The sequence below is a fragment of the Pan troglodytes genome, chromosome 7 (genome assembly GCF_028858775.2).
Source record: "Pan troglodytes isolate AG18354 chromosome 7, NHGRI_mPanTro3-v2.0_pri, whole genome shotgun sequence".
Classification (NCBI taxonomy): domain Eukaryota; kingdom Metazoa; phylum Chordata; class Mammalia; order Primates; family Hominidae; genus Pan; species Pan troglodytes.
In genome coordinates this window covers 28,675,399-28,819,577 of record NC_072405.2, presented here as the reverse complement: position 1 = coordinate 28,819,577, position 144,179 = coordinate 28,675,399, and positions in this window count along the sequence as shown.

Below are 144,179 nucleotides of genomic sequence, written 5' to 3'. Positions count from 1 at the left end.
AAATTGGGATAGAAAAGCTATAGGGAAACGACTACTCTCAGACAATGCTAGGAAGAGAGAAAATCACAACCTCTACAGAAGGCGATTTGGCGATATCTATCAACTTTACAAATGCACAAAATCTTTGACCCAGAAAACCAGTTCTAGTCTCACACACATGCAAAATGATATATGTGTATGATTATTCACTGCAGCATTTTTTACTGGTGGAAAAAGATTGGGAATAAAATAAATATCCATCAATGGGGATTTAATAAATTATAATACATAAACTAGAATGTCATGCTGGCATAAAAATAAAAGGAAGCTCTTGGTATAATGAGATGCCAATAATCTCTAAAGTATATTTTAGGTGAAATTACAGTGTAAATAATAGTCCAGAAAGAATATATGAGGGGAAAAAAATTATATATATATATTATATTATATATATTATGTATTATATATAATATATTATATATTATATTATATATATTATATATTTTATATATTATATATTATATTATATATTATATATATTATATTATATATTATATATTATATATATTATATATTATACATTGTATATTATATATTATATATATTATATGTTATATAGTATATATTATATATTGTATATTATATATTATATAGTATATATTATATATATTATATATAATATATATTATATATATTATGTATTACACATATTATATATTACATATATTATATATTATATATATATGTTAACAAACACACATTATAAGAAATTTGGCCAGGTACACTGGCTCATGCCTCTAATCCCAATACTTTGAGAGGCTGAGGCAGGATGATTGCTTGAGTCCAGGAGTTCAAGACCAGCCTGGGCAACACAGCAAGACCCCATCTCTACAAAAAAGTAAAAATAAATTACCTGGGCATGGTGGCAGGCATCTGTAGTCCTCAGGAGGCTGAGGGAGAAGGATCACTTAAACCCAGGAGTTAAAGGCTGAGGTGATCTATGATCACGCCACTGTATTCCAGCCTGGTCAACAAAGCAAGACCCTGTCTCTTTAAAAAAAGAAAAAAAAAGAAAGAAAAAGAAAAGAAAGTCTGCAAGAATAAGGAACTGATAACACTAATTGTCTCTGGGGAGGAGAAATGGGGGAATAGAATTTGGGGATGTATTGAAAAAAAAACTTCCCCTGCAAACCTTTAAGATTTTTTATATTTGAGTCATGTGACTGTATTGGCTACTTAAAATTGTTTTTTGTTTTGGCCGGGCATGGTGGCTCACACGTGTAATCTCAGCACTTTGGGAGGCTGAAGCAGGTGGATCACTCGAGGTCAGGAGTTCGAGACCAGCGTGGCCAACCTGGTGAAACTCTGTCCCTACTAAAAATACAAAAATTAGCTGGGCATGGGGGCGGGTGCCTGTAATCCTACCTACTCAGGAGGCTGAGGCAAGAGAATCACTTGAACCCAGGAGACAGAGGTTGCAGTGAGCCAAGATCGCACCACTGCACTCCAGCCTGGGCGACAGAGAAAGACTCTGTCCCAAAAACAACAAAACAAAACAAAAATAAATAAATAAATAAAATTGTTTTTCAATCAAAGTCCTCTTAGGGAGAAAGGTGATTGTCATTCTTTATGACTTCAGTATTGATCCCTCCCTCACCTAACTCCTTGCTTTTAACTTTTACACTACCCAGGCATTGCTTTAATGATAAGCTTTTCTACTAAGTGCTATACCATCCTACTTAAACTTATGTAATATCAATAAATAGTGCTGTGAAATTTAGTGCTTTTATGCTCCGTGTTTTTTTTTTTTTTTTTTTTTTTACGTGAGTACATCTTCTCTTCCCTTAGTTTTTTCAGCTTTTTTCCTGAGTAGGATATGTAGAAAGGAAAGAAATGTTATAACAGTCCTTGAGTACTTTCCTTGTGCTCAAGGCTGTTATGATGTCTAACATAATCTCATGACAATCCTAGACCTGAACAGTGTTTCTCTCCTTATTATACAGATGATAAATTTGGGGCACATAGAGGATGAATGACTTGCCAATGATAACTCAGCTAGCAAGTGGTGCAGCTCAGATCCCAGTGCTTTTCTCTGGGTCTGCTCAAGATTGCCTCCTTGTGCAAAAGAAAGGTAATGGTCTTTGTGGTTTTCATCAATCTTGGATGATTTTCTTTTTTTTTTTTTTTCTTTTGAGACGGAGTTTCGCTCTTGTTGCCCAGGCTGGGGTACAATGGCACGATCTCGGCTCACTGCAACCTTCACCTCCCAGGTTCAAGCAATTCTCCTGCCTCAGCCTCCCAAGTAGCTGGGATTCCAGGTGTGTGCCACCACGCCTGGCTAAGTTTGTATTGTTACTAGAGACGGGGTGTCTCCATGTTGGTCAGTCTGTCTTGAACTCCCAACCTCAGGTGATCCACCCACCTCAGCCTCCCAAAGTGCTGGGATTACAGGCTTGAGCCACCACACCCAGCCAGATGATTTTCTTAAACTATCATTGCTTCCATTCTCACATTAATAAAGTTAGGCTTAATATCTGTTTTGCAAGGCTGGGTTGAAAATTAACATACATGTACATATCACCCCATCTGGCTGGTAATAGATGTTCCATAGTGTTCATTTCCCCTATATTTGTATTCCAGTTCCTAGAAAATTATGATACATTTACGTGTGTTCAAAAGTACAAACTTTTTTTTTCCAAATCAATGAAGTTGGAATAATGGTTTTATGGTAAGAGAAGCATCCCAGAGGAGGCATGCCAAAAGTCTCCTGGGATAGAAGGGGCAAGTTTGTTATGTTCTGAGATGTGCTATTCCCTTCCTGGTTTATGAGCTGAAAGGAACCCTTAAAAGGATCTGTCAAGACTGACTTTATAGTTTCATCCAGTCTGGGCATGAGCCAGTTTATTAAGCCAAAGGCAGGGGCTCATTGTGCCAGCTAAAATTGTACCACTTCCATCCAGAAATGGGCAGAAGTCAAGTAATGTTTAAAATATAAATCCACTCCAGCCCACAGCTTCAGCAAAGATGGTAAACGGGTGACAGAGGGCATCTATAGAGCACCTATAATTTCATATAATTGGCCAAAGGACTTCATTGTTCTGTGATGCAAATGAAAGATCAATAATGGGCAGTAAAAGGGGGCGGGGGGTGTGGAGAACGCATAACAGAGACAGCTTAATGCTTTCAGGGGAGATTGGCACATCAGAGCTCTGCTGTAATATGCAGTTGGCTAATTTCACTGAGGTATTGAACACATGATGGATGGGGATAGCTAACAGGCACCATGACAGCAATAATGAAGATACTCCCTTCCAGCAGAAGACCTCTGCTCCCACTTCCCATTTAAATGACTTCTCATACCACTGAATACCTGCTTGTCAGGAGTACCTGTTACCTTTCCCTGATGGTTCAGGATGAGATGCTCTCTCTCCAGAGGACCATCCGGCTATCCACTATCAACCTCCCTGTACCCCCTGCCCTTCTCCTCTATTAACGTGATTTACCTAGGAAAGTGCAAAGCCAGGAAATTGAGCTACAAGGAAAATTGAACTTAAGAGCAGCACCGCAATTTCTATCCAGTTTGATGTTTTTCATTGCTTCTAAGTGGCTGGCGGTCTTCAGTATTTTCAGGGCACCACAATGTCAGGACAGACAGCCTTTTTATTTAATGGACTATTGTTATGGTGCTGTGTTTATGCCTTAGGAAGCTCAGATGAGGTGTATGAGGACTGTGTAAGGTTGCCCAGAGACAATGACTACAGCAAATAAGAGAACGGGGCAATGCCATGTTCCTGAGTTGGAGGGAATGGCTGACAGTTGTGCTGGGATTTGCAGCATTCAGAGATGGATTAGTGGGGAGGTGAATGGCTTTTCTAATGACTAGGAATGCAAGGAAATGCAAGCCAACAAGACTTATGAAATTTACACATATCATGACCTTGGAATCAGTTTAAGCATCATTCAATTTGAGACCAGCTCTATTAGGCTGAGATAATAGTACCTAACTTCACTATCATTTTAATTTTGTCATCTCTCTCAATTATACAAGAATAGTCCCATGATCTGACCCAGATAGTAACTATGCAAAAACATAATAATGATACTTGCATATTGCCATAGCACAAAATTATACTGAATAAAGTATCCATATATTATAAAAAGAAAGATGTAAATGGCAGTTTGCTATATGACAAGGAGATTAAAGGTACATGTTAGACCTTTTCAAGCATAAGTAACTAAAAAGGGCTTGAAAATGAAAGGAAAGAAATGACCAAATGGATTAATAATGACACAGCCTTCCATTTGGGAAACACGAAGTTCAATGTTGACTTAAATATCAACGAAAATAGGTTGGGAGGTCAACATTCACATTTCAAAAGACGCAATACAGCAAAAATCACTAAAAATCGGGGGGTGTGGGGGAAGGAAAGGAATTCTAACTTCTGTTCTCTGCTTCTCTGCCTGATCAAAGTTAAGCACATCCACAAAACCTCCACTGTTTATGGAATGCCTGTGATGAGCCAGGGTTTTAGTCATTATTTGGAAACTCCAAGAGAACCTTGAGAGGCAGATATTAGCAGCGCTACTTGACAGTAGAAAGTCCCACTTTCAAAATGCAAAGGGACTAACCTAAGGTCACTCAACTAGTGGATGTTTGAGCCTAAATTTAAGTCCAGCTCTGTCTGTCTCCAAACCGCATCACATTGCTGTTACCAGAAAGGTGTCCCAAGCCAGACCCCAAGAGAGGGTTCTTGGATCTCATGTAAGAAAGAATTTGGGGCAAGTCCAAAGAGTACCATGAAAGCAAGTTTATTAAGAAAGTCAAGGAATTAAAGAATGGCTACTGCATAGACAGAGCAGCAGCAGGGGCTGCTTGACTGGGTCTATGTGTAGTTATTTCTTGATTAAGTGCCAAAACAAGGGGTAGATTATTCATGAGTTTTCCGGGAAAAGGGCAGGGAATTTCTGGAACTGAGGGTTCCTCTCCCTTTTAGGGAGGGTAACTTCCAGATGTTGCCATGGCATTTATAAATAGTCATGGCACTGGCAGGAGTATCTTTAGAACGCTAATGCATTATAATTAGCGTATAACGTGCAGTGAGGATGACCAGCAGTTACTTTCCTCACCATCTTGATTTTGGTGGGTTTTGGCCAGTTTCTTTATCGCATCCTGTTTTATCACTGGTGTCTTTGTGACCTGTATCTTGTGCCAACCTCCTATCTCATCCTGTAACTAAGAATGTCTAACCTTCTGGCAATGCAGCCCAGCAGGTCTCAGCCTCATTTTACCCAGCCCTTATTTAAGATGGAGTCACTCTGGTTCAAACGCTTCTGGCACTGCTATATACAAAGAAGCACCAACATGCCCAGAGGACTCTCTCCAAGGTGGCTGATAACTCCAGCTACCTAACCTTCAAGGGTTCTTGATAGAACAGCTCACAATCCAGGTAAGAACATCACTGAAAGGTTGCCTTCTCACTTGGGTAAGTTTCTGCTGCTATCACTCATGTGATCTAGGGTTTCTCTTCTAAAACCATCTTCTTTACTAAACCTCTCTCTCTCAATCCTCTCTACGATTCCCCTTACAGTTCAATACAGATAAAAGTTTACATTTTCTCATAGTATGAGAACATGGCGGTAGATTCAGTTTAAAAAATAATAATAATAACTGGGATAAAGATGGGGAGGGGATGGCAGTTTTCACTGTCACTTCATCAGTAGGATCAACTGGCCTCATACTCATGCAGTACCCCATTTGTGCATTTACTCCCTCACTTTAAGTATTCTTGTAGGGCACCATAGGCAGACCACTGCGCAAGAGCTAGGGACAAACCCAAAGCCAGCTAAAATTGCACCACTTCCATCCAGAAATGGGCAGAAGTAATGTTTAAAATATAAATCCTTTTATATTTATATTTATAAATGTATAAAATATAAAGAGTCCTTTCTTGGGAAATGCTTGCTATCTGGAATCAGACTTCGTTTATTTCCTCAGGAACCAGGTCCTTGTCAAAACCACCCTCTTTGGAGATGCTTCAGAATCAGCAGCCTCCTTGGCTCTTTCTCTAGAGTGTCTTCTCTCCTGGTCCTCTCTGCTCTTGGTTTCCTGCTTCGGATAAATGAGATATGCTGTAGATAAATAGTTAAGAGTACAGTTGATCCTTGAACAATGCAGGGGAACCCTATCTAGTCAAAAATCCAACTATAACTTTTGACTCTCTAAAAAGGTAACTACTAATAGCCTACTGTTGACCAGAAGCCTTATCGATAACACAAATAGTTAATGAACACATATTATATACTTTATTCTTACAATAAAGTAAGCTAGAGAAAAGAAAATATTATTAAGAAAACCATAAGGAAGAGAAAATGTATTTACTATTTATTAAGTGGAAGTGGGTTATCATAAAGGTGCTCCATTCTTATCATCTTCATGTTGAGTAGGCTGAGGAGGAAGATGAGGGGCTGATCTTGCTGTCTCACGGGTGGAAGAGGTGAAGGAGGTGGAAGGGGAGGCTGGAGAGACAGCAATGCTCATGTAACTTTTATTGAAAAAAAATCTGCGTATAAGTGGAGCCATGCAATTCAAATTTACATTGTTCAAGGACCAACTGTGTTATTTGGCATTTGTATATGCCAAACAACCTGAGGCAAATTATTTAAATCCCTTTAAATCTAAGGCTTCTCTTCTTTAAAATAAAATAAGACCAGGCTCAGTGGCTCAAACCTGTAAACCCAGCACTTTGGGAGGGTGAGGCAGGCAAATCACTTGAGGTCAGAAGTTTGAGACCAGCCTTCTCTACTAAAAAATACAAAACCCATCTCTACTAAAAAATACAAAAATTAGCTGGGCGTGGTGGCACACACCTGTAATCCCAGCTACCCGGGAGGCTGAGGCAGAAGAATCACTTGAACCCAGGAAGCAGAGGTTGCGGCGAGCTGAGATCACGCCACTGCACTCCAGCCTGGGCGAAAGAGCAAGACTCTGTCTCAAAAATAAAATAAAATAAAATAAAATACGGAGGACAACTCACCTCATGAGCTTCTTGTGAAAATAAAATAACATCACAAATTTAAAATACATAGTGCCTGGCACATAGAAACACTCAATAAAGGGCATCTGGCACTATTAATATTATGATCATTATCATACAAAGGTTCTTCTGCCTCTTCCTCCCCAGGTTGCTTCTCTCTCTTGCATCTCTAAAACCTCAGCATCTTCACAACTCCACTTGCCTTATCCCTCCCCGACCAGACCCCCTGCTCCAGGACTGCTAATCTGTCCTGCTGGGATGCACGTTCTCCCACCCCACCTCTCCTAGGTACTTATCTCTTAGATTATTGTCTCCTCTCAATACACACATTAGTATAAACGTTATTATCTCTAAAATTCAATTAATTTCAATTACTGTGGCCCCAGACAGATTGCAAGTGCTCTCAATTCATGCAAGATTCTGAGGAAGCAAGGTTGCCTCTGACTTCGGCAATTCTATGTGGCCATGAGGACTGGGGAAAACAGACAGATGGCAGGACGCAGACCACCTCAAACCCCTTCACCTACTCACCCCAACACTCTCACTCTTTTCTAGAGTGAAGATGTTATCAACTTGCCTGGCTTTCACTGGTCTTCTCCACTTAGACATGATTATAGGTTGCAAACAAATCGTAAAACGGGCCAAAAATGGGCAGCAAGAGACACTAAGTGATGATCTAAAAGCATGTACAAACTAAAGAAGAACTAATCAAGAACTGACTATGCATGCACATATCTTTAAGACGCTGAAATTGCTATTTTAGCCAACATATGCACTATCGAAATGATCAAGTCTATTTGATTATTTGATATTGCACATGTTGGCTAAAATAGCAATTTTGATAATTTGATACTGCGTTTGTTGGCTAAAATAGCAATTTCAGCCACGGTCTATTATTTTAATCTGTTCATCATTCGTCCATTGAACAAATGTTCACTGGGCACCTGTTTTGTGACAGACACTCTGGTTCTGGGGCTACAGCAGAGACTAGGACAGAAAAGATCTCTATCAAATTTATATTTAGGGTACGAGATGGACAGTAGACAAGATATTTTGGTCATGTGATTTTGAATCAGCAATACCTCTGCTTTCTTTTATCAATATTAATAATGATGGTAGAATAAGAACTTTTGGCTCCTATTAATGATTTGATATCTCGAGGCTGTGTCCAGCCCTTGGAGCCACGGAGAGCTTTGGCTAACCCACTTTTTGTATAGATAATATGCATTGGAACTCAATGACTAGCTCTGTCCACCTGGATATTATTGTCACGAGTCATTGCTTGGAAACCCCAACACAATCTTAAGAGGTGGTAAGCCTCTACAGATGACGCCTCTGCTGCCCTCAAGCAGCTGTCTCCCACAGAGCCCAGCATCATACTGGGGCCATATTTCCTGATTTCTTCATGCTCCCTTCCTTAGTCTGGGCTGCCATAACAAATTACTCCAGACTGGATGGCTTAACACAAACATATTTCTCATGGCTGTAGAGGCTGGGAAATCCAGGATCAAGGTGCCAGCAAGTTGATGTCTGGTGAGGACCTGCTTGCTAGTTTGCAGATGTCTGTCTTCTTGGAGAAGAAGAGAAGAAGAGAGAAAGAGAGAGGAAGCAAACTGATAGAGTTTGAATATATGTCCCCGCCAAACCTCATGTTGAACTGTAATTCTCGATCTTGGAGGTGGGGCCTGGGTAGGAGGTGTCTGGGTCACAGGGGCGGATCCCTCGTGGTTTAGTGCTATCCTGGCAATAGTGAGTGCATTCTCTTGAGATCTGGTTATTTAAGAATGTGGCACTACCCACCCTCATTCTCTCTTGCTCCTGCCCTCTCGTGTGACGTGCCTGACTCCCTATTTGCCTCCCACCATGAGTAAAAGCTCCCTGAGGCCTCCCCAGAAGCTGAGCAGATGCCAGTGCCATGCCTGCAGAACCATGAGCCAATTAAATGCCTTTTCTTTATAAATTACTCAGTCTCAGGTATTTCTCTGTAGCAACGCAAGAACAGCCTAACACAAAAACAAGCTCTCTCCTGTCTCTTCTTACAAGGGTACTAATTCCATCATGAGGGTTCCACCCTTATGACCTAATCACTTTCCAAAGGCCCCACCTCCTAACACCATCACACTGGGGGTTCTGAGTTCAGCTTATGAATTTGGGGAAACAAAATCATGCAGTCCATAACTCCCAATTTTCCTTCAGGATCCATTTTTCCTGTAATTTCTCAGGAAGCATGTCAATGACAGTTCAATTAAGTACTTTACATGCCAGTTCTAGTGCTAGGAACACTAAATACATTTAAGCTTCAAATTAGACATGATTATCCTCATTTTACAGAAAAAGAAAGGAAGACCAGAGGGATTGCAGTATTTCCCTCAGTCACTCAGTTTTGGGGCAACAAAGCTTGTACTAAGGCCGCCTCCAGAGTCTTCTCTTTGTACAACATGGAGACATCCCAGGCAGGTGGCACACAGAAGGCACACAGGCCAGGAAGAAGCCCCAGGCCAGTGTCCTGTGCACCTGCTGCCACCCACCAGCCACAGGGTCTCACGGACCACCTCGGAGTTTGAGTTTCTAATATGTAAAATCAGTGTTGGGCTTTCGCTCTCCATGTGTTATAAGTTTCTTAAGGAGGTTAAGGCCTTCTGAAAGAGCCAAAGGGGTTAAAACCTGCAAAATGTGGGGTGGGAGCACGTGCATCCCAGCAGGAGAGATTAGCAGTCCTGGGAGGGGGGGTCTGGTGGGGGAGGGATAAGGCAAGTGGAGTTGTGAAGATGCTGAGGTTTTAGACTTAAGACCTTAAACAAGTCAGATGGAGATGGGGTCTCCATTGGTGTCAAGTAGGGCAACCAGGGCTGGTGACATAGGACACAGTGCAGGCAGCTTCACTCTGGGGATTTTGGCTTCATGGCAGTGGCTCAGGAAAGACTCTGGACCCCAGGAGGTCACAGCCCCAGGAGCTGGCTGGGATCGTGGAGAGTGTCTGATGTGAGCACACAACGGAGGAATGTGCCCCCCGGAGCCCACATGCACTCATTTCTCTTCTCTACAAGTCTTTGGCTGCTGGAAGAACCCAGGTGCAGAGAGTTGGCCAACCCTTAACCTCTTGGGCTCAAGCAATCCTCCCGCCTCAGCCTTGTGAGTAGCTGGGAATACAGGCACGTGCCACCACACCCAGCTATTTTTTAACATTTTTTTATACAGATGAGGGGTCTCACTATGTTGCCCAGGCTTGTCTCGAACTCCTGGGCTCAAGTGCTCTTTATACCTTAGCCTCCCAAAGTGCTGATTAGAGGCATAAGCCACCATGCTGGCCAACTCAGTTTTTCAAGTAGTTCCTCTTATCTTTTGTTATGTAACTGTTCACACCCTTTTCCTTTAGGGTTTTGTTAAAGACCAACCATCTAACCCCAAGTCAGTGGTTCACTCTGAACATTTAATCCCTAAAAACAACAACATCACATTCAACTCACAAAAGGCCCAACTGCATTATGGTAACCAGGGTTGAAATTCACCTCAGCAGCACTTCCAAAACTCACATGGCTGGGATCTAAGTAGGCAAATGCCTGTATTATATGTCTCTGTAATGGTAAATGGGGCTAAGTCACCAGAGTCCAGGAGCCTCACACTTCTGCCAGGAGCCATGGAGCGACATGGCTGCTCTCCTCTCACCCTTCCCTTCAGGGGCCCCAACAGGCTTCCTAGGCCTCAGGGGATAGACGTGAACTTTCCAGCCCCTGGGCTGAGGTGTCTCAAGGGACTTCTTGAATTACAGACCCAGACACCAAGAAGCCTCCCCTTCTCCATTTGGGTGTGCTGTGGCAAAAAGAGAACAATTCCCTCCTTTCCACCTCCAAGCTTGTTTTTAGCTCTCTCTCTCCTAGCACCTAACTCATCAGCATACAGAGTAGTTTTGATAGAACCCCTATAATGCTTTCTCTCCAAAGAGGGATTTTAATACCCTTCTCAGTGACATTTTATATGATAACAGTATGTAAGTTTGACAGGAAGCTGTTTTCCAAGAGTTAAAGTCCTAACAGTCCCACAGATCAGACTGACAATGGCTTTCCTGATCATTATTAAATTCCCTGTGATTAGAAAATGGGCCGGTGCTATTGATTTACGCTCTTTGAGTTAAGCTAAGCTTTAGAGGGCTTTCACAAGGCACAAAAAGGGCATTTGAGACTGTATTTTACCTTCCCAATTAAAGTAGTTTTCAGAGTACAAACAGCAGACAGCCAGACATTAGGCATGCGTTCCAGAAAGAAAGGTGGAAGCATTTGTCCAGAACATGGAACCAGAAGACAAGTCCCATCACAGCCAAGACAAGCCCCATCACAGCCGATGCTGCAAAGTGCAGACAGAGGTTGAGGCTCAAATTCCCTAAGAAAAAAGGCTTCCTACTCCCAACAGTGCCTGGGTCAATGACACTTTGAATTCAACCTCAAAGCATCTATAGGTGATAAGAATTTCCAGTCCTAGAATTTCCAGTTTCAAGGATTTCAATTTCAAGGATTTTTTCATGTGGTCTTTCAATCATGGTCAAGCTGTCTATACAAATTTTGCATCAAGAAATTATCGCCAAATCTCCAAAGGCTAAAGATTCCGGATTACTTTTTCAGCTTAATAAGTGAGAAAAGAATGAAGGCAACGGTGTTTCTATTACAATCTAAAGCTCTAGAGAAAACAAGGATCCCTAGAGGAAAATCTTGAGCAATTGCAGGGTCTTAAGTGCTTTGTGTCTTTCTGAAGGAAAGACACTTGAGGTTTTTAGGTGCACCTGCAGTGCCTATTTGTTGCCCAGACAATAAGCAGTTTGAGCGACTGTGCTCAGGCCCCTGAGCATTTCTTCTCTTGACTGCCTGTCTTCTAATCCGCCCCAACCCCAGGAGAGCTTTTCTGAAACCAGTTGCTTCCTCTCCAGCTGGGAGGTCTTGGTGCCCAATGTCTTTGATTCTGCCCACAAAGGGCTCAGCATCCAAGCTAGGAGCCTTGTCATACGCATCCTGTCACTGTTTTTTTCTTTTTTCAAACCATGATCAAAAGTAAGAAACTTATTTTTAAACCACAACCCAGCCTGTGACAGGCATTTAAAACAAAAATGAAAGTTTCAGCAAATAATACTCATGCGTACTAGGGGCATTTTGATGTCACAGCCTGCAAAATTGATGTTATGGTTCCAACAGGTGTCAGCCTGCAAAATGAAAACTGCTAGTTGTGATCAATGATCACAAGCATTCCTTTAAAATGTATTTATTTAGCAATTACTTAGAGAGCACAGGGCATGTGCCTGTGTTAACTGTTGTATGGGGACAGGGAAGAATATGGAAGTCTCTCCCATCAAGCAGCTCACAATTGACATGGAGAGGCGTAACTGATATGTAGGAAGATGTAAACAGCAATGCCTAAGAGATTGGTGTTCAGATGGAGCATGGGTCTGTGCAGTGGAGATACCAGGAGGGAGAGGTGGGGTGGGGCCTGCACACTGAGGAGGTTGGGAAAGCTGCAAGGCAACTGTTATCATCCTTGGGGGAGCTGTAACTCCTGCACCTTACTATCCCTTGCAGGTACATGTGCATCACAGGCTTTCAATAATTGTGCATTGAATGGCTCTCTGGTTAGATCATATTAAGGTTGTGAAGGAATCCAATCGCTAATGCTTGTTGAGCAAACTAAAGTATGCCAGGGTCTGTGCTGGGAGTTTAACCTAGTTATCATATTTACTCCTCGTGACAAGCTAGTGTAGTAGTTGCTATTGTCCCATATTTAATGGTGAGGAAATTGACCCTGAGACATGTTCAATGGCTTACCCATGGTCGCGCAACTTAAGTAAGGTGAGGATCTAAGACTTAAACCTAGAATTTTAAATCCAAAGCACTTGCTCCTTCGACTCCCTTGAGGACCACATAAATTTAGATAGCCTTAGGGGAGACCAATGAGGACAGAGTCTAGGAAGGGAAATGGTGCAAGCATCGTGCATGGCATCTTTTGGGAACAAGTGAGGAAACCAGCAAGATAGAAGTAGAAGTTTCATTTTAGGAGAAAGGCGGGCAAGGGCCAGGTTAGAGGATCATGAGAAGGGAAATAGAGCTAGAAAATAACTTTCTGTTGCTGAAAAACACCGATATCAATAACAACAACAATGATTTTTTTTATTTACAATATGCTATGCACCATTTCAAGGTTCATATCTAGTTAGTAATTTTATTCTACAGTTAAAGACACTTGGCACAAAAATTACTGAATAGCTTGTCTAAGATCAAACAGAATAATATTTGATAATCCTAGGCTACTGTGAAATTGGTGTTGCCATTACCAATGTACTATTTTTGCTCCTCTACTTTTTTTTTTTTTTTGGAAACAGGGTCTCACGCCCAGCTGGAGTACAGCGGTATCACCACAGCTCACTGCATCCTCGATCTCCCAGGCTCAAGCAATCCTCCTGCCTCAGCCTCCCAAGTCGCTAGGACTACAGGTGCAAGACACCATGCCTGGCTAATTTTTTTTTTTAATTTTAGTAGAGATGAGGTCTATGTTGCCAGGCTGTTCTCCACTTTTTCTCAATCCAGTTCTTGTTGCTCAGTGGGAACCATGAGCACAGGGTACCTGTAGCAGGCACTCTAGTGCTCTCCTCAGATCCCCTCATCAGGGCTGATTTGTCAGTTCCCAGATGCTGAGAATACTGACTGCTGAGGATTCACAGCTGTGACCCTGACTGTGCTATGCCCTAAGCCACAAAGAATTCCCTTGCCCAAGGTTACACCCCTCCAAAGAGACAGCCTGTGGCCAATGATGGACTGATACGGGAATCCAAAAAGTTTCAACTTTGCCTCTACTGGGAACAACTCTGAAAGGTCGGAAAGGTCATCCTAGCTCAAAGCTCCCCACAGAACTGGCTGAATCCTCAGTGGAAACTATTTTTTAGGTCAGTAAATTTCTGCTACTGCTGCTTTCTTCTTTCTCCTCCTCCTTCTTCTCTTCCTCCTCATTCCCCAACCCTCCCTTCCTCATTTTTTTTGAACAGGTGTTTTTCCCAAGAGCACTCCCTAATAAACCGTGAGTGAAATTCTCCATTTCATAGTCTGCTTCCAGCGAACCCAGTCTGAGCCCATTAATACCAGGATTGGACCTAGAAAGTGGGCTATCAAATATGCTTTTGGAGGTGAATTATTCCCTGGCCAGTTGGCAATGAGGACTCCATCCTGGTGGTCAGTATAGTATGGATAGTGTCTGGTGTGCTTTAGCAGTGCAACTGCAAAATGTCTACCTAGCTTAAAGGTATTACAACACCAGTAAAAGGTGATGCACTGGCTGGAGTAATATCTCTGGCACCTTAGAGGCATGAGGGAAATAGTAACTAGAAAGACCATGGAATTGGTGGCCGTTGTTGAGTGCTACAGATTCACTCGCTGAAGAGAGATAGTATCAAACTCATGATAATCAGTTGATAATTCAAGGCAAAATGTGAAAGCCAGGTGATTTCCTTTGCAGCATTAAAAAAAAAAAAAAACAAAACTATAACAGAGGGTCATCCGCACAAAAAATCGGATTCAGTAATTAATCGTGTAACAGCAACAGAACTTCAGGGAAGACTGAATTCTCAGCTGAGAGGTCTCCTATGCCAAGGTCAAGGCCATAACAGAAAAGGAGTAGGACTCTGACACTTGGGATGTGATTACCTGGGTAATGATGTAGTTGAGAATTTTGAACTCCCATCTTCCCCCAAACCTGCTGGCCTGCAGAAGTACCTATTCCTCTTGATAGAGGATAGTGCCCCCACTTCCTTGCCTGAGTATCATACAATGATGGCAAATGAGTCAGCTGCCTTGCAAGACTGAACTGGCGCCCTGGGGATTCCTATGCCAATCTTTCTTTCCGTCAATCAGACCAATAGGAAAAGTCAAATCAACAAGACCAACAAGGCCAGAGAAGGAGGGACTATGTGGAAAAGAGGGACTATACACCAAAGGGGTGCAGGTTCTGGCTGATATGTACCAAGAAGAGATGGGAGTGTGTGCATTAGGCTGGATTCTGAGGGCAATGAATCAAGGGGATGGAACACAGTTGGATAAAGGGGGTTATATTAATATGAAAATGTATTAAAATTTCCCCATTATATGAAATTGAACACCCTGGCAAGGATCCTGGAAGAAGATGCTACTAAATTGCCAGGTTGAATCTTGTAAGTTTGGAACCAGTAATGGCCCAAACTAAATGGATGTACCAGCACTTCCCTGGCAAATGGTGGAAGAAGGGCTCAAAGAGCTCAGAAAAATGGGTGGAACAGAGTGGATACAGGCAAAAAACCCACTTTCTGACTATGTTCTATGAAGACTAAGAGGACATTTTATTTCCCAAAGTGATAAAGAATGTGTTGGTGAGAGGAACACCAACATCATTCATGTGCTCAGTGGTGTCTGTCTTCTTTCAGCTAGAGCTGGCAGTAGGCGATGCTGTTACAATATTGGACTCCGTGATCGCAATGGGAATGCTAGCATCCAAAAGCCAGATAGTTCATGGTGGATGAGAGTGGACTACTGCCAATTTAACCAAACAGCAGCCCCCAATTGTGCCTACTTTGCTAGATGTGGTACCTTTTTTAGAGCAGATTAACACGCCAACACATGATATGCAGACATTAACCTAGCGAGTGCATTCTTTTCCATCCCTTCTCAAGGAGGATCAAAAGCAGTATGCATTCACTTGGGACAAGTTAACAATATACATTTATGCCCCAGGGCTTGTTTAATTCACCTTCTCTCTGTCATAATATAAAACAAAGAGGCATACACCATCTGCACATTCCACAGATTATCACATTGTTTACCATATTGGTGACATCATGCTAATTAGACCAGATAAGAAGCAGTAGGTATTTTGGAGGCCTTGATAAGGCACATATACTCCAGAGGTGTAGATTAACTCTATGAAGATTCAGGGACCTGCCATAACAGAGAAGTGTTTTAGGATCCAGTGATCTGGGCATAGCAAAGCATTCCCCCACATAAATGACAAATTATTGCATTTCATAACTCCCACCACTGAGAAAGGAACACAATTCTTGGGAGGCCCCTTTGGGTGCTGGAGGCAGCATACTCCACATTTGGAAAAACTGCTCTTACCCAGTTACCAGGTGACATGAAAGTCTGCCAGCTGTAAGTGGGCATAAAAAGGGCTATGCAAAAGCGAACTTGTCACTTGGCCATACAACTTGGCAGACCTTATGGTATGAGACGTTTCTGTGTTTGCAAAAGACATCAATTAGAGTTGATGGCAAGCCCCAATAAGAGATCAGTGTAAACCCTTAGGGTTTTGGAGCAAGGCCATGCCATATATGACAGGACTATATTCCATTCGAGGGGCAGAACCTTGTTTGCCACTGGGGCTTAGTAAACATAGGCCATCTGAGCATGGCTTCCAGTGGCCATGCAGCCAGAGCTGCCCATCATAAGCTGGGTTCGGTCATACCCACTGAGACAGTCAGGCTGACCGAGCATCAATCTGTGTAAGCTGGAAGTGTATCTGGGACTGAGCAGGAGTAGGGCCAGAGATCACAATTAAGCTGTCTGAATAGGTGGTCTCAACCCCCACATCACCTTCTATGGTTGCATTCATACCTCCTTCCACAACACGCACCTGTTTCTCCCTTACACCCAGCTAATGGAAGAGGAAAAAGTGTAAGCTTGGTACATGGATGGATCAACTTGGCACATCAGTGTGAGTACATATAGACTCATTGCTGTATAGCTCTATTCAAAAGTGGCCCTGAAGAAAGCAATGAGGAGAAATTATCTAAATTGGCAGGGTTTTTTTGTGATGCATCAGGCCCTCCACTTTGTGAAAAGAGAAGTAGCCCAAAGTAAATATATCTGTAGACTTAGGGCATTTTTAAATAGACTTTCCAGCTGGACCAGGGTCCTGAAAGAAGAAAGATTAGAAGATTGGGGATGAGGTCTTAGAAAGACTCACTTAGATGGACCTATGAGAATGGATATAAAGAGGGAAGATTTTAGTATGGCATGTAATGGCCACCAAATGGCCATTTGATTTGGTGTAAGAGACATTATGTATCCACAATGTAAGAGACACTAAACCAAGCAAGTGGGCAGAATGACTCGGTCATTTGACATCAGCAAGTATTTGTAATGGGCCAACCTAGTGCTGACACAATGGACATGTGAGTGGAGTAGCCATGGTAGAAGTGTTGGAAACTATTCATGGGCCCAGTAGAATGTGTTTCCACTCAACTGAGGCTGATCTGGCTGCTGCTGCTGCTGCTGAATATTCAACTTGCCAGCAACAGAAACTAAGACCGCGCCCATCTTTGACACCATCCCTTGAAGAGATGAACCAGGCACATGGTGGCAAGTTGACTACTCTAAACTCCTTTCACCCTAGAAGGAGCAATGATTCCATCTTATTAATATAAACACATATATTCTATATGGTCTTGACTTCCCTACTCCTAGGGCTTTGGCCAATACAACTATTTGAGGACTTGACGAGGACTTCATCAGCTGACATAAAATCCTAATCAACTTTGCCTAAGGCCAAGCAACCCACCTAATGGCAAAAAAAAAAAAAAAGTACAGCAATGGCAGTGGGTATTTGACCATGGGACCCACGGGTTCTGTCATCTACTGCACCTTTAGGAGTCACCAGCCTGATAGGGGAGTGGAATGGCCTCTTAAAGAAACAATGGAGATGTCAACTTGAAAATGACAACATCTCTGAGTGCCGTATAGATTCTAAATTAATGCCTATTATATGGCACTGTGTCCCCTGTGCATAGAATACATGAGTCAGGAAACTAAAGGGTGAATGTGGGAGTGGCCCCACTTACCAACAACCCTTAACCACTTGGAGAATTTATGCTCCCAATCCTATAATCTTAGGCTCTGTGGGCTCTACAGATCCTTGTTCTCAGAGAGGGGAGCACTTGTACATGTGTGCTCCATAAAAGTCCATTACATTTTAAGCTGCAACTGCCAACCAGGCCCTCTGAATTCCTCATACCAGAAGACCAACAGGCATGGAAAAGCGACAATCATGACAGGAGATCGGGCTGCTGTTAGATAATGACAATGGGGAGGAATATGCTCAGCACTCAGTTGACCCACTGAGGCATCTATTGGTGTTCATGTGCCCTAGTTTTGTTTTGTTTCTTTCAATTTTCATACTTTTATTATTTTTAAATTTTTAATTTTACTTTAAGTTCTAGGACATATGTGCAGAATGTGCAGGTTTGTTATATAGGTATACATGTGCCATGGTGGTTTGCTGCACCTATCAACCCGTCATCTAGGTTTAAGCCCTGTGCATTAGTTATTTGTCCTAATGCTCTCCCTCCCCTTGCCCCCCCCCACCCCCTGACAGGCCCCGGTGTGTGATGTTCCCCTCCCTGTGTCCATGTGTTCTCATTGTTCAACTCCCACTTATGAGTGAGAATATGCAGTGTTTGGTTTTCTGTTCCTGTGTTAGTTTGCTGAGGATAATGGCTTCCCGCTTCATCCATGTCCCTGCAAAGGACATGAACGCATTTTGTTTTATGGCTTCACATGCCCTGTTTTAATAGTACATTGGCAGATACAGCACCCATGTCCTGAAAAGAGCATTCTAACAGAGGCTAACATACCTCAGGGTTGAGGATCCAGTCCACCTCACGAAGCAAACTGCCTAGACTAGTAAAATGGTCAGCTGAAGGTGAGGGTATCTAGAATGGGTGATGGAGTGGGGGGAAGGTAAGTGTCAGTTATGGCTTCAAGATCAATTGTACAGAAAGAGCTATGGTTTGTCCCTTTAATTATTTGCCTGTAAATTCCCTAGAAAGTGAGACCAACTTTAATCCTAAAGGACTTGTCCCCAGGTGAGGAAAACTTAAGATGTCAGTGGGTCAGAGAAACAAAAAACAGACTGTAGTGGATACTGTTGTTGTCTGCTCTGATTCCCTTTCCTCCTGTCATTCATCACCCTGCTGATGGGGATCTTGCTGCTGACAGCTCATAGCTGCATTCCTCACTGGGAATTGCACTTGGTTTCAGGGAACCAGTTTGTCCAGGATTACTCAGCCTCCCAGAAGGTAGCTTATAGCCAGTGACTATGAGCTCAAGCCATCATGCCCTTGCCTCAGTTTGGGACAACTCTGATAGTTCATCCCAGATCCAAAGCTCTTTACAGGATCAGCTGAGATCTCAATTGCAACAGCATTATCAACTGGTTTCTCTCACTGCCCAATCCAGTCTTCCTCACTTTCCTACAGGTACATTTCCTGAGAGCAGTCCACAAGAAGCCTTCTGAATGCAATTCTCTGTCTCAGGGCCTGTTTCCAGTTAATTCAATCCAAGTCAGCACATATCACTTCACTGTTTCAAAGTTTACATCAAATGCACTTTTCTGTAACTGTATGAAGATGTCGCCAAGCACCCCACACCCCTCCTCCAGAATGAGAGAGAGTTGACATAGGGCTGGTCCCACACAAAGATTTCTAAGGGCTTACATGAAATAAATCTGTGTATCACCAGAGTTATCTCAGCCTGGTAGAATTACCAAGATTTTAGACTGGCACGCACTAAAAGTGAAGCTAATGTTGCTGCCCCAGAGTAGCAAGACCCACGGGCTCCCACCCAAGCATATGGAAGGCTGTAGACTTAAGAGATGGAGGCAAGCAAAACAAGGCTTCTGCAGAGAGGAAATAAAGTGTTACCTCCTACATCTCTGCCTTGTGATGCTGAAAGTAGAAGTTGGAGGCCCCTTGCCACAAATCCACGAGAAAGCACCTTGGAGATCTCTCACAGTAGAAACAAACTACTTGTATCTGGGATTAAAGTCTAAGCAGGAAGATGTTCTAAATTACCTCAATGGCCTTGAAATTTACCAGATTCACATCTATTCAGTTAATGACCTCTTCCTCTCTGTTTCATGATACTTAGTAGATTTCCAAATTTTAGCATGCTCCATGCTAGACTATAGTTTTTTATTTGTTTGTTTGTTTCTAGGACCATTCTCCTAACATGCTAGGAGAACTTACAGAGCAAAAACCCAGTTACATTCATCTCCATGTCCCAAGAGTCTGGCTGAATAAATATGGCTTCAAGGTCCAGGTCCTGGGAGGTAGGACAGACAACAAGTCACCTCAAGCTATCTCTAAACTGCAAGCATCAAGTCAACTGAAAAGGCTCTTTAAATATGTGTGCAGGAAAACTTTAGATGTTCTTTGATTTAAAAAAAAAAAAAACTAAATATATTTCTAAATAAAGGAATACAGTGATTTCTTTTCTACAGACTCATTTGTTTTCTAATTTCTTCACAATAAAGGGCATATACATTGTAATGTTTAAGTTTCTTAAAAAGAAAGAGAGAAAGAAACAGCAATCCCTAGAAAGTGTGTCCATTGTTCTAACAACAAATTGGTTTTAAGCATGCTTTGTGAAGATTCTTAGCCTTGTGTCATTGTTTTGTGGAAATAAATCTAGAAGCCTCAAGTTCCTGCAGGATGCAATTTACATACAACTTGCATAAGGAGAGAGCATAGGGCTCCTGGTGCCCAAAACACGGGACCCAGCTCACAGCTGGGGACAAACACATCTCACTGCCCTCAAAAGAAGCTGGTTCCTTCTCTTCTTTTGCTGTGACAGCTCCAGTGGTCAACATGTCAGCAGTCCATAAATCAGAACCTCAAAGAACAAATCAAAATCTCACAAATCCAAACATATATTTACATCATTATAAGTGTGTTTTTTAAAAGCCTGGGAGCACGTACACCATGTGGAAAGTGGTTATCAGGGGAACTTCACTTGGAATGTCTTCTTTTTACAACATGTATGTGTACTTTAATAATTCAATAATATGTTTTTAATTTCATTTGGGAGAAATATATAGAGATGGTGGAATGAAAAGAAGAAGAAGTCCTGTAGTTTAGTACTGTGCTGCTCAGTGCTTTCCAAGAGTCAGCAGGGGGAAGGCTGAAGGGTGTAGTCAGCTCCGTCCCTTCAACTTGCCCCACTCATGCTGCTGTGATGGTGATAGCAGGCTGTGACTTAAGGAGGCCAAGGGGCACCATGTCTTGAGACCTGAGTAGAATGGCTAGGGAGTCCTGGACTGTTGGAGATGCAGGGAGTTCACAAGAGCATCTAGTACAACCCCTGAGCCTTACACGTAAGTAAACTGAGGCCCAGACCCCCAGGATCATGGGGCTATCTAGTGGCAAGGCCAGAATGGAAACCCTGGCTACTGAGTCTCAACAGCGTTCCTTTGACCCTGCAACACTATGTCTTCTATTTGTAGCTGCTGAGGCTTGTGACCCTACATGTGTCACTAAAACTCGCCCACTAGACCCTTCTTTTAAAAAGGGAAGAGAAAGTTATGGAAGGGAAGAGAAGGGAAGGAGAGCAACACAGAGCAAAGAGAAAAAAAGGACACAGAGGGAGAAAGGGCTCTTCTTATCACTTTAACAAAGAAGGCGAGGAGACAGCCTCTCTCCAAGCTCGACCTGCTCCTCTCACTCTCAGGGAGGAGAAAAGCCTTTTGTGACATTGTTTTTCCTCCAAGGCTACCTTTGATCTTCATCCAGGTGACATCTAGTTAAGATGAACATCAAAGGTGGAAGGGAGGCAGAGCATGTCTTGTCCAAACCCAGCTCTCACTGAGGATGGCTGAAGTAAGTGTGTACCAATTGTGGGAGAGACAAGGCCAGGACCCCAAGGGATTCTTATTGGGATGAATGGCAGAGGGAGAGGATGCTTGATGCTTGAATTGTGCTCATTTTGCCAGGAAATAACTCTTTCTGCCTTTTCTTTCCCAAGCAAGCAATTCTCGTCTCAGAAGGAGAAGGCAATGTCTCTTTCTCCCCCTTTCAGCAAGTGTGGTAGCAAACACTTAGTGCACTAGCACATACGCCATTAATTTATGCTGTCTGTCGCCTTTGTGTTTGGGAACAAGTCAGACTCCTTTGTGTAATTGCTTGATGAAACATTCCTGTCCATTCTGTCAACACAAATTATACCGTTAAATAATGACAGCTGCCCCCCACCCTCACTGCTACACAGAAGAGAAAGCATCTCCTAGCCCCAAGGACATGGGCTTCCAGGAGGAGCACCCCAGGACCCTTGCCTCCCTGCCTGCCACCTGCCCTACCTCAATCTCTAGACCTTGCCATGTGCCTTCCACCTTCCAAGGACGGTTGCTAGGAGACAGAAGATAAAGCTGGACTGCTCCATTGCCTGTCCATTTAGGAGTAGGGGGAACAGAGGTGGAAGGGCCAAAAACCAAAACACCCAAGGACTCGGATGGGGACTTCTCTATGGCGAGGCTCTTACCCCACAGAGGAGAGGGTCTTTTACCCTCAGGGAGAGCATCTCTTAGTCCTTCTCTGATGCCTTTTCTCCAAGTGTTTGTCTAGAGAAACAGAATGTAGACATACACACACACCCTTACACATACATACACACAAATGCATGCACATGTGCTCCCACACACACAAACACCCACACAACCCTACACACACACATACAACCCTACACACACAAACTCTTACCCACAAATACACATACACACTCTTACCCACGAATACTCACACATACCCTATACACACACACACAAACCCTACACACACATAAATACACACACCCATACACACATATATACAACCCTACACACACACTCTTACCCACAAATACACACACATACCCTATACACACACATACCCTATACACACACATACACACACACCTCTACATACACATACACTCCTATACACACACATGGCTACACACATACACACATGCATATATATCTACATGCCTACACACATATGCACACACATAAAACACACACACACCTTGCATACACATACAGACACATGCACACACATGCCCACACAAATACATGCACATGGTCTTATAAACAGACCATGTTTTTTTATACACGCATACAACCTCCTACACACATACACACACATACACACATACAACCCCTCCACACACACACAGAAAGCCAAGTATCTCACAAGGAGGAAACAAGTTCCCAGTTTTAGGAAGATATTTTCAAGTTAGTATGAGAGTAGGAAGGAGGGGAGGGACAGTAGTCACAACCAACAAGGGTGGGTCCACTCCAGTGAAGGAAACACGCTGTGTCTTCAGGCATCCTCTGGAGGAATCACACACATATGCCCACCTTTGCACACACACACCTTTCCCTCACTTTAGCAGTTGTTAAGTCAAAGCACATGGGCATGCTGTTGGGACAAGGAGGATGTGTTAGTCGGCTTGGGCTGCCATAACAGAACACCACACACTAGGTGGCTTGAACAGCAGACATGTATTCCTTCACAGTTCTGGAGCCTGGAAGTCCGAGATCAAGGTGCTAGCAGGATCGGGCTCTACTGAGGGCACTCCCCTCAGGTTGCAGACAGGCGCCTTCTCATTTTGTCCTCACATGGCCTTTCCTCAGTGTGTGCAGGGGATGTGGTGAGAAAGAGAAATCTCTCTTACTCTTTTTATAAAGACCACCAATCCTATTGGATTAGGAACCCACCCTCAGGACCCCATTTAACTTTACCTCCTAAAAATCCTATCTCCCAATACAGTCACACTGGGGGTTAGAACTCCACATATGAAATTGGGGTGGGGGATACAATTCTGTCCCTAACAGAAAGAACTCACTCCCTCAAATACACCTACATTGATTCTCTGGCCAAATGAAGGATCCATTTGTAATGTAAATATCATGGCCATCTGTTCTACAGCTTTAAAATGGTGGCAGTAAGGACTTTTTTAAAGCAGGAGCATGAATACAGTTTTATTTTGATCACATAACCAGGAAATATGAAGTAGAAGAGAACTGCCATTCCCCACAGTCCAGAGCCACCCCTTACCCAATTTACAGGAAGGGGACACAGAGGCACAAAGGGTGGGAGAGGAGATTCCTTCCATCCTACCAGTGCCTTCCAGCCGCACCCACCATCGCCAGGGGATCGCACGTTCACCTGTCCCTCCTGCTCACACCACTGGGCCCATGGTGGGTTGGGGGGATTGCAATTTAGCCCCCTCTTTAACCCAACCTGAAAAAACCACCCAAAGCACAGGAGGTCCTACCTGTATGGAGTGAGAAAAAGACACCACAGTCAACATCGCCATCCACCCCTACAACTCATACTTTTACTTAACTACTTATTTATTATTTATTTATTTATTTTGAGATGGAGTCTCACTCTGTCACCCAGGCTGGAGTGCATCTGATGCAATCTTGGCTCACTGCAACCTCTGCCTCCCAGGTTCAAGCAATTCTCCTGCCTCAGCTTCCGGAATATCTGGGATTACAGGTGTGCACCACCACACCTGGCTAATTTTTGTATTTTGGTAGAGATGGGGTTTCACCATGTTGCCCAGGCTAGTATCTAATTCCTGAGCTCAGGCAATCTGCCCATCTCAGCCTCCCAAAGTTTTAGGATTACAGGCATGAACCACCACACCCGGCCCTTATTTAATTACTTTAGAGACAAGGTCTCACTCTGTCACCCAGGCTGGAGTGCAGTGGCACAGTCACAGCTCACTGAAGCCTCCAACTTCCAGGCTCCAACGATCCTCCTGCCTCAGCCTCCTGAGTAGCTAGGACTACATGCATGCATCACCATGCCCAGCTCATTTATTTTTATTTTTTTGTAATGACGAGGTCTTGCTATGTTGCCCAGGCTGGTCTCAAATTCCTGGGCTCAAGTGATCCACCCATCTCAGCCTCCCAAAGTGCAGGGATTACAGATGTGAGTCATCACACCCAGCCTCCAAGCCATACTTTAATCTACACCAATTTTTTCTTCTCCCCTCCACACTGAAACCAAGGTTTGGCAGTGTCTGAACAGTCAACGTTGCCCACATGCTGTCACTTTCCACCTGAATCCATAAAGCCCTCCCCAGGAGCCTGCCTCTGTGTGCAGCTGGCCAGAAATACAAACAAGCAGAAAGAAAGAGGAAGCTGCGGGTGTGCCAGTGTCCACGCAAGCCCAGAGGTCCTTTCATAGGAACACCCCCATCCTCCTTCCCTTTGATCTGTGACCTTGGGGCACAACACATGCCTCTCTGAACCTCAGCTTTCTCATCTGTAATATACAACAATAAAGTTCCCCTTTGAGTCATGATGAGGATTAAACAAAATCACGTATAGGAGGAATGTGCATAGCAATGAGCGACAAGTCAGTCCTCACTGCCACTCACTGGACACAAGAAAACCTCCCCAACACCCAACAGGATTAGAAGTAGGTTACAGAGCATTTTCACTCAGAGATGTAGCCTGGAGCAGCGCTACTAAATGATAGATTGCAGGGACTGGAAGACCCCCATGAGATCACCCAGCCCAGGCATGCAGGGCACAGGAGCAGGGGTAAGGAAACAGTTCCCAGAGGTGGTCCAACTTGTCCAAGGTCACACGGCTGCTGAGATCAGAACTGGATTTCCACTTAGGCAGATGAAATCAGCCCCTCTCTAGTCCCACTTTCAGCTGAAAGAAAGCTTTTGGAGGGTTTGAGACTGAGCTAATGCTTACATGAGGTACAGCAACTATTTATAAGCTGGAACTATGTGTTTCCAAATTCCCGACAGATATTAATTAATCTTCCAGATTCAGAACCAATAAATGGAAATGTCCAAAATCTTGTTATTTTTTAAATACTTCCAACATTCTTCATAGTCTTTATTATTATATTTATTATGGAAGATGTTTAATAAACAAGAAATATTCAGCTTAGTTCTGCTTACAAAGGACCATAACCTATAGAAAATATTCAAACACCAGGTAACACCAGAGAACATTATTGGATGGCAGTTGAACCACGTAACAGTCAGATCTCCTAACAAGGAGGAACAACATCACACAGAATCATGTGTCAAATGGCCACATTAAGGACTTATTTTGCTTCCAAAACCTGTTACTTCTTAGAACACCATTCAACAGTTCTGTATCAAGTACACTTTGAACATAAATTTAGTTATATGTATTTTAATTGCTTGAAGGATGCACCACGTGCAGCAGACAGGGCCATAGACACGCACGTTAACTCAGCCACGAGATTATGAGAGACTGATGGATTAGGTCACAGCCACCTCTCTACCTTCTTCTGACCTGGCTCTCAGAAATGTCGATATTAACCCTTGACTCTGCTTTCAACTCAGCGTCAGTGCCTTCCTTCAAAACTGTAAGGTCTGCATGTTGATTACAAGCTTTAATTCCCACAAGAGACTTATAATACTTTTTCCCATTTTCCTGACTTCTCAACTGATTTTTCTCAGGATTCAGGATTCAAAAAATATAAATTTCTCCCAAGAAATGCCAAGAAGAATTTTCCACATGCAAACACAAGGGAGGAGGGTGGCCCCCTTCCTGCCTGGCAGGCTGTGCTCTGCAAGGAGACATCCCTGGCTGGACACAGGAGACTTCAAGGCCACACGCTGGGCACAAAAGGAAGGGCCAGGCATGCTGGCTCACGCCTGTAATTCCAGCACTTTGGGAGGCAGAGGTGGGCAGACCACTTAAGGTCAGGAGTTTAAGACCAGCCTGGCCAACATGGTGAAACCTGTCTCTACTAAAAATACAAAAATTAGCTGGGCCTAGTGGTGGGCACCTTGTAATCACAGCTACTCGGGAGGCTGAGGCAGGAGAATAGCTTGAACCTGGGAGATGGAGGCTGTAGTAAGCCATGATCACGCCTCTGCACTCCAGCCTGGGTGACAGAATGAGACCCTGTCTCAAAAAAAAAAAAAGAGGAGGAGGCAGTTGATGGGGTTCATTCATTCAGCCCAACGCTGGACAAGGATGCCCTTGCCCCCCAGGGCCTGGGGCTCTGTGTGAGTTTCCTGTGGCTGCTGAAATAATGTGCCACATGCTGGTTAGCTTACAACGGCAGAATCTTATTCTCTCCCAGTTCTGGAGCCTAGAAGTCTGAAATCAAGGTGTTGGTAGGTGTTGGTAGGGCCATGCCCCCTCTCAGAACCCTTCTTAGAATCGGTCCTCTAGAGAAAGAATCCGCCCTCGCCTCTCCAAGCCTCTAATGCCCCCAGCAGTCCTCGGCGCTCTTGGCCTGCAGCTACATCACCCCAATCTCTGCCTCCATGTTCCCATGGCCTTCTTCCCAGTGGCTGTCTCTGTCTCCAAATCTCTCTTTCCTTATCAGGACAGCAGTCACTGGACTTAGGGCCCACCCTAATCCAGTATGACCCCATCTTAACTTGATAACATCAGTAAAGACCTCATTTCCAAATAAGACCACATTCACAGGTATCAGGGGTTACAGCCTCAACATATTGGTTTGGGGGACCCAATTCAACCTACAACAGGCTGCATTAGCAAACAAAGCAGACATGGATCTGGCTAGGGCTGAGTTTCCCAAGTCAATGGCTGGGTGCCTTGGGTGCACCCTACAGCACAGAGGGTGAATGAAGAACCATGGCAGACAAGTGGAGCAAGAGCAGAGGCACTCCCTCAGTGTGCAGTGATCCGGGAAGGCTTCCTGGAGGAAGAGACATCCACCAGAATCAGGAAGATTGGGCTTGGGAAGGTTCCAAAGAAAAACAGCAGCAATGAACAAAGGCCTGAGGTTGACAGAGCAAGGCCTTGGCCTTTGCCCTAACTGTCCCTCTGCTCAGGAGGTAGTTCCCCAAGATCTTAGCACAGCTACCTCCTTCTCTGTCGCCTCTTTTGGAAAGATGTTTCCTGGCCAGGCTTAATCCACTCTTCTCTATCACATCACCCAGTTTATTTCCTTCAAGACACATCACAACTTGCAATGGTTAATTATTTGCTCACTTATTGTCTCTGGAAGTTAAGTCTCTGCAGGTACGGTCCTGCCACCTTTTTTCACAGGTATAGCCAGAGCACTTAACACAGTGCCTAGCATATTGTACACAATAAAAATGAAGAAATAAATGACTGAATATGTGAATGAACAAGTGGAAATAGTTTCACTGAGGCTAGATTGCAGAGTCTGAGGCAAGAACTGGCAAGACAGGAAGCTGACGTGGGAAATGTGGGCTAGAACATTCAGGATCCTGTAGCCAGATCCAGGAGCTGGGACATGTTCTGTAAGCAATGGAGATTGGGGTAGAGTGAGATGGGGTTTTTTGACAAAGGGAAGTGCATAGGGGCTTGAACTTGGCATCTAGCAATGGGCTAGCAATGGGCAAGCATCCCAAGATCTGGGTAGAAACAGATTCTGAAAGACCTGGAAATTCATACCTAAAACATGCATTGCTTAAAGCAGGTGCTCAGTAAATATGGAGTTGAGTGAGTGAGTGAGTGAGTGAGTGAGTGAATGCGTGTGTACGTGCATGAAGGAGCCTCTTACTAAAAGCCATTGAAGTTTTACATGAAGAGGGCACAGAATTCCTGCTTTCTGGGAAACCCTGTATCCCTGAAGTGTTCTTCTCCAAATTTTGGGAAGCAAGTCCCATTACTAGAACCCTTGCTGCTTTTTCTTTTTTTTTTTCCCTCTTGCACTCTCCTGAACCAAGGAGAGGCAGATCTGTGCACTCCTAGGAGAAGACTGCCCCACCGAATGGCCAAAAGTCAGAACCAGAAACCTGCAGGTAAGAGTTGACGCCGACACCTCGCTGCTTCTATCAGCTCCAAGCTGGCTTCACAGGCACTTTCCTGCAGCCAGGATGCAGTACCTCCCGCTGTGTGAGCCCTGGGCTCTGCTAGGCACAGAAAGAGATGCTGTGGGGGAAGCCTTTGAAGGCCCAGCCACCTGGCCAGGTTCACAAGCTTCCAGCAGCGTCCTGCCCCATGTTGCCTGCAGGACTAGAAGGTCACCAGACACCTGCAAACTACAGATCTCCCTTTGCATCTCCACAGCAGAGGATTTTCAGGCCCCTGGGCCTTTCCCTTCTTACTGTGAGCAGGAACCGAAAAGACCAGGCTTGGCCTGGTTTGATTTTGATTTTTCAACATATGAGTGCTGCTGCTGCTGCCACCACCCATCGCTGCTTTGATGGCTGTTATATCCACGACAGAGCCTGTGTATCTGCTGGGTAAGGTCAGAAAACCTCTCTGGGATCCTAAATAAATCAAGGACATTTTGAATCATTTGCTGTGGAGATGCAGGAGATGTAATTTAATCCTTAAACATACTGAATCTTTATGATGTAACCTATTCCAGAGGGGTTAAGGAAGATGGTGAGGGTGAAGACAAACCAGCCTCTCATCTGTTACTGATGGAAGTATAAATTGGTATAACCTCTATACAAGAGAGTTTGGACCAGGCACAGTGGCTCATGCCTGTAATTGCAGCACTTTGGGAGTCTGAGGTGGGTGGATAGCTTGAGGTTAGGAGTTTGAGACCAGCCTGGCCAACATGGCAAAATCCCATCTCTACTAAAAATATAAAAATTATCCAGGTACTTGTAATCCCACCTACTCAGGAGGCTGAGGCAGGAGAATTGCTTGAACCCAGGAGGCAGAGGTTGCAGTAAGCCACTGCACTCCAGCCTGGGTGACAAAGGAAAACTCTGTCTAAAAAAAAAAAAAAGAAAACAGAGAGAGGAAGAATTTGGAAAGACTTTGTTTTTTTAAAAACAAAACTTTTGCCATGACTTTTCTATTTAAGAATTTATTCTACAGATGTACTCACAGACAGGTGAAATGATGTATTTATAAAGTTTTCCATGCCTATAATCCCAGTACTTTGGGAGGCTGAGACAGGAGGATCACTTGAGTCCATGAGTTTGAGACCAGCCTGAGCAACATAAGGAAACCTCACCTCTACAAAAAATTTAAAAATCAGCCAAATGTGGTGGCATGTGCCTGTAGTCCCAGCTACTCAGGAGGCTGAGGTGGGAGGATTTCTTGAGCCCAGTTAGGTGGCACAGGCTGCAGTGAACCTAGACTACGCCACCGCACTCCAGCCTGGGCAACAGAGTGAGAAATTTTCATAAAGTTTTCCATTGCAGCATGGTTTGAAGAGCACAAGCTTAGAAGTAGTCTAAATGTTCATTAGTAGGGGATTGGTTAAAATAAATAGTGCTGTGTCCAGTGAACAGCATACAAAGTAGCTGTAAAAAGGAGTAGGTACACTAGGCACTCAGGAAGAAGGATCTCCATGTACATTATCTGTTGCTGCATAACAAATATGTTGGCTTAAACAACAAACATTACCTCACAGTTTCCAGAGGGCAGGGATTGGGGAGCAGCATAATTGGGTGGTTCTGGTGCAGGACCTCCCAAGAAGTTGGCATCAAGCTGTGGGCAGGGACTGCAGCCCTCTCAAGGCCTGTTGGGGAGGACTCAGGTCTGCTTCCGAGTCTGCTTATGTCACTGTTGGCAGGTCTCAGAAGATTGGCTTCTACACTCTCAGCTGTGGGACCCTCAGTCCCTTGCTAGCTGGGCCCCTCCCCAGGCTGCCTGAGTGTCCTGAGGACATGGCAGCTGGCTTCCCAGATAAGTGATTCATGAGATAGATGGAGAGAAAGAAAGAACATACCCAAGACGGAAGATGCAGTTTGTTTGTAACCTAATCTCAGAAGTGTCAGCCCATCAAGTCCTCTGTATTCTATCTGCTAGAAGCACATCACTAATTCCAGCCCACAATCAAAGGAAATGGAGTTTAGCTGCACCTCTTGAGAGGACAAGTATCAAAGAATTTGGCAGACATATCTATAAAATCACCACACCAAGAGTCTTAAGCAAAAAAAAAAAAAAAAGAAAAACAGTCTGTATAGCAGGCTACTACATACGTAACAAGAGGAAAAAGAATAGTTATATGTATTTGCTTGCAGATGCATAAAATATCTCTAGAAGGATACACATACACAATAAACTGTTAACATTAGTTGCCTCCAGGGAGAACAATCTGGTAGCTTAGAAACACGGATAGGAGGGCAACTTCACACTAGGTGTCTTTATCTACCTCCTGAATTTAGCACCATTGTAAACGACCTGTTTTTCAAGAAGAGGGGATGCAGCCATATAGTTATTCCACTAATGTTTGCTGAGCATCATGGAGCGAGGCCAAGGGAGTGTTCGTATCTTTATGGAATTTGAAGCTTCACTAGATAAATGAGACCTCAACCCACTTATAATGTGGGGAAATAATTCCTCACCAAACAAACTGAATGTGAACTGTATGGCCCAGACAAAAGGCCCTACCTACATAGATGGTCTTGGAAGGCTAGAGAGAGGAGGGATCTTAGTCAGCTTGGGTTGCTGTAACAAAAGACCATATGCTGGTGGCTTACAAACAGCAGACATGTATTTCCCACCATTCTGGAGGCTGTGAAGTCCAAAATCAGGGAACCTCCATGCTCAGGTCCTGGTGAGGTGGTCTCTTCCAGGTTGCAGACTGCCAAGTTCTCATTGTATCCTCACGTGGTGGAATGAGAATGACAGAGCTCTCTGGAGTCCCTTTTTTTTTTTTTTCCGAGACAGCATCTCACTCTTTGGCCCAGACTGGAGTGCATGGAGTGCAGTGGTGCAATCTTGGCTCACAGCAACCTCCGCCACCTGGGTTCAAAGGATTCTCCTGCCTCAGCCTCCCTAGTAGCTTGGATTACAGAAGCATGCCACCACACTGGGTTAATTTTTGTATTTTTAGTAGAGACGGGGTTTCACCATGTTGGCCAGGCTGGTCTCGAACTCCTGACCTCAAGTGGTCCACCTGCCTCAGCCTCCCAAAGTGCTGGGATTACAGGTGTGAGCCACCATGCCCAGCCTGGGGTCCCTTTTATAAGGGCACTAATTGCATTCATGAGCCTCCACCCTCATGGCCTAATCATATCCCAAAGACCCTCCTTCCCAGTCCCATCATATTCATTGATTTCAACAAATGAATTTGGGGTGGGGGGAATACAACATTTAGTCTATAACATTACATCCTTTACCCCCAAATATCCATGTCCTTCTTGCATGCAAAATACATTCACTGTATCCCACCAACCCCAAAAGTCTTCTTTTCTGAAGATCACCTCTAAAGTTTGAAGTCCAAAGTCTTATCTAAATATCATCTAACATATGGAAGAGATTCAAAGCATGATTCATCCTGAGGTAAAATTCCTCTCTAACTGTGAACCTGTGAAACCAAACAAGTTCCGTGCTTTAAAAATACAATGGTGGGTCAGGCATAGGATAGACATTCCCATTAAGCAAGTCCAAATCCTAGCAAGGCAAGCTCCATGAGACCTTAAGACTTGAGAACAATCTTCTTTGGCTTGATGTTCTGCCTTCTGCATCCACTGGGGAAGTGTTCTCACCTTTCAAGCCCACTAGAATGGCAACATCACCCCTACAGCTGAAAGGGATGCCGATGCCGTGGCTCTCTGCAGCAGCCCTGACCATGCTGAAGTTCTCTTTTGGGGTGGGGGTTATGCTCCCAGCCTCTGCTACATGGCCTTAGCTCCTGAGGTCCACTGGGCATTGGTTCTAGTCTTTGAAATCAAGGTGGAGGGAGTTCTGCTCCCCAGGCCCTTGCACTCTGAGTCTGCGGTGGGAGTGGCAGCCATGATGATCTCTGAATCACCCTCAAGGTCCTTCTTCCCTTGTCTTAAAGAGTAGCTGTCTGTGGTGGCTCACGCCCGTAATCTCAGCACTTTGGGAGGCCGAGGCAGGTGGATCACAAGGTCAACAGATCAAGACCATCCTGGCCAACATGGTGAAACCCCATCTGTACTAGCAAACACAAAAATTAGCCGGGCGTGGTGGTGCATGCCTGTAATCCTGTATTACAGGTGTGGTGGCAGGTGCCTGTAGTCCCATATACTTGGGAGGCTGAGACAGGAGAATCACTTGAACCCGGGAGGCGGAGGTTGCAGTGAACCCAAATCGTGCCACTGCACTCCAGCCTGGTGACAGAGTGAGATTCCATCTCAAAAAAAAAAAAAAAAAAAAAAGAGTAGCACATGAAGAGTGGCAGCTGAATAGATAGTTCTATGGTCTGCTCCTAGTCCAGACTTCTCTATCTAAGAAGTGTGACAGGCTCCCTTCATTTTGTACATTTTCTTTGATTCCTTTAGTCCCAGCCAGCAGTGTTTCTGCTGGTATCATCCCATCTCTATTCGTGACTTTTGCAGAGATGGTTGATTAAATCTGTGGGTCACACCCACACTGATCTCTGTATCACATTGTTGGTCCACTACAGCCTTTGGGTTATCTTTCAAACACACGTTCTCAGTTTCTATAGTATGGACAGGCTGCAAATTTTTTATTCTCTAACTTCTGGTTCCTTTCCAGTTAACAACTCCACCTTCAGTGCATTTCCTCTCTCATTTTACTATAAGCAGTCAAGAGGAGCCATGCTGATCCTTCAACACTTTGCCTCACATTCTACCTCCCACAAAATGCTAGAACACAAACAATACCATTCAGCATGTTCTTTGCTACTTCATCACAAGAACCCCCTTTTCTCCATTGCTTGATAACATGTTCCTCATTTCTGCATGTGAATATCAGAATAGGCTTTACCGTCCATGTTTCCACCAGCATCGTGTTCATGCTGACTTAGGTGTTCTCTAACAAGATGGAAGCCTTCTCTACAGCTCTTCTCTTTTCTTTCTGAGCTCTCAGCAGAATCAACTTTGGAATGCCATTCACAGCAATCTAGGCTTTTTCTGGCATGCCCCTCAAAACTCTCCCATCCTTTATCCACCACCCAATTCCAAAGCTGCTTCCACATTTTTAAGTATTTGTTATAAGAGCACCTGACTTCTCAATGCCAATTTCTGTCTTAGTCATTTCAGGCTGCTATAACAAAATGTCAAAGACTGGGTGGCTTCTAAACCATAGGAATTTATTTCTCACAGTTCTAAAGGCTGGAAGATCAGGGTGCCAGCATGGTCAGGGGTCTCTTCTGGGTTGCAGACTACTGACTTCTTATTGTATCCTCACATGGAAGAATGAGGATGGAGAGTGCTCTGGAGTCCCTTACATAACGGCACAAATCCCATTCACGAAGGCTCTGCCCTCATGATCTCATCACCTTCCAAAGTCCCCCATCTCCAAATACTGTCGCTTGGGGGTTAGGATTTCAACAAATGAATTTGGTGGATGTAACAGGAGAGTGCTTTGGTGGCATTCCAGTGGAAAGTATAGAATAAGCAGAGAGAAAGGAGAGAGAGTCAACAGAGGATAGGAGTTGAAAAGGGGATAAGAATGAGCCTGTGTGGGTAGAAAGGGGAAAGGAAGGTTTGTGAGAAGATCTGCCCAATGCAGCTGAACGTTTGTGTTCTTTGTTTATTATTTTCCCCTAACTCCGCAGCTCTGTTTCTTTCTCCTGTTGCTTTGAGAAAGCTGTGGAAGACAAAAACATTCCACTTATGGTGTAAAAACTGACCTTCTGCATGTCCCTATTCCAGAGAAGTCATTTTGATGCTATAAACAGAAATCCCATGACCTTAGGTCAAATCAAAAGGAAGTTTCCTGAAGGCTTCAGAGGAAGCTCACAGAACCCAAGTAGAGTTGAGCCTAGTGGCAGGAGCTTGAACTGGAGGTTTGAGAACCCATATATGTATTGGTTTCTGCCTGCAAACCACACAAGCTAGGGGGGTTCCTAGAGTAGATCCTTTCTCATGGCCCTCAGAAGGAACCAGCCCTGCTGATACCTTGACCTTGGTGTTCTACCAAGACACCTTCACCTTGATCTTGAATTTCTAGCCTCCAGAACTTGGACAATAAATATCTTTTGCTTAAGCACCTGATTTGTGGTTTTTAGTTACAGTAGCTCTAGCATCTCTACATATACATAACATATATATATGTACAGGTCTACAAGACAAGGCACACCAAAGATTGCCAGGAAACCATGTATGTATCTTACGTATGTATGTATGTATGTATGTATGTATGTATGTATGTATAGAGAGAGAGAAAGGAGAGAGGGTCAATGGGGGATGCGGAGCTGAAAAGAGGACAAGAGTGACCCTTTTGGGGGTGAGGAATGTATATATCTCACCTCTTGGGTCTCTCAGGACTGCCTCTCTATATACACCTGTTCCATTTCCCCCCTGCTGCTCACCTCCCCTTCATTAGTTATAGTTTCTGCTCCTCCTTTGTTATGACTTGAATTATGTCCTCCCAAATTCATATGTTGAAGTCTGAATGTCCAGTATCTCAGAATGTGACCTTATTTGGAAATAGTATCATTGTAGATATAATTAGGTCAACATGAGGTCATTAGTGTGAGCCCTAATCCAATATGACTGGTATCCTTAAAAAGGAGGGGGGAATTTGGACACACGGACACACACACACGCACACACACACACACGGAGAATATCACATAAAGAGGAAGACAGAGATTGGAGTGATGGGTCTAGAAGACAAGGAACACCAAAGATTGCCAGGAAAGCACACAAGCTAGGGGAGAGGCCTGAAAAAGACCCATTCTCACGGCCCTCAGAGGGAACCAACCCTGCTGTCAGCTTGACCTTGGTATTCTCCCAAGACACCTTCCCCTTGTTGGTGTGCAGGCCCCTCCACCTTGGTCTTGGACTTGTAGTCTGCAGAACTAAGGCAATAAATGTCTGTTGCTTAAGCCATCTGGCTTGTGGTTCTCAGTTACAGCAGCCCTAGCACCCCTCACGCTGACCTGCTCCTGGCTTTGGTTTTCCATGGCAGATCTGCTCACCAGGAGCACAGCACAGGCTGACCACAGACCCTGAGTCTATTAGCTCACACCCCACAGAGAGTCTGACTGCCCAAGCTCACCTGTTTAGGGAAGAGTCACCACTGAACCTGGTACCACTTTCTGTGAGAGAAGTGGATAAAATTCTCTGCTATAAACTGGTCACCCAGGTTCCGTGCCTGCAACAGGGATTGAAGGGGATGAGGCAGTCAACAGAAAAGGGACACAGCTTCCAAACCCATGTCTGCTGCACCTCAAGTGTAACATTCTCTTCTACTTAACATATTCCTGGAACCCCAGTTCTCAGCCTGAACAAAAGGGTAACCAGCAGTATGGGGAAAACTTAGGGATCCCTCACTGCTCAGTGACCCCATTCATTCAAGAAGGTCAGTAAAGCCTTTTATGAGATAGATATTGTCCTAGCTGCTGGAAATGTAAAGTTGAAGAAGACACTGTACTTTTCTGAAGGACCCCATGGCCAAGTGCAAAAGACAGACAATAGACATTAATATATTACTGGATGCTTGATTACTGTAACTTAAGGACTTTGCAGGCATTACACAATTTGGTCCCCTTAACAGCTCGATGGAGTAGACCTCTCTATTCCTGTTTTACAGAGGAGAAATCAGCATTGCACACAGATGAAGAAACTTGCCTGAGGCCACACAACTGGTAGGTGGTGGATCTGGGCTAGGAACCAGGCCTGGCTGATGCCAGAGCCCTCATCTTCAATCCCTACATGGAGCTGCATCACATTCAGATACAGCAACAACACTTGACTGTACTGAAAAGTGGGACCAGCACCAAACAGAGCCACAAGCTGGAAGTGCTGGGGCAACAGAGGGAGGGGCAGTCCATTATGCCAGGAACTGACAGAGATGGAGAGGCTGAGTGTAAAAGGCCTGGATGTCTGGTTGCAGATTGATGCCTGAAGAGCTGGTGGGGGCATCTCTCTGGCATCATTGGCGGGTGAGAGGCAAAGAGGAATCTCATGCAGGAAGCTGGACAGGAAGGGATGGGTAAGGTGAAGAGATAGAGGCCTTGAACATCAGGCTGAGGGGTATGAAGTGAGAATATTAGGGTCCACAGACTTTTCTTGGCACAATATGATAATCTAAGCATATTTTTAAAGATGCTTCTGGCAGCCCTAAAAAGACGAAATATAAGAAGTTAGAGACGGGATGCCAGAGAGTATCATGGAGAGTACGGACAGAGAGGAGGGATTGAACAAAGGCAGTGACAAGGTGCTTGAAAGACAAGAGACTGCAGGAGGTGGAACACAGAGGGTGTCTTACACGGAAGAAATGAGAAGGTGGAATCCAGGCCTTGTGGGGTCTCTTCTGTGTTTCTCCTGTAGGTGACTCTAAAATGTGCCTCTCAAAAATTTCCAATTTCTTCCCACAGTTTCTTTTCTTTTTTCTTTTCTTTTTTTTTTTTTTTTTTTTTTTTCAGACAAAATCTCACTGTCACCAAGGTTGGAGTGCAGTGGTGCAATCTCGGCTCACTGCAACCTCTGCCTCCCGGGTTCAAGCGATTCTCCTGCCTCAGCCTCCCGAGTAGCTGGGACTACAGGCACCTGCCACCACGCCTGGCTAATTTTTGCATTTTTAGTACAGACGGGGTTTCACCATGTTCATTAGGCTGGTCTCAAACTCCTGACCTCAAATGATCTGCCCACCTTGGCCTCCCAAAGTGCTGGGATTATAGGCGTGAGCCATCATACCTGGCCCTCTGCTCATGATTTCTAATGTTTTTCTTTCTATCTAGCTCCTCCAGTATTGGCCTATATGTTATAATAGCACTTGCCTGCACACACATGCACACACATACACACACAAACACACTGACTTGTCACATCTAGTACCTTTAATTATTTTACCGGAACAATTTCTTTGACGTAAGAAAAGGTAATCAGAATATCTTTTTCAGGAAGGCAAGCACGGGTTATATTTTTGACCTGATTCCAAACACCCAGCAAAATCTCTGGAGAGCAATTAATTAAACAATTATCTATATGTCTGGCTTAGAGAATTTTCCTATCTTCTCTCTGGGTCTCTGTCTCCTGTCCTCCCTAACCTTTTTCTTATTCCCATTCCCCCACTTTGTACCTACTGGTTAAGAAGCTAAATTTCATTTCCCCTGGTGGTGGAACATAGCTTTGTTTTTTAAAGACACTCACAATCTAAGAGCTTTATTTTCTTTCCCCTTTTAACCATGTTGATGCTATATTTAGTAATTTTATTAAGGAGATAATTTACGTAAATTCCATACTGGTGCCCTGCTGAGTAGCAAGCTAACTAATTCTATTCTTCTTATTAGGGAAAACAGACAAACCAAATGAGATTTAAAGACTAGACAGATGAATTTGTGTCTGTGCTGAAGTCAGGCGTAGGGCCTCAGGAGACAGGTCCAGGGATGTGAGGAACAGAACACGGTGTTCCATCCACCAGCAAACAATTGATAGGAGGAAAGTAAGGTGGGAGGGAGAGGAAATAGATTTCAATAAAGGGGAAAAAACGCAGCACCAGGGTTTCACCTGGGGCACAGTGGGATCTTGGAAGAGCATCCACAGATCTCAGATGAAAATGCCCCTTTTTTTGCCCTCCTCGAGAGGCCCTAGCCACAACTTGACAAGTGCCAATGGACTAATCTTCCCAAGAGTTTTCTGTGGCTGTGTTTGGTCTCTGACATTTTCCATCTCGTTCTCAGCTGCACCCGCATGGCAGGGAGGGACCAGATCTCTTCAATTGACACATTCAATCTCCTTCTCAGTTCCAAACATGTATACATGGTTTTCTTAATAAATACAAGGGAACCCTACTTTCAACAAAGCCAATAAATGGAAAGGCTGCTATGTACCACAGACATCAAGGGGTGGTTATTAGCTTTACAAAAAGACAAACTAGAGAATTCTTTCCAATCCCCAGCTCCCTCAGTGCATGGGAAATGAGATTCAATTTAGAAAAAAAAAATTCAATTGATACACAACTTTGGAGAATGCTCTGCTGTGAAAAGAAGACACAGCGGGGATGAGACATTGATGATGATTAAGGAAAGGAAGAGGGCATAATTTCCTTCCTTCCCAATAGGTCTGATATTAAAATGTGGTGCAGGCCTAGTACGTACCAAATGCTTTCAAACACCTCCACCATGTCTGCTCCTTATAGGAGCCCTGGGGTAAGATTTGCTTTATGGTATAAATGAGGAAACGGAAGCTCAGAGAGGCTATGCCACTTGGACACAGCCAGGGAGGGGCAGGGCCAGCATCAGCACTCGGGTCTTTTGCCTCCAAGCCTCTCCTGCCACCCCACAATTCCTTCTTCCTCAGAGCCACATTTGCATGGGATTCTAAGGCTGCCTTTCCTTCTCTAAAAAAAAAAAAAGCTTGTTGCAGAACATGAAAAGCAAACTCCCCTCAATGTCAATATACCCTTATTCTGGGAAAACAACTGTGTAATCCAGGGTCTTTTCCCTGTTTGGGCTATTAAAGATTGTAGGGAGCTCTAGGTATCCCCAGTGGATTCATAGGAAACAGAACCCCAGCACCAGATGGAGGTAATAGGCCCCAGAAGGAGGGTGGCCCGGGGAGTTGACACCCATGGGCTCCTTATTCTTTGACAACCTCATCTTGACCTTTGTGAGCCAAATGCAGAAGTTCTTTGTGGCCAGTGCAGAGTAGCTGCTTTCCAGCATCTTCACAGTGTGGCCAAGTAACGGAGTTCTGGCCAGAAGGACTGAGCAAAAGTGAAGCATCTCGTGCCACCTCCCAGGCAAGATTCTTCACGCTCCCTCCTTCTACAATGATAGATGAGAACAGCAATCCCAGAAGTAAGGTATCTGTTCCAAGAGTGGACTCACAAGTTGAAATTTTGAGCTTTGGACAGCAGTTAATGTTACCCTAACTCATACAATCTCATTTAAAAGCACAGATGGAGGCTCAGGGTAGGACTTGAGAGAGTAAGTCGGGAACTTGAACCACTGAATGTGGTATGGAAAATGTATTCGCTCATTCTCATGCTGCTAATAAAGACATACCCAAGACTGGATAATTTAAAAAGGAAAGAGGTTTAATTGACTCACAGTTCAGCATGGCTGAGGAGCCCTCAGGAAACTTACAGTCATGGCAGAAGGGGAAGCAAACAAGTCCTTCTTCACATGGTGGCAGGAAGGAGAAGTATAAGAACCCAGCAAAGGAGGAAGCCCCTTTTAAAACAATGAGGTCTTGAGAGAACTTACTCACTATCATAAGAATAGCATGGGGGAAACCGCTTCCATGATTCAATTGCCTCCACTGGGTCCATCCCATGACATGTGGGAATAATGAGAACTACAATTCAAGATGAGGTTTGGGTGGGGACACAGCCAAATCAAATCAGCAGAATAGCCAGATCACAAATCTGGGACCACACAGAACAAATTTAAGTTACAGCTCTACCACTTACCAGCATTTGATATGGATCAAGCTTACATCACTATCTTCATCATAATGCATAGGTTAGAGCCGGCTGACATAGACATTACCAACACCCCTGCCTACTCACAGGGATAAACAAGTGCAGAGGAAAGACCCCAGATACTGGTGTCAATTGGACTGATTTGAACACCATCTCTCTAGCACTCACACACCCAGCACAGAGCCTGTGCTGCTCTCCTCCCTTCCCTTCTATGCCCCTGCCTCTTTCCCAGCTGTGACTCAGCCTCAGGGTCCTCTGATAGGATAACTATGCCACCTCCTCCTTCTTTCTTGCTCCCTCTCTCAGGTGCCCAAGGGTATCCAAGTTAGGCATGAAGCAAGAAAGGATATTCCCAAGTTGTAAGAACAACTGTCCCTGTCTCCACTGGAGGATGGTGGCAGAATTTATGGGTTTAGTGGGTAGATTTAAGGTTTTCTGGCATTTTTTTCCCCACAATACAATCTGGAAAAAGTGAGAAATTGGCATTTTCTAAATAACTGTCTTTTTACATCCTCAGAACCAACCCTCCCAAGGCCTTCTACATACTTTATCTCACCTTCTCAATAACTCTCTGGAGAGGGTAGCAGAGTCTAGTCTCAAGGATAAGAAAACCACTACTCAAGGCAAAGTGACTTGTCCAGGCTCACACTTCTAGGATTCAAGGCCAGATTCCTCTGACTCTGGGATTCACATGCTCATTTCTTAACAGACCCTCCTACCCCATCACCTCCTAGATGTTTTAGAAAGAAAGCCTCCGGCCTCTTGTCACACTTTCATTCTCCCTTCCCCAGTGGACTGGACTTTCTTTGGTTTAGACAAGAGCTTATCATGCCACCCACTCACCTCCTTCCTATTCTTTGTTTCTCTTGGCTAATCCAGGTGATCACAGGTGACCATGCAGTCCTCCAGGAACTAAGAGAGAAATATGGATATATCTGCTCACCCACCAGGGTTGGGACTAGGATGAGGCAAGAGATGCCCAGGGGGCAAAATGAAGGGAGGTGCTCCCTTCATCCCTGAGAGCAAAGCCCCTTTCGATTTTGTGCCTTAGTGCCTCTCTTGCCTCATCCTAGTCCCAGCCCAGCCACCCACATCTCAATAATCACACCCTTTTAGCCCTAGAATTGCCCTTAAACGTTGTCCATCTAATGGTGCCTAAACTTTTCCAGCAGATAATCACTGTTATCAAACCAACGTTTTCATGAAAGCCCAGTTACTCCAGTAACTAAACCCCCTGTTTGTGGTGTCCAACCAAACTCACCACTGAGTCAGAAGGAGCCCAGGCCTCCCCAGCCACTGCTGTGTCCACCCATCTCCCACCTCACTGAGAAGGCACTCAGCTGTCTCTCGCTGGAGCTTCTCACACAGAGGAGACACAGTTCCTTGGTGGAGAAGATCTAAGAGGCAGCCTCTGGGAGACAAGCAAGGGAATGAGGGAGGTGACCAGTGAGTTTATTCATATTTGTTGGAATATTCACTATGCATTGCCCTATGCCAGCTAACTTTCTGCCAGCCCCAAATCTCTTCCTTCTAAACGCTCCTATCGGCCGGGTCTGGTGGCTTATGCCTGTAATCCCAGCACTTTGGCAGGCCAAGGTGGGCAGATCACCTGAGGTCAGGAGTTCGAGAACACCCTGGCCAACATGGTCAAACCCCATCTCTACCAAAAAATACAAAAATTATTCAGGTGTGGTGGCAGACATCTGTAATCCCAGCTTCTCGGGAGGCTGAGGCAGGAGAATCACTTGAACCTTGGAGGTGGAGGTTGCAGTGAGCCAAGATTGCACCACTACACTCCAGCCTGGGTGACAGGGTGAGACCCAGTCTCAAAAAAGTAATAATAAAATAAAATTTAAAAAATAAAGATTTCCATCCTTGCTGTGTTCTCCAAGAAGTGTGGTCATGGGAGACAACTGAATAGATTTCCATCATCTGCAAGGCTTACCCACCCAGCCCCCAAGAGACGCAGTCCTCCTCTGCCTCACCCCACTCTCCCCAGTGAAGTTCCCTCCCCAAAAGCTGCAAGTCAAACAGTGGGGGAAGCCACATAGTCTTGTTTTCTTTTTATTGTCATCATTATTGAGAAACACTATTGTTACCTTATCTCCCAATTTATTTTAAAACCATTTGTGAAAGCATTTGAGCCGTCTGAGGCGGGAGAAAACCAATCCAGCCACAACAAATCGACTTTTGTCCTAACTGGCTCTGTGCTTTTCTGTTCAGGCAACATTGCTTTTTGTTTTGTCTTATTTTGTTTTTAATTGAGCTATGGGGGAAGAAGAACATGACTTAAAGAAGGTAAGCAATAAACTCGAGAGTCCAGGTCTGGGAAATCTAGTTCCAGCACTCTCTGCTTGCAGGGCTTCTGGGCAAAGCATTTCGACTCTCTCTGCCTCTGTTTTACCCTCCAGAAAAATGAGAGTAAGTTTCACTGTCCAGATGGTGGAGGAGCGGTCACAGTTAACACTCGCTGTGAACAAAAAAGCTTCATGGGGGGGATTAATTACTTGAGGAACTGGGGCTGATAACCCACCTTGCTATGATGAACAGCTGCTTAGTCAGCACCTCTCCTCCCAGCCAGAGACATCGAAGGCCCCAAGGTTAGCAGAGACCTTCGTTTGAAATCCAGCCTTTACGCAACCATGACCCCTGGTCAGGGGCAGTCATCTGGCCCCTGACAAGCAGACAGAAAAGGAAACATATTTATTAAGGTATGGTCCTCACTTCCCACTTCACTTACATTTCTTTCATTCAGTCTTTTAGCATTATAATCTTCACTTTCTGGACAAGAATACTGAGGTTCCAAGACGTTACACAACTTCCCCATGGCTTCACATCTTCTTAATGACAGAATCAAACCCAAGACCTTCTCAAAAGCTTTTTAAAGTTTGAAGAATAACAATGTGTTGCAGAATAGGACACACCTGGTGCAGACTTCCGACTGCCTACTTTCCAGGGGTCCCTGGCTTTTGCTGTCCATGGTGCTAAACTTTCACCCTGTGAATGCCCCCTCTCTGCTAGCCCTTTCTGGGTCTTTTTACTATTCTCCTTCCAGGCTGGTTTTTACTTCACCAGTCCTGAGACCACCCTCCACTAGGGACCTGTGCAGCCCTGGGGGTGGTGGGGTGCCTCTTCTAGTCGCATCTGACTTCATGTCTTCTCCATGCGCCAAAATCAAGGGAGAGGTATCTATGACTCTGAATAGCCACCAGAGAGCAAATCTGGGGGCGTGGGCCCTTTCTCCAATGCTGTCCTGAGGCTGTCTTGACCTGAAATGTCCATCTTGTCCTCCAGCCTGGCCAACTTCTCCTCTTTCAAGACCAGATTCCCAAAGCACGTCCTCCTGGAAGTCATCACAGGCCCACTTCCCACCGGTCCTAGGGTGCAGTCTCCTTGGGGTTCCTTTGACGCCCAGGACATGTCTCTTCTATGACACCTGGACCATCAGGAGAGAAGTAGGTACAATGAGCTGTTGTTCCCACTGAGATAGGGACTGCAGTTTGGTTTCTTTGTGTATAACCAGCATGTAAGAGGAAATGAACATTGCTGCCATGTGGAAGATTGGTGCTGGATTTGAAGGCAAGACACACAGTTTTAACGCATGAAGGGATTACACCCCAGCCACAGAAGCTCTCCAAGCCTCTCTGTTTCTGAGGACTTTACCCCTGGGTTGTTGTGAGGTTCAGAAGCATAAGGAGAATATAGTTGTCCTTTGAGAATGATACCTTCTTGCTGGGGGAAGGGGGACTGGAAACATGATAAGTGAAAAATTCATGAAAGAAGTAATCTTTTAGTTGACGGAAAGAACATGTAGGCTGTAGAGATGCTAAAATGGGGATGGGGTGAAGGAGCGGTTCAGGTGAAGGAAGGAAGGAGAGTGAATACTCAGAAGCAGCATCAATTTAGTTGACAAATTTTACTGAGCAACTACTATGTGCCACTCACTGTACCAAGTGCTGGGGATAAGACATGGTAGTGGATACCTGTAGTCTCAGCTATTTGGGAAGCTGAAGCAGGAGGATTGCTTGAGCCCAGGAGTTCGAGGCAACAGTGAGCTGTAACTGCACCACTGCACTCTAGCTTGGGTGAGAGACAGAGACCCTGTCTCAAAAATAAAAATAAGTGCTGGGGATACATGAGTAAAGAAGACAGACACAGCTCCTGCCCTCATGGTCTTACATTCTAATTGGGAAGGACAAACAACAAATGTAAATAAATAAAAAATACTGGATACCTTCTGATTGGGAGAAGGGACATGAAGTCAATATGCTGGGGAGACTAAAGATGGCAATGCTCCAGAGGTGGTGAAAAAGAAGTCCCTTCTAAGGTGGTGACGTCTCAGCTGAGAAGACAGTGAGGAGATGGAGTGGGTTGAGGAAGAGCACAGCAAACGCACAGCAAGTGCAAAGGCCCTGGGGCAGGAACAAGCTCAGCATATTCAAGGAAACGAAAACAAGATCAATGTAGAAAGAGCAGAGTGAACAAGGAGAAAAGGAGGGTGACCTGAGGCCCAAGGCCATATGTAAGGAAGAGTGATCTGTCCATTTGGACTAGAGTTGAAGTGTCCAGTGAGTCTGGAAAACTAATTTGGACTGAAGTTAGAAAACCTCAGACACTAAATTAAGGCAGATGAACTTCATCCACCAGGAGCAAGAATGGAGGCATGAAGGCATGAGCCAGGTCTGCTAGGTAGCTCCTCAGGGATACAGCCAGATATTTCTCACAAAATAGGGTGACCTTGGGGAGATCAGAGCACCTGACCCAGAGCCCCAAGACAGTAAGATAAAGGAGTACAAGACTTTTGGGCATGTTGTATTTAGTTTTGTTGTTTTTAAAAATATGGACAGGGTCTCACTATGTTGCCAAGGCTGGTATCAGACTCCTGGCCTCAAGCAATCTTCCTGCCTCAGCCTCCCAAAGTGCTAGGATTACAGACGAGAGCCACCATGCTCAGCCTGCTGTGCATGTTTTACTTCAGAATGTCTGGGCAGAAAGTCATCTTGTTCATCTTCTTCACTAAAGGAGAAAATGAAGCCAGAGGAGGAAACTGAGAAGTGGAAGGGGTGAGAGTCAAAAGGTATAACTCATGTTTATGAACAACTGGTTACACAGGAATGAGACCTGCCTTCTGCAATTGCCAAAGTGTCTTGTGGTTGGCATTCGGCTATGATCCTGTGGTAGTGATCACCTGTTAACACTGTTAACACAGAAGTGCCATGAGACAGGTGCAGCGTGGAATGCAGAGCCAACACCTGTGGGGAAGTTGCCCTGGAAAATCACCTGGATCCACAGCAAATATGTGAAAGAAAGAAATAGACTCTGCTTGTATTAAGTCCCTGAGCTAGTTGTAAGTTGTTTGTTATGACAGGATAATCCAACCTGCAATGACTAATACCAAACACAGGCACAATGACCCAATCTGCTATGATTAATAAGGGTTTTGCTTGGAAATTTCTGTGAGTTTCTAGCATGCATGTGTGCATGCCCGTGTGTGTGTGTGTGTGTGTGTGTGTGTGTGTGTGTGTGTGTGCGGGGTTGCATGTGCATAGCCGCGTGTGTCCACTGCTGGGGGTATATGCCTGTCTAGATGAGTGTCCACCATGCTCCCAGGAGGGCTGCAGAGTCCTCACTGCCACTCTCTGACACCCTGGCTGTGCCTGGTCAGATTCTGAGGAGACTACCAGAGCCCACCTGGCCAGGTACCTCCGATGTGATCACAACCTGCAGAGTTGGGGCCTGGAATCAAAAGGGGGTGCTGTCCCTCCAGGTGGTCCTAGAGCACGCTGTGGAGTCCTCATTTCCAAAGGTCTCCCCCTAACCATTTCTATCCTTCTGAAAACCCCATCTTCCCTTAGAGCCAGAGAGAGTTGGAGGCAAAGGTCACTTTGATGTAGCAATGCTCAAGAACCTAGAAATCTGACCCCTCTCCTCCCTGCCTGCCTGCCTGCCCTCTCCAGCCCCTGGGCCCATGGCCCTTCATGCCTTCATCCTTAATTTATACAAACCATCTTGTAATAAGAAAGTCACCTCATTTTATAATAAGAAAGTCACTCCTTACCTCACTTGCTTCTCATTATAACTCAGGAAGGGAGGCTGGACAGGAAAGGTAACCCCACTTCACAGAGGAAGCAAACAAGACACGCTCCAGAGGCCAGGGTGTGGAATCCCAACAGCTTTCGAGAGGAGGAGGCAGGAGCCTGCGCCCCCTTCTCCCACCATCTGCGGTGTTCCTTCTCACATACCTTCCTGGACGGGTACCAGTTAGCCAAGAAAAACAAATAAACGCTAAATTTTCCACTTCTCTGAAAGCATTTTTGGCACCCCCTACACAATGCCAACAAGAAGAGAAGGAGAAAAGAAATCATTCCATCAATAGCTCTGGCTTCCTTGGGTACAATTCTAATTAAAGTTACACTGCCAGGGGCCTTCTGGAAAGGGCTAAAAATAAACTAAGGGCATTTTTAGATTGGGGGAAGAGTGTTTAGCAGGGAGGCTGCGGAGTAGGGGAGTGGGTGTGGGGCCCAGCAGGGTACCAGGCCCTGGGGAGACAAGCCTGGTTGTGACTTTGAATAAAGGGAAGAGCTGTCCCTAGCCTCTCCCTGCATTCATTTCTCTTTTCCTCCTTGCCTTCCCCTTTGAATAATGTGTTTTCGCTGCTACTTCAATCTCAGCCCATGCTCTCCACATTAACATGTATATTGCTTGGTTAAGGGCTATCTGGCCTGTTGGTTCTAAATAACTGGAAAATGACTGGAAGGTGATGGGGGCAGGATGAATGAGGAGCTCATCAAAAGCTCCCGACTGCCTTTGTCGTTTATAAACAAACGCCCAGCTGAGTTCCACAATTCCAATTGCAGCTGCACTCTCCTAAATAGAGTGGGGTGGAGCCCGCCTGGGTTTGCCTCCTTGATCTCTCCAACCCCAAGTCCTAGCCTTGGACCATGCAGTCCAGGCATTCACTCACAACCATCAGCTTGTATTTACTCTGAGCCAGGCACCATGCTGAGCAATGAACATCACAATCACTGACCTCAGGGAGCTTATAGTCTCTGGAGACAGACACTGATCACAAGTTGTGTTTGGTGCATTAAGCCCTCAGACATGGTATGGCCGGGGCGGTGGGGGTGGTGCTCTGAGAGCACTGACAAGGGGCATCCATTCAGATGGGCTCTGATCCAGGAAGGCTTCCAGGAGGAAGTGACCCCTGATTGGAGTGTAGATAAACAAATAAGTGTTAGCCCAATGAATTAGTAATCCAAGGCTACTGTCTCCTCACCCCAAGGACCAACGCATTATGCTGTTTAATTTCCCTCATAGCATTTTACACTTATAAACATACACACACACACGTGCGCGTGTACATAATTACATCAATTCAAAATACATACATATTTTTGTTGCTTATTCTCTTTCTAAGGAGTATCTCCCTCCACTATAATGCAAGCTCCAAGGGGCCAAAAACACCGTCTTGTTGACTGCTGTAACTTTGGCAACTCACACTATGCCTGGCATGTAAAGAGAGCACAATTATTATTTACTGAATGGATGGATGGATGGATGGATGGGTGGATGGATGGAAGCGGGTGTTTGAAGCAGAGGGACCAGGATCTGCAAAAGCATGGACTCAGGAGACCAGGCAGGTTTTCCGAATCATTCAAACCATTCAAGTCTGGGGCACTGGGTCCCCTGAAGGGACAGTTGAGGTATTCCAAGGCCAGCACAGTCAGACTTCGTGGGCTTATACTAAAGAGATCAGACTTTAACTTCAGGGTAGCGGGGAGCCATGGGAGGATTTTAAGCAGGGAGGAAAGGGATCAGGTTTGCTCTTCAGAAAGATTGTATTTGTGGGAGAGGAGAGGATAGGTTAAAGGGCTGAGTGGAAACTGAGAAACTAGCTGGGAAGCTTTTAGCAAGAGTCCAGGAGACAGAAGCTGAGTGCAGGACAGGTGCAGTTGCCCTCCACTTACAGAACAGCCTGGTGCTTTTGGGCAGCCAGGAGTTGGCTGGGCAGCAGGGCCTGGACTCTGGGCTGGCTGGACTCACTAAGTCCCTAAGCAAGTCACAGATCCTGGCTGCTCCTTGGAAATGCTCTGGAGGGAATAAAAGGAAGGCCACAGAAGAAAATAATTCCCAGTTGACAGTGGAGAGCCCAGCACACTTGACCATGAGATTTTCCCGCTGATTGGGCTTCCAGGAGTCTCCCCAGCTATTGTCACCTGGAGTAAAAATACTGACAATTGCAAACAGTTTCAGGGCACTCCTTCTATGCCTGGGATATGTTCTAAGCATTTGGCGTGGCTGATTTAAGCTTTGCATGTTCTTGAAAGCACCTGGCTCCATAGTCAGTGCTCCGTGGACAACAGCCACACTGCTATGTTTTGCTATTGTCATTCTCACTAACATTATCAGCTTATCATCATCCACCCTTATAAGAGACACATGTGCAGGACAGATGTTATCATTCCTTGAGTCACAGGTATGGAAAATGAGGTTCAAAGGGTATGTGAGGCTGGGCACAGTGGCTCACTCCTATAATCCCAACACTGGGAGGCTGAGGTGGGAGGATCGCTTGAGCTCAGGAGTTTGAGACCAGCCAGGGCAACACAGCAAGACCCCATCTCTATAAAAAACAGAAAAATTAGCTGTTCATGGTGGCACACACCTGTAGTCCCAGCTACTCAGGAGGCTGAGGTTGGGAGAATTGCTCAAGCCCAGGAAGTCAAAGTCAAGGCTGCAGTGAGCTGTGATATCACACCACTCCACTCCAGCCTGGGCAAGAGAGTGAGACCCTGTCTCAAAAACAAACAGACAACAACAACAAAAAACAGGATGTGACTTTCTCAAAGGCCTATAGACAACGAGGCACAGAGTAACCGTAGAATCCAGTTAATAAGGGTGACTCCAGGACTATAAACGGAAAGCACCAGGCCAGGGGCTGCCCATAGTTTCCATAAATGCCGCTCCATAAACCTGTACAGTGAGTGTTCCTATCCAACCTCTGTTTGCAAATGAGAAAATGGAGATTCAGAAGGTTGAGAAATGTACCTAAAATCATACAGCTAGTGTGAGTTCGAGCCAGAACGTAATACCAAATTATCCAGATTCCAGGGTCCACATTCCTCCAATTCCATCGCTGGGATTCTGAGCGCAGATTCTCTCCATTCACTCATTCCTTCCACAATGACTGATTTCACCTCTACTGCATGCAGAGGGCTGAGGTCTGCACCTGAATATGTTCTCCACCTTCCAGAGGGTAGAGATGTGGGGCTGCGGGTGGTGGTCTGCAGTGACTCCGATCTTGAGAGTTGGGGCACACTGCACAGCTTGCATGATAACGCCATGCAGAAGCACAGACACATCCCTGGTCACTGCCCTCCCTGGTTTTCCGAAGAGCTACCGCTGCCTGTAAAACATTTTCCTTTGAGCTCTCAGGCTTCAGGTGAAGTGCTGATGCTAATCTTCCTCCAGATGCACGCATCCCCCCTGCTGTCTGCATTGCCAATGGGTAGCACAGGACACAGTACAAGGTGCTCCCCATGAGGCTGCTGTGCTTTGGACCCAGATGATCCCCCTCTATGACTCTTGGATGGGTTACTTTACCTCTCTGAGCCTCAGTGTTCTTCCTTATAAAATCGGGGTGATACGTTACACTTCCCTGGGTTGGGGCTCATTGGTGATTATTGCACCAAATTTCTGAGCCTCATTCATGAGGCCCCTGAATTCTTTTCTTCTCAGGAGCTTCTGAGGAAGGCTCAGCCTTGGGCAAAGTCAGAGCATTCCGCATCTTCCAGCCCAGAATTTGATGGGTGTCTTCCTGGTCTGTCCTGATGTCTGTGATGTCAGCAGTGCCAGTCTGTTGCAGCCATACAATGTGTCTGATGTTCTGTCCCTGCCCAGATGTGCAACCCTGGGAACCCCTTAAGGCTCTTCCCTCTCCTCCTTCAAACAGGAGTCTCCGGCCAGGTCTTTGGGAATCTTCCAGCTCTCACATCCACATGCTAAGACTGGGGAAAGATGACCAGGCATGGTGGCTCACGTCTATAAACCCAGCATTTGGGAAGGCCAAGGCAGGAGGATCGTCTGAACCCAGGAGTTCAAGACCAGCCTAGGCAACATAGTGAGACCCCATCTCTATAAAAAATAGAAAAAAGGCTGGGTGTGGTGGCTCATGCCTGTAATCCCAGCATTTTGGGAGGCCGAGGCTGGTGGATCACGAGGTCAAGAGATCAAGACCATCCTGGCCAACATGGTGAAACCTCATCTCTACTAAAAATATAAAAATTAGCCAGGCATGGTGGCAGGCACCTGTAGTCCCAGCTACTCAGGAGGCTGAAGCAGGAGAATCACTTGAACCTGGAAGGCGGAGGTTGCAGTGAGCCGAGATTGCGCCATCGCACTCCAGCCTGGCGACAGAGTGAGACTCCATCTCAAAAAAAAAAAGGAAAAAATCAGGCAGATGTGGTGGTGCATGCCTGTAGTCTCAGCTTCTCAGGAGGCTGAGGTGAGAGGATCACTTGAGCTTGTAAGGTCGAGGTTGCAGTGAGCCATGATTATGCTACTGCACTCCAGTCAGGGTGATAGACTGAAACCCTGTCTCAGAATAACAAAGAGAGAGAAAGAGAGGCTGGGGGCAGAGGGGGTGGGGAGCCAGCACCAGTGGCTTTCTTCTATCTTCTCTTTAAAAGCAACTGCTCCTGGGAGAAGTGACACATTCATCTCTTAAAGTATGTTTTAACGTCTTCTGTGGCAACTGCCTTTCAATCTTGCTACCTTGAGATGTTCCCACCAAACGGGGAGAGAGAGAGGAGGACAGCAAGCTAAAAGATAAAACTGTAGGCCATCAGATCAAATCATTAAAGGGATCATGCGAATTAGCCCATCTTCATCACTTTCCTCAAACGCTTGTCAGCAACAAATATTTAATGAGCACCTGCTAAGTACAAGCTACTTTGCAAGGTACAAAAGAGGCCCCCTGTCTTCAGAAAGCTTGTATTCAGGATAGAACAACAGGATGCGTTTTCATGAAAAAAAGCTGAAAATATAGAGCTCGATGCCTCTGGGGTGAACAAGGAGACAGAGGGTGGTGTGAGCTTAGCAGCCGGGCTGAGGAGTGCAGCTTTGTCTGCCAGCTCTCCACACCCCGAGCAAGCTTCTATCGTGTGTCCTCGCCTTTCCCCAAGACCTGAGAGGATCTCCCAGCCCACTCTGCCTTCAGCTTCTGTCCAGCCCCCTCTAAAGGCCCCCACAAGGAAGTGCACACAATACAGGTTAGATCTTTCACTCCCTTCTGAATATAGCTTCTCACTTGCTATAGAAAAGGCTCCAAACTCATTGGCAATGGGATGGTCCAGAAATCCTCCTCTCTCGGAACTAACCTGCCCACGAGCATGTTCCGTTCACACTCTTCTATCAGCCTTGGAAAGCATCTTCCCCACTCTCCCCAGCCTCCTTCTCCTCCTCTTCTTACTTATAAAAATCTAGCTCACCCTCGAGGCACAATGTAAATGACATGGATGTGGGGAGGCCACGTCGTATCTGACTGTGTGTCCAGGGCTCTTGCCATCACACAGGGTATGGTCTGTGGATCAGGAGCACTGGCGGACCTCAGGGCTTGTCAGGAATATAGAGTCTCAGGCCTTGCCCCACAACCACTGAAACACACTCTGTTTTAACAAAATTCGTGGCTGCGTCTGATGGCTCACGCCTGTAATCCCAGCACTCTGGGAGGCCAAGGTGGAAGGACTGCTTGAGATTAGGAGTTCAAGACCAGCCTGCCCAACATGGTGAAACTCCATCTCTCCTAAAAATACAACAACAAATAAAAACCTAGCTGGGCATGGTGGCATGCACCTGTAGTCCCAGCTACTTGGGAGGCTGAGACAGGAGAATCACTTGAACCCAGCAGCCAGAGGCTGCAGTCAGCCGAAATCATGCCATTGCACTTCAGCCTGGATGACAGAGCAACTCTGTCTCAAAAAAAAAAAAAAAAAAAAAAAAAAATCCATGAGTGCTTCACATGCAAAATAAAGTACGACAAGTTCTGTCTAGAGAATGCCTTGTACACAGTGCCTCACGCATTGCAGTCATTCAGGAGGTGTTTGTTGAGTGAATAAGTGAGTGAATCCAGGAAAGATCATCAAAGCCCAGTCATGGTTTCACCCACAGCCAGTCCTGAAACCCAGAGATGCTTCTTAGCTGTTTAAATAGAGTTATCGACACAACCCAAGAACCTCCCACACTCTCCTCTCACTTTATTTCTCCACTTCCTCCTCCAGAATCAGGCACCTCCCACCTCCCATGGACAGCCACATCCCAAGCTCAAAAATGTAATTAGAAAAAGTAGTTTTTACAGCAGCTCATCTATAACCCACCCTATAGCCCTGCCTTTGTGGAAGGAGACAGTCCATCAGGGGGTGTGAGTGATGGGCCAACCAGCAGACCAAGGCAGGGAGGAAGCCCTGCTCCCATCCGTCATCCCTTCTCCCTCGATCACCCTGCAGACCGCACAGCAACGCAGAAATGGCCCCCTCCAGGCCTGCAGGCGGCTGGCGGCTCTTCATCAACCTCAGCACTGCTTCTCCCACACACATCACCTCATGCTCTTTGTAACTTCCAGCAGAAGAGCCTTCCATAAAGACTGCTGGGAAAATCCCAGGGAGAGAGGCCTGCCATCCGGCGTAACAAGGAAGGCAGGTTACCTCTTAACCATTGTTCCCCCTCACTCTCGTCCCACCCCAAACACCTGGGAAACCCCATAGATGGGCAGTCAGCCTTACCCTACAGCAAACGCCAATCACCCTCTGAAAATAAGGCACTGACTTGTGGACTATCAAAAAGTCTCATGAAGACCACTCTCACTCCAAGCTCCATTTTCCATACATCGGCCAAGGACTCATGCTACACATTTTGAGGAATATAAACAACAACAAAAAGCAATATATTATTTATGTTACTTTGGCTTCGTGTAATGTTTTGCTCCCATCAAATTGTTTTCATATCCATTATCTCTTGAGTCAGGCAGACAGGAACTGTTATCACCATTTCACAGATGGAGAACCTGAGATGCAGAGAGGTTAAGCCTCTTCCCGTTTTTTGTGATTTATACCCTCCCTATGTTCAGGAAGGATTTTCTACAGCTTAAAATAAAATGATATTTACATAATGACTCGCATTTGAAGTTTAACTGTAGAAACATTTCACATTTGGTCAAAAACTACGTGCAGAACACATGTTATGACAATCGAAGTACTTCAATTTATGAAGAAAATCACCATTTGCAGGTTTTATTTGCTCAATAAACTTACATTGAACATTTAAAAAAACATAACAACTGTACTTGTATACATGTGAATATAAAATAAAGATGTAAAAGGAATCAGAAATCATCTAGGCAAAGGAGGAGATTTTTGTGCCAAGAGCCAGAAACAGACTCTTCACTATAGCTAGCCATAAATTGGCCTCTGGGCTTCCTAGCAGGCAAAGTAAAAAAAGGAACATAACATGTTGCAAGCCATTACTGTCAGATGAAAGAAAGAGAGCATGTTTATTCAGAAGAAACAACTGTTTCCTGGCATTGAGTTCTAAACAAAAGTTATCAATGGAGTTACAGGGAAATGGAATGGAGTAAGATACTCAGTCGTCCCTTCAGCAGTGGCCATCAATGGATATGGAAATGTCCTTCATACCAAGACTTTTCAGTTGAATATTAAGCGAGATGCAGTGCCCTGCCCCAGAACAAACATTTCATAGAGACCTCCTAGATACTTTGATCCTCTGTAGCTATTGGATAAACTCTTTCCCTCTCTTTCTCAGCCAAAGGTTTTTAAAGAATAGTCTTCAATCGGCCAGGCCCAGTGGCTTTCATCTGTAAACCCAGCACTTTGGGAGGTCGAGGCAGGTGAATCACAAGGTCAGGAGTTCAAGACCACCCTGGCCAACATGGTGAAACCCCGTCTCCACCAAAAACACAGAAAATTAGCTGGGCATGCTGGCGGGTGCCTGTAATCCCAGCTACTCAGGAGACTGAGGTGGGAGAATTGCTTCAACCCAGGAGGCAGAGGTTACAGTGAGCCAAGATTGGGCCACTGCACTCCAACCTGGGCAACAATGCAAGACACCATCTCAAAAAAAGAAAAAAAAAAGAAAGAATAGTCTTCATGCACAGCTCCTATTTCCACGTCTCCTATTTACTCCTTAATTTATTAAGCCAAACATCTGCCCCAACTCTCCCCTGAAGACAGCTCTTCATAATGAATTCCTGGTTCCAGAGGAATCAGGAAATGGGTTCACCCTAGTGAACTCCTATAACAACATACCAGAGACCAGTGACTTCAACAACAGACTTTTTTCTTCCCCCTGTTCTGGTGTCTAGGAAGTCCAAGATTAAGGTCCCAGCCTTGGTCTTGTTTTCTGCTTCCTGGCTTAGACAGCCACCTTCTCCCTGTGTCCTCGCAGGGCTGACATATGGTTTTGGGCAGCAGGGGAGAGCTTTGTCTCTCATTAAGGGGACTCTAATCTCATGATGAGAACTCCACCCTCATCTAAACCTCATTACCTCCCAAAGGCCCCACCTCCAAACACCATCACATTAAGGAATAGGGCCTCAACATGTGAATTTGGGGGAAGTACAAACATTCAGTCCATAACACCGCCCTTCAGTTTCCTTTGCTACATTCCTGTCCTTGGCTCTGGGAGAGCCCACTGACCCAGTTCTCTTCTTCTGGCATTCTGTTTTGTTCTTCGACTCCCTGATGGGCTGTTGCTTCTCCTTCTGACATCCCCAGCTCCCTGGACACCTTCTCTCTGGGGAAAGCTTAGGCACTCTCAATGTGGACACCACTCTAAGATGAGGAGCCTCAAGTCCCCACCTCCAGCCAGCCTTTTGCCTCACTCCTCCCTCAGACCCATCCACACACAGTCGCCTGCTGGACATCTCCAACCAAGTTCCCAAGTCTCTGACTCAGCCTTCCCAAATTAAATGACCACTGCCCTTCCTCCCCTACCCTCACACACCCGGCTCCTCCTAGAATCTCTGGCTCAGTCTGGGTCACCTCCCTCTCCTGCCCTCCCAGAGCCAACCAACAATCTCTCCCACAGCTACTTCCTAAACGTTTTTCAAAGGTGTCCTTTCCTCTCCTTCCCTTCTCCCTGGGGACTCCAGCTACAGCCTCCCAATTCTCCTCCTGGCCTTCCTCAAGTCCATCCCTTAAACTGATGCTAGAAGAAACACACATTAGAACATGTACCTCACCTCCTCTGTTTAAAATTTTAAAATGGACCCTCATCGCTTACAAGATAAAGTCTCAGCCTGCCCTCCCATGGCCTGTGAAATCCTCCAGGATCCATCCCAAACTCATCTCAAAGCACTCTCTGCCCAGAGCGTAGCAGCAATAAATCCACATGGATGCCAGCCTCTGGCAAATGCAGTCCCTCCCAAAATGCCCGTCTCACAGCTGGAAGCTGCTTGCCTTTGCTTCAGCAAATCCTCTACCTCTGATTTCTTGCTTCTTTCTTTTCTCCTCCTCTTTTAGCTTCTCTGACTCAGGTCAGCTGCCCCTTCTCAGAAAGGCAGCTCCCTTTATCCTCCCAGGCTGAGAAGAGGGCCCTTCTCCGTGTTCCCTCCATCTCTCCCCTGTCTCGATCACTGCACTACCACAGTACCTGGGTTGTGTGTCTGTCTCCTCAGAGACAATAAACAATTTCTGTGCCATCCTTTCCTTTAATCATTTCTGTCATTCCCTGACCTCTAGCTGGATGCCGGGCACAGAGCTCACATCGAATGTCTGATAAATAAGTGAATGTAGGAATGAATGAAGGGATGGTTGATTTATGGGTGAATTGGGACTGGAATCCAGATCTCCTTCATTTGACATCAAAACTTCTTCTCTTCTACTCCCTGTCTGACAGTCCAGAGGGCTATATTCTCTTTCTTTGACTGGAGAAGGGGAAGGCTGTGTGTGTATAGAGATCAAGAGAGATCATCAGGGTGAAAAATGTGTAACCAGCCTAAGTAGCTGGGTAGGTCTCTAGAGGACTCATTTGGAAGTTGATAATGGTCAACAGCAGGTGGAAGGACACAGGCACAGCCAGGACTTGAGGGACAGAGAAACCATGTCAAAGACTTGGGGGTGGGTGGTAGGCTTTTGAAGGGAAGGAAGAAGGTAGAGCTTCAAGAGTGAGAAGGCTGTCCGGGAGAAACTAGAGCAGGCTTCAGAAGAGTTGAGGAGGGAAGTCATGGGAATGACATGAAACATACAGCCAGTCTTGGAGTATGACAAGGAAGTTCCAGGGAAGAATGAGGGGCATGGTGTTGGGCAGGGGCTTGAGGACAAGGGTCCAGGGACGGAGCTGAAGCCTTGTTAAGCTGCCAGGTGACCATAGGCCTGCAGAGACAAGGAAGTGCATGTTTAGGGAGGTCTTGGGGTGGCGAGGACCCGCCCATCTGTCTACCCATCTCCTTTCTTTTCCTTCTCCTTTTTCTTCTTTTACTCCGTGAAAATGTAGCAAAACCTAATTGTTTCCTCTGCTCAGTTGCAGTAACAAAATTACACCGATAATTCACCAATTCTGAAAGAAACACACATCTAGGGGTATCTTTGCTCTTTAAAGCATGCGTAGCTGGGGACACTGGATAGGTGGCTGCAGGGATAGTGAGGGCCCCTCACCCTGTTACTGGCCCCGGTCATTCTGCCTTTCCGGGAGGTTCCTTCAACCAGGCTGTCAGCCAGACAGAAAGTTGCTCAGGGCTCAAAAGCAGAGAATTAATCTCAGGTTGGAGAGATGCCTGGCGGGGAGGTAGAAACTGGGAACCACTTCTCCTCTGAGCCTATTCCTTTCTTTTATGACAATGGCATCAATCCAAACTCAGGAGACTTACATTTCAGTCTTGGTTTTTCCAGTAACTCCTTGTGGTCTCGGGGCCCTTCACCTTCCCATGGATAAGATGAAATTATGATTGAAAACCTCCAATGTCCCTGTACTGTGCGGAGGGTGAACAGTGCTGCTGTTCACATCCTCTGAGACCCATAAATCCTACATTGCCCAGGGATGATCACAGTGGATAGTTTGATTCTTGTCCCTTGTAAGACCCAGGAAAGGGTGCTGTGTAAACAAGGTTGAAGCAGATCTCTGAGTGGTCTGTAATATCAAATTAGATATCAATAACAATAATATTTTTATAACTACCGATTGAGTTTAATGAGAAATTTGAAACCGTGCCGCCCTGTCACCCTCCCTGAAAGCCTTGGGTTCCACTCAGTCAATCCCTTCCTGGCATGCAAATCTAATACCTGAAGTACTGAGATTTCAGCCAATCTCAGCTCCAGTTTCATGCTACCTAAATCTCATCCTGGGATCCCTCCATCCTGAAATTTAGTCTTGCAGGTTCCCAACCTTGTGTGAGGCCCTGTAGGGAGGTAGGGATACCAAGAGATGAGCTGTCCAGCTGGGGGAGGAGCTTAAACAATGGTCATCAAAGCACAGGGAAGTGTGGTCTGTTGGTCCCGATGACCAAGGCATGGGTGGCCACAGAGGCAGGTTATTGAGGGTGGGCATCTTCTGAGAGGAATTCATGGAAAAGCAGAAGTCAATTTGGATCTGGAAGGACTTAGGTAAGTGAAGGGAAGAAAGCAAGGCAATGGGGCCCGGCGCGGTGGCTCACACCTGTAATCCCAGCAGTTTGGGAGGCCGAGGTAGGCAGATCACTTGAGGCCAGGAGTTCGAGACCAGGCTGGTTAACATGGTGAAACCCCGTCTCTAGTAAAAATACAACAATCAGCCAGGCATGATAGCGCGTGCCTAAAGGCTTTCAAAGCCAAGCAAGGGAGTGTGGGACCCACAACAGAGACATGTGTAGCAAGAGCACCGGTTTTGGGCTCAGCTGACCTGGGTTTGGCTTCTGCCTCGACTTGCAAATTGGGTACCCTTGGGGAAGTTACTTAACCTTTCCGAGATTTTCCTCAAATGCTTGTTCTCAGGGTATTTTTTGAGGTGCCTTGTTTCATATCTTACTGACCCCTTCTTCTTTCCCCAAAGCAAGGTAGTCAACACACAGCCAAGAAAGATTCATCCCCAATCTCTCCAGGTGAGAGGAAACCATTCGGGACATTCTCAGGGCTGTGGAGAAAGATTCTCAGGTCCGGGGCCACTTACTCGGCCTCAAGCAGATGCCAAACAATGTGGATAATGAAGAGTGTGTAGGTCTTGTTAAGGGAGCTCTCAGTTTATAAGCAGGGGTTAGTGCCCGGACGTAGGGCCAGTGAATGAAAATAATGATGATGATATGATGCTGTGTTAATAACATATTACATACACTTCATATGCACCAGACACTGCTAAACATGATGCATTAATTATGTCATTTAATCCTCAAAATTACTCTGTGAGATGGGTAAATCTCCATTTCATACATAAGAAAACTAAAGCACAAGAGAGATTAAGTAACTTGCCCAAGATGACACATCCAAAATGCATTAAAGATAGATTCTGACCCTAGGCAGTCAAACTTCATACATACACTCTTTTTTTATTATTATTATTATTTCAGAACTGTCACCCAGGCTGCAATGCAGTGGCTCGATCATACTCACTGCAGCTTTGAGCTCCTGGGTGTAAGTGCTTTTCCTGCCTTAGCCTCCCAAGTAGCTGAAACTACACAGGTGTATGCCAATTTTTTTTTTAACTTCGCTAGTTTTATTTTATTTATTTATTAATTAATTAATTTATTTATTTATTTATTTTCTTGTAGAGACAGGGTCTCACTACATTGCCTAGGCTGGTCTCGAATTCCCAGGCTCAAGAGATCCTCCTGGCCTTGGCCTCCTGAAGTCCTGGGATTACAGACATGGGCCACTGTGCTGGCCACACCTATACTCTTAACCACTTTATTGAGCAGACTGGAGCCTCACAAGAGTCTGGTCACCTTTGAAAAGCTGGAGTTCCCAGGGCTTCCCATCGCAGTAGACATTAGCTATCTGGGAGCACCCGGACACCCATCCCTTGCCTTCTGTTAACATTGCTCCCATTGCTACTCTTTAGAGAACTGCTCCGCCCTCTCCTGGTTCCTTTGACTTTGACAGAGCTGCCAATCAGGGCTCCCCATCCCCTAGGGCTTGGATTGTAACCCAGGCTGGACCAATCAGAGTTCTTCCCCGGAATTGTCACAAATTGGAGATGAAGAAATTGCTCATTCTTTCTCCTTGGGTTTCCAGGTATAAGGATGTTACTTCAGAATTTCCCATAGCCAGGTCCTTAATCAGATGGAAAACATGAGAGAAGGGAGTCAGCACAGAGATGGAAACTGACTTGAGAAAGGAAAGGAAAAAAACAGGAGGTTTGAGTAAGAGGGTAGGAGAAGGAAAGTTTCTGTCGGTCTTATGCCACCTTTATTTCTGCTTATTTGAAGATTGGTTATGCTTTTTCCTTAAGCTAATATGAATTGGGTTTCTGTCACTTGAAACTGAAAGAGCGCTAGATGATGTGCCAGCCCTCCTAAAAGATTTTAGAGATCTCATATCTGCTGTCTCTTAGACCTAGCATCCCTTAGAAGCATATTTGAATACAACCCTAACTGTTTTGTTTTTGGTTTTGTTTTTGTTTTGAAACAGAGTCTGGCCCTGTTGCAGGCTGGAGTGCACTGGTGCTATCTCAACTCACTGCAACCTCCATCTCCCAGGTTCAAGTGATTCTCCCATCGCGGCCACCTGAGCAGCTGGGATTACAGGCACGTGCCACCATGCCTGGCTGATTTTTGTATTTTTGTACAGATGAGGTTTCATCATGTTGGCCAGGCTGGTCTTGAACTCCTGACGTCAAGTAATCTGCCCACCTCGGCCTCCCAAAGTGCTGGGATCACAGGCATGAGCCACTGTGCCTGGCCAAACCCTTTTTATTTCCATGGCTATTACATAGAAGTACAGACTTTTCAACACCTTATCATAGACCCGAGGTCAAGATGATTACTGAAAGATGATTTACAGCAGTGCCTTTGGCCCTGATCATAAGAATGACATTGTTGATTGAAGTGATCTTATTAGCACCGACTTGTTGAATGCTTACTCTGAGTCAGCATGCTTTACCTCATGTAATGCCCATATCGGTTCCATGAGAGAAAGCCTATTATTAGTCCCATTAAATAGAAGAAGAAACTGAGGAACAGAGAGGGTTAAGGAACAGCAGGCTTGTAGCACAGTGGAGGTTCAAACCCAGATATGCGTGACTCTCTAGAGTCCCAGCACCATACACGGCACTCTCTCAGGTGGCATCTGAACATCATGCTACACAAAACTTGTGACAACCAGTGAAACAGAATACAAAAAGAAGCTGAGCTGAGGTGGGCAAGTCAGCTGCCATCTTCTGATGGTCACAGGAGGAGAAAAAAAGAAAAGCTCCAAGAATATCGGCTTCAAAAAACAAAGCACAGGAACATAAACATTACAATAAGCCTCAGAAAAAGACTATATTTTGGAGAACCTGTTATTTAAACAGTTGTCATTTTGCTGATCCAAATATCCAGTTGTGAGATATCAGCTCCATCTCAGATCTCTGTGATCAAATGGACTAAAAGCAATGCCATCAAACAATGTCTCTAATCCGGCTGTCAGCAGATGCCCCACTACCAGAGGTGTGAGTACTCAGACCTCCAGTAGCTACACCATTGAATCAAAATGGTGTTACCAAGCTGGGATGGGTGGGAATCATGGAGATGGGAAAGGAAATCTTCTGAGAAACCCCATATGATGGATGGGACCCTGTTACGGATCATTTACTGGGGTGACAAGACAATGTGCCTCCTTTGCTTGTGTTCTCTTTCCCCAGCACACACGCACACTGACCACTCCCTGCCCCAGTTGTGGTGCAGTTTAACCATTCCTGTGACTGAATTTCCCCAAGTCTGAGGCCTCTGTTGGCCCCTATGACTTGCTGCAGAAAGATACCACCTGTTCTCACAGCCGGCCAGGCATCTATCAGAGCCTCTGTGCTTCAGCAGTGGGAGGCAGGATGGAAGCAAGAGTGAGGACACATTCCCCTGCAAGACCCTGGAGCCTCTCCTGCATTCTCCATATGCCAGCCTACCAGGCAGCCTGCATCAGAACACTTCCAATTAGCCATCAAGGACACACCCTTCCCCAACACTGCTCAACAGGAAAAGGCAAGATCTTTTAAGATTGCATCATGAGATTCAGAAGCTTTTGCCATCGCTCTTTGTTGCATTTATTTATAGCCTTTTCTCCCTCCAGCCTTTCCATGTCCTCCTATGACTTCTACATCCAGGTACTTGATCCATGAAACATGGTCACTTCCCAGTGTCATGACATCATCTTCAATAATCAGCTCGGTAATCATCTCAGCCCTACCTCAACCAATCATTCCCATATTCACAACCTGGATCTTGTCATTACCACCTCTAATATCCTGTTCCACCTCTAGTATCTTGATAATAAATATCCAACTCTGGCCATCACCTCCAAAATTCCAGTTTACTCTCTCTAGCGCTTCTACCCCAATAATTTTTGACCTTCCACAACTTCCAGATCATAGGCCCTGTGTGCACTGGCCATCACCTTTTCTGTTTTCATTCCACAGTCCCTTACTCAAATCAATCTATCCTTTGTCTCCTTCTCTTTCCATTTTGGAAGCCATCCTGAGGAAGCCTCCAAGCTTTGGCTAAATGCTTGCATCCGGGCGAACAGAAATAATGAAAAACATGCAAACACCTCGAGTGGTATCATCTGGAGTCCATGACCACAAGCCTCAAGGAGGTGGGCATTCCTGCTATATCTTCCTGCTCATTTCACTCTCCTACTCTGTGCAGTGAGCATCTCACAACTTGTCACTACTCAAATCTCCAACAGCCCTCTGCACTTCTTCACTCTCGAATGCTGGTCTATTTCACTGAGAACAGAGAAGCAATCAGATAATTCTTTATCTTCCCCTAACCACACAATTCCCAGCCTCTGCGCCAACAGGCTCTGTCTTTCTTCTGCGGCAGAGGACAAACTGTGACGTTCTTAGTGAAGATTAACCCTTCCACTTGTCCAGAGAATCCCTCTGCCTTTCACCCACAGAACTTTATCCTCATTGCTATCATATCACTCTCCTGCTTCAACTCCTTTCTCTAGATTGGTGTATCACACACAAACATGCTGAAATAACATTCATCTCAACACTAACAAACAAAGTTCTCACTTCATCCCAGTTCCCTCTGTAGCTACTGCCCTATTCCCCTGCTCCCTTGATCTTAAAATTCCTGAAGTTTTCTGTAATTCTTATCTTCATTAAGTCACCTTCCATTTTCTCTTGAACTTCCTTTGTGGAAGATAGGGTTATTGTTTTCAATTATTGGCTTCTCCTTTCTTTGTGGAAGGATCATATGTCCCTGTTGTTTGCCATGTGACCTGCTGTGCCTCCCTGCAGGGACAGTAGACCTCCTACCCATCAGCAGGCTTGGCCATACAGCTGGTGCTATTCAGCAGAAGCTGAGCAGACATGGTATGGACCACGTTTGAATATAAGCTTTACGAAGTATTTCAAGTTTCTACCGGCAATCTTGCTTTTCCATTTGGCCATAATAACTGCAATCCCAGATTGGAGCTACTCCTTCAGCCTGGATTTTGAAAGAAGTTATGAGGAACAAAACTGTAGCTGATCCACAGCCTCCAACAGGTAACATGATAACAATAAAATATTGCTGTTCTGCAAGCCTTTGAGAGTTGAGAGTAGGTTGTTACTGTAGCCTTGCCAAGTAATGCTGGTTTTCCAAACAGGCCTTTGTCCCTATCACTCTATGAAAAAACTTCATATATCAAAACCACTTCCATGTTACCAAATCCAGGGGTCAACTCTTGGTCCCCCTACTTTATTGAGCCTATAGTCAGCACTCAATACTGCTGATGATGCCATCCTACCTGAAACACTTCCATTTCTTGATATCTGGAAACCCACTATTTCTGATTTTCCTCCCACTTTCCTGGACCCTCCGTCAGTTTCCTTTGCTGGCCCCTCCTGTTTTTCAGATCTAAATGTGGAAGTTCCAACGCATACCTCTTCTCTACCATTTTTTCCTCTAAGTAATCTCATCCATCTGTGGCTGGGATTTCAAAATTAACATGTCTAACCCCTTCTCCTCCCCTGAACTCCAGGCTTGGGTGTCTTATTTCTTACTCAAGATCTTCACTTGCATATCCAAACCAGTACTGTTACTTACCTCCTGCACTACACATGAACCTGCTCATCCTCACTCTTTTTCATTTCAGCAAACAGCACCGTCACCATTGCACATCCACTTGCTCAGGTCAAAGGGCTTGATGTCATTTTTATTCCTCTCTTTCTCTCATATCCCATGTTTGATTTTTCCTAACTCTGGCACTTGCACCATTATCGCTCTGATCTAATCCCAGAATCTCTCTTGCCTGGAATATTGCAATAGTCTCCATTCTGATTCCTTCTGCTACTCCTGCCACCCCTCATTCCTGCCATAAGCTGAGTATCCAGGATGGTTCAAAATTTTAAGTAATCTAACTCAATCTCATTACTACCGTCACTCAAACATACCTGTAAGGATTGCCCATAATTCTTCAGACAACAGCCAAAGCATTTATGGACACCAAGGTTCTACAAGATCTGGCCTCTGGCATCTTTCCAACTCATCTTCTGTCACCTTCCCCCTTGCATATCCACTTTGTTCAAACCAGCATTCTTGACATTCCTCAAACCCACGACCCTTTGCCCATCTCAGAGCTTTTTCCTTCTATGGTTCCCTATGCCTAGATCACTATCTTTCTTTCCCTTGAGAGCCTCAGACTGGCCTCCTGACTTCAATCAGATTTTGCTCAAATGTCATCTCTTCTTACCCACTCTACCTAATTAGCCACCTCCTCTCTACTATATTTTATTCCCTGCCCTATGTTAGTTCTAGTCCATAGCACTAATAGGAAACAGTATGGATTAGTGGTTAAGAGCAGTCTCCCTGGATTTGGCAGTTAACTTCTCTGTGCCTCAGTGTCCCCATCTGTAAAATGGAAATCAGAATAATAGCACTTAGCCTAACATGGCTTATATGACTTAATACCTGTAAACCACTTAGAAAGAAACATGGCAGGATGCAATGGTGATTGGCTATGTTTAGCTGACATTGTGTTCTCTAAATGCACATTGTCCATCTTCCCCACCAGAGCAGGAACTTTGTGTTTGTGGCCCACTGCTGTGCCCCCAGCACGTGGGAGGGGCTGAGGCTGTGGTAAGAAAGCTGCCTCTGAAACCTATCGTAAGAACCTATGCTCACACCTGCAATCCCAGCACTTTGGGAGGCTGAGGTGGGCAGATCACTTGAACTAAGATCGCACCACTGCACTCCAGCCTGGGCAAAAGAGCGAGGCTCCATCTCAAAAAAAGAAACCTACACTTTGTGTACTGTTTTTTAAGCCATACCTAAGTTGAATGTTATTAAGTCTGACTCCATCCTTCCTTAAACCCAGCATTACTTTATCATTATTTTGAATTGATCTCTCATTGATAACTTATTTTAAAGTTTCTTCCCTTTCTCTCCCACTGTATGAAACAAGATAAGATCAGGAAAACTGATAGCTAAATATCCCCTACTTGAAAACAACCATTCTCTAATTACATCTGTTTATGACAGTTTCAATCTCCATCTATTAGATTTACATAAAATGGATTATACCACCATCTGGGCTAATATTGTGTAACTTGGCTGGGGTCACTCAAAATAAATGTCACACTCAAAATGATCACTTGAGAGTTTCCAGAATTTTTTGTTGATTTCCTCTACCCTAATTATTATAATTAATAATAATCTTTCATGCAGCATTTAGATGTGTTCAGAAGCAATCTTTGCCAACCATTATTTTATTGCACCTTCATTACTACTCGAGAAGGCAAGAAAAGGCCATGGTCATCACATGAAAATCACACACAGGGAAAAGGTCCTGCCCTGAATCATCTATGCCAGGAAGGAAAACATCTACCATAGATGGCCTCGAATGCAAGCTGCCCAAAGACAGGGACCAGAAAAAAGCTCAAAATGTACCATGACTCAAGCTCAGTGCTAAGCTGCTAGGGTTTGCTGTTCTCCTTCATGGTGTCACAGAACCAGAAGCTGTTAAATTCTGCAAAGACCCCAGAAATCATTCTGGCTACCAGTCTCTGCTTTTCCACATGAAGAAGCTGAGTATCCCAGCTGAGATCATGCTAGTTGTTACAATGGATAAATCCTCAAATCCTACTGACTTCACATGATAAAAATACATTTCTCACAGGAGTAATTCGGGGACCCAAGTTTCTACTGTCTGTGGCTCCATCATCTTCAGAGCACGTGGCTACTAGAGTCACTGTGGAAGAGGAAGAAACATGGAGAAGGTCACAGATGAGAGGTTCTTTTTGTTGTTGTTGAGACGGAGTCTCGCTGTCTCCCAGGCTGGAGTGCAGTGGCGCCATCTCGGCTCACTGCAGCTCTGCCTCCCGGGTTCACGCCATTCTCCTGCCGACAGGTGAGAGGTTCTTACCAGCCGAGCCTAGAAGCAGCATGCACCACTTTCACCCACATCTCAATGGCCAATACTCAGTCATTTGACCACCCCTAACTTCAGAAGGGCTAGAAAATTCAGTCTAGCTGTTAACCCAAAAGAAAGAGGAAATGTGACTGGTGAATATCCAGGCAGTGTCGGCCACACCAAGCAAGTCATCTAACTTTCTTGAGCCCCATCCACCCAGTCTACAAGTAACAAGCTGAGATTGCATCCAAGACCTCTGTTCCTAGATATGAATATCTTCTACTTAAGTTATTCTCACCTTTCTCTCCTGCTCTCCTCTGTATTCTAGCTTTAATTATGCAAATTTTCTATTGTTTCTAATTTCACATTTTCCTTGAGTTTTATTCCGTTGACTATTATCAAAAAAAAAAAAAAAAAGGAGAAAAAGGAAAGAGAACCTGAGAGGATAAATTGTTAGTGATAAAAAAGAAGTTGTCCTGTTGGAAGCTTCCTAGCATCCTACTCCCAGCTGTAATCGATTCTGATGTTTCTCTCAATGGTCCCAGAAATAGAATATCAGAACTGAAAGGACCTCAGAAATAGCTAGAACAAAGGAAAGAATGTGCCACTTTTATTAATCCAACATGGAATTGTGGGCAACACCCCTGGGCCATCCAACTAAAAAAATGAGATGACGCCCCATGCCAGGTTGTTATACAGATTAAATGTGATCATGTGTACAAAATTACCCAATGCCTGGAACATAGTAGGTACTCAATCAATGCTAGTTAGTTTTGAATCTGAATCAAGTTCAATGTTGTCATTTTATAAAATGCTCTGCACCCCCTAACCAAGCGACATTAATTAAGTGCACAGGTAAGGTCTGTGAGGTGTTAAATGACCTGAGTACTGTGTGTAGAAAGCTGCAGTCACCTGGATAGATCCAGAAGTTGCCTCCTGGCAATGAGAACAAAGCCTGGGCCTGTAAGCTGCTTTCACAGCTTGTTTCTTATGCTAGAGGCAGCAGTGTGCCTTGGGTCCACTCTCTGCTCCTCCCCTTATTCCTCCCTCTTCCCATCCTGCCCTCTGTTCATCAGATTCAAAGTCAGGGAGACCCACCAGCACCAGCATCACCAGCCCCAAGGCAATGCCCACCCCAATCACAGATAAATCCTCACTTGCATTTCCATTCACTTGCTATGTCATTTTGGACATTCAGTATGGTAGCCAATAGGACTCTTATTATCACTATTATTGAGTTATTATTTTTTTCAGGGCACACTGATGTTACCACTGTCAAAGCGTCTCTACTACCTCTGAAAAACACACCTATTACCAAGGGACAAAAATGCAATGTCTCATGTGTGAAAGGCAAGTCCATTAACACTTAACCACTCCTGAGTATCCCATACAGCCAGTCTTACAACACTCACTCTCGGACTGGTCCCTGAAGTCTGTAAAGATGATTTAGAGCAACTACATGATAGAGGACTCCAGTGGTCCTGATGACTGGTGCAAAGAGACCTGGGATGGCGAGAAAGGGGGCTTGAGAGACAGTGATAAGATTAGTGGCTGTTGCACTAGATTTTATGATGTTCTAAGGGATGAGGTAGAAGAGAGGGACATCATGGCGAACAAATCCACAAACTCTGTGCTGCTGCTATCACAATGTTGAAAGATGAAGCTTCATTTCTGCAGAGCTCCAGCGCCCATAGGCTTCAAGGAAAAGCAGCTATGGTGGCACGTTCAAGGACTCTGTGCTGTTCATGCCCAGCTCCTTGCCCTATCTGTGATCTACGTCCATGAAATGACCTCTGTCACATACTCCTGAAGTCCCACCAGTCCAGAGAAGACAGAACTACTCTTTCTTTCAGACTCCCACAGCATTTTTATGCACCCCTATTACCATAAACAGCACACGATACTGTAATTGCTAGTTTCATTGTCTCTGTCCCCACTGGGGTCAGGAATCATGTCTTCCTCATCACCTGTGCTAAGTAGGTGTTCAGTGACTGTTCACTGACTGATAACTGACTCATTCTTTTGCCAGATACCTGAGTGTTCCTGACCCCTGGCTCTTATTCGACAATGGATCCTATCTCTCTGACAACCTGATTTCCAGAGACACCAAAGATCAGGCTTCTCTTGAGCCTGGCCCTGAGTTTTTAGGAAGCATGAGGGTTCCGGCATGCATGTTTTACTGTGCTCCTGCACCCTGGGGATGTTTCTCCTTGTCCTACCTGGCTTCACCACCTCCACATTTGAGCACTGGTATGGTGGCTTGGACTGGCCTAGTGTCCCCCACCCTGCTCACATAGCCTGGGCCCAGTTTGCAGGGCCTCACAGGACAGGCACAGGGCGTGGCGTGAGATGGCAGGAGCTCATCTCCAGGTCCCCAGTATAGGAATAGTGTCATCTCTTGCAACTCACCTACCAATGCCACTCCTCAGTTTGCTGAACTGTAAATGGATGAAATGATACCAACCTGAGAGTTGTTCCAAGACCAGCAATGGAAGCAAACGTAAGAGCCCTTGAAAAGAGAAAGCTGTTTCATAAAAACAGTGTGTGGTTCAGACAGCCCCGCCTGCCACCACGGCGGAAAACCAGAAAGCACCCGGATGTGTCACCCACATCACTGTTTGGCTAAGACTGACTCTACATGCTCCCTCCACCTCAGAGGACACCTCCGTCCAGGCAGGGGGATTGCTGGCAGGGTGCCGTCTACACTGACATCCTCAGACTGCAGAGATTCCCACAAGTGGGCTGGTCTGGGAGGAGAGGAAGATGTAGGTGTTTCTTAGGCATTGTCAAATAAGAGGATCAGCAGAATAGGAAGTGGCAGAGAGCAGAGACTGTCTGTGTTATTTCAAGCTTGTGATCACATCTCACACGCTCTGCTGAGCCAGTGAACAAAACAGCCCTTGGAAAACTGGTGCTCGGTGTGGGCGGCGCTTGCCAACCCGCCGGCAACCCTGGCTCTGCTCCATTCACTCACCAGGAAAGCTGACCTCCCCTGAGGACATCCATTGCTGGCCTCCATGTCCTTGGGGATCCTACCACCCATCCATTCAATTCAACGTCCAGTGAACCTTTACCAAGGCCAAGCATGATGCTGATCCCTGCGAGAGCCATAGGAAAGAAGCACCCACCATCCTTGCCCTCAATCACCTCCCAGTCATGAGCCATAGTTGAGAGTTATCTCAACTAACACTTCCAGCCAGTCACTATCCTGCTCAAGAACTTGCAATAGCTCCCTACTAAGTTGGTATCAAGAATCAACTCCTCAGCCTGACTTTTAAGCACCCACACTCAACCTAGGCCCACTTTCTCTTGCTGACTGTAACATGAACCCTCAATCTCTACAGGTAAAATGTCCTAATTGTGCCAGGACCTTCCTGTCTTGTCTGTCACCCTGTAGCTTATTATTATCTAAACCCTCAAGACTTACCTGAAATTCTATTAGCCTAATGCTATCTCTCTCTTTTTTTTTTTTTTTTTTTTCTGAAGACCAATTCCAATGATAGTAAGCCATGGTCTTGCACTAAATTATTCTCCAATTCTCTCTCTCTCTCATAAGGTTCTGAAGTGCAGAGATGATTCAATTAAACACAATTCAACAAATATTGACTGAACTCCCACCATCTTTCCCTGCCTGTATTTGCGGATGGGTTGACTGACAGGCTGATCCACCCTCCAGGCTATTCTGGGCAGAGGGACAGCTTTCATGATAGGAAATTTAAACTGCAACCTCATGCAAACCTCCGCACTATGCCCTGCCTTATTGACCCCAGGACACCCCTGAAATCAAATGAAACCACAGCCGCTCCTCAGTGCCACCTTGAGAAATAGGAAACCATTTGTTCTCCCTGTATGAATACCTAGCATCCCAGAGGTCACACCTGAGCACAGCAGGAACCAGGTGTGGTAATGCCCAGACCAGTGCTCCACCCTCACCTGGCCAGGACTTCACAGAGTAGCTGGGGCCCCAGTGGCGGGTCCCTACTGGAGAGCAGGCTGAGCCCTGCGTGGGGGCAGCACAGCATCCTGCACTCACCACACCTCTTTCCTCACGTGAGGCTTCAGACCCACCCCATTTCTCAAACGCCTCCCTCCCTGCCTACCTATGCGTTTGTTTCCTGCCTCTTCTTTCGCCACCCTCCCCCCATCACCCGGCCTTCCGTGGCAAGAGATGCTGGGAGAGGCGGCCGGTGGGGTTGCAGGCTGCTTGCTTTGTGCACGTTTGGCTATTGCCATCTAGTGGCCATAAGGCATAAACCCGTCCCCACTCCAGGCCTTGCAAATGCCCCTTTCCCCTTTTTAAAAAGTGTGGGAGAAAAAAAGCTCTCTATTTCAACCCCAAAAGGTCCTAAAAACTACAAGCAAAGACTACCAGGAAGCTTCAGTGTTCTCCAGGGATCACTTGACTGCCTGCTGCCCTGCAGTCTTAGTATCTGGAGTGGAAAGGGCCCTTCCCACTCCAGTGCCAGGACAGGCATCAGGGCTTTCTCTAAGCAGATTGGAGGGTTGCAAGGAAAGGGAGACAGAAGTAGAGAGTTAAGGGGAAAGAGGAGGAGAGGACGGGAGAAGGAGGAAGCAGTGAGGTGAGGAGAGATGAGGGAGTCACTGCAAACCCTGGGCCTACAGCAACAAAGACATAGGATGTGAGGCGCAGCGCTGGGGTCATAGGGGAGGGTGTAGCCCATTGTTGCTGAATGACCTGCAGGATCTGAGATAAGACACCTGAGGCCTGCCTGGACCAAGAGGGAGAACAGCAAGGCTCTGACCTGAAGCCAGCATGGATGCCCTCAGAGCTGCCCTTCACCTTCACAGGGAGGATGGGGCACGCAGGGCCCCTTTGCACAGCGATGCTGGCTACCTGCAGAGCTGACGTGCTCCCTGGAGGGGAACACACCCCCTTCTAAGTGATGTCATTCATCCCTGACTGTGCCTTCCATCTTTCACCAAAGCTGATCTCAGGGACCAGACCATTCACCAGGGCTGAGAGCAAAGAGGACAGACCTTCGGCAGCCCCAGGGCAAAAGTGGGCTTCCACTCCTAGCCACCCTGTCTCTGCCCCTCCCACCCTGCCTTCAAGCCTTCTAGCTTCATTTGGAAGAAATCTCTTCCTGCTGGAGGAAGAAGAAGAAAAAAACACCCAACCTGCAAGGATTTTACCCCTTGCTTCATCTCTTGAGAAAGCTACCAGTCCCCAGCCCTACCCCCTGGGCCACTACCCTCCGTGTGCCACGATAAGTGATGAGGATAGCTATTAAGTAAATTCATTATTGACTATTTCACATTAGATTCCATTTTTTTCCCTTTGACGCCAACACAACTAATAAAAATGCACTTTATCTTCTTGGATTTATGGGATCGTAAAGCTGCTTTCATGTACCTCCGGGAATTGGGATTAAAGGAGAATTAAACATCTCCAGTGCAAAGCCTGCTCAGGTAAAGAGAGTGGGGGAAGGAATCAGAGGGGTGGGGGGAGAGAAGGAGAAGAGTGATTCAAGGACAAGAAATAAACTGAAGTAAAAACCTGGCAAAAATATGGCTTTAATATATTGTAAAAGAATAAAAACCTCATAAAAAATTATCACCAGACATGAGGAGTTCCTAATGTCACCCATTGTGGATTCTGGGGCGGAACTTTCTGGGAGATGAGAGTCATTAAGTAAAAGTGAGCCTGGAGCTGGCAGTGAGATGCAGGGTGGAGGCGGGACAGAGCCACATTGAAGGGGGCCAGCCTAGAGGCAATGGGCCAGCAGGCACCTCCTGGGCCATCCCTCCCCTGTTGGGAGAAAGCCTAGGCACAAGACACACGGTGCTTCCCACCCCTCCCTCCACTGTCCCACAGAACTCCGAGATGATACCAGGGGCTGAAGAGGACAGATCTTCCCCCGGCTTTTACCAGCCAGCCATGAGACTCCGATGACGTCCTTAGTCTCTCCGCTTCTTATTTTCTGTTAACCAGGGACAACATCCACTGGTTAGTTCCTCCCAAAGTCATTGCAAGAACCAGCTAGAACAGTCAAGGCAAAGGAAAGAGCTTTTTTAAATTTAAATCTGAGATTTTTGAGCCATTCTTGCCATATCCTTTTCTTCCTCCCCAAATCCAAGCCAGCACTTGTCCTTCCATTTCTACCTCAAAAATCTACCTCTTCTCCTACTCCTTTCCTCTCTCTCCAGCTCCCAGGCACAGATCCCTGTTGTTTCCACCTAGTCTGCTGCAATACATTCCTCGTTCACATCTTCCAGGTCCATCCTCCGCACAGCCCCTGGAAGGATCTCCCAGGACTTTGAGAGGCCGAGGTGGGTGGATCACCTGAGGTCAGGAGTTCAAGGCCATCCTGACCAACATGGTGAAACCCTGAATCCCTGTCTGTACTAAAAATACAAAAATTAGCCATGAGTGGTGGCAGGCACCTGTAATCCCAGCTACTCGGGAGGCTGACGCAGGAGAATCCCTTGAACCTGGGAGGCAGAGGTTGCAGTGAGCTGAGATTGGGCCAGTGAACTCCAGCCTGGGTGACAGAGCAGGACTCTGTCTCAAAAAAAAAAAAAAAAAAAAGCAAATCCAATTATGTTTTTTGCTTAAAACTCTTCAGGAGCTTCTCCCAGATCTAAGGATAAAATTTAGAATCCTTAAGCTGGTCTAAAAGGCCTCATCTAGCCAGGCTTATGTTCCCAAATGCTTCCTGTTCTTCCGGGCCTGCTTCCTGCCCTCTGGCACACCGAACTTTATTCCACTCCTGGGCCTTTAAAGCTCCTTGAGGCCTCCCCAGAAGCTGAGCAGATGCCAGCACCATGCCTGTACAGCCTGCACAACTGTGAGCCAATTAAACCTCTTTTCTTTGTAAATTATCCAGTCTGGGGTATTTCTTTATAGCAATGCAAGAATGGCCTAGTACAGTAAAGTCAGTGCCTGCTTATATGATGGGAAATCCAATTTTCACCCAGCGGACTCCTTCCCAGTATAAGGGTTTACGGATTCTCCGACTTTATCTGCAGTGATACTCATCCAGCCTTACTGCACGCTTAATTGCTTTTGGACTTGTACCATGCCAAGCTCAGTTTTTCCTCTTCCCTTCGGCCTTTCCTTCAGATGATTCACAATGTCTGAACTACTCTCCCCTACGTCTTCCCCCTTCCCTTCATGTGGATAATGCTGGCTCTCCATTTCAATGCCTCTTACTCTTAAATGTCTGCTACGGCTTGCAGACTAGATTAAGTCTCCCTGCTAAATATTGTAATAGTTCCTTATATTTCTGCTCATTGTTCACTCAACAAATATTAATTTGCATTTATTTGAGCTACTAAGTGCCAAGTTTTGCCTGGATATTGGAGGTACATCAGTGAACAAAACAGACAAATATTTCTGAGCTTTTAGGAAGTACATGTTTTACACAAATGCACACACATACACACACACACAAAATGGATTGTAAGCTTCTAGGGAACATTACAAGTGCATTATATTTCTTAGTATTCATTAATTCATTCCTTCTCCATTCATAGAACGGATTTTGCTTAAATGTCTATTCTGCCATCAGACACTATGCTTAACTCTAAGGTGCTATTGGCAGAACAAATACACATGGTCCCTGCCCTTATGTATCATACCATGCAAGGTGAGCAATAGGTACTAAAAACAAAAACACAAATAAACAACAGGTGCTTTGAAGGGAATGGACAAGGGGCTTTAAGAGAGAATAACAGAAGAAGAGTCTAGTTGAGATTGTGTGGTCAGGGAAGGCTTCTCTGAAGAAATTACATGTGGGATGAATTTGGAAGGGAATCAGGAGGATGATAAGGAGCCAGTCGTGTAGACAGTGAGAGGAACAACATTGTGGGCACAGGGAACAGCCCATGCGAATGTCCTGAGGCAGTAAAAAGCCAGCACATCTGTGGAACCAGAAGAAGGCCAGTGTGGCTGTAGATGGTGAGTGAGAGAAAGAATGGTAAGAATCAAGGTTGGGAGGGTAGTCAGGGGCCTGATCCTGCAGGGCTTTCTGAGTCATGATCAAGATTTTGGATTTTATCCTAAGTACAAAGGGAAGCCATTGGGATGTTTTAAGCAGTTGCTATGGAATATTTTAGAGCAGACATAGAAATGGGAAAACCAGTTAGAAGATTTTTGCAACAGGTAAAAGATGATGATGTCTTGACCTAGGGTGATAGTGTTGGAGATGGGATATCTTTTTGGAGAGTGAATCCACATGCCTTGGGACTACCTTGGATGTCGTATTTTTACCAACTTGCACAGTGGATGTGCAATACAGAAGATTCAACAACCTTTATTTCCCTGTTGCCCATTAATGTGTGTAAGTGCCCATAAAAATGTCCTAATGTCCACCCTAATCCATCTTGTAGCATTTTATATTCATTTATTTGTGCCCTAGAATGATTAGCGATCTGAAGTGCTTTGGTAACTAGTGGGTGTATTTCCTCTATGTATGGACTCTACCTTCATTCTAAGTAATTTTGGATGCCCCAACACATTCCCTTGTAGCTGATGCCTGATTATTTTTCTCATGATCCCTAACAGTGTCATAGTGTTGCTCTGGGTGACCTCAGGGGTCAGAGACCTGGGACGATGTTGCCTTGAAGAACAAGTCAAAAGGAAGGGTGAATTGGATTCAGAGAAGAGACTGGGCTCCTGGAACCAGCTCAGCCTGTGGGAGCCTTTGTGATCTGAGATAAGCAGCACACCCACCTTTTAGATCCAAGCAGATCCCTGTGCTTCCTGGGGCTCTCGTTCATCCATTACCATGATTAAGGGCCTACTACGTGCATACACTTTCCAAGTGCTGTTGGTGCAATGATGAAAGAAAGAAAGCACCATTAAGGATAAAATACTTTGAAAGGCTAAATATGCGTGTAGAGATATGTCATCATAGCCATCTTAAGCCTGAGAGGTGCAGGGACAGCCTTGCCTTTTAGACCAGGAGCGCAGGCCTCCAGAGAGTGCTCATCTGTGAGCAACTGACTCTTCAAATGACTTGCCTAGTCCCCCTTGCAGAAAGATCGAGCCTTTAAGGAAAATTTCTTAGCAATCAGCTCATGTGTGATTTATAAGTTTATGGTTCTAGGAGGCATCTGCACACTGGGGCATAGATCTCAGTAATTAATCCTAGGAGGTCCCTAATAACAGAGGAGATTGTGCTGTGTGAAAGTTGCTTTAATACTAAACAGCTTGTGTTATCTAACAAATGAGAACATTTCACACCCAATAAACATCACTTTTGATAAGTGCTACTAGCGGTCGTAAATCTGATAAATAACACAGGCAAGATCTCCCACACACTTGCCCTTCCCTGACATCTTCCACTGGGCTCCCTTGTGCTCTATGCCTTTGGGAAAGAGCTGGGCCAGAGCCTACCTCTGTCCTCACGCTAACCCCTCAGACTCCTAGCCAGCCGCTCCATCCTGCCAGCACCACAGTGCCTGCATCCAAGTAGGAGCTCTGCAGTTTCCAGGTGAATTTGGATCATTCTAAGTGCAAAAGTGGATGATTCAAACAAATAAATATGGCAAAACAAAACAAAACTCCCATGTCCCTGCCATCTCAGTTCTCTTATTCAGGACACATGAGAGACTGGGGGGAGTTGGTTTAAATGGTAACGATCATCCCAGCTCATCATCAAAAAGTATTTAAGTGATTAAATGTGCTTTACTGAATCAAGGAAACTGCAAAGATCCAATCTGTCCCCTCTAGGCTAACGGTGGATCTATCCTCCTTGCTAAGTGAGAACAGTTTTATCTTGTACATCGCTGCCTCTCAATTACATGAGTGAGCCTATATAACCGTGGGAGGACAGAGGTTTCTTAGTTCCATCACTCCGGGATGGAGGCAGCCACCAAATTAAACCAAAATTGAAAGGAATTGTGAAAGGAGAAGAGTCCTATGTGATGGCAACTATATAACATCTTGAAAAGGGCAAAATTATGGAGACAGTAAAAAGATGAGTGGCTGTCAGGGGCTAGGAGGGTGGAGGAAATAGAGATGAATAGGCAGTAAATGGAGGACAGGAGTTTTTAGGGCAGTGAAACTATTCTTATGATACAGTCATGGTGGATACATTTAATAATAACAGGTCGATATTGGCTCATCAATTGTACCAAATGGATCACACTAAAGCAAGACGTTAATAACAAGGGGAACTTGGTCGGGGGTCCGGAGGGGTATATCAGAACTCTCTGTATTTTGGGTTATGGTTTTTTGTAAACCTAAAACTGCTCTAAAAGATACATTCTCTATTGAGAGAAAGAGAGAGAGCTGTCTAGTAGCTCCTGGGCTCAAGACCACAGATTTCTTAAAATTCTTGAAATTACCTACAGGTTTACCTTTGGAAGCACTGACCTCAATCAGTGCAGGATGCGAGCTTACATTGACAATAGATGAGGGAGATCCAGATGGTTCACAGGTGGCTTTTGACAGGTCATCTCCTGACCCACTGACCACTCTCTCCATTTCCTCCCTCCACTTGCGTCTGTTCACACCTTAAGTGTTATATTTCCCCTGCTAGCATGTTAGCTCTGTGAGAGCAAAATAGAGGTTGTATATTTTGGCCGGGCACAGTGGCTCACTCCTGTAATCACAGCACTTTGGAAGGCCAAGGCGCAAGGATCACTTGAGGTCAGGAGTTCAAGATCAGTCTGACCAACATGGTGAAAACCCATCTCTACTAAAAATACAAAAATTAGCAAGGCTTGGCGGCACACGCCTGTAATCCCAGCTACTCTTTTGACTGCAGCAGGAGAAATGTTTGAACCTGAGAGGCAGAGGTTGCAGTGAGCCGAGATCACACCACTGCACTTCAGCCTGAGTGACAGAGTGAGACTCCATCTCAAAAAATAAATAAGTAAATAAATAAAACCAAACAAACAAACAATAGACTTTGTAAATTTTTATTAACCACTCTATCTATAGTGCTTGGATCTATGCCTGGAACACAGTAGTTACTAAAAAATTTGTTGAACTAAGGAATAAATAAATATAATCACATACCCACCTATTCAACAGGTATCTCTCATGGTCTTCTGATGCACTATTCCAGGAGCTGTGGAGATAGTGAATTTGTATAAAACATGGGCTTGCCTTTAAGGGGCTTATAGTCGACTAGAAAGAAACCATCTGATTTGCAAGTTGCAGTTTCAGGCAATTCCTAATAAACATTCTAGGAGTCACAGTCTAGTTGGATCTATCCCAACATCATGATATACATGTAACAGCATAAAATACCTAAGACGGGATCTGGTAAATGGTAGGCTTTGTAAATGTTTAACAATTCCCCCTTCTTAAAAATATCTAGTACTAAATTTATTCTCACACCCTACTTCCTGCCTGGCACAGTGGCTCATGCCTATAATCCCAACACTTTCAAAGGCCAAGGCAGGAGGATCACTTGAGCACAGGAGTTTGAGATGAGCTTGGGCAATATGGCAAGACACTGTCATTTTTTTTTAAATTAGCCAGGCATGTTGAAACATGCCTATAGTCACAGTTACTAAGGAGTCTGAGACAGGAGGACTGCTTGAGCCCAGGAGTTAGAGGCTGAAGTGAGTCATGATCATGTCACTATATTCCAGCCTGGACAACAGAAGGAGACCCTATCTCAAAAACAAACAAAAAAAAACTTCCTTCCATTTTCATGACGGTATTGCACCATCTAATGCTACCTATGGGCCACTTGGCCCCACTCTCGATAAATAATAACAAAACTTTTTAATTGTACACAGGCTTACTATTATTAACATACATAAATACATATATAAATTAGTACTACATCTCTGGAAATCAAGGGCTGGAGTACCAATCAAATCAAATCAATACATATATACAATATATATAAATATAATATAAATATATTGTGTATTATATTATTATATACAATATATAGTATATAAATGCATGTATATATATTTACATATGTGTATAAGTACATATAATAAACAATATATGTAAATTGGTACTCCAGCCCTGGAAATTAAGACTCGTAGGAAATTACCTAACTGAAATTTCTAACTATTTCAAGAGAACAAGGGGAATGAAGATTTGTAGGGTGACTAGAGTGTCAGGCTCTGTGCCAAATGCTTCATGAAGTTATCTTGGGTTTTGTTCACAATGAGAAAGTAGACGGGAGCTGTAGCTCCAAGCTGCTGAAGAGGGGCTGGAGCTCTGAGAGATTATGACACTTCTCTGTGAGAATGTCTTAGTCAGTTTTATGCTGCTATAACATAATGTTTTGGACTGGGTAGTTTATAAAGAACAGATTTTTTTTTTTCTTACAGTTCTGGAGGTTGGGAAATCCAAGACTGAGAGGCGGGCATCTTGAGAGGACCTTCTTGCTGCATCTTCCATGGAGGAAGGTATCTCATGGGGCGAGAGAGAGAAAAGGAAAAAGACCAAATCGTTCCTCATTCTTTTTATCAGGAACCCACTCCCATCATCACAGCATTACTCCATTCATGAGGGCAAGCCCTTGTGACCTAATCATCTCTTACAGGTCTTACCTCTCAACAGTGTTATGTTCGGAATTAAGTTTCTGACACATGAACTTTGGAGGACACATTCAAACCATACCAGATAATAATTCTAGTTTATAATAATTCTAGTTTATCTACCAGATAAACTAGAATTATTCTAGTTATCTTAATAATTCTTAATTACCTACCAGATAAACTAGAATTAAAATCCAGGTCACTGATTGCAAAGACTAGATTATTTCCAGAGACCAGCTTATTGGAAGACTAGAAGTCTCGAATTCTAGGAGTTTCAAGACTTCTGTGGATGAAGGATTAGAATTTGAATTGCACGCCAGCAGTAATTTGATAAAAGTCATACTCTTCCTTTCTACCTGATAGAATGTGCTCAGTGTCCCATCAAACTGCCCCTAAGTCCTTTCTGTGTGCTAGGCACTTTAAATGTACTATCTCACTTAATTTTCATAACATTTCTGTGACCTTGAGAGTATTTTTATCTCCATTTTACAGATAATTACTTGAGGCTTAGAAAGGCTAATTAACTTGCCTAATTTCATACAGTTTAGGAAAAGGCTAAATTGCCATTGGACCCACATTATTTGACTTTGGCACCCAGAGACTGAATCCTCCATAGAGAATGATTTTTCTCAAGTTCTCAGGTTTCTGCTAGGCAGGGAAAGTCCTTCCCTTGGTTTAATCTCAATATTCCTTGCTGCAATAGCAGGTCATTTTCTTTCTAGCCCTTCTGTGTAGAGCCAAGAATAACCACCGAAGTCCGGTTTAATGTCATTCATCTGTGCCAGGCTTAGAACCTGGCCCATTAGCCATTTTCAGTCTTAGAAGAAGAATCAAGTCAGGTTATTAACATGGGGAGACAATTGCCTTTTATTTCATTCCGCCTTTCTTATTCTAAAAAGGAAGAGTAACGAGTTAGCTTCTGTTGTCAGAATATCAACAAGGGCACTTTCTGGCAGTTGGTTCATAAGGAGATTTTTCTTGTAATTGGAGTTTCAGAAGCTCACCCGGCATCAATGGCATCCACCGTATAAATTGGCCTCTTCTCTATGCTTACAGATTTTATCCTAATTATTGCAGCTAATACGAATGCAGCCTGGCCAACTTCACTGAAAACCGAGCCATAGCAGGGGCTCTGTGACCCTGGGGAAGGACAGGGCAGGCCCTAGAGCCCTGCAGTCTCGCAGTGTCCCTGTGCTTTGCCGGAGCCCACCCAGCACAGAGTGTTAACACCGGCTCCCCACAGGCTTCTCTATGAACCCTCAGGGGTCTTCTTCCCTCCACCTCTAGCCCGTGGCTTTTGGACCCAGAAGACAACCGGCTCCCCCAGACTTTCCACAGCACTGCAGGGCATACTCCAGCCCCATCCTCTGCCTTACTTACCCCCACGAGGAACCTGGAAAGGAGCAACTTGCTATCTCTACTGTCCCAGACCTTTGGCTCCCCAGCCACCCTGAGAGCTGCCAGCAACTTCCTTTCTTCCCAGTGCCAGTTGTCCTAAGGGGAGATGCAATTCTGAAGTGCACACAGTGATGTGTCTCGCCAAGTGAGGACGCTGGCTCGGACAGCCCTTAACAAAGCAATGGTCTGGCTCAGAATCAGGTGTGGGCAACAATGGGACAAGAAACACCCATGAAGGAAAGACAAGCACCGAGAAACCCTTTCGCAACCCCAGGAGCAGAGTCCTCCGGTCTTCAGGCAGCCAGGCAGGGAATGCACATCTTAAAATGTCAGTGCTGGAAAGAAATCGAAAGAGCATCTCATCCAACCTTCGCCTTACACAGAGAAGAAACCTTAGGCAAGAACATGTTGTGAAGCAGCAGGTCATGCCGTTTAGCAGAGGAATCGGGCCTCCTGAGTCCACAGCTGGGGCTCTCTTCTCTGTTTTACAAAGCCACAGAGACAGGACCTGGCAAGGACACCTGTGCCCACCGCCCCCAAGGACAATTAGCATCCTCCTCGGATGTATTGGAGCCCAAGTCCCCTGCTTCCCAGTTCCCTGTGCTTCCTAACTTCTCTCTACAGAGATTATTTCTTCCTCCCTGCTCTTGTTTTCATATAAAAAGCTGAAATCTAGGTTGGGGAATTGGCTTCCCTGGATTTTCCTCAGGAGATAAAATTGCTTTCAGGCTTGGCTCTCTTGAGCCGATCTGACCCTTTCACTAACTTGTTTTTAGCATGAGGCTTGGGAGAGGCGATTTTGAAAGCAAGAAAGTAAGTCTTCCCAGAGCCCATTCTCTCTCTCTCTCTGTCTCTCTCTTTCTCTCTGTCTCTCTATCTCTGTCTTCACGTGGGCTTGATTTTGGCTTTCTATCCACCCTCAAATCCATTTCAAACAGCTTAAGACCCATACTGGGAGCAATGAAGTTCTTGCTAACAAATGCCACTCTGGCTTTTTCGTTCACCTGTGAAGGGAAGGAGGCCCTTCCTGTTTTGTATTCCAGCCTGTTGTGTTGTCTCATTATGTAAAGTTCCCGGTTTGTTAATAGTTTTAGTATCCTTCCTATGCATTTAAAACCTGGGCAATGGAATAAAGATGGGTGAGGATAGGCTCTGGGCTGATGCAAATTGAAACTGAAAAGATATTAGGCTGAAAGTGTCAGGAAGAATATAAGAAAAATCTGCTGCATAAATGGAGGCAGTGCTGCTCTGCCAGGAATGCTACTATTACCAAAGTGAAAGCACGTATGTGAATTTTAGTGCTGGGTAGCAGCATTAGCCCAGTAGCCTCTTTTCTCAGAAGGGCTGGATTCTTCATCACAGCTAACATCACTGAGCACTTACTATGTTGTAGGAAGTGCTAAGTGCTTCACAAGCACTATTTCCAGGATAAAATCCCTATCGTGGAGGTGCTATTATGCCCATTTCACAGATAAATTAACTGAGGCTTGGAGATGTTTTAAAATGTCGTGTGGCTCACAGAGCTAAAAAACAGGAAGTCCAGAATTTAAGAACCCAGGCATCCTGACAAGACAGGCCAAATCCTGACTCACTTTTCTTGATCTGTTTGCTTTCTTTAAATAAACCTCCTGCCAAAGTACCTGTGAAAAAGCTGAGGAAGACGTTATGGACCTAGAATAGGTCCTGGGTCTTCAGCCAACAGGAAGAAATGAACCAAAAGAGATGCATATTTTGTCCTTTAGTTTTGAGCCTTAGGCTCTGGTTCCATCTCTGCCCTTTCTACTAGTTTGTTTCCATGTATGCAAAAGGAGAGGGCCAGTTGGAAGGTCTCCCTTCCGTCCCTGACAGTTTCCACGGATGGTCTATGGGGAGAGGTACAGGACCAACACGGAGACAGGAGCATGGAGCTGGCTCTGCAGACCTGCAGCACCGCCCCAGCCCTTCCTTCAGCTGTCTCCAATGAACAGGAATTCTCCACTAAAATCAGCAAAGTGGAAGCAAAGAGTTTCTCCTACTTCACTGATTAAAAAATACTAAAATGTAGAAAGCTTTCAGGTAACAGGGCTTCTTTTCTTTCACACATGTTGTTGATGAATTCTGTGTTTTCCAAAAACAGCTGTACCATATCACTCAAAGTGCAGATGGAGGGACATGGCCGGGAAAACACGTCTCAGGGGTCTGATGATTCACGCTTTGTTCTCCTGGTTGCCCTAATGTCAGAGAAGCTCTGGTGGGTGTCTAAAGCCTGGTAGAACAGCAGTAGCTACCCAGGACCTCTTAATCTTCTGAATGCATATTCTTATGAATCTCATGGCAATGGCACCTAGCCAGTTTGCATAGAACAGGGACTTGCTGGACAAAGCAGCTGTCGTGCTGGTAAAAACAAGGCGACTTCATAACGACACCGGAACCAGACAGTGGTGCTCCGCAGTGGACAGGCCACAAAAGGCCCGTTGTTGTGTGCTGCTGCTTCCTAGGAGCCTCCAGAAGATGGAATGTCTGGTGACCTGATTTCCTAGCATACGAGCTGTATGTTTGAGACTGGGTCTAGGGAGGTGAAAGGAGATGTGTGGCCTCTGGATGGAAGGTCTGCTCTTGAGGCCAGTGTTTCTCACTGGAGATGATGGGAACCACGAGCATTTGTCTAGGCTTTCATGGAATTGCTGGTCTGTTGACTTCACCAGCAGAGTAGACAAGCCTCTTTTGCCAGTGTAATGGAAGCACTGTAACCCCACCCACCCCACCCCACCCCCTTCCTGGGAGGTGGAGGGTCTCACCAGGTGGAAGAGCATAATGCAGTGTAAGGAAAGACCTCTTCCAGGAGCAGAGAGAGCTGAGGGGCTCCAAGGTAAAGAGAGGAATGGAGGAGTGGGCACCTGAGCACATCACAGGGTAACTGTAGGATTCACTGAGATCCGCTCACTTGTTTGTCCATTCATTCATTGATTCTTTCACTCAGCATCTCCTACACTGTGCCACTCTGTGAAAGGTTCCAGGGCCACTGCAGGAACTAATGCAGACACCGCAGCCCCCATCCTCATAAAACTCACAGTCCGAATGGAAGCACAGACAGCCAAGAGGAAAACCGCAGCAGACAGTGAAGCCCGTTGAGACGAGGGCAGAAAGGGGACCTGGAGTGGGTGATGCTGCTGCCTACCCCCAAGGGATGCTCATTAGGAAGACATAGTCGAAACTGGGGCTGGAGGAAATGGGGTCATGCGGCCTCCGGATGGGAGGGCTGCACTTGAGGCCAGTGCAGGAATCACTCCTCACTCCCCTCAATTCATTTCTCCAATGTCTCTTGACCACATCAGCCATTATTTTTGTCCCCAGCACACTGGACTCCTTCGTATTCCTCACACACGCCAGGTAATCTGTGACTGGAAGCCTTTGTGCCTGCTGTTCTCTCTGCCTGGAATACGCTCCCCCAGACATCAGGGTGGTTTGCCCCCAACTTTTCCAGGTCCTGGCACAAATCTCTCCTCTGTGAGGCCTTCCTGGACAGCCTGTGTCAATTGCAGGGAATAATTAGACATACTGCAATGTGGATGAACTTTGAGGACATCATGCCAGGCGAAAGAAGCCAAACACGAAAGGATTTATACTGCATGATCCCATTTATAGGAAGTACCTGGAGGAGTCAGATTCCTAGAAACTGGAAGTAGAGTGGTGACCCCTAGGGGCTGGAGGAGGTGGAGGGACGAATGTTACTGTTTCATAGGTAGATTTTTAGTTTGGGATAATGAAAAAGATTCTAGAAATGAAGGGTGTGGATGGTTGCATAACAATGTGAATGTGCTTAATGCCACTGTACACGTAAAAATGGTTAAGGTAGGCCCAGGGCGGTGGCTCACGCCTATAATCCCAGCACTTTGGGAGGCCAAGGCTGGTGGCTTACCTGAGGTCAGGAGTTCCAGACCAGCCTGACCAATATGATGAAACCCCATTTCTACTAAAAATATAAAAATTAGTCAGGCGTGGTGGTGTGCACCTGTAATCCCAGCTACTTGGGAGGCTGAGACAGGAGAATCACTTGAACCCGGGAGGTGGATGTTGCAGTGAGCCAAGATCACACCATTGCACTCCAGCCTGAGCAACAAGAGCAAATCTCTGTCTCAAAAAAAATAAAAAATAAAAATGGTTAAGGTGGCAGCCAGGTGCAGTGGTTCACACCTGTAATCCTGTCAGTTTGGGAGGCCAAGGCAGGAGCATGACTTGAGGTCATGGGCTCAACACGAGCCTGGGCAGCATATGGAGACCTTGTTTCTATGAAAAAAAAGAAAAAATTAGCCAGTCATGGTGGCATGCTCCTGTAGTTCCCGCTACTTAGGAGGCTGAGGTGGGTGGATCACTGGAGCTCTGGAGATGGAGGCTACAGTGAGCTATGATCACACCACTGCCCTTTAGCCTCGATGACAGAATAAGACCCTGACTTTAAAAAAAAAAATTAAGTTTAGGTGGTAAAGTTTTGGTTTTATGTATATTTTACCACAATAAAAAATGCTGCATAAAAAAGTAATAAGTAGGAGTGAACCTTGAAAAGGACTGAGTGGATGACCATGTGGACATGACGGAAGGAAAGGAGAAGGGGTTCCGGCACTGGGAACACCATGAGCCCAGGGCTGGAGGCCAGAGACTGGGCACTCTTGTGGCTTTGTTCTGTTCTCTTCTACTCTGGCTAGCCGAGAACAGAGTTGGCCAGGGAAGAAAAGTTTAGGTCAAGAAATGAGGCATAAAATTGAACTGAGGCCAGATCCATAACCTTGCTGTGGAGTGTGGACTTATTCCTCCATCAAATGGGTAAATGCTGAAGAGCATTTATCAAGAATGTGAAATGATCAGATTTACATTATTTGAAGACCACTTAGGCAAATGAGCTGAAGCAGGGCATGAAGAGTGGGGAGGCCAGTGAGGAGGCCTCTGCAGAAGTCGTGGCAAGAGACAGCGATGGCAAGGACTCATGTGGATCCAGAGAAGGTGGAGACTCAGGTCTGGGCTCAGTAGGTGTTTAGGAGACAGAATGAATCACCTACGTGATATATGAGATATGAGGTGTGAGACGGGGGGAGGAGCCCATGTTTCTCCCATGGACCTGAGTTACATGGCAACGCCATTCCCGGAGCCCAGACAAAGAAGAAAGACAGACACATGGCAGGATCAGTGTTGAAGTCCCAGGGTTGTTATCCCTGGGGAAATGGCTTGTAAGTCTGGTCACAGTGGCAGGTGGTTCTAGGAGATAATTACAGGCTGGAGACAAATATTAGAATGATCAATAGAGACAGATAGAGATAGGTAATAGAAATAGAATTGGAGATATACAAACAGTGAAGGGAGGCCTGAGATAAATGAGCCCATCCTGGGGCGGGGGAATAAGCTGTAGACCACCCCTCAGGGATGGGCCTCAGCACAGACCACCAGGAAAACGGTCAGCTACAGGTGCACTCATCCCTGCCCAGGTATACAATATCCTCTTATATCCTGCTCCTGGCCTATTTGGTTTGACAGACTCAAAGGCATACTAGCCTTTGAAACAGGATACTTTCTCTCTTCAGATGAGCAGTTGTCTTAGTTTCTACAGGGTGCTATAATAAAATACTAGAGACTGTGTGGTTTAAACAATAGTAATTAATTTCTCATAGTTCTGGAGGCTGGGAAGTCCAAGATCAAGGTGCCAGCAAGGTGGGTTTCATTCCGAGGCCTCTTCTCTTGGCTTGTGGGTTGCCACCATCCCTGTGTGTCCATGTGACCTCTTATTTGTGTGAAAAGGAGAGAGATAGAAAGAGAGAGAGTGAGAGAGCGCTTGTGTCTTTGACTCCATCATAAACTCACCCTCAGGGCCTCATTGAAACCTAATTACCTCTCCAAAGCCCCACCTTCAAATACCATCCTATTAGGGGTTAGGGCTTAAACATAAGCATTTTGGAGGAACACAGTTCTGTTCACAGCATCAGTATTTCCTCTCCCTCTCACATCAGAAGAACTTTTATTTTTTTACATTGGTTGAGTTCTTTTCTGTGAAGCAGCTGATGTACTTTCTCACTGAAGTCATCCCTATCCCAACACCCAACACACACTCAGACACCCCCTTCTATGCACACAGTGTGTGGACATCCCCAAAACCAAGTACAAGAACGTAAAACTATGTTTCCCTAGAGAATCAGGGGAAACACTGGTGGCTTGGAATTCACAGGGTTCCCAGAGTCAAAACATTGTCTCATACAGGGGTCCTCAGCCCCAGGCAACAGACCAGTACCAGTCAGTGGCCTGTTAGGAACCAGGCTGCACAGCAGGAGGTGAGTGGCAGGCCAGTGAGCATTACTGCCTGAGCTGCACCTCCTGTAAGATCAGTGGTGGCATTAAATTCTCATAGGAGCTGAACCCTATTGTGAACTGCACATGCAAAGGATGTAGGCTGTGAGCTTCTTATGAGAACCTAATGCCTGATCTGAGTTGGAACAGTTTCATCCCAAAACCATCCCCCACCCCCCATCCATGGAAAAACTGTCTTCCACAAAACCAGTCCCTGGTGCCAAAAAGGTTGGGAACCGCTGGTCTTATGGTAGCAAAGTCTAGCAGCCTTGGGTGAGAAGCCAGGGTTAAGAAGACGGAAAAGCTGAGGCAAGAGGAAGAAAGAGCCCTAACCTTGTACAGACCCAACCATGACTTGAAATCCTAATTCTGCCATTTACACCCTTAATAGCTCCGTGTTCCGGGTTTCTTAGGAAAAAATAGGAATCAGGATGTGTCTTAGTCTGTTCAGGCTGCTATTACAAAATACTCTCAACTGGGTGACTTGTAAACAACAAAAATTGTATTCTCACAGTTCTGGAGGATGGGAAGTCCAAGATCCAGGCATCAGCAGACTGGGTGTCTGGTGAGGGCTCATGTCCTCATAGATGACATCTTCTTACTATGTCCCCACATGCCAGAAGGGGCCAGGGGTCTCTCTGAAGCCTTTCATAAGGACACTAATCCCATTCATGAGGTCTCTGCCTCCATGATCTAATCATCTCCCAGAGTCTGCACCTCTTAATACCATCATCTTGAGGGACAGGACTTCACTATTTGAATTTGGGTGGAGACATAAACATTCAGACCACAGCACTATTGTTTCCTCATATAAACACAATTAGACGTGAAGGAGAAAATGGAAGTATATGCAAAAGTGCAGTGCCTGAGCCTTCTCAAGTTCATTCAGCAATTCATTCAGTAAATATTTGCTGCACATGTAGTAAGTGCCAGGCACCAAGGACGCCCTGATCCAAGCCAGCATCAACATACTTATATTCTAGAGAAATTCAATAAGGTTTTTTTAAGAGGCAGGTTCTTGCTCTGTCACCCAGGCTGCAGTGCATTGGTGCGATCATAGCTCACTGCAGTCTCAAATTCCTGAGCTCAAACGATCCTCCTGCCTCGGCCTCCTGAGTAGCTGGGACTAAACATTCTGTACACCACCATGCTCAGCTAACATTTTTTATTATTTTTTGTAGAGACAGGATCTCACTATGTTGCCCAGGCTGGTCTCAAACTCCTGGCCTCAAGTGATCTTCCCTCCTTGACTTCCCAAAGTGCTGGGATAACAGGTATAAGCCATGATGCCCAGCAAAGGTTTTCTTTATCTTCCTTAGAGTGTAAAGAAGTCACTGGTTTGTTTCAGGCCAGTTTCCATGGTCCCAAATAAAAGTGTGACCTTGGGAGCAATGTGTCATGTACATCACGTAATCCAACCCTTGCTTTCTGGGTGCTCCAGGGTTGATCCTTACACTGACCCTAGACTCCAATGAACTCCTTCTCAGCCTCCTTACCATGCAAGAAGGCTGACATTTTTCTGATCACCGTCTGTCCCAGGGCACCCAAATCTCTAACTTCTTGGCCTGTCCCACCTCCTTCCTTCAAAGCCTGACTAGCTGATTGAATTAACTACTTATTATGTTGCAGCCTCCCTGAGGCCAGGGAGTTTTGTGCAACGTATTCACTTCCATTTCCCTAGTAGCTAGTTCTGAGCATGAGGCAGGAACCCAAAGAACGCTCAAATCACCGAGTGTTCCTCCCATGTCAAGACACTGGATAGCTGAGAACGGCTCAGCTTGTGGAAGGTCTGCCTTCAACAAGAGAATGTATGAACCGAGCTGTCAGTGCTGGGATCAGACCATTAGCCAGAGGTAGTGTATGGAAAGGGAGCCTCTGACCCCTGCCAGACACAGCTGCTGGTCCCCGTGTGCAAAACACCTGTCTGTGTGCCTGGGCTGAGCCAGCCATGGTGAAGGCAAAGCAGCACCCATGAGAATCAGAAGGTTTTTTTTGTTGTTTTTTTGTTTTTTGGGTTTTTTTTTTGAGACAGAGTCTTGCTCTGTCACCCAGGCTGGAGTGCAGTGGCATGACCTCGGCTCACTGCAAGCTCCGCCTCCTGGGTTCACGCCATTCTCCTGTCTCAGCCTCCCAAGTAGCAGGGACTACAGGCACTCACCACCACGCCTGGCTAATTTTTTTGTATTTTTGGTAGAGACGAGGTTTCACCGTGTTAACGAGGATGGTCTCGATCTCCTGACCTTGTGATCCACCCATCTCGGCCTCCCAAAGTGTTGGGATTACAGGAGTGAGCCACTGCGCCTGGCCAAGAATCAGAAGGTTTGAAAGCAATCTCTTCTCCCCACGCCTCCTCCTTGCTTCACTTAATCAAAAAAAAAAAAAAAACCATGATATGGATAAGAGTCCATGAGGCTCCAAGATGTGCTCTCTGCTTTCCGTATACTTCTCGGGAGACACCATCATCACTCTCCTGGACAATTAGAGCTCACTCTGGAAGGGCAGGGACTGGAGAGCAGGAGTGAGGCTGACCTTCTATGCACTGGGTAGAAATCCAGTTCTCCCACCAACTGCCCATGTGTCCTGGAGCAACCCACCACTGCTCTTGGCCTCAGTTTCCTCAAATGTAATGAGAAACCAGAGGGCTTCTCTGAGAATTAAATGAATGTGATCACATGTCTGATGGCGAAGATGAAGTTTGACAGCCAGAATCACACCAGGCTCAATCAGTGTGTGCTTCTGTCCATGTGCCAGGCAGATGGAAAGTGTTCAATCTAGAGGAAGTCTAGAACTATAATTTTTTGCAAAATTATCTTGTTGGTATTTGACCCTGTCTATGCTGCTAGGTCAATAGAATACAGAATCTAGGACAGTTGTATTTTTGTCTAGCGTAGAATAGGTATTTAATACATACATTAAAGAATTAAATGAATGAACTAAATTTATCTCTCGCTACTCTGTCACCCAGACTCTTAGACCCAGAAACACGGCCTTCATACTGTTCCACATTCATATCTAGCTCAACTACCACCATGACTCCATTTCCTATGAACCAAACAGTAAGTATGTAATATTCCTCTATGTTGTGTTCAGTACCGTTTGGGGGCCCGTGGGAAATGAAAAAGAAAAAGAAAAAGAAAATATAACCCTATCCCCCATGGAATTTATAATATGTTTGGGGTGGGGAATGACATCTACCCAAGATAAATGTCAAGTGGACAGGGCGAACAGTAAGTGTTGGAGGAGGAGAACCGGGGTGAATGAGGTTTCTTGAAGGTTGGAGTATTTGAACTGGGTCTGGAAGGATGTATGGCCTCAGGTTCCCCAAGGAAATATCACCTTCATATGAGACTTTTTCTTCCATCACCCAGTTGCCCCTGACACAGGTGAAGCTTGTTGCCTTTAAATATAAAGCCAAGTGGTGCAATTTAGAATAATACACAAGTTTGAATTAAGCATTATGGCAGACGATTAACTGCCTGCTCAGTATCTGTTGTTGTCTTCTCTTTGACAGAATCTCAAACCTGTTTGAGGGTGGCAGTGCGCCCAAGTAAAAACACTCAATTTCCAACTCTATCCCAGGCAAGGGTGTCTATGTAACCCAGAACTAGATGACGAGATAAAGCAGAAGTTAGCAGGTGGGGCTTTTAAGCAAGGGTAATATTAAAAATAAATAAATAACCACCAATTATAAAAGATGCCAGATATGAACTACGGGTAAATATAGCCCGCTCCGAGGAAAGGAACAGGCTCAGTGTCATGTGCTCTGCCACTTTGCCCTCTCCCTTCTTACCACCTGGAACATGATCCGATGCCTGAAGGCACAGCAGCCACCCTGCAATGGAAAATAAAAGCTAAAGATATGAAAAATGATGGAGCAGGAAGAGAGAGAAGGAGTCTGAGCCTTCAGTGGCCTATTTGAGCAGCTGCATGTGAGGACCAACTATTTCCAAAGCTCATGTCGCACTGCATAAATTGACCTCTTATTTATGGAGGCCTCTCTTAGGTTTTCTGTTGCTTGCACCCAAATGGAATCCTAGACTTCAGTGCCATGTTTAAAGTCTAAGAGTGTGACCAGCTTTTAATATACACATAGGAAAAGGATTTGAGTCTTACTTGGTATTTGAGCCGTTCAGCCTCTTGATGCCTAGCTTGTCTCACTAAGAATAATCCCAACCACCAGATGACTACAGAATAGATGACCTGATAGGGTTCAGCATATACCTAGTTTATGTTGTTACTGCTGCATCTTCTAAGTTCCACTGACAAGTGTGCGCTCTTGTCCAATGAAACAAGGAAGGGTGTAATTTCACTGGTGAGCTGCAGGTTTTCAAGATGAAATACTCTTCTCTAACTGTCAAGGTGTGCCGCACCTTGCCTAGAGTGCTGAGAAATTATAACTCAGAACCTTCTTCTTTGGTTAGAAACCTGTTTTCTTCTCCACTTGGTCTTCAGAGGCCAGGAGGTAGCTTGCTTTGACTTACTTGTATTCTGCCCATTCTTTGTGAGTCTGTCTCATGGAAACGTCCACGCAAATGGAGGTAGACCAACCCAGTTATAGAAAAGGAAAAAGACATTTTAGGGGACAGTGGCCAAAGGCATAGACATAGAAAACTTTGGTCTGTGCATATGCGCCACATTTTCTTAATCCAGTCTATCATTGTTGGACATTTGGCTTGGTTCCAAGTCTTTGCTATTGTGAATAGTGCCACAATAAATATATGTGTGCATGTGTCTTTATAGCAGCATGATTTATAATCCTGGAATACTATGCAGCCATAAAAAATGATGAGTTCGGGGAGGAGCCAAGATGGCCGAATAGGAACAGCTCCTGTCTACAGCTCCCAGCGTGAGCGACGCAGAAGACGGGTGATTTCTGCATTTCCATCTGAGGTACCGGGTTCATCTCACTAGGGAGTGCCAGACAGTGGGCACAGGCCAGTGGGTGCGCGCACCATGCGCGAGCTGAAGCAGGGCGAGGCATTGCCTCACCTGGGAAGCTCAAGGGGTCAGGGAGTTCCCTTTCCGAGTCAAAGAAAGGGGTGACCAACGCACCTGGAAAATCGGGTCACTCCCACCCGAATATTGCGCTTTTCAGACCGGCTTAAAAAACGGCACACCACGAGACTATATCCCACACCTGGCTCGGAGGGTCCTACACCCACGGAGTCTCACTGATTGCTAGCACAGCAGTCTGAGATCAAACTGCAAGGCGGCAGCGAGGCTGGGGGAGGGGCGCCCGCCATTGCCCAGGCTTGCTTAGGTAAACAAAGCAGCTGGGAAGCTCGAACTGGGTGGAGCCCACCACAGCTCAAGGAGGCCTGCCTGCCTCTGTAGGCTCCACCTCTGGGGGCAGGGCACAGACAAACAAAAAGACAGCAGTAACCTCTGCAGACTTAAATGTCCCTGTCTGACAGCTTTGAAGAGAGCAGTGGTTCTCCCAGCACGCAGCTGGAGATCTGAGAACGGGCAGACTGCCTCCTCAAGTTCTGACCCCCGAGCAGCCTAACTGGGAGGCACCCCCCAGCAGGGGCACGCTGACACCTCACACGGCAGGGTATTCCAACAGACCTGCAGCTGAGGGTCCTGTCTGTTAGAAGGAAAACTAACAAACAGAAAGGACATCCACACCGAAAACCCATCTGTACATCACCATCATCAAAGACCAAAAGTAGATAAAACCACAAAGATGGGGAAAAAACAGAACAGAAAAACTGGAAACTCTAAAACGCAGAGCGCCTCTCCTCCTCCAAAGGAATGCAGTTCCTCACCAGCAACCGAACAAAGCTGGATGGAGAATGACTTTGACGAGCTGAGAGAAGAAGGCTTCAGACAATCAAATTACTCTGAGCTACGGGAGGACATTCAAACCAAAGGCAAAGAAGTTGAAAACTTTGAAAAAAATTTAGAAGAATGTATAACTAGAATAACCAATACAGAGAAGTGCTTAAAGGAGCTGATGGAGCTGAAAACCAAGGCTCGAGAACTACGTGAAGAATGCAGAAGCCTCAGGAGCCGATGCGATCAACTGGAAGAAAGGGTATCAGCAATGGAAGATGAAATGAATGAAATGAAGCGAGAAGGGAAGTTCAGAGAAAAAAGAATAAAAAGAAATGAGCAAAGCCTCCAAGAAATATGGGACTATGTGAAAAGACCAAATCTACGTCTGATTGGTGTACCTGAAAGTGATGCGGAGAATGGAACCAAGTTGGAAAACACTCTGCAGGATATTATCCAGGAGAACTTCCCCAATCTAGCAAGGCAGGCCAACGTTCAGATTCAGGAAATACAGAGAACGCCACAAAGATACTCCTCGAGAAGAGCAACTCCAAGACACAGAATTGTCAGATTCACCAAAGTTGAAATGAAGGAAAAAATGTTAAGGGCAGCCAGAGAGAAAGGTCGGGTTACCCTCAAAGGGAAGCCCATCAGACTAACAGCAGATCTCTCGGCAGAAACCCTACAAGCCAGAAGAGAGTGGGGGCCAATATTCAACATTCTTAAAGAAAAGAATTTTCAACCCAGAGTTTCATATCCAGCCAAACTAAGCTTCATAAGTGAAGGAGAAATAAAATACTTTACAGACAAGCAAATGCTGAGAGATTTTGTCACCACCAGGCCTGCCCTAAAAGAGCTCCTGAAGGAAGCGCTAAACATGGAAAGGAACAACCGGTACCAGCCGCTGCAAAATCATGCCAAAATGTAAAGACCATCGAGACTAGGAAGAAACTGCATCAACTAACGAGCAAAATAACCAGCTAACATCATAATGACAGGATCAAATTCACACATAACAATATTAACTTTAAATGTAAATGGACTAAATGCTCCAATTAAAAGACACAGACTGGCAAGTTGGATAAAGAGTCAAGACCCATCAGTGTGCTGTATTCAGGAAACCCATCTCACGTGCAGAGACACACATAGGCTCAAAATAAAAGGATGGAGGAAGATCTACCAAGCAAATGGAAAACAAAAAAAGGCAGGGGTTGCAATCCTAGTCTCTGATAAAACAGACTTTAAACCAACAAAGATCAAAAGAGACAAAGAAGGCCATTACATAATGGTAAAGGGATCAATTCAACAAGAGGAGCTAACTATCCTAAATATATATGCACCCAATACAGGAGCACCCAGATTCATAAAGCAAGTCCTGAGTGACCTACAAAGAGACTTAGACTCCCACACATTAATAATGGGAGACTTTAACACCCCACTGTCAACATTAGACAGATCAATGAGACAGAAAGTCAACAAGGATACCCAGGAATTGAACTCAGCTCTGCACCAAGCAGACCTAATAGACATCTACAGAACTCTCCACCCCAAATCAACAGAATATACATTTTTTTCAGCACCACACCACACCTATTCCAAAATTGACCACATACTTGGAAGTAAAGCTCTCCTCAGCAAATGTAAAAGAACAGAAATTATAACAAACTATCTCTCAGACCACAGTGCAAACTAGAACTCAGGATTAAGAATCTCACTCAAAGCCGCTCAACTACATGGAAACTGAACAACCTGCTCCTGAATGACTACTGGGTACATAACGAAATGAAGGCAGAAATAAAGATGTTCTTTGAAACCAACGAGAACAAAGACACAACATACCAGAATCTCTGGGACACATTCAAAGCAGTGTGTAGAGGGAAATTTATAGCACTAAATGCCCACAAAAGAAAGCAGGAAAGATCCAAAATTGACACCCTAACATCACAATTAAAAGAACTAGAAAAGCAAGAGCAAACACATTCAAAAGCTAGCAGAAGGCAAGAAATAACTAAAATCAGAGCAGAACTGAAGGAAATAGAGACACAAAAAACCCTTCAAAAAATCAATGAATCCAGGAGCTGGTTTTTTGAAAGGATCAACAAAATTGATAGACCGCTAGCAAGACTAATAAAGAAAAAAAGAGAGAAGAATCAAATAGACACAATAAAAAATGATAAAGGGGATATCACACCGATCCCACAGAAATACAAACTACCATCAGAGAATACTACAAACACCTCTATGCAAATAAACCAGAAAATCTAGAAGAAATGGATACATTCCTCGACACATACACTCTCCCAAGACTAAACCAGGAAGAAGTTGAATCTCTGAATAGACCAATAACAGGAGCTGAAATTGTGGCAATAATCAATAGTTTACCAACCAAAAAGAGTCCAGGACCAGATGGATTCACAGCCGAATTCTACCAGAGGTACAAGGAGGAACTGGTACCATTCCTTCTGAAACTATTCCAATCAATAGAAAAAGAGGGAATCCTCCCTAACTCATTTTATGAGGCCAGCATCATTCTGATACCAAAGCCGGGCAGAGACACAACCAAAAAAGAGAATTTTAGACCAATATCCTTGATGAACATTGATGCAAAAATCCTCAATAAAATACTGGCAAACCGAATCCAGCAGCACATCAAAAAGCTTATCCACCATGATCAAGTGGGCTTCATCCCTGGGATGCAAGGCTGGTTCAATATACACAAATCAATAAATGTAATCCAGCATATAAACAGAGCCAAAGACAAAAACCACATGATTATCTCAATAGATGCAGAAAAAGCCTTTGACAAAATTCAACAACCCTTCATGCTAAAAACTCTCAATAAATTAGGTATTGATGGGACGTATTTCAAAATAATAAGAGCTATCTATGACAAACCCACAGCCAATATCATACTGAATGGGCAAAAACTGGAAGCATTCCCTTTGAAAACTGGCACAAGACAGGGATGCCCTCTCTCACCACTCCTATTCAACATAGTGTTGGAAGTTCTGGCCAGGGCAATCAGGCAGGAGAAGGAAATAAAGGGTATTCAATTAGGAAAAGAGGAAGTCAAATTGTCCCTGTTTGCAGACGACATGATTGTTTATCTAGAAAACCCCATCGTCTCAGCCCAAAATCTCCTTAAGCTGATAAGCAACTTCACCAAAGTCTCAGGATACAAAATCAATGTACAAAAATCACAAGCATTCTTATACACCAACAACAGACAAACAGAGAGCCAAATCATGAGTGAACTCCCATTCACAATTGCTTCAAAGAGAATAAAATACCTAGGAATCCAACTTACAAGGGATGTGAAGGACCTCTTCAAGGAGAACTACAAACCACTGCTCAAGGAAATAAAAGAGGATACAAACAAATGGAAGAACATTCCATGCTCATGGGTAGGAAGAATCAATATCGTCAAAATGGCCATACTGCCCAAGGTAATTTACAGATTCAATGCCATCCCCATCAAGCTGCCAATGACTTTCTTCACAGAATTGGAAAAAACTACTTTAAAGTTCATATGGAACCAAAAAAGAGCCCGCATCGCCAAGTCAATCCTAAGCCAAAAGAACAAAACTGGAGGCATCACACTACCTGACTTCAAACTACACTACAAGGCTACAGTCACCAAAACAGCATGGTACTGGTACCAAAACAGAGATATAGATCAATGGAACAGAACAGAGCCCTCAGAAATAACGCCGCATACCTACAACTATCTGATCTTTGACAAACCTGAGAAAAACAAGCAATGGGGAAAGGATTCCCTATTTAATAAATGGTGCTGGGAAAACTGGCTAGCCATATGTAGAAAGCTGAAACTGGATCCCTTCCTTACACCTTATACAAAAATCAATTCAAGATGGATTAAAGATTTAAACGTTAGACCTAAAACCATAAAAACCCTAGAAGAAAACCTAGGCATTACCATTCAGGACATAGGCATGGGCAAGGACTTCATGTCCAAAACATCAAAAGCAATGGCAACAAAAGCCAAAATTGACAAATGGGATCTAATTAAACTAAAGAGCTTCTGCACAGCAAAAGAAACTACCATCAGAGTAAACAGGCAACCTACAACGTGGGAGAAAATTTTCGCAACCTACTCATCTGACAAAGGGCTAATATCCAGAATCTACAATGAACTCAAACAAATTTACAAGAAAAAAACAAACAACCCCATCAAAAAGTGGGCGAAGGACATGAACAGACACTTCTCAAAAGAAGACATTTATGCAGCCAAAAAACACGTGAAAAAATGCTCATCATCACTGGCCATCAGAGAAACGCAAATCAAAACCACTATGAGATATCATCTCACACCAGTTAGAATGGCAATCATTAAAAAGTCAGGAAACAACAGGTGCTGGAGAGGATGTGGAGAAATAGGAACACTTTTACACTGTTGGTGGGACTGTAAACTAGTTCAACCATTGTGGAAGTCAGTGTGGTGATTCCTCAGGGATCTAGAACTAGAAATACCATTTGACCCAGCCATCCCATTACTGGGTATATACCCAAATGACTATAAATCATGCTACTATAAAGACACACGCACACGTATGTTTATTGCGGCATTATTCACAATAGCAAAGACTTGGAACCAACCCAAATGTCCAACAATGATAGACTGGATTAAGAAAATGTGGCACATATACACCATGGAATACTATGCAGCCATAAAAAATGATGAGTTCATGTCCTTTGTAGGGACATGGATGACATTGGAAATCATCATTCTCAGTAAACTATCGCAAGAACAAAAAACCAAACACCACATATTCTCACTCATAGGTGGGAATTGAACAATGAGATCACATGGACACAGGAAGGGGAATATCACACTCTGGGGACTGTGGTGGGGTGGGGGGAGGGGGGAGGGATAGCATTGGGAGATATACCTAATGCTAGATGACGAGTTAGTGGGTGCAGCGCACCAGCATGGCACATGTATACATATGTAACTAACCTGCACAATGTGCACATGTACCCTAAAACTTAAAGTATAATAAAAAAAAAAATGATGAGTTCATGTCCTTTTTAGGGACATGGATGAAGCTGGAAACCATTATTCTCAGCAAACTATCGCAAGGACAAAAAACCAAACACAGCATGTTCTCACTCATAGGTGGGAATTGAACAATGAGAACACATGGACACAGTAAGGGGAACATCACACACTGGGGCCTGTTGTGGGGTGGGGGGAGGGGGGAGGGATAGCTTTAGGAGATATACCTAATGTTAAATGACGAGTTAATGGGTGCAGCACACCAACATGGCACATGTATACATATGTAACTAACCTGCACGTTGTGCACATGTACCCTAAAACTTAAAGTATAATAAAAAAGAAAAGAAAACTTAGGTCTGTGCATGGGAGCTTGAGTAGAACAGTCTTGCTAGGGTGAGAAGTACACTTCTAGGATCTTTGAGAAAGAAGCTGAGAAGATAAGCTAGAACTAGATTGTTGGGTGCTAGGCTGAAAAGACTCAGCGTTATCACACAGTAAGGAAAGAAACAACTTAGAATTGTAGAGTTCTATTCAGGTTTCAAAACATTTTCACCTATTTAAGTCCTCTTGATCTTCAAGATCCCCTCTGAAGTGTGTGTAGCACTAGTTGCTCTATCTTTGCTTGAGGGAAAGAGGTTGGAGAAGTTGAATGAGTTATCCAATGACACACAACTAGAAATAGTAGATTAAGACCCAATCAGGTCCTTAGCTTCTTAATCCAGTGTTGTTTTCATTCTTCCCTGCTGAGAATGGGAATGGCATGGCTTTTGTAAGCATGAATTTATGCAGACACCAGGAGGTAAGTGTGGAGACGATGAGACCACATAGTGTGCTTTTGTAATAGTTCAGGGTTAGGTGAAAAGGGCTTGAATTAAACATGTGTCAAGGATGCAATAAAAGAGAGGGAAGAAGACAAGAATTCTAGTCAGGAAGAACCAGCAGTGCAGGAGAAGCTCTCTTACTCAATGTCCACTCAACCAACTCTCCACATACACCAGTATTCTCCCTGCTGTCCTTAAAACAGTTGACATCCATGGCCAAGTGATGCTTGTGATGAGTAGAAAACCACCCAGTGTCCCAAGCCTTCTGTTTCCATCAGTTGACTTTGTTCCCAAACTTGTTTATTCCAGTAATTATTGTCATTGCTATGATTTAATTTAATTAAATATTACAAATGCTATTGTTATGTAAACCAAGTTAGATATTCAGAAATAGTCAAGAAAGATGAGTCACTTAAATGAACTGTTCAGATTCCTTTGTAAAGTCTTTAGTTCTTACTCTGCTTGTAAAAAACCTAAAAATCTTAGATCATGCATTAAAGATATGGGTTATGCAAAAAAGCTGTCATAGAAATCCAACCAGCAGACTCACACTCAAAGAAAGGCCTTGACCCTACATCAAAAGATTGACTTCCTTTCATTAAAATTAAAAGTTTCACAAGTGTAGGCAGCATTTCTTAATTTTAATTAATTCTTTTTCAATTAATTGGCTATTAGTTCTGGTCATGCGGCATGGAAGGGTGCTTCTGTAGTTAGAATCACAGAAAGTCGGCTGAAAGGAACCAACCCCAGGGCTTCTTTAACCCTTACACACATCAGAATCACCTTATGGGCTTGGTAAAATACAAATTGCTGGGTCCCACCCAAGATGTTTGATTCAATGGTTGTGAGGTGGGGCCTGACAATTGACTATTCTAACACATTTTCAGGTGAAGTTGATGCTGCTGGTCTGGGGACCACACTTTGAGAACCGTGGAACCCATCCATCACTGCAGAAGTTCTGAGGTGTGGAGATTTAAAGGGGTTCCCTCATATACACACAGTGGGCTAACAGGAGAGCTGAAGTTAGCATCAAGATCTTCCCATTGCCTCCTGCTATCAAAACAAATAATATAACACTCATGATAGATTACATGTGACCACAATTGCTTTGACACTCTTCCCATCCACAGGTGGGGTCTTTGTCCCTTCCCCTTGACTAGAGGGTGGTTCTGGGATTGCGTCACCAGTAATATAGGGCAGAAATGGTGTTGTGGTTGTTTCCTGACCCAGCCTTGAGAGAGTATCGGGTTCTGCTTACTGTCTCTTGGAATTTTCACTCTGGGAGCTCCGAGCTCCCATTTAAAAGCTCTGACCACCTTGAGGTCACCATGCTGAAAAACCCATGCATAAGCACTCTGGTCAATGGTTCTAGCTGATCTCACTTTCCAGCCATGCTCAACAAGGAAACAGACACAAAAATGCAGCCACCACATGCTGTCCAGATCTGCACTGTCCAGTGAACACCAGTGAATGCTTCTATGAATGCCATGTGAGACATAGAAACTATTCGGCCAGGATTCCTGACCTGCAAAATTATAAGGTATGATAGACCAGTTGTTGTTTTAAGCCACTAAGTTTGGGAGTAGTTTGTTACACAGCCATAGATAAATGGAATGATATTGAAAAGACAAAAGCCATTGAGAACCTGAAGTTTTATACACAGGCTGAACTTAGAGACAAAAGCAATCTATATGGAACTTAATCATAGGTGACTGATTAGATATAGGTGTCTAGTGAGAGAAAAAGGGAGAATTGACTGAGTTCTTTTGCCTGGGAGACTGTAAGTACACTGACAACAGGTACCAAAAGAAAGAGTCCAGAGCCAGGGTTAATTAGAGAAGACATAGGTCTAAAGAGGTTCAGATGTGGGCAGTGCAATTGTGAGTTACAATTTTAGACATTTCAGGTCCCCAGGTCAGAAGGCCAAGTCCCCATCTCCATTCCCTGAAGTCTTTCAGGGACCCTCTCAGTTTCCACATCTGACCTCTTACCCTGCTCAATTCCCACCCACACCCTTCCTCCATAAATTCAAATAGCCCTTCTTGTCTGGGTGAGTCATTTCAGCACCTCATCATGGACTGGTGTGCATTTTAATTTGATGTTTTCATCTGCCTCTCCCCAGCATAACTGTAAACTCATAATGAACACGGTTTGCCTTTTACTTTCTCCTCAATGCTCTACAGTCCTGTGGACACTATTGGTGTCCCTGACGCTCAGCTGAGTGGAAACCGTGTAGACTGACTTATGCTCCAATAGCAGCAACTGGCAAGATGTGGGTTGGAGGGAGGGCACCCAGGGTTGGGATCTTCTTGCTGCTAGTATCTTGCTTTCTGGCAACCTCAGGGAAGTCAGTCTCTGAATGGGACCACCTTGAAGAGCAATACTCATGTCAGTATAATACGTTCTGGGCTGTTTGCAGAAATATCACTCTTACATGTGGCTATGAACCTACACACCTCTAAACCCTTACTGTTTTATCTATTTGACAATTCAGTTTGATTTCCCTTGTTCTAGTCCTCTGAATTGGTATTCTCACCAGAACTAAGTCTTCTCCCCACCATGTTGATATTGATGATCCTATAAGATCCTAAGAGACCTTCAACCCTATTAAATCAGTCAATCAGCAAATGCTTTTTGATCTTCCTACTCTGTCAAGCAGTGTTCTCTTGAGAAAACAAAAGAAATACAAGGTACCATGGGGTTTGAAAGGAAGAAAGTTCACACACAACTGAGGGTCAATCAGGTCATGCTTCCTGGAGGAGGTGGTATGTGAAGGTGATCTGTAAAAATGAACAGAATTTAGTCAACAGAAGTGTTGGGGGTAGGTGTTCATGGATCTCACGGGGCATTTATCCTCAGATAAAAACAACGTGAGGTAATACAGGTGAAGGCACACGGGCATGTGCAGAAAAGCCCATTGGTTGGAGTCATCTATGTGATGCCTTAGACACCAGGGCAATGAGTTTGGCTTGAATTTGCTGAACTGTAAGAAGCTATTGAGTTTTTAAATTTTGTATTATTTATGTGTTTATTTATGTATTTATTTATTTATGTTTAGAGATAGGATCTTGCTGTGTCACCCAGGCTGGAGTGCAATGGCACAGTCATAGATCACTGCAACGTCGAACTCCTGGGCTCAAGGGATACTCCTACCTTAGCCTCCCAAGTAGATGGGACCACAGGCACATGCACCACACCTGGCTGATTTTCTTTTCAATTCTTTTTTGTTTTGTTTTGTAGAGACAGTATCTTACTCTGTTGTCCAGGCTGGTCTTGAACTCCTGGCCTCAAGTGATCCTCATGTCTTGACCTCTCACAGTGCTGGGATTACAGCTGCAAGCCACCACACCTGGTCAAAAGCTATTGAGTTTTTTGAGAGTGAACAGACAAGATTCCATTCACGTTTTTTATACTATCCACAGTCCCTAACATTATGCCTTACATGTGGTCAGCAATTATCAAATATTTGTTGATTGATTAATGAACTGCCAAAGCCATTTTGATGCACTGCTGGAGTCTGTATCTTCCCCAAGACTTGATTCTCCACTTTCTTCTCCCGTATTCAGGCAACATTTATTCTAGGAAATGGCTCTGGCTTTAAAGACAAAGGAGAAGAAAAACTCCCAGTAAAACAGAGATCATCAAAGCAGAACCAGTTCTAAGTGAAATGATTTCTTCCTACCCAAACTTTACCACAAGGCCCCATTAAAGAGCTGCAGAGCCCCAGCACGGAAGCACTATAGATTACAAGAATCCTGAAATCAGGAACAGAGAGTCACAATTCCCACTGGAGTTTGCTGTGCATTTCTTTTTGCAAAGCATCCAAAGCAGATTGAAATCCTGGCTGAGGAGCTCGCAGAAAGAAAGAGCTAAGGCAAAGGGCAAAGGCATTAAATAATATATAGATTTTCACAAAAGATCATTTCTGCTTAAATAGCTGACTGGTCACGTTGGTGACCAGGTTTGGCAAGGAAGGAGGCTGGTGCTGCTGACAGTGGAGAGCACGGAGCTGATGCAATCGACGGGGACACAGTGACCGTCATTTAAATGCCCCAAATTGAAAGTCCAAATTTCTAGGAGGTATAACATGAAGACAATTTATCCTAATTTTATTAACTCTCATGAAACCACTTCTACCTGCTCTCTGATACAATCATCTATCCAGTGGTATAAGTTAAGATATAAGTTGAGCAGTATAAGTTAAAATTCCAGACAACCCTATACTACTCCAGGAGCAGTTTCCCCACTTTCAAGGTTTCAGAAACCAGCTCTTCCATGACAGTCTCTACAATAACAAAGGGCTCTATTCTCACCCTTCTTCAAGAACACCATCACCACCAACCCTCCAGTTCTGGTACATTTCCACTGAATGGAACACCCGCTGGTTTTAGGGAGAGGAGGACTAACAACAGCAACTAGATCCAGCTGCATGACTTGATTCAGCCTTGCAAATAACTACCTGCCCATTCACCCAAGGCAAACACAGATTTATATCGAATGCTAAGTGAGTGGAAAAGAGTGATGACTCACTTTCAGTGTATGACCTTTCTAATTTCGCAAGGAGAAAGCAGACAGTTTAAAAGGAAAAGCAATTTGTCTTCTGCTGGATTTTCTTGTATGAAGTCTGAATTCCTCTGACTAATATTCAAGGACCTACCTTCCAAGGCAAGTGTCCCACCACTTGTTAACTGAGTCTACAGTTTTTGGTGTCCTCTTCTGCCCCAAATACAACATGCCTGCTTCTGTTTCTTTACTCATGATGTTCTCCTTTCTGTTTTCCAAATCCAGCTCTCTCAAGGTCAAAACTCACCTCTTCTATAAAACCTTCAACTATGACTCTTCCCATGAGCTTTCACAGCCTCACCAAAACAAGGCAGACCACTGTTCGTTTTCCTGTAATTGTTTGAGGAGCTTACAATTTTTATTTATCTCTAAATTGTAATCTCCTTAAAGGGGAGATCTCTGACTTTTTATCTATGTGTGACAATTAGCACTGTGGCCTGCAAATGGAGAGCTCAATGAACACTTGTTCATAGCAGGGCCAATCCATGTGTTTAACTTACTAGCTTGCAGAAGCCAGCAGATAGTTGGGGCTCATTTGAGATCCAGCTCATTTGAAGAGTTAAGAGCCTTTAAGCTAACCATGGTCTGACCATCCCCACAATCCCATCTTTTTATATTTTATTTTGTTGGTTGTCGTTATCATTGCCATTGCTATTCCTTTATTTGATGAAGAAAAAGAAGATAGAGGAGAAGGAGGAAGAGGGGGAGGAGAAGAAAGAAAAGACCTGACATTTCCTGGGAATTTACTAAATACCGTGCACTATTTTCAGCACTTTACCCATATTACCTCATTTATTCCTCATTGCAGTTATAGGAGAAAGCATTTCCACCTTACTGCTGAGGAAACGGAGCCACAAAATGTTAGTAACATGTCCAAGATCATTTCACAATGAAGGGCAGAGTTGGGATTTGAGTCCAAGCAATCTGACTCCAGAGCTTGAGCTCTGAGTGGTACCTCATCCCTCACACCAGGTTTCACCAAGTTTGTGAAGCACATAGAATGACAGGGAAGTCATAACCCTTTCCCTGCAGGCATTAGAAGTTATTTAGCACTTTATTTTTTCTAAGTGCTTTCACCTGCATTAACTCATTTGATCTTGACAAGAGACCTCTGTGGAAGGTAGGTTGAGCATTTCTATACCTACGAGTAGATGGGGAAATGGATGCCTTGCCCTAGAGTACAAATGGGTGAGTAGAGCCAGGAAGTCATGGACCCATAATCACAGGATGCTAGAGGAGAGAGGAGAGACATGATTAAACAAGTCAGCCATTCATTTTATAGCAAAGCAGTTGAGCTACCAAGACGTGACATGCTTATGATTGTGCAGCAAATGGGTAGAAAAACATGTCTAGACTGGAATTTTGTGACTTCTAGTCCATGGCTTTCCATTGCGGCATCATGGTCCTGAGTGTGATTCCCAAAACAAATGGTGAAAATGACGTCCTGGTCAAATGTGTTGGGACCTACTGTAGGTCATGTCTGCCCCTTGGAGAGGCATGATGCATGGGCTTTGAAAAATCATGCAAAGCTGTTCATAAACTCACTTGACCAAGGATATTTTTAACACCTTTCATTAATATCGTTTTGCAGAACTAGTATACTATGGAAGTCAACTTGGGAAACAATGCAGAACAGATACATTGGTATATGCACATACAAATAATTACAATTCTTTTCTTTCAGCTCTTGGACCAGATACAAAATGAAAAGAAAAATAGTTCCTCTTCATTCTCCCTTCTTATCTCCTAAACACCCCCTCCCACCACCGCCACCAAATCTACACATTCCATTCTTCTATCACACAATAAAACATATACAGGAAAAAATTTCAACCCACTTAGATGAAACATGAAACACAATGGAAAATCCACTCTCTAAAAAAGAACACCTGTACTCCTGCCTATACACACACACACACACACACACACATTGGTACCATCCCCACTGTTCCTTTGGGATTTGCTTGTCTATAGAAGATTATATTAGTCTGCTCAGGCTGCCATAACAAAATATCACAGACTGGGTAGCTTAAACAACAGAAATGTATTTCTTACAGTTCTGGAGGCTGGGAAGTCAGTCCACGATCAAGGTGCCAGCAAGGTAGATTTTATTCTGAGGCCTCTTTTCTTGGCTTGTAGGGGGCCAGCATCTTACCCACTGTGTGCTCACAGGACCTCTCCTTCACATGTCTACAAATCAGGGTCCCACTCTTATGATCATTTAACCTCAATTACTTCTTCCTAGACCCTGTCTTCAAATACAGTCACATCAGAGATTGGGGCTTTGACATGGGAATTTTTTTTCAGGGGGAACCTAGTTTTGTTCATAACAACGATAGAGAATGTAATAATACCATCAAAGCAGGTTGTATAGATGGTGACCCAAGATGATCTCTTAGAGGTAAACAGAATTTGATTTTTAAGACTAAAGAAAGAAACTTGGGGAAATTATCCACACATCGATGCCTCACATCCTTTTCACAAGTTGGGGGCTGCAATAAAGGATTTCAATGGATCATAATAGCTACATCTGAAAATGTTAATCCATTATGAGCAGAAACAAGGTGGAAAATGCATATTGAGATATAAACAGCTGGCCTAGTGTGGTGGTTCACACCTGTAATCCAAGGGCTTTGGGAGGCCGAAGTGGGGAGATCACTTGAAGCCAGGAGCTCGAGACCAGCCTGGGCAACAAAGCCAGACCCTGTCTCTATAGAAAATAAAATTAGCCAGGTGTGGTGGCATGCACCTGTAGTCCCAGCTACTGGAGAGGCTGAAGCAAGAGGATTGCTTGAGCCCAGGAGTTCGACATGTCAGTGAGCTATGATCATGCCAGGCACTCCAGCCTGGGCAACAAAGCAAGACCCTGTCTTAAAAACAACAACAACAACAAAAAAGATAAACAATTGACATCTGTTCCTTTGAGCACTTCTTTGTGGCAGGGGTGGACAAGAAACCAGAAGTGGAGTGGAAGGAGGATGAACTCTCCAAGGACAGACCTGACTTCCAGTGAGGGTTGGGGAGCTGCCTCCCCTGCCCAGGTGCCAACCACACTCTCTTGTCTTCTTGTGGGTGGCCTGAACTAAGCCCAGTGACCACAACTTCTCCATCCATCTTTCTATCTCCCCTCAAACTCCAAGACAGCAGGCAGTGCGGGGGCACATGCAGCCTCTCCCCAAGCTTCACCGCCACCCACCCACCTGCAAGTGCAGCCAAGCCAGGCAGATAGAGGAGGGAAGGGCATGTGAGCTGGGAAAGGGCACAGCTCTCCGGGGGTCTGAGGGCGGCTTTCGAGACATTGGTAAGAAGGACCTCACTGATCACTTACTTCCTCATTATTTCAGGATTATTGTAATTTTATGCAAACACTCCTTCTCCACGCAGCTTCTGACGGCTACAGTTCTTGTTTGGTGCTGGCCCCCAGCAATGCTAATAAACGGCTTCTGGATCATTTTTATTCATTTTGCGCATTTCACTCACAGTACTTCATGTGACTTATGTAGCCCCTGCAGCTCATATTTCTATTTGAATTGCAGGGCAAGTAGTGAGTTTTAACATTCCAACTGCACACACATTCTTCTTTCCCTCAAAATGAAAGATCATTTGAACTTTGAATTGCATTAGCATGACATTTTTCTACTAAATTACCCTGGCTGCACTCAACAGCCTGAAAAGAAACAAACCTCTTTTAACTTTATAGGCTATGTGAGTGAATAAATACCAGAGGAAACGCCAGCAGAGAGGAGGAGGGAAACACAGCCTGGCAAGGCTTGGACACTCCCTGTGCTGTGGAGAGCCCATCTGTGATGCTGGCCTGGCAGACTGGGGGCCACTGCTGTCCCCCTACCATGCCAGGCCATGGCTGGGGCATTTGAATGCATGTAGCGGAAAGTGAATGTTTCTCAGCAGCTGTTGCTTTGTGAAAAATGAGGTGTAGCTTCTCATATCATTTTTTAAAAGTAATAATGTTTGCTTTTTCTTGTATTATAATTGCAGGCAATATTCATTGTGGGAAATCTGGAAAGCACAAAAAAGAATAAAGAAAACGAAAACCACCCCTACTCTTGCCATTTAGATAAACGATAACTTTCTGGGATATATTTTTGCAAATCCTTTTGAGGGAGTGGATGAAGTCCTATTTATATATGTGCATAGCATCCTTTTGTTTATCTTGCATAAATTAGGATATATATTTATGATTTGAATCTTTCTCCAACTTGACATTTCTTTTGTGAGTATTTTCCCATTTCTTTAAGAATCATGATTTGCAATGGTTGTACAATATTTCATCATAGGAGTGGATGCCATTTTTATTGGTATACATTAACATCACTTCCAAGGTTTGCGTTTAAAATGCTGTGATAAACATGTTGTTGCATTTAATGGATATGATAAGTGATCATAGTTACCACTTCCTGAGTTCCTACTATGTGCCAACCATGGTAATAGACTCTTCCCAGAGGGTATAGTATATATTATAGTAATTTAACATATAATCATAATACATATTAACCCGTGTCATTTCCCTTAGAGGTGGTCATTATTCTCCACAATTTATAGGCAAAAATAAAGTGAGGTACAGAGGTTAACTAACTGGTTCAAAGCCATCAGGGAAGAAGGAAACAATTCCCGGATTTGACCCCAGCATTCTCTGAGTTCAGTGTCTCTACTCTTTCACCTACATCCTGGGGTGTTACTACCACGCACTCCCATTTCCTTCTCTGAAGGTTGTAGGAAAAGTTGTCCTAGAACACTTAAATAAAAACCCAGCTCTGCCACAGAAGTCTATATAGAGTCAGAGTCAGATCTGAGTACCAAGAACTCAGCAGGAGTTTGAGATTTGCCTCAGTCAAGGAACACGGATTTATTTTCTGGATACAGGTTGTGGGTGATAAAGATTCTGCTTTGGGCAACTGCAGACGCAGGATCCTCAGCTTCTCACTGTCTGCAGCAGAGGCCACATTTAGTGAAGAGCATCATAGCCTCTCAGAGCCACTTGGACTGAGTCTTCAGGCCACATTGACTGCTGGGTGCACGGTGAGCTCCAAGACAAAAATTTAGTGAGAAAATAAATTGCGTCTTCTCAATGCTTGTTAACATGAAAATTCAGTGATACACTTGACATTTTCTGTTGAAGGAGGTCATATGGACCACCTTGCAGGATGATATATAAATATCATATTCCTACTAAATAAGGTGATGAGGATAAGTGATCTTAAGTATCTGACTGGATACATCGCAGTAACTCTGGCAAAGACATATGGATTTATCTGCTTTCATGAAGCTCCATGGCAAAGCAGTAGTTCTTAGCCCTGTCTGCCTCTCAAAGATCTATGCGAGGCAACCTTAGCCTTTGGGTGGAATAGAAACAAGATCCACCGGTCTCTCTACATCTTTACAACCCTATAAATGTGAGGTCTTGGTTTGAACTCCATGGCTACACATTCCACACAGTGTGCAGGCACCAGATGTGGCAGATACATTCTAATAATTTACAAACTGCCTGCTGGGCTCCAGGACAGCTTAACTATGCGTCAACCCTGGGTTAGAGCCATTCAGGCTGCCTCTTTATTCCTCTCCCAAATTTTGTAAGATAGGGAGTAACATTTGGTACAGAAACATAAGCTTCTCCTGAGCCAGGCAGGGAAACACTCCTTGAAATGCCACTCCACTGCTTGCAGGAGAGAAACACAGGGAGCAGCATGTTTACATGGGATCAGGGACCTGCAGTGGAACCTCAATTAGTCATGTGGCCTCAGGTTAGTGAGTGACTTTATCTGAACCTCAGTTTCTTCGTCTGCAAAATTACTAGTTCATCTGTTAATTTAATTTTATTCCTTTACTGACTCCCTGCTATGATAACAACAGGTACCATCTATTGGATGGTATGTGCTAGCATAGTAACAGGTGCTGTTCAAACACCAAGCAATAAAACAGGCACTGTGTCTGCCTTCATGGAGTTTGCTATCAGGTGGGAAGTCACATAGAAGACATAAGTGATCATATGTAAACAAGTGAGTATGTAAACACACATCGGGATGAGCACTGTTGGGCAAATGAACAGAATGCAACTCAGAATGCAACACATTGCACTTGGTAAGAATGCATTGGCAAGACTCTATTTCAAAAAAAAAAATTAAATTTTATGTACTGATCGTATATCCTGTGTCCCACGATTATTTCCTGAACTTTTTCATAGATTCCATAGGATTTTCTTCTTAGATGATTATGGTTGTCTACGAAATAAGACAGGTTTACTTTTTTTTTTTTTTTTGAAACAGAGTCTTGGTCTGTTGCCCAGGCTGGCGTGCAGTGGCACGATCTCGGCTCAGTGCAACCTCTGCCTCCTGGGTTCAAGCAATTCTCCTGCCTCAGCCTTCCATGTAGCTGGGATTACAGGCACACGCCACCATGCCCAGCTAGTTATTGTATTTTTAGTAGAGACAGGCTTCATCATGTTGCCCAGGCTGGTCTTGAACTCCTGACCTCAAGCAATCCACCCGCCTCAGCCTCCCAAAGTGTTGGGATTACAGGCATAAGCCACCACACCTCGCCAGGTTTACTTCTTCCTTTATGATTTGGGTACGTTTTATTTATTTTTCTTGCCTTATTGCCTTGGCAAATTCTTCAGTACAGTGTTGAATAAAAGTAGTGAAAGTAAACATCCTTAACTTTTCACTGATCTTAGGAGGAAGACATTCAGTCTTTCAGTCTTTCATCATTAAATGCAATGTCTGCTGTAGGTTTCTCCTGGACACCTTTTATTAGGTTGAGGAAATACCTTGCCATTCCTAGGTTGCTGAGAGGTTTTTATCAGAAATAGATGCTAGATTTTGGTAGTGTTTTCTCTGTACTCATCAAGATAATCAGGTGCCTTTTTTCCTTTTAACTAGTCAACATAAAAAATTGCATTGATTGATTTTCAAATGTTAAACAAGGCTTTCTTCTTATTATCGGTTATATTTTCCTGCTTCATAATTTTTTATTAAATGCAAGACACTGAAATATTTACCATGTTTGTGCTGGATATTTTTATGTGATTATTAAAATTATTGATCTTTGTACTGGGATGCAGTTAAGTTCATTGGAAACAGTTTGATCCTTTTATGTCTTGCTTTTAAGCTTTGTTAAGTGAGACCAGAGTGACATTAGATCTAGGTCTAATTTTCTCCTATTACTATATCAAACCTTTCTGAGTACTCTACCCAAACTCTGACAAATTATGACTGTTTTCACTCTGGCTGCTATGAACAAGAACAATTCCCAACCCTCTTTGCCCCCTAGAGTATATTCCACTAATTTTGGGGAGTGGTATCTGATCTTTGACAAACCTGACACAGACAAGCAATGGGGAAAAGAAACCCTATTTAATAAATGGTGTTGAGAAAACTGGCTAGCCAAATGCAGAAAACTGAAACTGGACCCCTTCCTCACACCTTACACAAAAATCAACTCAAGATACGGGAAACAACAGATGCTGGAGAGGTTGTGGAATAATAGGAACACTTTTACACTGTTGGTGGGAGTGTAAATTAGTTCAACCATTGTGTAAGACAGTGTGGCAATTCCTCAAGGTTCTAGAACTAGAAATACGATTTGACCTAGCAATCCCATTACTGGGCATATACCCAAAGGATTATAAATCATTCCACAATAAAGACACATGCACCCATATGTTTATTGTGGCACTATTCACAATAGCAAAGACTTGGAACCAACCCAAATGTCCATCAATGACAGACTGGATTAAAAAAATGTGGCATATATACACCATGGAATACTATGCAGCCATAAAAAAAGGATGAGCTCATGTCCTTTGCAGGGATATGGATGAAGCTGGAAACCATCATTCTCAGCAAACTATCACAAGATCAAAAAACCAAACACCACATGTTTTCACCAATAAGTGGGAGATGAATAATGAGAACACATGGACACAGGGAGGGGAACATCATACACTGGGGCCTGCGGGGAGTGGGGGGCTAGGGGAGGGACAACATTAGGAGAAATACCTAATGTAGGTGACAGGTTGATGGGTGCAGCAAACCACCATGGCACTTGTATACCTACGTAACAAAACTGCACGTTCTGCACATGTAACCCAGAATTTAAAGTATAATAATTTTTGAAAATGAGGGGTGGTATTTTTCTCTGCCCTTGAGTAATGTGCTCACATATCTGCACCCATCATTGCTCTGCGGAAGCCTTGAGTGGGATTCTGTAGCCCTCCAGAGTCCTAATCTGACCCTCTTCTCTCAGGCCCTCTGCCCTGCTATTCTAGTCTCCTTGGCCTCCCCAGACTTCCAGTTCCTGCCCCTCAACTCAACCTCTACCCTGTTTCTCCTTCCTTGTGCTACAGCCTGGAAATTTTCTCAAGCTGAGGCAACCCTACAGCTTACCCTGTTGTTGCCCATCTCGTGGAATCACTGTCACTTGTTGCCTGTTGTCCAATGTGTTGAAAACTTGTTCCATACATGTTGTCCAGTTTGTAGTTGTTTCAGGAGGAAAGGAATTAACAATGGGACATTGACTACACAGAAAACATTATAATCAGTCAGTGGCAGACAGAAGCAATGACGGACAACAGAAGGGACAGAGATTATGTGAACACCGAAAGAGGAACCACAGAGATGACCAACAGAGAAGAGCAGCCAACACACCATGAGTAATCACATAAATTCTTCTCTCTTTGCCCCAGCTCAGTTCCAAAGAATAAGTAAAGGGAAGATGGAGAGAACCACAACAGCTAGTCAGGGTAGCAGATAACAACAGCCCTCCACCCCAAACCACTGGAGTCACGCCTCTCCTACAAGAAGATGAGGTGAGGTTTGAACCAAAACTTCAAGCCTTTAAATGGATAGAACTAAAACTTAGCAACCCATGTCATTTTTATTTTTAAATGAACAAAAATTATGAAAGTGGATTTAGATATATTAAGGAAGCCCACTTCCCTGTGGAAAAGAAGGTTTCGAGAAAACACAATTTAGCAGCTACTGAAAATATATAAGTAATTTATGGCTACACTTCAACAAGTTAAGACATCTCAATCAAATCAGTTATACATATACCGGTTCAACTTCTTTGAAAAATAATATGGCAATAAATTTATCAAGAGTAATAAAATAAAAGTTTACATGCTTTGATCAATAGTGTGCTGGTAAGCCAGCTCTCCATAAACTAAACAAAAATTAGATTTGTAGCATTTGTTAATTTGTGTGACATAAATATTTCTACCTCTCACAACTTATTTTAAGGGAACTTTCTGAATACAGAATTGGCAACAGATTTGCAAAATGAGATCTCACAAGCTGGTATGACCTAGTGCCAACATACACTGCCTTTGATCCTCCTCCTAGACATTAATCCCGAAGAAATAAAATGATTTTTCTGCATCTATTGAGATGGTCGTAAGATCTTTATTCTTCACTCTGTTAATGTGGTGTATGACACTTACTGACTTGCATATGTTGAAACTTTTTTGCATCCCAGGAATAAATGGCACTTACTTAATCATATTGTATGATTCTTTTAATGTGCTGTAGAGTTCAGTATGCTAGTATTTTGTTGAGAAGTTTTGCATCTATGTTCATCAACGATATTGGCCTGTAATTTTCTTTCCTGGTAGTACCCTTGTCTGGCTCTGGTATCAGGGTAATGCTGGGCTCATAAAATGAATTTGGAAGTGTTCCCTCCTCTTCAATTTTTGGAAGAGTTTGAGAAGGACTGGTATTAATTCTTCTTTAAATGCTTGGTAGAATTCACCAGTGAAGCCATCTGTTCCTGGGTCTTTCTTTTTTGGGAGGTTTTTGATTACTGATTCAATCTTCTTAGTCATTAATAGTCTGTTCAAATGTTCTGTTTCTTCATGATTCAGTCTTGGTAGGTTATATGAATTTATTCATTTCCTCTAGGTTATCCAATTTGTTTGTGTATAATTGTTCATAAAAGTCTCTTATGATTCTTAGTATTTGTGATATCAGTTATAATGACTCCTCTTTTATTTCTGATTTTGTTTATTTGAATCTTTTCTTTTTTCCTTAGTCTAGCTAGAGGCTTGTCAATTATATTTTTTTCAAAAAAAAAGCACTTTTATTTATCTTTCCTATCATTTTTCTTATCTCTATATCATTGATTTCTGTTCTGATCTTTGTTATTTCTTTCCTGTTAACTTTGGGTTTTAATATAATGGAACATCCATTCATGATAAAAACTCTCAACAAATTGGGTATACAAGGAGTGTACCTCAACCTTATAAAGGCCATATGGGACAAGCCCACAGCTAACATCATGCTCAAGGGTAAAAAGCTGAAAACGTTTCCTCTAAGATCAGGAACAAGGCAAAGGTGCCCACTCTCATCCCTTCTATTTAACATAGCACTAGAAATCCTAGACAGAACAGTTTTTTTTTTTTTTTTCAGAGACAGGATCTCACCCTGTTGCCTAGGCTGAAGTATAGTGGCATAATCATACCTCACTGCAGCCTCGAACTCCTGTGCTCAAATGATCCTCCCAAGTAGCTGGGACTACAGGCATGTTCCACCATGCCCAGCTAGTTTTTTATTTTTTGTAGAGACAAGATCCGATATGTTGCCCAGGCTGATCTCGGACTCCTGGCCTTAAGATATCCTTCTACCTCAGTCTCCCAAAGTCCTGGGATTATAGGCATAAGCCACTGCACCCTGCCTACACAGAGCAATTAAGCAAGAAAAATAATTGTAAGACATCCAAATCAGAAAGGAAGAAGTTAAATTGTCTCTGTTTGCACATGACATAGAAAACCCTAAAGATCCTGCCAAAAACTGTTATAATTACTAAATGAATTCAGTAAAGTTATAGGATACAAACTCAACATGCAAAAATCAGAGGAGTTTGTATACACTAACAATGAAATATCTGAAAAAGAAATTAAGAAAACAATCACATTTAGAATAGCATCAGAAAGAATAAAATAGGAATAAATTTAGGAGATGAATGATCTGTACACTAAAAGCTATAAAACATTGATGAAAGTAATTGAAAAAGACACAAACAAATGGAAAGATATTCTGTGTTCAAGGATTAAATAAATTAACATTGTTAAAATGTCCATACTATCCAAAGCAATCTACAGATTCAACTCAATTTCTATCAAAATTCTAATGGCTTCTTTCACAGAAATAGAAAAAAAAAATTCTAAAATTTATGTGGAACCACAAAAGACCCCAAATCATTAAAGCAATCTTGAGAAAGAATAATAAAGCTGTAGGTGTCACATTTCCTGGTTTCAAATTATATTACAAGGTTATAGTAATCAAAACAGTATAGTACTAGCATGAAAACAGACACATTTACCAACAGAACAGAATAGAGGTCCAGAAATAAACCCACATACATGGTCAACTAATCTTGGACAAAGGTGCCAAGTCTACACAATGGAAAAAGGATAGTCTTTTCAATAAATTGTGCTGGGAAACTGGATATTCACATGCAAAAGAATGAAATTGGACCATTTTGCCATAGACAAAAATCAACTCAAAAATGGATAAAATATTTCAAAGGCCTGAAACTCCTAGAAGAGAACATAAAGAGAAAGCTCCTTGACATTGGTCTTAACAATAATTTTTGTGAATATGACACCAAAAGTAAAGGCAACGTAAACAAAATTAAACAGGTGGGACTACAACGAATTTAAAAGTTTCTGCACAGCAAAGAAAACAACCAAATGAAAAGGTAATCTATGGAATGGAAGAAAATACTTGCAAACCACATGTCTAATAAGGGGTTAACATCCAAAATGTATAAGGAATTCAAACAACCCAACAGCAAATAATAATAATAATAACCCAAATTTTTAAATGAGCAAAGAAGACATACAAATGGCCAAAAGATATATTTTTTAAAATGCTCATAATCACTAATCATCGGGGAAAACCACAATGAGATATCACCTTATACCTGTTAGGATGGTTATATCAAAAAGTCAAAAGATAACAAGTGTTGGGAAGGATACAGGGAAAAGGGAGCCTTTGTCCACTGTTAGTGGAAATATAAATAGTACATTCATTATGGAAAACAGTTTAGAGGTTGCTCAAAAAATTAAAAATAAAAGTACTCTTTGATCCAGCATCCCACTTCTGACATATCGAAAGGAAATGAAATCATGATCTTGAAGAGTTAGCTGCACTCCCGTGTTCTCTGCAGTATTACTCATAATAGCTAAAATATGAAAACAAATTTTGTCCATTGACAGATGAATGAATGAAAGAAATGTAATACATATAACTATATAATAGAATATTATTCAGTCTTAAAAAAAGAAAATTCTGCCATTTGCAACAACGTGGATGAACCTGGAAGACATTAAGTTAAGTGAAATAAGCCAGACACAGGAAGATAAATACTGAAAAATATCATTTACATGCAATATCTAAAAAGGTCAAACTCATAAAAGCAGAGAGTAGTATGGTGGTTACCAGGGGCAGTGGGTAGGGGAAATAAGATGTTACTGAAAGGGCACAAAATTCCAGTTATAAGAGGAATGGGTTATGGAGCTATAATATATAACATGTTGACTACAGTTAATAATACTATATTGTATACTTAAAGTTTGCTAAAAGAATAGATCTTAAATATTCTCACCACAAAAAAAGTGGGGGAAGTGTACCATGGGAGGTGATAGATATGTTAATTTGCTTGATTGTGGTAATCAGCTCACAAAGTATATGTATACCAAGTCATCACATTGTATACCTTAGACACAACTACTATTTGTCAATCATACCTTAATAATGTTAGGGAGAAATAAATTATTTAAATAAGAAAAGAGCTGTATACACAAAAGCGTTACTGTATGGTTGCTTCTGATAGCAAAAAGATGTAAATAATCTCATAGTTTGTTCACCTGCCACATGGAATATTATGCAGCTATTTTAAAAGATAACTAGAAAAAGAATGGGACAATATAAAGAAACACTTGATATAATGTGAAGTGAATAAAGGAGAATGCAAAATGTTATGTTAACTATGATTACAATGATGTAAAATATGTATGATTATGGCCAAAGCCTCCAGAATACACAAAAATAAAACCTATTTTGTTACAGTCTTGTGATAGGGAGTAATTTGTTATTCTTCTTTCAAAGGAACCTTTGAAGTTGTTATAATAATATATTTTTAAATACAACAAAGCAAAATCAGCAGTAGTTGACTTGACCCATCTCTAAAGGCAAATGCATTTGCAGCACTGGATTAGACTGCGGATATCCAGGCAGTTGCCTAGAACGAAAGTATCACCGGAAATCTGAGGAGAAAAACGTTGACCAGAGCTGCTACAATGGAAAGCTCCAGGATGAGACCTTCTCCTCTCCCAACAACAGGCTTAAGGGTTGCTCAAAGGCTTCTAAGGAGGGTGACCTGTTTCACAATAGATCTGTTGTTTATCGGAAAGGGCCTGAAAATGTAAGGATCCACTTTAGCAGCTCTTGCACCTCTTCTCCAAATAATTGTTGAGAAAATATTCAACAATATTGTTTAAAATGGTGCCAAGTTGCTAGCTTGTCTGGGGCACCCTCTCAGCCCTGAACATACCTCACCAATTTCTTTAATTTCCATTCAAATCAGTAAAAGTTAAGGGAGTCCTAATTCACTGCCAGGCTCTAGCTACACTCTGAAAGCACTGAGGGATAAAGACACAATTCTTGTCTTTAAGAAGCCTTCAATTGCAAGACAGTTATGTAAATAAATAATCTCTGTGCATTGGGTAAGTGCTGCTGCATATAGGAAGCTTACAGTTCCCTTCCTGGGCCTCTCCCAAAGAGCTTAGAAAGTGCTTGATGGGATCCCTTGGTGCCCTTCAAAAGAAGCCAATCCCCAAGTCTATTAACCTCTCAAGCCGCCTTCTTCACCTGGGCTTGCTTGCCCTTAGCCAAGATCTTACCATTCCCTGCACGAACTTGTTCCAGGGCAAATCCAGCCTGAAAGACTGCAGCTCACTCAGCCACCATAAGGTCTCCAGGCCAGCCCTGCCAGCTGGCAAGAGCTTCCCTGCCCTCCCTGCCCTTATCTGTCTCCTCCAAGCAGAGCAGGTGGCAGAAACCTGGCAACAGGGAGAACCCACACCATGTGCAGACCCCAAAGCTTGCCAGAGAGACCCAGGTGCCTCTCGCCATCCACCAGTGCAATGAGCAGGAAGAGACAGAGAATTAGGGCAGCTTTATGGCTTCTGGAAGCCACTAAAGTTCTCCAGGTGAAAATAACGAAGGAGAAGAGCACAAGTACTGATTTCCAACTCAGAAGCTGGAAGAAGAAAAGAGACCCGGAGTGATGCTCTTGTCTGAAGGTGTTTGGGTCTGAGCTGTGAGACTGAGCTATGATGGTTCTCTTCTTCCCTCCTCTGCACAGCCCCGCCTCAGTCACATGGGCATCTGCCCAGCTCTCTGAGGACCTGGAAAAGAGAAGTGAAGAAGAAGGCTCTTTTCCTAAGAACAGGAAACAATGAAGATAACAATTATCCCACACTAGAAAGCGGCAGAAATTGAGTTCAGAGAGCCCCTCCACCTTGTTCTCTGAGGAGGGATCAAACAAAGCAAGATCTCTGCAGGAACATGGGGAAAACACAGTGGGAAAAGGAAAGTCAACAATGGTTGAGTAGATAACAAGGCACATCTTGTACAGTGTCATTCAAATACAGTGAAATCTAATTTCTCAAGTTCCTAAAATGGACGCTTTGCCCTCAGAGGCATGAGAAGATCCATGGCTTATATCACTATCTTGTATTACTTCTTCTCCCAGAAAGTTCACTCAACAAAAAGACTGCAGAATGTTTAGATACAGCCAGTTGCATAGAGTTCCCTATGGAGCCCGATCCTTTCTGGTCTGAACTGCAAGGAAACCAAAGAAACAAAAAATCAGTCCCAGCAAATTCGTGTGTACTCACTCAACCGAAGTTGACTGGTGTTGCAAATGGTTACGTTACCAGTGCTTGCACTGAGCTTGGTAAACCAACAGAAGAACTCACTGGAAGGTACTTACAAAACATTTAGTCCTGGGTAAATAGGTTTTAATTAGACGGAAGAGAAAGCAAAACTAGTTCCCATGGGAACCAGCTTTTATCTGTCTAGGAGACCTGAAGTCAGGGACACCAATCCTAACGGCTTTGAATGGTCTTAAATGGTACTACAAATGTAGAAATAAGTGATCTCCTAAATAGAAACAGACGTATTTACATTTGGGCCATAACACAAGTATTTTGTAGCTGTCATTCCACAATAAGCAAGACATTCTCTGGAGGTATTTCAAGTAAATCAAAAGATCGCCTCCACTTCCTCCCACCCCTGTCCAACTGTGAGATCACACATTGTCGTACCAGTGTAAGGTGTGTGATCTCTTCAAGTGACTGCTATATTGTTTCACATATTTGAAATAAAAAACATTCAACTTCTAGGTCAGGAATTTAACATAATAATCATACTTAACACTTACTGAGTTCTTACCATGTGCTGTGTGCTTTGCATCCATTCTCTTAATTCATTCTTCTGGATACCCTACAAATACATGCTGTGATTATCTTCCATTTTACAGATGGAGAAACTAAGGCTCAATAACCTGCCCGAGGTTTTACAGCTGATAAGCTGTGGAGCTGCCACTTGAACTTAGGACTGCGTGTATCTTGGTTCCTAGAAGCCATCAATATCTCCCATTGCCTAAATAATTCCCCACATTTATTTTTACTATTCCTCTTCCATTCTTATGCCACAGCCCAGAAAGTCATTGAGTTTCAACCTAATTTCTTTGTTAAATTCAACAATAATTTATAAAATGCTTTCTCTGTATTCCTGGCTTTGGTTTAGTTACAATATAGTGAGAAGACAAATGGTACATTTAAAAGTTTCATCCACTTTTCCTCATTTGAAAAGAATATTGGACTATTGGGGTCAACTTATAGGTGGTTTTTCTGATTGATAGATCCACGCTGTAGGCAAGTAATACCTATCAGTAGCCAAAAAGAAAGGCACGCATCTACAGAAACCTATTCTTTGCTATGGTATCCATGAGTCATGGCTAAAAATGTCAGGTACCAAAGATACTAGCCTGCTTGGATTTCTGATCCTGTCTTCTGACATCCTTAAGCCTTCCTTAAGAAGTAGGCTAGATCCAGGCCTCCCTTTATATGACTAGAACTGGTCTTCAACAGTTCCCATTTTAGCTTGATCACCACCACTCCCATCACGCCTTACTGCACCGAATTTCTACCACATGTACTTTGAGGCTGCTCCATCTTTGCATTTATTCATGCGTGCAACAACACTTATTATGGCTCCATTACATGCCAGATTAATGATAATAGTCCCCATTCTCAAGTAGCAGCAATAATGAATGCAAAAGTAAAAATCCCTAAATATTATGACAGAAAGAATTCAAGCAATTATAAGGTGAGGACAAAAACACATTGATGGGCCGGGCACAGTGGCTCATGCCTGTAATCCCAGCACTTTGGGAGGCCGCGGTGGGCAGATCACGGGGTCAACAGTTTGAGACCAGCCTGGCCAATATGGTGAAACCCCATCTCTACTAAAAATACAAAAATTAGCCGGGTGTGGTGGCACACGCCTGTAATCCCAGCAACTCAGGAGGCTGAGGCAGGAGAATTGCTTGAACCTAGGAGGCAGAGGTTGCAGTGAGCCAAGATTGTGTCACTGCACTCCAGCCTGGGTGACAGAGCGAGACTCCGTCTCAAAAATTAAAAAAAAGAAAAATCACATTTAGGTTTACGTAAGTAAATAATACTAGTTCTAGGAGTGTTTGCTGTTTGTAGGAAGACTAAAACAAAGAACACCATCTTTAAACTAAGGGGAAGAATTATTCATAGCACAATGATTTGGGTATCATTGAATTGTGGACATGATTTGGAAGATACCCAATTATTTGCTCCCAGGAACAGACAGCATTTAAAAGGTAAAAGACGGCCGGGCGCGGTGGCTGACGCTTGTAATCTCAGCACTTTGGGAGGCCGAGGCGGGCGGATCACGAGGTCAGGAGATCGAGACCACGGCAAAACCCTCTCTCTAATAAAATACAAAAAATTAGCCGGGCGCGGTGGCGGGCGCCTGTAGTCCCAGCTACTCGGGAGGCTGAGGCAGGAGAATGGCGTGAACCCAGGAGGCGGAGCTTGCATTGAGCCGAGATCGCACCACTGCACTCCAGCCTGGGCGACAGAGCGAGACTCTGTCTCAAAAAAAAAAAAAAAGGTAAAAGACTATCTTCCTTTGCAATAAAGTCTAGCCCTAACAGTCACAAATATTTTCATTCTCTCTATCTCTCTCTACAAGCCTGATAAAAATATTCAATATCCAATGGAGGAACAAGAAAGGCATTTTTTCCCTGGGTCAAAAGAAAAGGTCTCTTGTGTCCCCAAGGCTCTGAGCACCAGTCTCCCTGTGGCTCTATCCCCCATGCTGGCCCCCTCTCAAACCCTGCTCTCCCTGGTGTCATGGCCTTTTTCCCAGACTCTATTTCCAGGCCCAGGTGCTTGTTCTTTGGCCATCAAAAATGAGTTGAGCCCCAAAGAGCTGCTTCAGTGATTGGCCTGAGCAGCACACCACCTGTGGCCTGTGTAGATTTTGCTGTCCATCTTGCACCCACCCTCTACTTTTCAGGCCTCTCATTTGGAAGTGATTTCTGAGCCACCCCTTCGTGTGCTCTGGGGCCCAGGAGTTGGAGGGGTGGAGAAGCACCAGCAGCCAGCCATCCCTTTTTCCTTATCCATATGCCACCATCCTGCCTTCTCTCCCTGCCCTGCCTCTGCATCTCTAGCTGGGCTCCTGCTCAGTCCATGCTGACCTCCCCTGCCAGCCCCACTTCCCTCCCCCACTCCATACTTCATCCTTCCATGTTTATGAGCATTTTCATCTGAAAGGGGGAATTTTTTTTTAAATCTCCTGAGTTGGAAACACGGCCGATTGTAACTATAGTGATGCATCAATCACGTCGCAATAATTGCACAGCACAGGGTTTCCTGTTAGGGCTGAGCTACCTGCCAGAAAATGGCAGCAATCAGGCTATTGGCAGCAGACAATCAGGCATCATTTGTAATTCTTTATGGCTGCATGTTTCCCGGTCCAGGAATTGGATGCTAATCAATCAGTTGTCATGGCAACCCGGCATCACACAGCTATCAATACAGAAAAAAAAGAACGAGAGAAATTATAAAGGTAGTGAGTGCCACAGTCGCTTGAAGGGTGAGTCAGGTGACCTCACTAGGTGCCAACCCATGAAAAGCAGCACCAAGAAAGAGCCAGAGACCCCAAGAGTGAAACCTCATCACTGGTCCGGGTAAGAGCTATTGTCTTGGCCACAGGGTAATACTAGCAGGTGGGTGATTTGGGGGTCATGTCACCGTTCTTGGACACTGGCTGTGCTCCTGGCTCCTAGGGCCAGGCAATATACAGGCAGTTTGAGGTGGAAAAAAGCCAAGTGATGGAGGAGAGAGAGAGGTTGATTAATTATCTAATCAGTGAGCAAACGTTTATGGAGCGCCCACTAGGTGTGAGGAGCTTCATGAGGCAAATTCTTACCATCTGATCTGGGCCACTCAACATGTAGACAGCAAAAACCAACCTGGACTTTCAGCCACATTTGTTGCACCATATGAACAATTCAGCCTTGAAGTGAACCTGCAGAGGAGGTCAGAAAACAAGGAACCACCAGGGTAACCAGCATGGTGCAGGGAATAGTTCAAAACCACATGCCAGGACTGGGCTACACATGCTCACCTGTCCTGTTTTAATAAATTCATACAACATGGGAGGTATATTTTCTTTCTATTTTACAGCTGAGGAAACTTCAGCATAGAATCATTACCTAAGCTGTCCAATGTCACACAGCTCAGAAGGACTGGGATGAGACTCAAATATTGCTCAGAACTGGTGGTCACCCAGTGCCATGAGGAAGGTTGCAGCTCAGTGTAACCCTAGAGAAGTCATTTCAGTTCTCACGTCCTCAATTTTCTTTTCTGTAAAATGGGGATAAGAACTCTTTTGAAGAGTGGCAATGTTTAAACGAAACAGTGTGTGCTGGGCACGGTGGCTCTTGCCTATAATCCCAGCACTTTGGGAGGCCAAGGCAGGAGGACTGCTTGAGCTCAGGAGTTTGAGACCAGCCTGGGCAACACAGTGAGACCCCATTTCCAAGAAAAAATTAAATTAAATTAAAAATTAAAAAAAATAAAACAGTGTCCACAAATTATCTCAGGAAAGTTCCTGGCACCAAGTGGCTTCTTCCTTCTTTCTTTCTTTTCTCAACTCTGCCAGGGTACCCTAGATCTAGTCTGCACAGTCCTCTTGAGTGGGGTTAAGAGTTCGTTCTGAAAAGATTGCTAAGCTTGCCAAATAGCCCACCAGAACTAGCTGAGGATTTGTCAGTTTCCACATCCTTAGTCCCTGGCCCCATATTCCTTCCCTATCTCAACCATTTGGGTGGACTTGAATGAGAAAGGCAAATAGTTCCTCCCCAACATAACCTGCCCAGCCCCCAGCGCCATGCCCATTTTCTCTCCATCAGGGCAATAGCATCGTGATGCTCCTCAGGCAGTTACTGACGAGACACTGTGGCATTATAAAAATGACACTGGAAGCACCATGAATATGAATCTAGTGACAAGCCGATTAATTTACCAAACTGTTCTTGTTAAAGTAATTGCATACTTCAAGCCAAATTACAAACCTAGGTCACAGGGGGTTTGTTTTATGATCCACAGCTTTCTTGCCAAACTCTTTGAACGTGGGTGCAACATTTCATGGCCTGGGAAGAGGCTTCCATATACAGGAGGTTGTTCTTCCTATAGTAGAAAAAAGGATGGGCCTTGGGTTCTATTCCTATTTCTGCCACTAATTGTTGGTTCTATCATCTTGTACCAGTAATTCCCTCTCTTTGAACTCATCTGTAGGGTAAAGCAACATTTTTGAGACCACTTCCTCAACACGCTACTATATATTCATAAGAGAACAATAGTATACACATATTTTCAGATATAAATAGGTGACAAGGGTATGTATTCAGCAGTGAAATGGTCAAAAACAAGTTGGGAAAGCATCGGGTGAAGCCATGTTTTTCAGGTTTCCTTACTTGGTGAATTCCAGGAAACTTTAGTAGGCCATTGTAAGGCGGAATCTAAAATGCAGTGGCTTCCATGTTTGCTTGACCTCTGAATCTGTTTTGTTTTCACCAAGTGTCTCTAAAGGCTCGTGTTCCAAGGATCAAACTTTAGAAACCACCGAATTAAAGGCTTTCTGAAGAAGCGCTGTTTGCAGCAGCAACAAGCTAGAAATAATCTGGGTGTCCACTGCTTGTTGAAACCAAAATCCTCTCCCCTCCAGGAATACTGGATGGCCTTCTAAAGAACAGGGCAGACCTAAGGTAGGAGGCGGGGACTCAACTCTGGAGGCAGGACTCAGACTTGGGGCTGGATTTAAGACTAGCTAAAATAAGGAAACGGGAAAAGCACCTCTCCATAAGACACGCCCACCAGCGCCATGTCAGTTAACCTTTGCCATGGTGAGACCTAGAAGTTCTTGCCCCTTTCCATGGCAACAACCTGGAAGTAACACCCTTTTTCTAAAAAATTTTGAATAATCCACCCCTTAATTTGCATGTGATTAAAAATGAGTATTAGTATGACTGCAGAACGGACCCTGAGCTACTACTGTGGGCACACTGCCAATGGGGTAACCCTGCTCCACAAAGAACAGTACGTCTGCTTCTGCTGTTCACTGCCACTTCAAGAAAAGTTACTGTCTAACACCACGGGCTTTCCCTGGGTGAAGCCAAAAACTCTCCTGGGCTAAGTCCCAGTTTTGGGGCTCACCTGCCCTGCAACAGATCCATAAGCACTAGTGTGGAAAATCTCCAACTTGTATCATTAAACGCAGAAAGCAAGATGCAAATTTTACAAAATGTCTACATCTGTGTATGTGTGTGTGCTTAAGTGCAGGTGGAAGGAGTTGATACAGAGATCGTACGAATGCATGATTTTGCACAAAAAATTTCTCAGGAGATACATAAGAAACTCATTACAGGGGATTCCTTAGGAAGGGGCACTGAAGGTGAGGTTAAAGGACATTTTTGCTTTTCATTTTATACCACTAAATACCATTGGAATTTATTTTTACCAGGTCATGTACTGGTTTTATAATTTAAAAAGAAAGGTTAAATTTTTTAAAGGTCTCTAGAAATGCTTTTAACTCAAGTTCTATAATTTGATGGTTTCTTGAACCCCAAATTAAGGCAAAATTAAGCCTATTTTCTTGATTTTAAAAAATGGCCAAAACGTCACACCCTGAGGTCCCTCGGAGTACCGACTCATGTATTTTTCCATCAAGCCACCACATGCAGAGTTTCAAGAATACACACCCTGAGGAGGAAACGGTCCATCTCCCTGGGGGCCCACACTTACGGGCTAGATCTATGTCTCACAAAGGCCGTAAAATCCAGCTGCAAGAATGAAGATGAAACTTTGAGTCTCATTGTAGGCAAACATTAACAGGCAAACCACGACTAAGCACAGACTCTCAGAATCCAAAAACATCTGAGCTGGAAAGAACCTGAGAGTTTAGCTAATCCATCTGCCTCATTCTATAGGGGAGAAATATGAGACTGAGACCCAGAGGGTTGAAATGGAAGACCAAACAACCAATCCCAAATCTGGGACTCTTGATTCCGGATCCAGGAGCATTTCTACCATGCAATTCCGTCTTTTTAAAACAGTGGAAGCCAGGCACGGTGGCTCACGCCTGTAATCCCAGCACTTTGGGAGGTCGAGGCCGGTGGATCACCTGAAGTCAGAAGTTCGTCCACAGCCTGACCTACACGGAGAAACCCCATCTCTACTAAAAATACCAAAAAAAAAAAAAAAAAAATTAGCCAGGCGTGGTGGTGCATGCCTGTAATCCCAGCTACTTGGGAGGCTGAGGCAGGAGAATCGCTTGAACCTGGGAGGCACAAGTTGCAGTGAGCCCAGATGGCGCCATTGTGATCTTGTTGCCTGGGCAACAAGAGCGAAACTCCGTCTCAAAAAAAAAAAAAAAAAAAAAAAAAAAACAGTGGCGGTTACCTCCTTTTACCAGCCAGCTGGAGATAAAATGATATTCCTAGCTCCAAGAATGGCCAAAGCAAGACCCAGTGAGCTGAGGAAACAAAGCCTAACCAGGAGAAGAGATAGCCAAAGATGGGGAGAAAAGCCAACTTGCTTTTCTATTTTTGTTTTTTGTAGAGATGGGGTCTCACTCTGTCTCCCAGGCTGGAGTGCAGTGGTGCCATCATAGCTCACTGCAGCCTCAACCTCCTGGCCTGGGATCAAGCGATCCTCCTGCCTCAGCCTCCCAAGTAACTAGAACTACAGGTATACACCACAATGCCCAGCTAAATTTTTTTTTTATAAAGATGGGGTCTTTGTTTATTACCCAGGCTGGTCTTGAATTCCTGGCGATCTTCTTCCCTCGACCTCCCAAAGTGCTAGGATTACAGACTTGAGCCACCATACCCGGACAAGAAGACCAATCTGTTTAACTAACTTAGCTAATGCTCAAATTGATAAAAGTCTTAGGGAGAGGGTACCAAAGAAGAGTACAAATCAAAGAGCGAGACAAATTTATACCAACTGATGAAAGAAATTGGTGAGCGCTGTTTTGCTGGTTGCCTTTTGTACCTACTCTGCATAACAGGGAGGAACCCCCTTCCCAGCTGGTACCCAGGTTATAAACGTAATTATAATTGGGAAGCACAAGGATCAGTCACATACAAGAAGAATGAGCTTTTCCCCATAAGTAAATAGCCCAAAGGATGCAGGCTGTTTTCCCAATGGTAGAACTTCTATGTATTTTCACAATTTTTATGGAAGTCTTTATTAAAAGCACTATATGCTTCCCCACATTATTAAACAGAATGTGCTGCACACCCGTTAACCTTTTTCCTCAGGTTTTTTGTTTGTTTGTTTGCACACTGAGAAAGTAAGTTGTCTTCCTGGGTTTTTGTACAGAGGGGCCCTTGAAACCGTTGAGACCTAAGGAACTCCTGCTCCTTTGTTTTCTGTTTCTTACATCTGTGTATAAGTTTTACAAAGCGCTATTAACATCTAAAAGAATCCATTATTCTTTTTTTAGTACACAAGTAGTTGTTTTTGCCACAAGTAAGTTTGTTGCTTTTGTATCAAACAAATAAAAGAAGAAGCAGGGAAAAATGAGAAAATAGCACCCTGGCACTTGTTTCTCATTTGATAGGAGCCCAGAAGTATTGGGGGATTATTATTCCCATTTTACAGATGAAAAAACTGAGTCCCAGAGAGGTTTAATGGACCTGACCAAGGCCTCCAAGGGAGTGAGGGGCAGAATAAGAGTGTGAACCTGGGTGGTCTGATTCCTGGGCCCCCACACCCTCCACCAGCAATGCGAGCCCCTGGCAAGTGCTGCCTCCCCTGAGCACTGAGCTCACTATGTTCTTCACCAAAAGCCAGTCTGTCTCTCCCATCCTCACCCCATGGTCATTATACCTGTTCCTAGAAACCTCTGCTCCCATCTTTTGTTTTTGTTTGTTTGTTTGTTTGGTTGGTTGGTTGGTTGGTTTTGCTTTTGAAACAGGGGCTCACTCTATCACCCAGGCTGGAGTGCAGTGGCCTGATCACGACTCACTGCAACCTTGACCTCCCTAGCTCAGGTGTCCTTCCACCTCAGCCTCCCAGGGAGCTGGGACCACAGGCATGCACCATCACACCTGGCTAATTTTTAAAACTTTTATAGAGTAAGGGTTTCATCATGTTGCCCAGGCTGGTCTCAGACTCCTGGGCTCAAGTGATCCACCTGCCTCAGCCTCCCAAAGTGCTGGGATTACAGGCATGAGCCACCGCACCAGGGGCTCTGCTCTCTTCTAATCTGCTGTTTTCTGCTGTTTCTAAGCATTATGGTCTGGAAGGCCAAACATAAGATCTCTGTGAAGCATGCTACAGAAGAGGAAACAAGTGTCCCTCAGATGAAGCATGAGTGCCTCAGCCCACGGTCACCCGGAGATACTGCCTCCTCAAAAGCCACTTCCCTTCCTTTCTCATTCCCACAGGCGTCCCAAGCAATTGATACACATACATCTGCACATCTGCAGCTAGCGTACGCACAAACAAGACCAACTGAAAGTGTATTCCTGCTGTGAAGATCTTGGCCAGTGTAAGAGTGAAGAAAGAAAGAAGTGGAGCGAGAAGATGAGATTGGGAGGCATTTTAGTTTCCAAGATTAAGCCCAAAGAGCAGTGGTGACTTTAATGAAGGCATGAGCAGGCAGCATGGAGGGGTGCATTGAACTCTGGTGTTTCCCCTATATCTTCATCAGACTCCTAGGCTACCCCTAGCCAAGACGTAATGCAAGCACAAACAGTGGGCTTGCTATAAAACATGACTTTCTAGAAGGCCTTTAGTTAGCCTTTCAAAATACTGCCACCCCTAAGCCTCTCTTATATAAAAATTCTGGAATCACCAGCATTGACATTTCCCAGTCAGTCACTGGCTTTCCAGCCATTCTTGGATAGGGTCCTCCCCAATGACAAGTCAAGATACCATGACAGACTGGGCACAGTGGCGCACGCTTGTAATCCCAGCACTTTCGGAGGCCGAGGCTGGAGAATTGCTTGAGCTCAGGACTTTGACACCAGCCTAGGCAACATAGTAAACCTTGTGTTTACTAAAATTAGCCAGACATGGTGACTCAGGCCTGTAGTCCCAGCTACTTGGAGGAGACTGAGGCAGGAGGATGGCTTGAGCCCAGGAAGTGAAGGCTGCAGTGAGCCTTCACTCCAGCCTGGGTGACAGGGCAAGACCCTGTCCCCAAAAAAAAAATGATACCATGACAGATTAAAGGATCAAAGATGTCCAGAGGCTTCCCAATGATGAAGGGAGATCATTTCCTATCTTGCCCCCAGGCTGCCAGCCCTCTGAGGCCAGGTCTCCAGGGAAATCACATCAGAACCTATGGAGGCCAATCCAATCCTGCTTTGTGGCCCAAGTCACAGGCATCAGTCCACACCAGCATGGGCACGCAGACTCCCGCCTGCCCTTCAGCTCAGGGCCCAGTGCCTGTGAGAACCAGGAGACCATGCTGCCTGGAGGTGGCTGTCTCCAGGCTGCGGCTCTCGGCTGCCATGTGACTATTCACAAGGGGTAGGTAGCTAACAGGAGAATGCCTGTGTGCTGTTCAGTTAAAAAAATAAAACGACCCATAAGGCTGGTAATAACCATCCCTGTGAAGAGGTATGAGCGACACTAAAGCCGTCACGCTAGGAAAAAGGAAGGATTGCTGTTATCTTCTCGTGCTTTCCCCACTGGCAGGAACCTCAGACATGCGTGGTCATTCACTTTGGGCTCAGCTGCAGCTGGTCAGAGAAAGAATGGAGCTGACAGAGACGGATTTATTTCAGTTCAGTCAAGCACGCTGGGTGCCCACAATGTGCCCAGCCCTGTCTCAGACAATGTAGCAAACTGGCCCCCAAGCCAATGTGCTTCAGAACTGCCCAAGGAACTGTTATACAAAGACAGACCCTAGGGTTCCACTTCTGCATATCCAGAATCAGAAATCTGTGATTTTTTTTTTTTTAACTCTCCAGGTGATTCTGTTGCAGCTTGTCCGGGACCTGGCATTTGGAAACCACCGCGGTGAGGAATGTAATAAAAGCATAAAATACAGTTTGTCCTTAAGGAGCTTACCATACAAGCAAAGAGATAAGACTCATTCAAATGAAGCAAATTTAATTATTTCCTCATCTGTGTTCGAATAGTGCTTTTATACCTTTCTCTATTATAGCTTTTGTTACCTTGGTTTGGAAATGTTTATTAGTCTCTCTCCTTTACAAGCATTCTGTGAACTATTTGAAGGTAGGGGCTATGTTTATTCATCTTGGATACATTCAGTCACGTGGTCTTTTTACCATTCATGCATTCTTTTATTTAAACAAATATTGAGTCCACCAGACACTGTTCTGAGCTCTGGCAGTGTGGCAGAAAGCAAAAGTGACCACTCTCTCACTTTCCTAGAACTTACATTCTAGTGAAGGGAGGAGGATGGGGAGAAACAAAATAAATGAATAAGACAAGTGCCATAAAGAAAATAAAACAAGGTAATGAGAAAGAGATTGAAAGGGAGGCCAATATTTGATAGCATGGTCATAGGCGGCTTCTCTAAGTTGGTGACCTTTGAGCTAAATCCCAAATGATAACATACAGTTTATGGCATAAACAACTGGAAAGAGAATCCCCAGCAGAGACAGCAAGTGCAGAGGCTCAAAGGTTGCAACCAACTTTGGTTCAGGCTGAAGCAAAGGAGAGAAGGCCAGGGAGGTGGAACTTAGTGACTGACAGGGAGAGAAACAGGAGACAGGGCCAGAAAGGTGGGCAGAGGCCAAGTGACATGCACCCTCATAAGCCATGGGTAAGGATGGTTCTATTTTATTTTCTAGTTCTATTTCTATTTGATTCCAATTGCAATAGGACAAACACCACTGGAGAATTTTAACCAAGGTGATTAACCAACATGATCTGATTTCCTCCCTTCAAGAATCCCTGTCTATGGAGAATGCATTACATTGGGGCAATAGCGGAAGAGAGATGATTTCAAAATCTGGACTGGAGATGCTGGGCGAGGCAGAAGAAGTGGAGAAAAGGCCAGGCACAGCACATATCTTGGAAGCATCTCTCAGCCCGACTGACAGATTGATCCTGGAGAGAGAGAAAGTCATCAGGGATGACTCCTAGATTGGTGAATAAGCCCAACGCCTGAAACATAATAATAAGCACTCAATGAATGATTACTGAACAATTGGATAAATGAGTATAAAATAATTCAACATCAGCATCTCAAACATAATTACATTCCAATGTGTCTGGTGCAGACAAAAGTGTTCTGGGTCATGAAGGAAGATGTCAGTGTGGATTCAAATTGCCTGGAGGTGGGATTTGAATTCTGACTCAGAAGTTAAGTAGCATTGGGTTACAGAAGCAGACAGGAAGGGGCATTCTAAACCAGAACATAAAAATGAGCCTGGTATGGCTTTGTGTGTGGTTTTTTGTTTATTTGCTTGCTTTCTTGTTTGCTTTCATCTTTTTGGCTCTAGGTGGTTTTTTTTTTCAGGGATGGGAGCTTCAGGAGAAGGGTTGAGACAACGGCGCTGGCAAAGCAGAGGATAGAGATGCACTTGGATGATTATGAAAACCGGAGAAGAATATGAAGTGCCTCGAAAGCCAGGCAGCGGTTTGGATTCAAAAAGCAATAGACGTCCATCACAGGCCCTTGTCTAGGGAAGCAGCACACCATGGGTGATTTACGTCCTGAATTTGGAATGATCTGGGGCTGGAGGTGGGAGCCACAACACAGAGAGACAACAGATCAGATAGAATTACAGTAATCCAGACACTAGGTTCATCGAACTATCCTCCCTGAAGAAAACCTACAATGCCACAAGCCTGGGCTCTGACTAGGAAGAAATATCATTGTGCCAGAGGCTCTCACAGCTGGCCAGAGGGGACAGGGCTGGAGAACGGGTTGGGAGGCGGGATGTGGGAAGAAGCAAGTAGCTCTGAGCCAACCAAGCAGCCCTTACTAAGGCTTGGAGAGGACACCTAAGAGTCATCAGTTACAGGTGGGTGCCCTGGAGCAATCTGTGTAATTTCTGTCTCTTTCAAACAGATTCCAAATCAAAGCAGAATTCCTGGTCCTTCCCAAGGCATCTGCAGCTGCAGTGAGGGGGTCACATCTAGGGGAGCATCCTATCCTCCCTGGCAATCAGGGACTTAAGTACCAGCCATGACCTAACCCCAACCTGGCAGCCCTTGCAGGGAGTGAGAGAGGTGCTCCGTGGAGGATGGAAGCAGAGGTCCTTTTTCCTGCTCATATTCGAGATGCTGCTAGAACCTGGCCTTTTCCCAGGTTCTCTCCCTCTGTCTGTCTGTCTGTCTGTCTGTCTCTCTCTCTCTCTCTCTCTCTCTCTCTCTATATATATATATATATATATAAAATATATGTAAAGTATATATATAAAGAGTATATATAATATATATAATAAATATATATAAAATATATATATATATGGGAAAAGCCTAGGTTCTAGTAGCACCTCAACTATGAGGGAAAATATATATATGTGTGTGTGTGTATATATGTGTGTGTCTATATATATGATATAAGTCTCTCACACAAATCTGTGAGTTTCAGGGACCCCATCCCCACCTCCAAGTCACCAGCAGGTCAGTAAACGACCATCTGTCACTTGGAAGCTGGAGGCAATGGAAAGGGGCAATGGATGATGGAGTCAGGGCTCCAGAATGAAAGGGAATCGATGGAGTGACAGAGAATGACAGCAGCAGCCTCTGGTGGACACTCGCCGTCTTACAGCCAGAAGCTTCAGGCTGCTCCAGCCCCGGAAATGAGGATGCCGGCCCCACAGCCAGGAGACAGCAATGCAAGCTAAAATCTGCAAGGAGGCTGGGATGGTTCTAAAAGGCAGCCATTTAGAACTCATCAGAAATGATTCACAGACGGGCTGCACCAGGGCCGCCTGGCTTGATCAAGGAGCAGTGGGTCTTTCCTGAGGTGCACACACAGATGACAGCTTCTGCCCCGCTAATTTTTATTCTGAAGTATAACAAGAAGTACCAAGGATGCAGTCCATTGACAAAAAAAGGGACCTAGCATGTTCCTTCTTACTTCAGGCTCCTTCACTGTATCGTCCTTCACCCCAAGAATGCCACATGTACACCTGCACAGACAGACACACCAGTCAGTCAACAGATATTAATTGGGCATCTACTGTGCCTCTGGCATGATGCTAAGACCTAGGGACATAGATGACTATGACAGGGTCCCTGACCTCCAGGGGAAGATCAAGCCCTGTAGAGTTGGGTCCATTAGAGAAGTTTTCCCAAGGTCAACATATTGGAGTTGTATCTTGAATAAGGGGTTTTTCTCAATCAAATAACAATGATGAAATTCCAGGAAGAAGAAATAGCATGTAAAGGGGCAGGACATCCTGAAAGAGTCTAGGGAAAGATCCAGGATGCTCAGAAGTTCTGTATGGCCAGCAGCAATGGCAGAGAAGATGAAAATGGCCTGGTCAGTTGGGAACAGATTATAAAAGGCCTCTGCTAAGGAGGCTGAGCTGCAGAGAGAGAAAGAGATTAAATCAACAGTTCATTGGAAACAAATAGATGCTGACATCTGGTGACTGAGGACCCAGGAATGCCTAATCTTACCCAGCAGATCATTTGTGCTCTCCATGAGGTCTTCAAGAGAGCATGTACACACCAATGGCATGACTGTCAGTTTTGCAAGCCCTGTAGACTCCAAATCAGGAACATGTGGCTTAGAATTGAAGACCCATGTGGGATCTTTTGTTCTCTCTGCTCCCAAACCTAAATTAAGAGAAAGAAGGGCATCGTGTGACCATCAGGACCTGTCTTCACACTCCTACCCTACCCCTTCCATGGAAAGAGCTGTGGCCAGACTGCCCTCTTGAGACAGGAGGAAGAAGAGCACCAAACCCAGATGCCAAGGACCAATTAAGAGCCATGACTGTGAAAATTCAACATTGCAGTAGTTTAAAACTGCACTCCAGTTTCTCCCTGTGACCTGTCTCAACCAGTGAGGTCTCTGAGAGAACCATAGATCTCATCAGGGTTCTTTCTTCATCATGGGAGCGTGGGCTACCTTTCACTTTTCCCAGTTTTCAAAAAGTGTACATACAAGATGCACGGCAATATGACTGCACTCTCCCACAACCCAACACAGCTTCAAAATATAGAAGACAAAACTGAAGCATTAGCTTTTCCCAAGCAAAAGCTAATTCCCACTTTGTTCACCAGTCATGAAATACAGCCATGTGGTAAATATCTAGGGAAAAAGGAAAAGTGAGTTGGGAGAAACTTGCTATTGAGCTGACCAGGCCACCATATGCAAATTTTATAGAAACTCCAGGCTTTAATAGGACTGCTCGGTCTAAGGCAGATGGCAGAAGAGGCCCTCCAGAAAAGTGACCTTCAGCACAGTGACCAGACCCACTAGCATGTGGACATAGGGCAGTGGGGTGGCTGTGAATGAATGCTGGTATATTAGACTAGCAATTTCCAGGATCATCTCCAGGGGCCAAATGAGAACACTTCCCTTGAGCCTTTTAGTGCTGGAACATTGATTAAGCTTCACTTTCCCAATTGCAGTTCAAACATTTTCTTCTTTCACCAAGCTTCTCACTGAAGCAAGGCCTGACTTTCCCAAATAATGATGTAACAAATCAAATAGCACTTCTCCTGAAATCTCCCTCAATTCTTCCAGCTGTAAACAGCCTCTCCACACTTAGCACTTCTCTAATCCTTCTCTGTGCCTTTCTTGTAATTGCATATATGTGTAATTTCTCTCCTCTTAGAAGATTATAAACTCCTTGAAGACAGAAGCAAAGAGCAACTAAAATTGGAATTCTTTTTCTTCTTTATATGGGAAGGAGAAACTCCATGGAGCTCTGTTTTGAACTCCAGGGGTAGGTTCATAGCTCCCACAACTCTCAGCGTAACCCCAGCTAACCTTGAGGATGAGACACAAATGGCAGAGCCAGGCAGGCACACAGGCAGAGTAGGAAGTGGCTTGGGTGGTATTCTTTGGGGAATGCAAGGAATTTTCCAACAGTGCTCCCAAACCTCCCACCCTCAAAACACAGCACAATATCTGAAATTCCATCATTATTAAAACATTCCTTTCAGTCTTTGAGATTTCTCTCTTGTATTAGTCCATTTTCACCCTGCTATAGAGATCTTCCCTGAGACGGAGTAATTTTTAAAGGAAAGCAGTTTAATTGACTCACAGTTCTGCATGGCTGGGAGGCCTCAGGAAACTTACAATCATGGCAGAAGGGGAAACAGGCACCTTCTTCACAAGGTGGCAGGAGAGAGAAGAACGAAGGAGGAACTTCCAAACACTTGTAAAACCATCGTATCTCATGAGAACTCACTCACTATCATGAGAACAGCATGGGGGAAACTGCCCCCATGATCCAATCAACTCCTTCCCTCCACATGTGGGGATTACAGGTCCCTCGGTCAAGAGGTGGGAATTACAATTCAAGATGAGATTTGGGTGGGGACACAGAACCAAACCATATCATCTTTTTTGCAGTTCCATCTTGAATAAGCACTACTTATCCCATAAAAGGAGAATATCTTAAGCCGTAGCCATGCAATGCCTTGGCACGGGATTCCTCAGCCCCAGTGATAAGTAAAGTTTTACAGGACTATGAGAATGCCAGCCTGAAGGTAGGTATTTGAACATGTAAAAATCCCTAAGGATAAGGTTTGTTGTTTGGTTTTAATCTACTCTTATATCCTCAACACCCATTAATGTGCCTGGAACATAGAAGTTGCTCAATAAATGTTTGCCAAAAAATGAATGACTGAGTGAACGATGAAGGAAAAGTCCAGAAGACAGTGATATTCCCCTGGAAAAGGTCAAAAGGCCAGAAAAACATTCCCTGGGGTTAGAATTTGTTCCTTTTTTTAAGAGACAAGGTCTTGCTCTGTTGCCTAAGCTGGAGTGCAGTGGTACAATCATAGTTCACTGCAGCCTCACACTCCTGGGCTCAAGCAATCCTTCCACCTCAGCCTCCCAAGTAGCTAGGGACTACAGGCATGCACCACCATGCCTGTCTATTTGTTTTTATTTTTTTTGTAGAGATGAGGGGGGCTTGTCTTACTTTGTTAACCAGGCTAGTCTTGAACTCCTGGCCTCAAGTGATTCTCCTACCTTGGCCTCCCAAAATGGTGAGATTACAGGTGTGAGCCACTGCACCCAGCCCTTTACTCTTCTTGTCTGACCTCCACAGTGTCTTTGACTGCATAACAAATACTCAGTAAATTTACCCAAACTGATATATCTGTAAACCAAAAAAGTATCTGAAATAGGTCTCAAACAATTTAAAAGTTTATTTTGCCATGATTATGAATCATGACCAGTGACACAGCCTCAGGAAGTCCTGAGAACATGTCCCCAAGGCAGTTAGGCTACAGCTTGGTTTTATATGTCCTCAGGAGACATAAGACATCAATCAATACACTTGTTCTGTCAGGAAAGACAAGGCAACTGAAAGGATTGGGGAACTTACAGGCCATAGGTGGATTCAAAGATTTTCTGATTGCAACTGGTTGAAAGAGTTAAGTTATTGTCTAAAGACCTTGAGCCAATTGAAAGAAGTGTCTGGGTTAAGGTAAGAGGTTGTGGAGACCAAGGTTCTTATTATGTAGATGAATTCTCATAAGTGGCATCCTTAGAGGCAATAGGTGGCAAATATTTCCTTTTCAGAACTTTAAAATGTGCTAAACTCTCAGTGAATCTCTTCAGAATCAGAAAAAGACCTGGAAAGTAAGGGAATTTGCTTTATAATGTAAATTTTCCCCACAAGAGACAGCTTTGCAGGGCCATTTCAAATTATGTCAAATAAATATATTTTGGAGTAAATACTTTGGTTTCTTTCACTTTGGAATAAATACTTTGTTTCTTCAGCCTTGTTATCTGTCATATGATGTTATACTAGAGTCAGGTTGGAATTTGGGATCTTGTTGCTACAAAGAGTCTGTTCCATCAGTTGTAGGATCTCTGTTTTAATATTAATGCTGGTCAGTTGTGTCTAAACTCCAAAAGGGAGAGGATATAATGAAGCATGTCTGACCGCCAAGCCTCCTGCTTCCCATCATGGCCTGAAGTAGTTTTTCAGGTTTATTGGGGTCCCCTTGGCTGAGAGGAGAGTCCATTCCATCAGTTGGGGAGGCTTAGAATTTCATTTTCGGTCCACATATCCTCGTTCTTAACAGCTTTGCTGGATGACTCTGTGGCTCGGCCCAGGAGTAGCCCTCCCTCGCTGTCAAAAATCAGTCTCACCACCAGGGGGCAATGCAGACCAAAGACCAGGGTTTTCTTGTACAAACCCCTTATGCCTAACAGCAGGGGGCCCCCAAATGCCATTTGCACCACCAAAGGCAGCATTCCCTCTGCATATTTGTTAACATCAAAATCTCATTTAAGCATCTTTGCTTCTTGGAGTTACATCTGAGGTAATAGTTAAAAAGCCATCCCAAAATCAATAAAAACAGAGGCCTATATTTGGGAAAAAAATAGGTATAATAATAATAACTTCTGCTGTTGGTACTGCATTCACCGTTAGAAAAATTCCCTATTGTATTCGTCTAAGCAACTAAAGTATGATCCCTGAGGAGCCTGAAGCATCCCACAGATGATCCATATTTAACTGATAATTAATATGCAGTGAGTGCTGCATAATATCTATGAAATGCACATGAGTCTCTTCTCAGGAACAACTAGCACTAGACTAAAATCTCGTATTTGGAATCCAAATGGTCAGGATTTTAGCTAAGCCCTTCATTGTTCAGTTGTAAAAACAAAACAAAAGCAAAAACAAACAAACAAAAAAAAACTGGTCCAAAATGGGAAAGAGACATGCCAAAGCTAAGGAAGGAAGCAAAAAGGGAATATGTAATATCTGTTGATCCAGGCACTGTATCTCATTAAGCACATATGGAACTGAACTTATTCCATCTCTACCAGGCTATAATTAGCACCCATTTTCTCACATGAGGAAGTAGACTTAGGAAATTACAACACTCTTTGCTTTATTTCACTAGTGCTTTCATTCAACATTGATTGAGCTCTTATTTGGGGCCAGCCACTATGCTGAGCTGTAGGGATAGGGAGACTGTATGACCTCAGGTAAGTGGGGCAGAGGCACACAGACATTACAACGACTGAGTATAGTAAGCATTATTCTATAGCGTCAGTTCTCCCTTAAGACATAGCTTGATATTGTACTGCATTTTGCTACCTTGACTATATCATCACCTCCCTCCTTCCCAGGGCAGGTTCTGTGTTGTATCCTCTTCGTTTCTCCATTGTTTAATATCTTGTACTCCAATAATGACTGGTTGACCAAATGGATGGAAGGAAGGAAGGAAGGGTGGGTGGATGGATGGATGGATGGATGGATGGATGGATGGATGGATGGTGGATGGACAAATGAATGGATCAATGAATAAATGAACCGATGAATGAAGTCTGGCCACTGTGGGTCAAAAAGGGAAAGAAGTGAGACATTGAAAGACTTTCTTCATTACTATATTCTTATTATCTGTGCAGATATTTGATCTGCTTAGCATGTTGTGAGCCCCTTGAACTTTCCTGTATTTTTCTACTGCTGGCACATGTTAGGCAGCTTCTAGGTGTTTAGTAAAAGCTTGTGGAATGAGTGGTATTTTTCCATGTTTAACTTCATTCTCTCTCGTTTCTTTGATAAGTTTTAGGGTGGGGGGTGAGGTTCTTCGGTCTTTCATGCAAAGAGGAAGACTAAGCCACAGAAAGGTGAAGTGTCTGGGGGTCTAAATCATCTAGAACTGTGGGATTCAGAGACCCCAGACCCTGGGGCAAATCCTTGAGAGAGCCTGTGGCCTTTACAAGAAGTACCTGGAGGTCCCAGCCCTGAGGAGGGAGGAGGAGAGCCTCCCAGCTGTGTCTGGAGGAAAGCCCCAGGCCTGAACCTTTCAGCTAGAGGTGTCCATGCCCCCAGTGGCCAAAGGGGATTGTGGGAGCTGGGGCTGGCTGCTCTGGAAGAGAGCAGGGAGAAGGAGGCAGGAACAATGGCTGGAGTCCTTTCAATAGAGGAGCCGGGAGGGGGTTGGTGGAACAGCAGGTGCATCTCCAACCCAGACAGCTCAGAGCACTCTGCCCTCCTCACTGCCCCAGCCCTGTGGGGTTAGTGAGGGGCCGCCTGAAACTCGAGGCCCAGGGTGGGGCCTCCAGAGGCCAAAGCCAAACCCTGGGTGTCTGTAGTGCTGCATTTTACCCAGGTTTTGAAAGGAGTACACTTAGTTTGAGGAGGCCTGCCCTTCTCTGTGCCTCTGTTTTCTAATCATTGCAGTGGCGTTATGGAGAAGAATGAGTGAGTCACTGCTAGAAAACACCTGACAGAGGCCAGGTACATACTAGGTGGTCATTAAATACTTTCCCCTCCCTCCCTCTTCACTGTTTCCTGATGTGGCACCTTAGTTTCCTCATGAGTGAAATAGGAATGACAGTCCCCACACCAGCTTTGTCTTAGGGATCTTATGAAAAATGATAATAAAATAGATGTAAAAGCACTATAAAGTCTATAGGTAAAATGTGAAAGCGAGGTCAAATGAACGCATGAGGGCCCCAGGATAGAACACGCCAAGGCAAGCAAATCTCTAAGGTAAAAATCTGGGGGAGAAAAACCTCCTTCAGTTTCACCCAGTTTGGCCTGTCCACAATGGCCTCTTTACTCGCTGCTGCCAAACCCTCTCACTATTCCCTCCAGGTGTTAGGAAGGCTCCTCCTGACGCCGACTCCTCCTCCTCCTTTCCCTCCTCCTCTTTTTCCCCCTCCTCCTCCTCCTTCTCTTCCTCCTCCTCCTGCTCCTTTTCCATCTCCTCCTCTTCCTCCTCCTCCTTTCCCTTCTCCTCCTTTCCCTCCTCCTCCTTTTCTTTCTCCTCTTCTTTCCCCTCCTCTTTCCCCTCCACCATTTCCTCCTCCTCCTCCTTCTCCTTTTCTTCCTTCTCCTCCCCTTCCTTCCCTTCCTTCTTCTCCTCCTCCTCCTCTTCCCCCTCCTCCTTCCCCGCTTCCCCTCCTCCTCTTCCTCTTCCTTCTCATCCTCCTTTTCCTCTTCCTCCTTCATCTCCTCCTCCTACATCCCCACTGCTCTCATTCCAGTGTTCACCAGCACAGGCATGTTGCTGCCACCTGTCCTTGGGAGAGGACTCAGATTGCTGTCACTGCCACTGGACAGAGGGCGGGAAGAACAAGCCCAGTGGCCCCCTAGCATCCTGTAAACATGCCCAGAATAGAACCCGCTCAAATGGCAGCTGTTTCATGAAGCTATCCTAGAAAAGCTCACTTGGCTGAGCCAACTCCTCCCTGTGGATGATGGGAAAGTGGAAAGAGGCTGGACTTGAAGGCTGGACTTGAAGGTGGGAAGGGGGAGCTGAAGGCCAGGTCTACATCTGAATCTAGAATGCTGTGTGACCTTGAATAAGTTCCCGAACGCCCTCGACTACAATTTTTTCTCACATCCAAGGTGATGCTTGGTTTTGAGGGTTAAATAAATCAATTAGGGCGTGGTGGCCTGTGCCTGTGGTCCTAGCTACTTGGGAGGCTGAGGTGGGAGGATCACTTGAATCCAGGAGGTCGAAGTTGCAGTGAGCTATGATTGCACCACTGCGCTTCAGCCTGGGCAACGAAGTGAGACCCTGTCACAAAAAAAAAAAAAAAAAAAAAAAAAAAAAAAAAGATCTATCCACCTATCTATATCTATATATACATGTCCAGATCTATAAATATATAGGTATAGACTATATGTAGATATAAGTTATAGACAAAGAAATAGAGAGACAAGGAGCACGAGAACAATCCCTCCTGCCCCTGTGGGCATGCCTTTGAACATGACTTTTTTTGGCTGCACCCAACAAGTAATGGAGTTTATTTACCCTTTCCTTGAATCTTGACTGGCCCTGGGACTTGCTTTCACAACCAGAAATGACAACTAGAATGTGGCAGAAGTGGCATTGTGTGTCTTCCTAGTCCAGGTCTCAACAGGACCTGCAGCTTCCACTCTTCTTCTCTTAAATCAGAACTCTTCCACTGCCGTGTGATGAAGCCTGGGCTGGCCTTCTTGAGGATGGGAGATCTTGAGGGGGACAGGCAGGGAAAACAGTCAACACCAAGCACCAGATGCATCCATGAGGCCACCTTAGACCAAGGGGCCCAGCTGAGCCACGCCAGGAATACACCCATGTTAGTGACCTCTGGAGAAAGTATCCCCCATGGCATCATCTGCTCACCTTCTATTTCCTGCAGGGATCTTTGTCCAAAGCTGAGCCCTGCTCAGAGTGTGGAACCGCAGACTTGTGAGAAAATAAAATAGTTGTTGTTTTAAGCTACCAAGCTTTGGGGATGGTTGGTACAAAGAAAAGATTATCATATGTGCATAGGTATATTTGTGTGTTGTGTGTATGTGTGTGTGCATAATTGAATATGTGCATATTAGCATCAGGATTAATGAGGTGAACAATTGAATTAGTGAATGAGTTCAAAGCTTTAATATACTCGACTTTTAAACTTTTGCTTCCTGAGCCATTTGGCATAGAATTTGTTTGGTGAAGTTGACTTTATTCTTTCTTTTCCCTCAACAAAAGAGAAAACTAAGAAGGATCTGAAAGAAACTCACATAGTGCTTAGCAATATCAAGGGTGTAGAGGAAGGCCCACTCTGCCAGTTTTTCTTGGATGCACCAAAATAAAAGTAAATAATCAGAGTTGTTGACAAGAATGTCTTAACTTGACCGGGAGCAGTGGCTCACGCCTGTAATCCCACTACTTTAGGAGGCTGAGGCAAGAGGATCACTTGAGGCCAGAAGCTTGAGACCAGCCCTGGCAACATAGTGAGACTCCATCTCTACAAAAATAGAAAAATTAGCTGGGCATGGTAGTGCAAGCCTGTAGTCCCAACTACTCGGAAGGCTGAGGTGGGAGGATCACTTGAGCCTGGGAGGTTGCGGCTGCAGTGAGCTATGACCACAGCACTGCATTCCAGCCTGGTTGACTACAGAATGAGACCCTATCTCAAAAATATGTATATGTGTATATATATATATTTTTTAACTCTTTTGACTATGGATGGTGAGTGCCTGTGGGGCAGAAAATCAGACTCAGAGAAGGGAGATGAGACCACTGGATCACACTGTAAGGCAAGAAAGCCAGAGACAGAACAGAGGCACTACTGCTGCGTTTTGGGAACTGGCCTGGGACACCTGGGCCACACTGGGTCCCATGTGCCTGATGGGTCTCAAGTGACCTGGCTAGCACACTTCAGCTGGAATTCACAGGAGATGATGTTTTGTAAGATGATCCTGAGTCAGCCTCAGAAATAGCTATGGAAAAAGATGACTTTTCACCTTGATGTGAGTCTGATTGGAAAGAGCAAGGAGCAATCATATCTGTTCTCTCTGCACTTCATCTATGGCCACCACTTTCCTGATGACCATCATGACCAGCCATTATGGAGGGTCCGTCTTCCCAGCCCCCTTACACTCCAGCCATTAGGTATCTCACTGTCTCATTTTAAATTGGAAAAAAGCAGGGCCCAGAGTGATGAGCTAAATTGCCCAATGTCCCACAGTGAGGAAGTTCAAGAACTAAACCAGGTGAGGCGCGGTGGCTCACACCTGTAAACCCAGCACTTTGGGAGGCTGAGGCAGATGGATCACTTGAGCTCAGGAGTTCAAGACTAGCCTGGCCAACATGGTGAAACCCCATCTCTACTAAAATACAAAAATTATCCAGGTGTGGTGGCGCATGCCTGTAATCCCAGCTACTCAGGAGGCTGAGGCAGGAGAATCACTTCAACCTGGGAGGCAGAGGTTGCAGTGAGCGGAGATCATGCCACTGCACTCCAGCCTGGGGCAACAGAGTGAGACTCTGTTTAAAAAAAAAAAAAAAAAAAAAAGGAACTAAACCAAAATGTATCTGCTTCCCAAACTCCCAGCCTTTTTCACCACGCTGGCACCATCTTCCATCTCCTGCCGGGGTCTTCTTCCAAAGCTGAGGGCGAGGGAGGGAAGGACTTTGCACAGAAGACCGCGCAAGGCACACAGGCCTGTTGTGAAAAGTAACCCGGCTGGGAGCAAGGCCATCCTCATATAGCTGCTTGCCATTCACCTTGGATAGGATCTGCTTTGGTTCCACTTCCTCCCAAATGCTTTTCCACTAGAAAATTGAGAAATTGTATAATTGCAGTGAATAAAGACACAGAAAGGGCTACAGAAGCTTGGAGTTTCTATCTGAAGCCTTGTAAGATACTAATCATTTTCATCTGTCCTCCCAAATTAAAAGCAGCCAGACGACCGCTTCGCATCAGGCATTTCTATAAGGGAGCATAAGACATGGTCCCCACTGTAAAGGAGCTTAACCTCTAGTCACATAAATACACACAAAACTAACAATGCTGAGCTTTGCTGTACCAATTTAATGCAACAAGAATGAGAAAAGAAAGATCCCAGCCTGGTGCGGTGGCTCACACCCATAATCCCAGCACTTTGGGAGGCCAAAGCAGAAGGATCACTTGAGGCCAGGAGTTCAGACCAGCTGGGCCAACATAGAAAAATCTCATCTTTAAAAATATATTTTATAATAGCTGGGTGTAGTGGTGTGCACCTGTAATCCCAGCTATTCAGGAGGCTGAGGCAGGAGGATCACTTAAGCCCCAGAGTTAGAGGCTATAGTTTGCTATGATCATGCCACTGTACTCCAGCCTGGGTGACAGAGCCAGAACTTGTCTCAAAAAAGAAGAAAGAAGGAAAGAAGAAAGGAAAGGAAAGGAAAGGAAAGGAAGAAAAGAAGGAAGGAAGGAGAGAAAGAGAAAGAAAAAGAAAGAAGAAAGAGAAGGAAGGAAAGATAGAAAGATCCTTAAGGAGAAAGAATTTTTTTTTTTTCAGATGGAGTCTCACTCTGTCACCCAGTAAGGAGAAAGAATATTTTACAAAACATAGGGAATTTGAGCCAGATCTTGAAGGAAAATGTGTTTGGGCCAGAGAAGGAAAGGTGGTTCTGGCAGTGGCAACAGCATGGGCAAAGACTGGGTGGGAGGGATGAACGCCTTCTGCAGCGGGCAGTGAGGAGACAGACCACTCTGGGGACTGGGAGGCAGAGAACCGAATAACCCCATAGTGAGCTGGAAAGCCAGAGGTCAGGGAAAGGGAGACATCCGCTACCCCAGCCCCATCGATCCCACTTTCCAAAAGACAGAGGCACGTCCCTCTACCCACGCAAGACCCACAGACAGACGTATGCATGTGCGCCCCCTACTCTGTTTGCTCCTGTCAGAAACCAGCCTGCAAGATGATTGTGGATTCCAGAGGAGGGTGGGGAGGGCCAGGATAGCAGATTGCAGAGGCTCTAATTACATATCTTTGAGGTGGAAATTTAGTAAAACCACAGACTTGGAACAACATAAAAGTGCATAAAACAGCCTCATCCATTCATTATGCAAAGGAATTGCTCATTTATGGAGTTTGGATTACAGCAGAGAGCTTATAAAGCAGAAAAAATGGTGCTTTATAGAATCCATAAGCAGCAACACGCTAGCTTCACAGAAGCACACCTGTTGGAGGCAGCCTAACCAAGGCACCTAGTGGCACCCCTAACCAAGGGGTGGCCCCACAGTGCCACTGCCACCCCTACCTCCCGAAGTGATGAGAAAGGGCAAAGTTCAAGAGAAGCTTGGGGAGAGGACAACTGCCTGTCACAGTTCTGGGATCATAGGGAAAGGGGTCTGAAGAGCCATTTATGATGAGAAAAATTAATGTAAATGTCGGGGTCATATTGGGGGCAAAGGACTTAGAAAACTATGATAAGGTCAAGCACGGTGGTTCCTGCCTGTAATCCCAGCACTTTGGGAGGCTAAGATGAGGGAATTGCTTGAGTCCAGGAGTTTAAGACATGCCTGGGCAACATAGCAAGACCCCGTCTCTACAAAAAAGTTAAAAGTTAATCAGGCATCATGGTGCACACCTGTAGTCCCAGCCACTCAGGAGGCTGAGGTGGGAGGATCGCTTGAGCCAGGAGATGGAGGCTGCAGTGAGTTGTGATTGTGACACGCACCCCGGAGCCTGGGTAACAGAGGAAGACTCTATCTCAAAAAAAAAAAAAAAAAAAGAAAAGAAAAGAATAGAAAGAAAAAGAAAGAAAGAAATTATCTGAGACCAGCATCCCCTATTGAAGGTTGGGGGGGAATCTGAATCTAATTTTGCCTTAATTTTCACATTTTATTACCTACTTTCCTTTTCCTTCATATTAAAATTTCTTTAGAGACGATTAAATCCCTAAAAGAGCATTTCCCAAAGTGTGTCCTTATGAAACACGAGTTTACGAGGGGAAAACTGTTTGGTGGTCCAATACACTGAGGAAATTTCAAATTAAATGTAACCTTCTCAGAATTTATAGTGAACATCATTAACATGGTACAGGCTCTGAGAGGTCTTGTGATAAAGAAACTTAAATTTGTTTAACTTGGTATTTCTAAAATTTAAGTAATAAAAAAGTCTAGGATTTTGTTTTTATTTGCAAAACATCTACTATCATCCGGAGGAACAAGTGGTTTTCTCAAACAGGCTTTGTGAAATAATGATTTTTGTTTGGCTGTTTTTTCAGTTCCTGTCTCTGGAAGTAAATTTTGGAAACCCTCCAGTCATCCAAGACCTATTGCTTGATCCTTTTGTTTTAGTCCAGCATGTGGAGTTCTGTCCTAATCGCTTATATAGGGTTGTATTATTTACTCATAAGGAGACTTGATTACCAGGTTTCTAGGTGGAACCAGGGGACTCTGCAAACGCAGGCTTTCTGGGACTTGGAAAGTCATGTCCTGGTGCCCAGAGAGGGAAATGAATCAAGGTGCTCTGGTCAGTGGCACTCAGCCATACCTGGGTACCAAAGGGAAGACGCATGCGAGTGCCATGTTAAAAACAACAGTAGGGCTGGGCGGGGTGGCTCACGCCTGTAATCCCAGCACTTTGGGAGGTCAAGGCCAGTGAATCACAAGGTGAGGAGATTGAGACCAACCTGGTTAACATGGTGAAATCCCATCTCTACTAAAAATAGAAAAAATTAGCTGAGTGTGGTGTCACAAGCCTGTAATCCCAGCTACCCGGGAGGCTGAGGCAGGAGAATCGCTTGAACCCGGGAGGCGGAGGCTGCAGTGAGCTGAGATTGCACCACTACACACCAGCCTGGGTGACAGTGCGAGACTCCATCTCAAAAAAAAAAAAAACCAAAGGCAAACCTGAAGACAGCCCCAAAGTCCATCAACAGACAACCGTATAAACTAACTGTGGTATATCCATACAATGGAATGCCACTCCTAAACTAAAACAGAATAAACTGTCAGTATAGCCACCACCAGGAATAAATTTCAAAATGACTATGCTGAGTAAAATACTCCAGACAACAGCAACAAAAAAGAATATAGATCATATGATTCATGTATATAAAACTCTGAGAAATGCAAACTAGACCAGGTACAGTGGCACTTTGGGAGGCCCAGGAGGGAGGATCATTTGAGCTCAGGAGTTTAAGACCAGCCTAGGCAACATAATGAGACCTCATTCAAAAGAAGTGTCTTGCTTTTGAGATGGTGTCTTGCTC